Raw genomic sequence first — 144,179 nt, 5'->3', positions numbered from 1 at the left:
AATCACTTTAGTGAGATACCATAGAGGAAATTATGAATAAATGAACTGTGATATCTCTCCCAATAACAGATTCTGTGACTCTATTGTCTTGACTATTTGATCATTTATTTTCTATAATCACTGTGCTCAAAAGCACTGGAATACAAAAATTCAGAGATGTGCTGTAGTCACACCAATTGTTAAATTTTCAATGTCAACATTTATATCTCTGAAATTAGCAAACACTACAAGTCAAGACTTGATTTATTATTTTACTGATTGTCTAGACTTTAAAAAAGTGATAAAGAAAATGTTAATAATACTGATCAAAAATATGTGTAAACATGGGATTTTTTGGAGAGCTAGTTGTTAAACATTTAGCAATTTTTATCTATTTACTTTTAAATTTTATTACTCTTAATTCTTAAAAATTATTAACCCAAATTTATTTCAAAATTGTCAAAGAAAAATGTGTTCAGAGATGGGAATATTAGTATTGTAAATGATTGTTCTCACAGTAATTATGAAATCTATAAGGTTATTTCCCCAGAAAATCTACAAAAATCCATTATAGGGTACAGTAGCTATCAACTCAATTTGAAGGACAAATTTGGAAAGCAATGAACCTCAGATGAGTTAGCAATGATGTCAGTAACTCAGCTTTTTAATGGTACATTTAGCTTGTGTTTAAATTAAAAGTGAACTCCTTGGAGCGTTCTGTAATTGTTAGTACAAGAGTTCATTATTATCAGCATCACACCATCTCAGCTAATACTGACAAGACAAACCAAGGTCTTTTGTTTGAAAGAATAGGAATTACAGTAATATATGAGTTTTATTGTATCTTCCCTAGTCAAGGTTACTAGGCCTAAGAACTGAACTACTACAATGTCCTAGTATCTTAGGATCCACTATCATGTAATCGTGGAGAAGAGTAAAACTTATTCCAAAATGTGTAATAGATTCAGTCCAGTTGTAAATGTGATTGTTTAAACCTCATTACCCGTAGCTTACTAGTTCCTAGCATTATATGTGATCCAAGTACAATGAAATGCCATTAAATTACCTGCAAAAGAAGACTTAGCAGGTACTTCCATAAGTAAAACTTGATATAATTACAATTGAGATCACTGGGTTTTTGTTTTGTTTTTTGTCCTATAAATTTCCCCTTGACATTGAAGAGCTAGAGCAAAAAAAAAAAATTTTAAATGATTAAACAACAATTAAACATTAATGTCCCTAGAATTATGCATGATTATGACTCAGAAAGCACAAGCTGGTAGAGGAAGATAATTTTTTTTAAAGTATTGAAAACAAATACTGATCCAAGGTTAAATGTAGCAGACTAAATAATCTATGCACTTTACATAAATTGATTGGCACTATTGCTATCATATCAGAGATTAGTATTCATTCATTCAACAAGATGAACAGCGTTTTCAGCTTTATATACAAAGGAAAATAAGTTGATAGAGAAGAACCAAGTATATACTGCGATAGGAAGTAAAGTCAGAAATCATGAATCCAAAGGAGAGTAGAATGATAGATTTGGAGCTAGGAGAAAATTTACATGTCATTTGTTATGAACTTATCCTTCAAGTGAGATCCAGAGATGATAATTTATCCAAGATCACACAGATAGTAAGTGGAAGATCTTGAATTCAAACCCAGATGCCCTGTTTCTAAATTCATCCTTCTTCCCACTAAGGAATACTTACTAAACAATGTACTTACTTAGATTTCTAATACCAGCTATTTATTTGGCTTTAGAAGGAAAGAAGGAATGAAAGAAAAAACATTTATTAAATATCTACTATGTATCGGTCACTGTGCTAAGCCCTTTATAAATATTATCTCATTTAAACCTCACAACTCTGGAAGATAGGCATTATTATTCTTCTCACTTTATAGTTGAGAAAACTGAGGCAGACAGACTTGCCCAGCATCACAAAAATGAATTGTACCTCCTATCTATATCTGAGTAAATATTTCTGAGATTAATTTTCTATTTTATAGAATCATAGGATTTTAAAATTAGAAAGGATCTTCGAGAACTAATCCCCTAGTTTTATAAATAAGGAAACTAAGATCAAAAGTAGCTAGTTAGTGCCAAAGTCCTGATTAGAACTGTGGCTTCCTGGCAGTTCAGAGTCCTTTCCACTGCTCCACACTTAGCATAAAAGTAAATAAGATATTCATTTGTCATACAGGCTGATAGTAATCTGTGTTAGTCTTTGGAGGGACTGATATTGCATGTTAGACATGGATAGTATTGAGTAAAGTAAGAGAAAAAAGTTAAAATAATATACATCCTTGCCACTGTTCATATACTCTAAACTCTTTCTTCTGGATGAGACCATATCGAAATCATTATAATAGAACAGATGTCTCCTTTGGATAGGGGATGGAACTGGCCCCCCCTTTTCTTGTGACAGACCATCTTTTTCTAGGCCTGCCCCTTTCCTCCTGCTTAGTACTCTCCCCAAGACCTCCACATATGAAATATTTTATGCTGAAAACTTCTAGTTTCCAGTCAATGACCATCTGCTTCCTTTCTATAAGGTCAAAGGATCTTGTCACAGAATAAAAATTGTGGTCAAACAGCCCCCTTCCTCCACTTGGAATAGCCTATAAAAAGGGTTATGCTGGAGTCAGCTCAAATTAGTTTTCAAAAGGCCAATTGTGTGAGTATTTACAACTTGGAAATCAGCAAAGCTATAAATCATCTAGAAATTGATTTATTGTTATGTTGATTGTATAGATTAAAGAAAGTGATGAAAAAATTATTATAATGGAGAATTATTCCAAAAGTGTATTCAATGTCCTTTTTTTTTTTTTTTCCCTTGGTCATTTGTTATTCTCAAAGAAAACCATGACAACTGGGAGGGGATGTCATAACATGTAAGTGAATTGAATTTGAATGAATGAGGACTGTGCAAGGTCACCTACCTTACTTTTTCCTCTGGAACCATGTAAGTTCAATGGTCTTTGTTAACTATTTACCAGCACACTCCTGAAGTGATAGTTCATCTCACCTGAGGGCCTGGTTTCCTGGTGCTGGCTGAGTTGTGAATGTAACCTGTGCCCTCTTGATCAAGTTACATCTTCATCTCTTCATGGAAGTTTTCTCTTGTATGCCAAATAAAGGTCTATTTTCTTTAATATTTTCAAGTTCATTAGTCTTATCTGTTGAAATCTGTAGATTACCAAAAGCATCTGGACTAGTACAATAATCCTAGATAGATATTTGTCTTTGTTACCTTCAACAATCTACAAAGAAAAAGAACCAGCCTTTGGGCACGTGTAGCGCAAAGCTAAACAAAAAATGGTTTCTCATGACCTGGTCAAACTCAACCAACAAGAAGCTGTTGTATCTACTCTGCAATATGGTCAGTTTTTTGTTTTTTTTTTTTCATCTTCCATTTTGTGGTGTCACCATAAAAGAACAAATAACTGAGATGGAAGAAATAGAGAAAAGTTCATCTGCAAATGAGACAATCTGCCTCAACCAGTTAAAATGTGATTTTAATTCATCTCTATGTACTATAGTTCTGAATGAAGGTAAGAAGACAGAGATATTGGACATTAAAAATAAGAAGCTAGTTTGGTTTGATAAGTTTGAACAGATTGTATGTAGATGACATCAGCTTTTGTTATCTAATTATAGCCATTAAAGCATTTGCTGTCCGACAAGCAAGCCTTCATGCAGATCAAAGCAAAGATAGCATATCATGGAACAAATATAAAATCAGTGAAATTAAGCTGATTGATCTATTCACATCATTTTTCATTACCACAGTCAAAATGTATTTATCTTTGCTATTTATATGAAAATAGACTAAAGCAAACTTTGAAAGTACCACCTGGTAGGTGTTACAAAAATAGATGGAATAATATAAACAGATTGTCTGATAAATTATTATATAGAAATTCTTCATCTTTCTTATTTCCCATCTCTTTCTTTTCCATATACTTACTAGTGTATGAAGTAGCACAAGCAGAGTGGGATGTGTGACACATAAACATTTAAGGTCTAGGATTATATATACGTCAATTAGGTGGTACAGTGAATAGAGTGCTGGACTTATAGTCAGGAAGACTCATCTTCCTGAATTTAAATCTAGCCTTAGACACTTAACTGTTCAATCCTAGGCAAGTTATTTAAGACTATTTGCCTTAATTTCTCATTTGTAGAATATTGGCTGGAGAAGGAAATGGCAAATCGCTACAGTGTGGTAAAATTGTAAATAATGTAAAACCAAAAAAATTTTACATATACATTTATATGTTTGTATTTGTGTCTGTGTGTATATATGTGCATGCATGTGTTTATATATACACATACATATATGTATGTATGTGTATATATATATATATGTATTTGTGCATAGCCAATGGAAGAATTTTTTTTTACTTTACCATATATATTTTTATTTTTTTATATAAAGCTTTTTATTTTCAAAACATATGCAGGAATAACTTGATAACATTGACTCTTGTATAGCCTTGTGTTTCAGATTTTCCCAAAGCAATCCAATATATGTTAAACATGTTAAAATATATGTTAAATCCAATATGTATAAACATATTCTTGTTGTACAAAAAAATTCAGATCAAAGAAAGTAAATGAGTAAGAAAACAAAATGCAAGTGAACAACAACAAAAAGAGAGAATGTTATGTTATGATTCACATTCAGTTCCTACAATCCTCTCTCTGGGTGTAGATGGCTCTCTTCATCACACAGATTGTTGGAATTGGCCTCAATCATCTTATTGTTACCATACATATTTGTTAGGGAAAAAAAATTGCTCTTTTTTATAGGGTGCAGAGTGAGAGGGAAATAAAATAGGTTTCTCTTGATTTTTTTAAAATAGAGAAGGGGATGCTACAAAGGGGGATGCTCCAGATGTGAAATGCTTCATGAACATTTAGATAAAATTACTGCATTATTCATTTTACTTTAATGTTTTACTTAAATTTTACTTAAAATTTACATTTTACTTAAATGTGTTATAAGAGCCCTCAAACAAGTAACCTATGTTTTTAACATATAAATGAAATGAATATGTTGTTTTAATATGTAAAAATGAAAGCAATGAAACGTTATCTGTGATTGCCATGTAAAAGCAAAACACATGGATTTTTTTATAGAAAAATAAAAGTGTAAAAGTGGGAGAAAACTAATTGAAAGGTTGAAAGGAAAAATTAGGAGATATTAATTACTTATATGTTTAAATGAATGAATAAAAAGTATTTAAATGCTTATTCTGCAAAGCAGGTATTTCAAAGCATTTTTCATTCTGTTATATGTTTGTAAATATTTAAATGTTTATAGTAGGACCTAAATGGATGCATACATGGAGTTGGATCAGGAATATTTCATAGAGTACAATGGGAATTTTCTTCCTGGAACATTTTTGGGGGATGATACCAGATTCTTCTTCAACTTGTCAAACCTGTTACCCCCCCTTACCACTTTGAGTGAAATTTATATAATTAACTTCTCATTACATTACAAAGAATCTAAAAAAATATCACTAAGGATTATAAAGTCTTGAGCAGAACAGTACAGATTGTACAGGGGCAAGGACATCAGAACATTGGTGTGTTCTTCAATGTCACTAAATTAAAGCAGAAGATTCAGAAGACAATAGTAGATGTGCAAAGTATGGAATGATTTAGTGAAGAAGAATCAGAGAGAGGGATTTAAAATCAGAGAATAGGATTTGGATTTGTGGACCAGTATTTAAGATGCAATTTTGATCATCACTTAACTAGGGATGCATTGCATATAAGGTAGCCCAGGGAAAATATGTTTGAGTGAAATGTATTTCTGTATCCAACTGAAATTCTTCTGTCCTTCAACAAGTTCAAATGAGAGTGATATATGCAATGATTTCTCCATTCTTCCTACTTCCCCCCATTAATGTATTCTTCTTCTATGCATTCTTCTTTTATGATCATCACAACTTGATAGAATTACTCCCAAGCCTCCTGTCTAATTAGACTCTTCTGTGATGGTGATAGAGTTCTATGTATGTATGTTTATATAAATAGTTTATCCTTGTTTAGGTCCCTATAATTATGTTTACCTTTTAATATTTCTTTCGATTCTTCTGTTTATATGTCAAAATTTCTCTGAAGCTCTGATCTTTTCATTCAGAATGTTTGAGGATCTTCTTTTTCTTTAAAGTTCCCTTTTTCCCTACTCAGTATGATTATATTCAATTTTTCTGCATAAATTATTCATAATTTTTTCCTTCAAATAACATTTCCCAAGTTCTTCATTTCTTTAAAGTCTTGCCTGTAAAATCTTATGTGATACTGACTATGACTCCTCAAAACATTAATTCTTTCTGGCTCATAGAGAAAAAAACTACTTACTGAAGGAAAACATGTCCAAAGTGTCTTGTTTCCCAATAGTTAATTAACATATGACTATATGAAAAATCTGAGTTTGATAACTAGAAAATCCTAGTATAACTTTTATGACTATAAGAATTATTTATTGCCCATCTATAGCAAGTCTAACTAAAATTAAACTTTAGTTGCTCATCCTAATTTAGAGGTGAGTTACTTAATTTAAGAAAACTGCTTTTGAATCAGTAAAAGACAGAACAAGCAAAGGGAAAAAGGCATTGATACTAGCAGCTGATTGAACGAGGAAGAAACTTGGATCATATAGCTCAATTGATTGATAGATATTACCTCCCTGGAATTCCCTGTTTCTTCAAAGTGGTCAAAATAATGATTCCACAACTAGGATTTGTGAACTAGGAACAAAGAACCTTTTCTCTAACAAGAAAAATGGGTAAGTGGGGGAGGGAGGAAGAAGATATGACTGACTATACTAAGCTTAATTAGTCCCCAAATAAAAATAGTAACTCAATGCCACAAAAATTTTAAACCTACAAATACAGCTTTCCAAAAGGGCTTCATTATCTTTTGCCAGATGCAAACTAAAAAGATTTCTAACTCCTTACTCTGAAAATGAGGGCTACTTGACCAATCTTCAAATGAATATCTAGTTTGTACAAATGTATTATTTTATGCCTCTGAAATTTCTAGTAAGTTTTTTGTGTGAAGTTTTTTTTTTCTCTTTTTTTCCCCCTCTTTTCTTTGGCTCTTGGCCTTCTCCTTAAACCACACTATGTCAATCTACTAAAGATGAGCTATTCAACTTCTTGAGAGGTTAAAAGAAAATTAAAGACTGAATGACAGCCCTCTGAGCTTATTTTGTATCTTTCCATGAACATACTCTCCAGGTAATTCTTCAGTGCAGGAGTAGCATTCTGAAGATAAGAATATTTTCTGATTACTTTTCTACATGAAAGTTTTATACTATTAGAACAACAGATTTATTGCAGAGAAAAAGGATATTCTTATTTTAGGTATAGTGAATGTCCCTAGAATGAATTCTTTCAACATCACTCAAAGGGAATGCTACATTTATAAGATGCATGAGCACTGGACATAACAATACCAGGCAAGAACTGCAATTGGTAAGTAATATAAAACAAGAATTTTTAAAAATAGATATGGCTAAAGATAAGTACACTTGAAGATGCGAAATGTAGTCTAAGAAAAAGTAACAAAAATCAGTGACCTAAACTCTATCTAAACTCTATCCAAAATTTGGGGAGTCAGGGAGGGGAAACCAAGAAGTATCAGATATCCTTGTTTTTACTTCTTTGATATGAATGCAAGAAATATTTTACTGTAGTGTACTGGTTAGCTTTCTGGAAGGTCTTCAGACCAGCCTTGTTCTCAGCAGAATTATCACCAGGAAAATGGTCAGGGATAAAGTCCAAAGTCTATTATCTCCTTCACAGTCTGTCTCCTTTGCCTAAGGGCTGGCTAGCTTTCTGGAGGCCCTCCTGAAGGAGTCTTGGTTTCAGTGGAGGAATGCAGAAGAGCCACCAGAGGCTGGTCAAGTCTTCTCTCTCAAAGTGCAGGAGGCAGGAGAGCCACCATGAGGCTGATCAAGGATGGAATCTCTCTTGTCTCAGTGGAGAAGTGAAGGAGGCAGGAGGGCCACCAGGACTTCTCCATCTTGAAGTCTCTCTTCCCTCCCAGATCTCTTATATACTCTATTATAAGTACATCATCATAGGTGTCAATCTTGTAGAACTACACTAAGCACTAAGTACATGTAAACTAGAGAATCATCTTAATTCCACTGAGTTAATGTCTTGTTGTAAGATAAAATCAATCATACTGAATTAGAGAACTATTCATCACCATGTTAAACTAGATAACCATTGTCTTATCAATTCCACTGAGTTAACACCTTGTTTCAAATATACTTCTCCAGAGTTCTGGCTCTCTACACTTACTCCATGATTATCTTCTTTGTCAGTTGCATTGCTTCATATCTTGATTAAATGACTTTGGAATGGAATCTGTCTGCTGAATGTCCTAGCAAGTGAAAACAAGATTGTATTCGAGGAAGAGTCAGAAACTGAGATGAAAAGGCTTTTTACCATAGCAGTCACACTGAATCTAGGAATAATAAAAATAATACACGAACAGACTTAACTCATCCTTTTTATTAAGATATGCCAAAGTTTTAGGGCAAAGACCATTGATAACCCACAGGTAACTATGTAAAAAGAAGCAACAATATTTTTGATATCTGGCCATGAAGAATGTTGGGGCCATGGCTTAGAAGAGAAGTCCTATGGCATTACCACTTGAGATTAATTCCTATTGTTAGAGTTTCTCTACTAAAAAATAGTTAGTTCTATAATTCTCCATTTCTAACCTAGATTTCACTTCTGTCAGTGTATAAATGGAAATAGGATAAAACATCTCCACCAAAGTCCTGTTGTGAAGCCTAATGGTGATATAGAGATTAGTCTAGTTCCCAAAGATTATAAGTTTAACAGATTCAATTCATTTTAAATGGACCTCAGATCAGTGTTACTCTCTTTTCCTAACACAGTGACAGAGAAAGAGTGATGAAAAAATAAACTTTGGCTACTAAAACAAATTTTAGAAAGTCTATAAAAATGAATGTACAGTCAGTATTTTAACAAAATATGTTTGTCCAATGATGGAAAAAAATGGATAGATTTCCAGGAAAAAAAAAAAGACAATAAAATTTCAACAGAGAGTTAATGGGCAAAAATCATACAGCCTGAGAAGAGATAGTTGGATTTTGATTGATAGCCATGTAATACCAATAAAATCAAGTATTGAACTATTAAGTGAGTATTGAAGCATTAAATGAACTGGAGATTAAATAGACCTGGTAGGATCCTTAAAAATTATGGAATTCAAACCCCTCATTTTCCAGATGAGGAAACTGAGAGTGAAATGAGACAGTGTGAGACAGGGTAGCAAAATGGATAAAATATTGGATTTGGAATCAGAAAGACTTAGGTCTGAATCCTCTTCCAACATTTACTTATGCTGCCATCCTTAGCCTCTCTTAATGTTAGTTTCTTTATCTGTAAAATGGGCATAATAATATTTGTAATAGGTGCTTCATATGGCTACTGTGAAGCTTAAATGAAACTGTATATATTAACCATTTTATAAGCCTTTAAAAGCTTTTTAAAGTCAGTTCAGTTTTAAGCTTTAACAGCTGTTGGGACATTCCAAATATGTGTTAGCTATGATGATAATGATCATAAGTTAACTTGCCCCTAGTTCACCCAGTTGGTGCCAGAGCTAGGATGAGAACCTCAGTTCTTTGACTCCCCATCAAATGGCTTATTCAAATAACAGTATTGCATTATATAGCTGGAATCTTAAGATATGAGACTTTAGAAAGTGAAATCTTTTGTTGTTGTTTCTTCTTTCCTTCACACATTATTATAAAGGATGAGAATAAAGGAATAGGGAGGGAATACAACAGGAAATAAATGATGTAAAAAAAAAAAAGCTATCAGGTTTTTAAAAATTCTCAGTAAAAAAAAATTTAAAGACTGTAGAGGTCACCCATTTTAATCTGTTTAAAGCAATATTACTGATAAATAATGGTTCTATTTGATGACTTTCAGTGAAAAGTAATTCACTGCTTCTTAAGGAATTTCATTCTATTTTATACAACTAGAATTGTAAGTAAATTTTTCTTTCTGTGGAGCTGATATTTTGCTCCCTATAATTTTCACCTCATCATCTTACTTCTACCCCTAGAAACAAACAGAATAAGCCTAATTACTTTTTTCACATGACAACCCTTTAATGAAGGCAGGGATCATGCCCCAGATCTTCTTTTGTATTAAGTATCCTCAACTCTTACAGGAGGATTTCCATCTCGGGACCCTTTTTCACCCTAAGAATTTTTATACAACCCTGGGTGTAGTGACCATGTTAGCACATAGATACCTTAGAATCAGCGGGAGTCAGGATTATACTTGGTCTTTAGCAGTAGAGAGTGGAAGCGTGGGATCTCTGCAATCTCACCACCTTGTCTCTCTCACAGAAGTGACCCTGCTAGTCTCACTGCACCTCCTAGTCCCTCCCACAATTCTCCATATACACAAAATGATTAGGCCAGCACAGGATAGTGGGAAGGGCCATTTTCCAAGCATATTCCTATAGAGTATTATCCAATCAATAACTAGCCTCAAGTGCTCGATTGTCCCATTCCAGTGCATTGACTCAAGAGTTTCAGTCCTTTACATCTCCCTCTTTATTTTGTTTCACAGCACAAGTAGTCAGGCCATCCCTGACTTGTCAAGGAGGTGAGAACTACAAAAAGGAGGTGATCACGCCCCGCCTGACTTCTCAGGAAGGGAGATGAAAAGCACCAAAGGGAAGTGGGGATTGCTAGCGGTTTTCTGGGCTGAAGGATCTTATTAGAAACAGGTATGCACAAACCCATCATCATGGGAGGTATTACAGAAGCTCATAGCAATAACACAGAGGTTATTAGGGATGATTCTCCTCACAGTCAGTCCAGACTTAATGTGGTGTAATAAACATGAATTGTACATGCAAGTAGTGATATAACAAACAATATAAATCAACATGGTATTGTAAGAGATTTCCAGAAGTCCTAGAAGGAGGGTACATAAACATCAATCACACATACACCTTCTTCAGCAACCAAGAGATAGTCCCAAACCAATCTATTGTCCATTGCTTCACGTGTCAGGGAATCCAATGATCCCCACAAGTTTTTGAAGTCCTTCAACAATCTTTTTTATGTGTTAGGGAATCCAATGATTCCTGAGGGCTTTCAAGTCCTATAACAGTCTTATCATATCTCAGAGAATCCAATGATTCCTGAGAGTTTAGAAGTCCTACAATAGTCTTATCCTATCTCAGAGAATTCAATGACTTCTGAGGGTTTTGAAATCCAACAACAATCTTATCATGTCTCAGAGAATCCAATGATTCCTGAGGGTTTTGAAGTTCTACAATAATCTTTTCATGTCTCAGGGATTCCAATGATTCCTGAGGATTTTGAAGTCCAACAATTTTTGATGTCCATGAGTCAAACACTATAACTGCCAGGCTCTCTCAGTTGTAGGCACAGTCAGAGATGGAACCACCCGATGTTTCTTGGGTCTTCTCCTTCATTTCAAGGGTCTGCTCCATCTCTCTCCAATGGACAAGGTGAATACAACTCATTGGCACCCATCTGATTCCTTCTTCATCTGTAGAGATAGAAACAAACCCTCTCCCCCAAGCAGTTAACCTATCTGATCCCTTCCATTCACCACTTTCTGAATCTCTCCACATCACCTGGAAATTATCTAAAGACAGTGGAGCTGCTCAACTGGACACTGCCTTTCTGGTGGGTTATAAAACCTGTCTGTCGGAGGCAGTGCATCTTTGTCAAAAATCAAGAAGTTAATAATATAAAGAGTTAGATTTAGAAGTTCTCTAGGGTTACCTGCGGCTTCCTCTTTCTTTTGTTTTGGAGGAGTGTCTTAATGTCTCTTTTTCTCCTCTCTACTATTGCCTGTCCTTGAGGATTAAAAAGTATGCCAGTAATATGTAAAATCTTATACTGTGCACAAAAATGTGCAAAATGTTTAAAAGTATATACAGGTCCATTGTCTGTTTTTATTGCTCGTGGCACACCCATAATTGCAAATGCTTGTATAAGGAATTCAGTGACCATTCAGGCTGTCTCTTTTGCTTCTGGAATTGCAAAAGTGAATCCTGAAATGGCATCTACCACCATGTGGATAAAAGACAGACGACCAAAAGATTTATAATGGGTTACATCCATTTGCCAAATTTCATTGAGTCTGAAACCATGAGGGTTCTTCCCTGGAGGGATTGTAGGAGTGTGGAAAAGAATGCAAGCTGTACAGGCTTTTACTATGCTTCTAGCTTCCTTTCTTGTTATTCCAAATTGTAAATGTAAAGCTCGAGCAACCTAATGATATTTAAAATTAGATTCTTGGGCTCCTTGAAATAAAGGAGTATTGGCCAACATGGTTAGAAGGCTATCTGCCTTTGAATTATCATCAAAAATAGGATCTGGAGGTCCACTATGAGAGTGGACATGCAAGATATAAATCTTACCTAGATGCTTTCTCACTTGCTCTTGAAGTTCCTTAAAGAGCTGATATATATGGGAAGTTACAAATTTTATTTGGGCTGTGGCAATTCTTTGTACCACACCAAATCAGATATTATATGTATATCTCCTAGATAATAAGTAAAGCTAGAATGATTGCATACAATTCATTCTGCTGAGTGGACTGAAAAGGAGTTCTGACTACTCTCTTTATAGTTAAGTCACAAGAGTATACAGCACAAATATTATGTTTGGAAGCATCTGTAAAGATAGTTGGTCCTTTAAGAGGAACTTTAGAAACCTTTTCTTCAAGAATCCATCACTAATTATGTAATAGTCTGGTTATCTTTAATGGAGACCTGTGTGTAAAATTTGGAGCAATGGCAAATAAAATTTACTACTCTGGGATGGTTTCACAGCACACATTAAGTTGTGCATTGGTATAAAAAATACCTGTATTAGTAACTAGAATATTATCTACACATTTCCCAGTTTCCCACATCAGTGCATGGATGGACACTGTTTTGTAAGTACACTCAGGAGGTGAAATGGTCAAGCCTACTGTGCCTGGAGGCAAGGGATCCATAGGCTGAAGAGGAACAGATTTCACCTCTCCAGGGGGGTATCTCAGTTGTCCCAGCTGCATACAACTCTATCCTCCCTAATTGTAATCCCTTTCTCCCATCAGATGGCTTCCTGGCTGATTGGTCATGTCTGGATACTGAACTTCTAGGCACTCTCTGGGTATAGTATCGGCTGCCATCATGCCCCAAGTATTTTTTGCCTTGGGCCCCTCATCCTGTTTCCCTGAATCAGTCTACATTCTGAAGCCCAAGGAAGTGTAGACTTATAGCAGTGGGACAAGATATGTAGATTAATGGGCAAAGGATAAAGGATAAGGTGGGATATTGAAGAGTGTATAGAGTTCTAGTAGTGGAACAAGGTATATAGATTAATGGGAAATGGAGAAAGGTGGCATAGGATAAAGTGGAATACAGAAGGATGTTTAGATTTGATGGGAGTGGGAGAAGATGTGTAGGTTGATGGGAATGGGATAAAGACAGAAGGAAAGGGTGGGGGGAGAAGATAAGAAAAGAATGCATGGGTAGGGGAAGATTATGTAATAGCAAGGCAAATTGAGGACTAGAATTAAAGTAAGAAAGTACTTACTTATCCCTATAAGCAGGAATAGGAAAACACAAACACTACAACAAAGATTGAGTAGAATTTATTAGAAACAAACAAACAAAGGATGGCTAATAATCACTGACTTCAGATAAAATCAAATTTAAAGATTAGATTAAGAGAGAAATCTACATTATATGTCAGCCATATTAATATTGTTTTAGATGCTTTTTACATATGTGCAAATTAATATGTTTGTATGTCTGTATGCATGTAGGTTTATGTATGTGTGTACTGATATATGTATGAAGTGTGGCTGGGGTATGTGTGAATATATGTGTATGTGTTTGTAAGTATATTTAAATATAACTGTGCTTCACTGTAGACTGTTTAGAAGAGATGGGGGATAAGAAAGATGAAGAAAAGAATAAAGTAAAAAAAAAAAAAGTGCACAGCAGAGAACAAAAAAATAACCTACAAGGAAACAAAGAGAGGTTGGACAATCATGAATATAATTTCTTCCATTATTACATATGTTTTCTTCAAAGGGATTATTACATTTATTTTTACATATTTTGAATTCTCCCTGATTTTCTGCTAGTGACATGACATTTTGTTTTATTTTTTAACTTTCTTTTTCTGTCTTTCTTTTTCTATTTTGTTTTTTTAATATTGTATTTAATTTCAAATAAATAAATATTTTTAAAAGATGATAATAACTAGTGTTAATATAGTACTTTAAGGTTTGTAAAAATGCTTTTCACAATTGATCTTCACAATAACCCTCTGAGATAGGTGCTATTATCCCATTTTACAGAGGAAGAAACTGAGGCTGAAAGAGGTTAAGTAACTTACAGAGTTACACAAAGTGGCTCTGGGAGTATTTGAACTCAGGTTCTCAGGGTCCAACCCTCTAGCTACTATGTTACCTAGAGGCCTAAGTTGCATTCATTTTCAGGGACTGTCACATTCCATTGTTGATTTGGATTTAGCTGATAATTCACTAAAATACATAAGTCATGATCACCTAGACACACCTCCCATGTATTGAAACTTCTTCAGCTGATAATTGAAGCTAAGTGAAGAAAATGCTAATTAAATTGCATCGTATTAATTTTGCACTGTCCCAGACTGTTGGCATCTCTCTGGACCCAGTTCTCCCATCTAAAATATTAACTATTATTCCCAGCTTTTTCATCTGAAAATTAGATAATCATTCTACCTAAACCTTCATTCTGGTGTTTATGAATAGCCCTGACACACTGGAGGAAGCTGGACCAGCTTTGGCATCCCAAGCTAAAGTCTACAGATGTTCCCAAAGGAGTCCAATAAAGGGCTGTAAGCTTTCTGCTCTGGAACTTTTCTCTTGACCTGCCTTGTTTCCCATCTTGCTGATTTAATGCTTTGGCACTCAGTTCTGATTTCCATCTCCACTCTTGTTTTCCCTCAGCTCTTTGCTTTCTTCTACTTTTTGATAAATTACACAGATAGGTTCTTTCAGACTCTATTTGGCAGACCTGTGGCCACTCTCTTCCCATACAAATAAGCCCCAGGTTCTTTGTGAAGATAGTCTTACCCAATCATGATGATTTACTAGCCCCAAGGCCTTGATATTATGGCCCCACATGGGTAACCCACATTAACTGCCAATCTGGAAGATTTTCAGCCATTTTAACCATTAAGTATTTAGTGTTTAATTAAATATTTAGTATTCTTAGTACTTAAATATTTAGTATTTGTAGTATTTAACTATTTAGCATTATTAATACTTGAGCTTTTAATATACTTAGTATTTAACTATTTAGCATTTATAGTGCTCAAGTATTTAGCATTTTTATTATTTAGTTTTTAAATTAGTATTGAGTATCTAAGTTAGAAGAGACCCTAAAGATCATTTATCCCAAGCACTAGACTGAACTTTCCCTGTTTTTCTATGTTGTTCAGTTATTTCTAAGTTGTGTCTTATGTTTCATGACCCCATTTGGGGTTTTCTAGGCAGAGATACTAGAGTGGCTTACCATTTTGCCTTTTATTGTATAATTAAATCAACTTGTATTTATTAAGAGCCTACTATAGGCACTGTGCTAAAATCAGGGATACAAAGAAAGTTAAAATATAATCCTTGCTCTTAGTTGCTCAGAATCTATCACAGGAAGACAGCATACAAATATCTATGTCTAGCACATAGTAAGCACTTAATAAATGTTGAAGATTAGGATATGCAATTTGAAAATGTTTTTTAAATCAGCTTATCTCTTTGACTCCCTTGCTTCAAACTATTAGAAATAGGAATTACTGCCTTTGAACTCAAGAAGAAAGTGAAGGTCAGAGATTTAGAGTGCTCATACAGCAATTTGAGTTTTTCTCTGCTGAAATAACATAGTTTTGGATGATGAAAACAAAAAAAGGAGAATGGAAAACTAAGGTCATCTAAGGTAGAAAACATCAGATATAATCCTAGGAAGTAAGGCATAATTTATTTACATTTCCACTCAACAGCAGATTAGATGAAACTTAGTTCAACACAATGTGGAAGTACAATAGAATAAATAGAACAAGAGATGCTAGAGTTGTTCCTAGAATAATTATCTACAATTAGGAAAAATATTTTTAAGCATAATTATGTGTGATTGCTTCATTATACAGTCTTTTTAACTAAACTTGTTACAACTTGCAGGATCTTTTATAGCCAGAAGTTCCAGGACTGTGCACCAATAATCTTGCTATGCAAGAAAAAACAGCTTTGAAAGAAAATCAGGATTTGTTCTTTCAAGTTGTCAGAGAACACAACTATGTAGTTCTAGTTCTTTTTTTTTTTTTCTATGCAGTAAATCAAAGAAAATATTTTGGGGATATGGACTCCCTTTGAAAACAAATGTTATGGAAAGGTTTTTACAAATTAAGATTTCTACAAATTGAAAACCAACCAAGTTCATCCTGAAAAGAAATGGCCACAGCATGAAATTTGATAACCTTGCTCTCATGAAAATCTGGTACTAGTCTTAGAAGGCCAGAGTAATTCCTTCAAGAAAGAAAGTATATTGAAAAGTAAACATTTGACAATCAAAAAAAAAGAATCACTTTCTCTGTCTGCCCAACATTTAATAGTGAAAATTATCTAATGACTGTAATAACAAGAACGATTTATGTAAACCTTTGGAAGAAAAATTCCCAAGGGTAAGAAAAAATTATTTTATCTTTGAGGATAAAAATGATTATGTATTCTCTGTGACTATGGATATCCCATTATACTCAATGAAGTCAGAAGGGAAGAATTAGATTAAAAGATCTCAACAAAACGTTGCTAACCCTAATTCCTTTTATGTTTTCAAAATATTCCAAGGGACTGCTGTCCTGAATCTGTCCCACTGATTCTGGGAAATGTCGACATCAAAAGAGCTCACTGCCTTCTAAATTAATGGCATGACTATAGTCTGAAATAGGTGTTGGAAATTGAAATTCCTGATGTAAATAACTAGGTGTTCTTATCCCATATCATAATTTTTCATTCAATACATAGTTGATGTCTTTGTATTGGTAGTTTTAGTGTCTCAAAAATTATGATTTCATTTATAGTGTGAGGAGCTCCAATAAAAGAAAACACCAACAAACACAGCTAAGTAATTATTCAATAACTTACTTTAGGATTCATCGGGGTACTGAAAGGTTTAGTGTCTTGCTCCAAATAAAACAGACAGTATATTGTGTGAAACAAAAATATTTAATCTGAAAAGAACCTTAAAGATGATCTATTCCAATTCCCTCATTTAACAGATTTAAAAAAAAAAAATGAGGCCCAAAAGGGATAAATGAACTTACTTAAGATTACAGTGTTATTTAGAAAAAAGGTCTACTGTCTCAGAGTTCAATTTCCTTTTACTACCTCCTCCAATCTTTTTAGACAGCTTAAGTGCCTTAGGATTTAAATATTAGAATTAAATATAATTGTATAGGTTTCAAAAGATTGTTTATTTTATTTAATATCCCATATTTCTTTTTTTTTTTTTATTCATTTTTCCAAATTATCCCCTCCCTCCCTCCACTCCTTCCCCCCAATGGCAGGTAATCCCATACATTTTACATGTGTTACAATATAACCTAGATACAATATATGTGTGTAAATACCATTTTCTTGTTGCACATTAAGTATTAGATTCCGAAGGTATAAGTAACCTGGGTAGATAGACAGTAGTGCTAACAATTTACATTCACTTCCCAGTGTTCCTTCTCTGGGTGTAGTTATTTCTGTCCATCATTGATCAACTGGAAATGAGTTGGATCTTCTTTATGTTGAAGATTTCCACTTCCATCAGAATACATCCTCATACAGTATTGTTGTTGAAGTGTATAGTGATCTTCTGGTTCTGCTCATTTCACTCAGCATCAGTTGATGTAAGTCTCTCCAAGCCTCTCTGTATTCCTCCTGCTGGTCATTTCTTACAGAGCAATAATATTCCATAACCTTCATATACCACAATTTACCCAACCATTCTCCAATTGATGGACATCCATTCAACTTCCAGTTTCTAGCTACAACAAAAAGAGCTGCCACAAACATTTTGGCACATACAGGTCCCTTTCCACTCTTTAGTATTTCTTTGGGATATAAGCCCAATAACAGCAATGCTGGGTCAAAGGGTATGCACAGTTTGACAACTTTTTGGGCATAGTTCCAAATTGCTCTCCAGAATGGCTAGATTCTTTCACAACTCCACCAACAATGTAATATCCCATATTTCATATAAGAAACTCTTAAATTAAACCTATACATTTACAATGTGATAGAAAGTCAGTATGTGATGATTAAAAGAATTTCTGTGCCATAGGGTAGACCCAAATGAGATTAGATGGCTTCATTTATAGTAGGCCTAATCTATAGATTTTATTAATTTTTTTCTGAGGAAGAAACTTAAAGGCATTTCAAATGCTTTGAATTTTAGCTCTTGTAGGGAAAGCGAAGGGAACAAGTATTTATATAGCACCTACTCTGTGCCAAATTCTTTGCATTTAAAAAATCTCATATGATTTTCACAATAACTCTGAGAGGTAGTTGTCATTATTGTCCCATTTTACAGTTGAGGAAACAAAAGCAAACAGAGATGAAGAGACTTGCTAAGAATCACATATTTAGAAAATGACTGAAATTGGATTTTAATTTAGTTTGTCGTGACTCCAGGCCTCCTACTCTATTTAATGTTCTACCAGCTTCCACTAGAAGGAGATATCTGTAGAAAGTAAAGGTCAATATCAATAACAAGATAAAGGAAATTGTATGACTCTTCAAATAGATGCAGAAAAAATCTTTAACAAAATACAATACCCATTCCTGTTTAAAAAAAAAATTAAAAAAAAAAATATATATATATATATATATTAGAGAGCACAGGAATATAGGGAGTTTTCCTTAAAATGATAAGTAATATTATATATTAAACATATAAACATATAAGTATATATAAATATGTATAAGCATATATTTTAAATAAAATAATTTAAATATAGTTCTAATATTATTGGCTCAAATTCTAGTTTGAATACATACTTTGTTTTGCTTTTGGATCTGCTTATTGCACCCACTTTTTTTAGCTTCTTAAACATTTACTAATTTTGAACCATAAGGTTAACTGATCTGATCCCTGCAAGATGTGAACTCTTTCATAAATTTTTGTTTAATTTAAGGATGTAATCAAAATAAATGCATAGATGGCATCTATCTATGCATTAAAAAAAAATAAAGTAACTAATATTTATCTAAAGCCATTGGCAAACATTATCTGTAATGGAAATAAGCTAGAAGCCCTCCCAATAAGATCAGAGATGAAATAAGGATGCCCATTATTACCTCTATTAGTCAGTATTGTACTAGAAATGTTAGCTATACTAATACGAGAAGAAATGAGGAATTGAAGGAATTAGAATAGACAGTGAGAAAACAAAACTATCACTCTTTACAGATAATATGGTAAACTTAGAGAATCTTAAATTTTTTAAAACTACTTAAAATAATTAATAACTTTAGAAAAGTTGCAGCATATGAAATAAACCCAGTAATACTCATCAGTATTTCTACATATTGCCAACAAAATTCAGCAACAAGAAAGAGAAATTCCATTTAAAATAACTTCAGATGGGGCGGAGCCAAGGTGGCAGAAACAACAAACATTTCTCTCTGATCATCTTTACAACACTTACAATAACTACAAAATCCAGCCTCTGAATTAGCTCTGGATGGACAGAACCCATGAATATTGGGAGTGCAATAAATTATCAGCAGAAGATAATTTCAAAAATCTCTCCAAAAAAGGTCTTTTTCAATTGAAACAGGAGGGAAGTAGCCAAGGCAACCACTACAAATGCCAGCACAGACAGCTCAGAGTCCCAGGGCAGAGAATTTATGGAAGAAAACATACCACGAAAGGTCTGTTTCACTCAGAAACAGGAGAGAGGCAACAAAGCACAAACAGCTGACCACAAATGCCAGCACAGATAGCTCAGAGTCCCAGAGCAGTGTAATCTCAGGGTGACTGTGCAGACTCCAACCACAAACACCAGCACAGACAGCACAGAGCCCCAGGACATTGCTGACTCCACCAGCATTGGAGGTTCCACATGGCAGACCCAGCACCAGGAGTGAATCAGCATTGACCCAGAACAGCTGCAGCGTCTTGGAAAACCTCTCCTGCTCTAAAGGCAGACCTTAATTTAACTTTAAAAAAAAAGAGTAAAAAAGTAAAGAGGACTCTTAACAATTGGCAGTTTTTATAGCAAAAGAGAAGAACAGATTTCAAACCCTGAGGAGACTAAAGGCAGATTGTCTTCAGATGAAGCTCCAAAAGGTGATATAACCTGGGCCCCATCACACAAGACTCTCCTAAAAGAACTTAAAAAGGATCTTAAACAAGAACTAGAAGAAAAAATGGGGAAAGGAAATGAAAGTCTTGCAAGAGAGTTTGGAAAAGGCAACACACAATAGACATAGTGAAATGGAAAAAGCATATAATTCATTAAAAGATAGATTTGTGAAACTGGAAAAAGAAAGCAACTCCCAGAAAAAACAGAATTTGTGAAACAGAAAAAGAAAATAACTCCTTAAAAACAGAATTTTGAAATGGAAAAAAATTCACAGGACAAAAGAACTCATTCAAAAATTCAATTGGACAAATACAAAAAGAAGTAAAAAAAAAAAAGTAAATGAAGAAAATAACACATTAAATTCAGAATTGAACAAATGGAAATGAATGACTCAATAAGGCAGCAAGAATAAATCAAGAAAAATCCCCAAAATGAAAAAATAGAAAAAATGTAAAATACCTAATGGGGAAAACAACCGATCTAGCAAATAGATCTAGGAGAGACAATTTAAAGATTATTGGACTCCCTGGAATATATGATGGAAAAAAAAAGCCTAGACACTATCTTTCAGGAAATCATCAAAGAGAACTGCCCAGATAGCAGGGCAGAGGGTAAAATGACCATTGAAAGAATTCACTGAATGCCTCCTGAATGGGACCCCAAAAATTAAAACCCCAAGGAATATCGTGGCTATCAGACCAAGGAAAAAATATTACAAGCAGCCAAAAAGAAACAATTCATATACTGAGCAGCCACAATAAGGACCTAGCAGCTTCCACTTTAAAGGATCAAAGGGCCTAGAATCTGATATTCCAAAAGGCGAAGGATCTTGGAATGCACCCAAGAATAAATTACCCTGCTAAACTGAGCATTTTCTTTCAGGGAAGAAGATGGGCATTTGATGAACCTGGTGAATTCCATATATTTTTGATGAAAAGACCAGAACTTAAAAAAATTTGACCTCCAAATATAGAACCCAAATAGAAAAGCACAAAAAGGAAAAAAGGAAAAAAAAACTCTTGAGAACTGAATTTCTGGTATGGGTATACATTGAGAATATATGTATAATCTGCTCTTACTGTTATAACGTAAAACAGAAACTAGAGATGGAAAGGGGATTGTAACAGAAAAAAGAACGGGGAGAAATGGAGGTTAAATAAGGGAAATTGCATCTCAGGAAGAGGCAAAGAAAATATATTATAATTGAGGGAAAGAAGTGATGGTGCTGAATAGTGTGTGAATGTTATTCTCATCAGATTTGGCCCAAAGAAAGAATATTAGATAAATTCACTGAAAAACATCTCTCATCTTATAGAAAAGTGGGAGGGAAAAGGGGGAAAGTAAAAAGATAGGCTAAATAGAAGGGAAAAGAGAAATAGTAATGGAAAGATATAAGAAAAGAGGAGGATCTCTACACGGGGATGACTGCTTGAGGCAAGTAGTGCTCATAAGTAAAATATTAGAGAGGAGAAAAAGGGGAAAAGGAAAGAGAAAAGTATAATTTGGGGTTATTAAGATGGCAGGAAATACAAAATTAGTTGTTTTAACTGTAAATGTGAATGGGGTGAACTCTCCCATAAAACATAAGTGGGTGGCAGACTGGGTTATAAGCCAGAATCTTACAATATGTTACTTACAAGAAACACATTTAAAGCAGGGTGATACATATAGAGTAAAGATAAAAGGCTGGAGTGGAATCTATTATGCTTCAAGTGAAGTCAAAAAAGCAAGGGTAGCCATAAAGAGCCAGGGAAAAATAGACCAAAAAAGAAATTGGAAACTAAATAATAACATCCTAAAGAATGAATGGGTGAAGCAGCAAATCATAGACACAATCAAGAATTTCATCCAAGAGAATAACAATAATGAGACAACATACCAAAATTTGTGGGATGCAGCCAAAGGGGTAATAAGGGGAAATTTTATATCTCTAGATGCTTACTTGCATAAAATAGAGAAAGAGAAGACCAATAAACTGGGCTTGCAACTAAAAAAGCTAGAAAAAGAACAAATCAAAAGCCCCCCCAATCAATTACCAAACTTGAAATTCTAAAAATAAAAGGAGAGATCAATAAAATCAAAACTAAACTAACTATTGAATTAATAAATAAAACAAAAAGTTGGTTTTATAAAAAAAAATCCAATAAAAATAGATAAATCTTTAGCTAATTTGATAAGGAAAAGGAAAGAGGAAAATCAAATTGTTAGTCTTAAAAATGAAAAGGGAGGACTATCCACCAATGAAGAGGAAACTAGAGCAATTATCAGGAGTTCCTTTGCCCAACTTTATGCCAATAAATTTGACAACCTAAGTGAAATGGAGGAAAACATACAAAAATATAGATTGCCCAGGTTAACAGAAGAGGAAATAAATTACTTAAATAGTCCCATTTTAGAAAAAGAAATAGAACAACTGTTAATCAAGTCCCTAAGAAAAAATCCCCAGGAACAGATGGTTTTACATGTGAATTCTACCAAACATTTAAAGAGCAATTAACTCCAATACTACATAAACTATTTGAAAAAATAGGGAATGAAAGACTCCTCCTACCAAACTCCTTTTATGATATAGACATGGTACTGATACCTAAACGACGTAGGATGAAAACAGAGAAAGAAAATTATAGACCAATCTCCCTAATGAATATTGATGCAAAAATCTTAAACAAAATATTAGCAAAGAGATTACAGATAATCATTCCCAGAATAATACACCATGACCAAGTAGGATTTATACCAGTAATGCAGGGCTGATTCAATATTAGGAAAACTATTAACATAATTGACTATATCAATTACCAAATTAACAAAAACCATATGATTATCTTAATAGATGCAGAAAAAGCATTTGATAAAATCCAACACCCATTCCTATTAGAAACACTACAGAGTATAGAATAAATGGACTTTTTCTTAAAATAATCAGTAGCAACTATTTAAAACCATTGGTAAGCATCATATGTAATGGGGATAAACTAGAACCATTCCCAATAAGATCATGGGTGAAACAAGGTTACCCACTATCCATTATTATTCAATATTGTATTAGAAATGCTAACCTGGGCAATAAGAGAAGAAAAAGAAATTAAAGGAATTAGAGGTAATGAGAAAACCAAATTACCGCTCTTTGTAGTTAATATGATGGTTTATTTAGAGAACCAAAGAGAATCAACTAAAAAGCTATTAGAAATAATCCTCAACTTTAGCAAAGTTGCAGGATACAAAATAAATCCACATAAATCATCAGCATTCTTATACATCACTAATAAAATCCAACAGCAAGAGATACAAAGAGAAATTCCATTTAAAATAACTGTGGATAAAGTAAAATATTTGGGAATTTATCTGCTAAGGGAAATTAGGAACTATATGAGCAAAACTACAAAACACTTTCCACACAAATAAAGTCAGATCTATGCATTTGGAAAAATATCAAGTGCTCTTGGAGAGGCCAAGCGAATATAATAAAGATGACAATACTCCCTAAACTAATCTATTTATTTAGTGCTACACCAATCAAATTCCCAAGAAATTATTTTACTGAACTACAAAAAATAACAACAAAATTCATCTGGAGGAACAAAAGGTCAAGCATTTCAAAGGAATTAATAAGAGAAAAGCAAATGAACGTGGTCTAGCTGTACCAGATCTAAAACTATATTATAAAGCAGCAGTCATTTGGTACTGACTAAGAAATAGACTAGTTGAGTGGAATAGGTTAGGTTCACAGAACAAAATAGCCAATGACTATAACAATCTAATATTTGGCAAACCAAAAAGCCCCATCTTTTGGTATAAAAATTCACTATTTGACAAAAATTGCTGGTAAAATTGGAAACTAGTATGACAGAAAGTAGGCATAGACTCACACCTAATACCATATACCAAGATAAGGTCAAAATGGGTTCATGATCTTGACATAAAGAATGATACTATAAACAAATTAGAAGAACATAGGATAGTTTACTCCTCAGATTTGTGGAGGAGGAAGGAATTTGTGACCAAAGAACTAGAGATCATTATTAATCATAAAATAGATAATTTTGATTATATTACATTAAAAAGTTTTTGTACAAATAAAACTAATACAGACAAGATTAGAAGAGAAGCAATAAACTGGGAAAACATTTTTACATCCAAAGGATCTGATAAAGGCCTCATTTCTAAAATATATAAAGAATTTATAATAGTTCAAGTCATTCTTCAATTGATAAATGGTCAAAAGATATAAACAGACAATTTTCAGATGAAGAAATTGAAACTATTTGTAGTCACATGAAAAGGTACTCCAAATCACTATTGATCAGAGAAATACAAATCAAGACCACTCTGAGATATCACTATATACCTGTCAGATTGGTTAAGATGACAGGAAAAGATAATGATAAATGTTGAAGGGGATGTGAGAAAACTGGGAGACTGATATATTATTGGTGGAACTGAGAATGGATCCAACCATTCTGGAGTAGTTTGGAACTATGCTCAAAAAGTTATCAAACTATGTAAATCCTTTGACTCAACAGTGTTTCTATTGGAATTATATCCCAAAGAGTTCTTAAAAGAGGGAAAGGGACCCACAAGTGCAAAAATGTTTGTGACAGCCCTTTTCATAGTGGCAAGAAATTGGAAACTGAGTGGATGCCCATCAATTGGAAAATGGCTGAATAAATTATGGTATATGAATGCTATGGAATACTATTGTTCTGTAAGAAACGACCAGCAGGATGATTTCAGAGAGGCCTGGAGAGACCTACATGAACTGATACAAAGTGAAATGAACAGAACCGGGAGAGCATTATACACAGCAACAAGACGACTATATGATGATCAATTCTGATGGACATGGCTCTCTTCAACATTGAGAGCATTCAGACCAGTTCCACTTATGCAGTGAATAACTACACCCAGAGAGAGAATCATGGGAACAGAGGGTGGAACACAGCATAGCATTCACTCTCTCTGTTATTATTGGCTTGCTTTTTGTTTCTTTTTTTCTCAGTTTTTCTTTTTTCTTGATCTGATTTTTCTTGCACAACTGGATGCCTGTGTGAATACATGTATACATGTATAAATGTATACACATATTGGATCTGGCATGTATTGGATTACCTGATGGATGGGGGAGGGGTGGGAGAAGAAGGGAAAAAATTTGCAGCAGTGGATTATACAGGGATCAATATTGGAAAAATTATCCATGCATATGCTTTGTGAATAAAAAGCTTTAACAAAAAATAACTTTAGAAATATTTGGAATCTGCCTGCTAAAACAAACCCAGACACTATATGAACACAATTACAAAACACTTTTCACACAAATAAAGTCAATTATAATCAACTGGAAAAATTTTAATTGCTAATGGGTACACTGAGCCATTATAATAATGACAATTCTACCTAAATTAATCTATTTATTCAGTGCTATATCAAATTACCAAAAATTATTTTGGTAGAATAAATAATACAATTCATCTGAAAGAGCAAAAGGTCAAGGATATAAATGGAATCAATATAAAAAATGTGAAGGTAGTCTAGGTGTATCATATTTCAAACTGTATTATTTTGCAGTGGCTAAGAGAGTGGTGGATCAGTGGAATAGATTAGATACATATTATATTATGGTAAATGACCCGAGTAATATAATCTATGATAAAACCAAAGATCCAGACTCATTATTTTTCAAAAACTGCTGGGAAAACTGACAGAAACTAGGTATATAGACCAATATCTCACAATGTACACCAAGATAAGGTACATGATTTAGACTTGAGGTGTGATACCATAAGCAAAATAGAAAAGCAAGGAATAGTCTACCTGACAGTTCTATGAATAAGGGAAAATTTTAGAGCCCAAGAAAATATAGAGTGCATTACAAAATCAAAATAGATAATTCTGATTATATAAAATTAAAAAGGTTCTGCACAAACAAAACCAATGCAAGTAAAAGGAAAGCAGAAAAATGGATTGAAAATTTTGCAATAAGTATCCCAATAAAGGTCTTATTTCTCAGCTATATAAAGAGTTGTGAAATTTATTTTAAAAAATATAAGTCAAGGTCAGCTAATTGGTACAGTGGATAGAGCACCAACCCTGAAGTTGGAAGGTACTGAGTTCAAATCTGGACTCAGATATTTCTGCTTTTCTTTTAACTTTGTGTGACCCTGGGCAAGTCACTTAACCCTAATTGCCTCAGCAAATATATAAATAAATATTTATATTAAATTAAAATTAATCTTTAAATACACACACACACACACACACACACACACACACATATATATATATATATATATATATATATATATATATATATATATATATATATATATATATATATATATATATATACAGATTATTCCCCAATTGATAAATGGTCTGAGCCTAGACATTTAGCACTTCTTAGCTGTGTTACCCTGGACAAGTCACTTAACCCCAATTGCCTTGACAAAAAAAAAAATAAAATACAAGTCATTCCCCAATTGATAAATGGTCAAAGGGTATAAACAAGAAGTTTTCAGACAAAGAAATCAACATTATTTATCATCATATAAAATGCTATTTCACTATTGATTAGAAATATAAATTAAAACAGCTCTGGAGTACCATATCATATCTACCAGATCGGTTTATATGACAAAAAAAAAAAAAGGAAATTGATAAATATTTGCAAGTATGTGGAAGACCTGGAACCCAATGCACTGTTAGTAGAGTTGTAAACTGATCTGATAATTCTGGAGAAAAATTTGAAACTTTCTCCAAAAGTCTATAAAACTGTGTATACCACTATTAAGTCTTTATCCCAAAGACATCAAAAAACTAGGAAAATGACCAGTTTGTACAAAAATATTTATAGTAAATCATTTTGTGTTGTCTAAGGATTGGAAATTAAAAGGATGTCCATTAATTAGAAAGTGGTTTTTAAAAAGTTGTTATTACATGAATGTGATGGATTTTATTGTAGAATGACCAGAAAAATCTGAGATTTTTGTGAACTGACGAATTGATAAAAATCAGGACAATGGTGTGCATAGCAACAGCAATATTATATAATGATGAACTCTGAATGACTTAGCTAATCTCAGTATTATAATGATCCAAGATGATCCCAAAGGACTTATAATGAAGCACACTGCCTGCCACCAGAGAAAGAATTGATACTGCCTGAATACGAACTGAAGCACATTTGTTCTTACTTCTTTTCTTCTTTCTTTCCTCCCTTTTTTTCTCCCTCCTTTCCTCCCTCCCTTCCTTTCTTTTTTTTCTCTTTTTTGTTTCTTCCTTTCTTTTTCTTTCTTTCCTTCTTTTTTTATATGTGCCTTCTTACGTAAAATGGGAATATTTTATACAGTTTGGACAAGTATAAACTATATTGGATTGCTTATCATCTCAGGCAGAAGAAAGAGAAAGGAGAAAGGAGTTTTCTTGGAAAAGATACTGGAGTGGTTTGCCATTTCCCTCTCCAGGTCATTTTACAGATAAGTTATTGAGTCAAACAAGGTTAAACGACTTGCCCAGGTACCATTAATAAATGTTCAAGACAAGCTTTGAATTCAGGTCTTACTGATTCCAGGCCCAGCACTTTATCTACTATGCCACCTAGCCAATCTCAAATATATACACACACAGATACACACACACACTTCATACACACATATACATTTGTGTATATGTATACATTTATGAACTGGTGTATATGTATGTATCCATAAATGGCTAATTAAAATGGGAAATTAAGGTATAGGGAGGATGGAAATATGTTCTTAGTTTTGTGTGTGTGTGTGTGTGTGTATGGTTTGACCATTAAGAAGAAATAATTATGTCTTCTTACTAAATGTTGCTCAAGGCTGATTTAAGAATATACTTCCTTTAGATTTAAGCAAAAAGAAAAAATTCAGTCACTGAATGTAAAAGGAAAGATTTTTTTCAGATGTGTAAAAAAAAAAAAAAAACCAGTCCACACATTGGAAAGGATTTAAGCCTAGAATTTGGAAAGACCAGCAAAGGCAATGAATTCACCCATGTCACAGACTGACCCTGTATCTTTGTCCCCAGCTACCCATCTACACTAGACCCAATGAAAATCTCAGAAAAGTAACTAGAAGGTCACAGTAAATTTTAGAATGGGGTCTCTTCCTGAAGGAATGATGATCCTAGCCAGATAACTTGTCAAACAGGGAAGGTTAAGCTTCTCCCATGTTCTGCCTAGATATGACAAACTTTTGAGCCAAGGCTCTGAGGGATTATTTCTGCCAGTCCTAAAGTAAAAGTCTATATCCTTACTGAAAGGAGAACTATAACACTATGCCAAATAGACAATGAAGTTGCCCATCAAAGAGCAAATTCTAGGATCACTATAGTAGAGATGCCAAACTGTATAACCAAACAGTAGTCAAGAGAATAAGAGATCTGCCTGATCTAGCCCAGCAGAAGCTGAAGATCTGCTTCAGTACTTAATTGTTTTCTTTTGAGTTTCAGACGTCTAAAGTAAAGACATTCTTACATATTTAATTCTTAAGTTCTTAAAAGTTTAAAATGTCTGGTAGGATAGAAAATGTTAACTTCTTAAATTTAAATTGCTCTTTTCTTTCAAAAAACTCAAAGTAAAGAATTGAAAAAACCTAAAGGAAATGTTCATTGATAAATGATCAATATTATGCAATGAATCACAGCAGTCCATTAAACATAAATAGAATTTATCATAACTTAAACTTTTATTAATAGTGATTTCCACAAACGCAAATATCTCTGATAAATCATTTTTATTTCACACCGAATAAGTTTGGGAAGTTAAAAGAAATAAAAGCCAAGACACAGCTAAAAGAACATGGTTGAGTAGACCATAAGAGGATGACTCTAGGAGGATAATAAAAGAATCTCTTTCAGAAGTATGTTAGAGCCAGCTTGAACTAGTTCAGGAGAGCTGGTTGTTAAATTTTAAGTGTGAATCTTTATGAGCAAATTCTACAAATTGGACCCTAATTTATAATATTGTTGATGGTCTGGATTTAAGAAAGTGATATAGAAAATGTAAAAAAAAATAAATACAGATTCAATTTAAAAGTGTCAGTGAAATTTTTAACCTTTCAGAAAATCAGTTGTTAAACATTTACCAGCATACTACTGAATCTTCTATAGATTCTTTAGCTTATGTGTTTTAATATTTTTCTATAATAAACTTATCTTGGAAGAAATGCCTAAAATGTCAATACTAGAAACCTGTTCTGACTCTCATACATAGTCGATTTATTTTTGTATTTTTGAAAAGTATAACAACAGGTATAACAGGTTCAATTCTATGCAAATTCAAATACTTGGAATTGGGTAATTGTTTCTGTAGGTAGCAGCTGTATAGTTTCTAAAAATAATAATTTAAATTATGTTGTTCTCAAGCTTCGATAATTCATAATTTAGTGCTTTATAGAGAGGCACAAAAACATTAAAATAGTTTTTCTGGCACATATACTCTAAGTGTCTCTCTGTTCACATCATAGCTTTAAAAACTAGGGCATAAAAACAAAAATAGGTCCAACACTTAAGTAAATACAATTTCTAACCAGCTGCTAAGTGTTTGAATACATTAGTTTGCAGAATTGCACCCTAGTCAATGTTTTCTTTTTAAGTTTTAAATTTCAAAATGAAAGTAATTTGTTAGGAAGAACCTGGGTTTTTCATAATGTTGTACAAAGTATAATTTATCCATAATGCTGCTTAAGGAAATTTCAGATAGAATCTTTTGTGAAAAAAGACCTTTGTTTTTAACATTCTATCAGAAATTTTGGAAAGGTCAGCATGGTTGCAAAGTATTTTAAGTTTATTTATGTAAAAAAAAAAAAAAAACAAAACCTTGAATGTAGAAAGCAGAGATGACTATGCAATCAACCATTCAACAAGTGGGGATACAAAGACAAGTGATAGCCAAATCTGTCCTTTAGAAAATTACTGTCTAAGAAAGGGAAACGTGTATACAAAATATATCAAGCTGATGAGGACTAGCTCAGTATAGTCTGTGTAGAATATAACAAAATGATTTAGCAGATACAAGAATCAGGAAGGTCTTTATATTAAAGGTGGTGCTTGAGCTGAGCTTTAAAAGAAATTGAAGATTCTCAAAGAAGCCAATGAGCTGAGAGGGATTCCTGGCATGGGAGACAACTAATACAAAACCTGGAGGCAGGAGGTAGATTGTCATATTTGAAGAATAATAAAAGGCCAATTTGACTGGATTCTGATATATAGAAGGGAGAAAATATGTTTAAAAGGCTGGAAAGGTAAATTGATACAAGTTGTAAAGGGTTTTAAATGCAAAATAAAGGTGTTTGTGATTGATCTTTGAAGTGACAGGAAACCACCAAAGTTCATTGTGAATTAGAGAGTAACACAGATAGCTAGATGACACAGTGGACAAAGCACTGAATTTGGAGTGAGAAAGACTCATTTCATGAGTTCAAACCCAGACTTGGATACTTACTATGTAACCCATTTACTTCAGTTGTTCATTTGTAAAATGGGCTGGAGAAGGAAATGGTAAATCACTCTAACATTTTTATCAAGAAAATTTCAAAATGGAGTCACATAAAGATGGATGTGACTGAAAAACAACTAATCAACAGCAACAAGAGGTAGAAACTGAATTGTATGAAAAAATCACTGGCAGCTGAATGGGAAAAAAAAAAGATTGAAGTAGAAAGGGAGATGAGGCCGACAGATCAATTAGGAAGCTATTCCAATAGTCCAAGCAAGAGACATTAAAAATGACTATTTAAATAGAGATTTGCCACTATACCCATAAGGTTACACAACTGTGTATACCCTTTGATCCAACAATACCACTACTAAGTCTATATCCCAAAGAGATTAAAAAAGGGGGAAAGACTCACATGTACCAAAATGTTTAAGCTGTTCTCTTTCTAGTGGCAAAGGAACTGGCCATAAATTGGGGAATGGCTGAACAAGTTATGTTATATGAATGTAGTGGAATAAATTTGTTCTATAAGAGATGATGTGCCACCTGTCAGATTGGCTAAGATGACAGGAACAAATAATGATGAATGTTGGAAAACTGGGACACTAATACATTATTGGTGGAGTTGTGAAAGAATCCAGCCATTCTAGAGAGCAATTTGGAACTATGCCCAAAAAGTTATCAAACTGTGCATACCCTTTGATCTAGCATTGCTGCTATTGGGCTTATATCCCAAAGAAATACTAAAGAGTGGAAAGGGACCTGTATGTGCCAAAATGTTTGTGGCAGCTCTTTTTGTTGTAGCTAGAAACTGGAAGATGAATGGATGTCCATCAATTGGAGAATGGTTGGGTAAATTATGGTATATGAAGGTTATGGAATATTATTGCTCTGTAAGAAATGACCAGCAGGAAGAATACAGAGAGGCTTGGAGAGACTTAAATCAACTGTTGCTGAGTGAAACGAGCAGAACCAGAAGATCACTATACACTTGAGGATGTATTCTGATGGAAGTGGAAATCTTCAACATAAAGAAGATCCAACTCACTTCCAGTTGATCAATGATGGACAGAAATAACTACACCCAGAGAAGGAACACTGGGAAGTGAATGTAAATCGTTAGCACTACTGTCTATCTACCCAGGTTACTTATACCTTCGGAAGCTAATACTTAATGTGCAACAAGAAAATGGTATTTACACACATATATTGTATCTAGGTTATATTGTAACACATGTAAAATGTATGGGATTGCCTGTCATCGGGGGGAGGGAGTAGAGGGAGGGAGGGGATAATTTGGAAAAATGAATACAAGGGATAATATTAGAAAAAAAATTACTCATGCATATATACTATGAAAAAAATTATAAAAAAAAAAGAGAGAGATGATGTGCAAATGGATTTCAGAAAAACCTGTAAAGACACATGAACTGATGCTGAGTGAAATGAGTAGAACCAGGAGAACAATGTATACAGTAACAGCAAGATTGTGTGATGATCAACTTTAACAGAATTAACTCTCCTCCCCAACCATTGATAAAAGATGCTTCCAAAAGACTCATGGTGGAAAACACTATCTACATCCAGAAAAAGAACCATGCAGTCTGAATGCAGTTTTCACTTATTTGTTGTTTTTTCTTTCTCATTGTTTTTCCCTTTTGTTCTGACTCTTCTTTCACAACATGTCTAATGTAGAAATGTGCTTAATATGACCATATATGTATAATTTATATCAGATTTCTTGCCATTTTGGGGAGAGGGATGGAGAAGAAAAAGAAAATCAAATTTGAAAAAAAATTGAAAATTCTTTTTACATGTAATTGGGAAAAACAAAATACTATTAAGTGAGAAAAAATTTTAAAGCAAAAAAAAAATTGTTGACAAAAAAATCAAGAAAAAAGAAAGAAAGCAAATGAAATGAATGAATAAATGAATGTACTTAATAAATGTTTTCTATGTGCTAGACTTATGGAAAAAATTTGGGTATCTGAAAGAGATACCCATAAGTGGGTTGAGATAAAAGAAAATGTGCTTAGTTCTGGACATGTTGAGATGCCTATAGGACATCTAGTTTGAAATGTCAAATTAAGCAGCATCCAATGTGGGACTGACACTCTGAAGAGATACTAGGACTGAATACATAGATCTGGGAGACCTCAGCGTAGAAATATGAATTAAGGTACTTATGAGGTATGAGTGAAAGAGAGAATAGCTAGTCAAAACAAGTGCCAGGATAGAGCCAAGATTTACATCAAAATTAAAGGATTAATAATAAAAAAATAATAAAATTAATAATAAAAAATAAATTAATAATAAAGGAAAATTAAAGGATGAGATCCAACAAAACAGACAGAAAAAATGGTCAGAAAATAGGAGAACCAAAAGAGAACTGTGTCATGAAAACTCATAACTGGGTTTTATATAATGTGAATGCCTAAATGAATGGATTCAAAAGCATTTATTAAAAGCTTACTATAAATGGATGGGGAGTTATGGGGATATAAAGACCTAAATGATAGAAGTCTGTGATGTGAGTTGCTTATACTCCAAAAAGTAGAGATGACACTCCTTTTTAGAGGAATGTTAGTCAAGGAGGGAAATATTTGGAATTTTATAGGGAGGATGAATAGAGGAAATAAAGGCAAGTAAATTGATATATCTTTTGCAGGAGTAATGATAAAGTTGATGTGACTATGATCCCAGAACTGGAGGAAATATTGGAAAGTGAAAAGAAGTCCAGGAAGGGTATACATGTAATAAGCAACTGAGGCAACTACCAGTCAGGTACTAGGGTAGGAGTTCTGTATATGAAATGGTTAAGTCCCTTACAACTAGATTCTGAATTGCATGGCATACGTGCTTAAGAAGAAAAGATTTAAAATAGCTTCAGTGAGGAATGGAATAAACAATTAGGAAGGAGTAAAGAATTTACTTGTAACAGCAAGGATTTCATGGAGGTTAAATAACATAAGTGTGCATAATAACATAGCACAGTTTCATGTTCTTCTTTAGCTCCATTCACTAGCAAACAGGTAGAAAAGGAAAAGGCAAGGAGCATGTAGGTGGTGCAGTGGACAGAGCACCAGCCAGTCAGGAGGATCTGAATTCAACTCTGGCCTCAGAGGCTTACCACTTCCTAGTTGGGTGACCCTGGGCAAGTCACTTAACCCCAATTGCCTCAGCAAAAAAAAAAAAAAAAAAAAAAAAAAAAAAAAAAAAAAAGAAGAGAAAAAGGAAAGAAGAAAGTAGATAGACGGTCTAAGCAATCCAGGGTTTGGATTTGGTAAGGTATATGTGGCAACTAATCAAGGGAGAAAGTTTGGAAAGCAAAGAACAACATGGAGTTAAATTGGTTAATTTAATACAAGATTGGAGGGGGGGAAGAGGGGAGGAGAAGGAAGTAAAACCAGAATAGAGGTAATGATCTAGAAAAGTACTTGGGAAAGAAGGTATTCAAAGTCGCTATGAGAACAAAGATCAGTTTTAGGAAGAACAACGAGAGTTAGAATGATAGGTTATGATAAAAATTGCTTGCTTTCTCAATGAGAAAGGAGGGAAAGAAAGAAAGGGAAAGAATTTGAAACTCAAAAAATTTTTAAATGAATATTTAAAATTATTTTTAAATGCGATTGGAAAATTAGCATTTTAAAAGGTTTTTTAAATCAGATAAAGGAATTTTTGAATTTTTTGAATTCATGGAAATGGAAAAATTGTCGATAATGGCAGTATTATGGGTGTTACCATTTCCATGTATAGTGAGGTACAATGGAGGAGTAGATCACAGGAAAAGGATAACTTGGTGAAATGAGAAATTAGAATGTTTGAGAGTATGGTAACATGTTTTTTTAAGTCCCCTGATATAATGAAAAAATGAAGGGAATAAAACATTTGTATATCACCTGTGTCAGGCACTATGCTCAGCGCTTTTTATAAATATTATCCCGTTTGATACAAGGGCAGTAGTTAGGATAGAAAAAACAAACAAACATGAGACATATACTGAACTACTTGAGAAAGGAAGGAGAATGACCTGAAGACCAGTAGATAACAGCCTTCAGAATCTGACTTGGGGAATACATTTGGATAGAATAAATATCAGAAGAAAGATTGCTGAGTGCTGGTGACAGAGGGGAAAATCCACAAATGTCAATGGGGAGTTTATCATGGTGTATGAGGAAAGGTGCAACCAATTCTAGAGTTATGGCTAGGAAATTTTTTAAGTATTTGTGATGATACAGCTCCATGTGATAGCTGGAAGATAAAAGGAACATGAAAGAAAGACAGAGGTCTACAATGAAGAAAAATGTGTTAATTGTGAAAGTATAATTCCAGAGGATATAGTAGATGGAGTGGTAAGAGCCTCAGGTAAGATTAAAGTAAATAAAAAGCAAAAATTAAGAAATAAGGTTTGGGGAAGAAGACAGCTTACTCATAGGTGCCAGAGCATTCAATATCAATGAGACTATGAGACTAGGTAAAAAAGGACGGTGACAAAGAGATCATTAAAAAAAATGGAAAAGGACCCACGTGTACAAAAATGTTTATAACTGTCCTCTTTGTAATGACCAAGAATTGAAAATTAAGGGGATGGTCATAAATTGGGGAATGACTGAATATACTATAGTATATAATTGTAACAATATTATTGTGCTATAAGAAATGATGAGCAAGCTGATTTCAGAAAAGTTTAGAAAGACTTACATGAACTGATGCTGAGTGAAATGAGCAGAACCAGAGAACATTGTATACAGTAACAGCAATATTAGGCAGATGTTCTTCTTAGAAGCATAATGGTCTAAGACAATTCTAAGATTCATAATGGAAAATGATATCCATATCCAAAGTAAAAACTATGAAGTCTAAATGCAGATTGAAGCATAGTATTTTTACTTTTTGGGTTTTTTTTTTCTTTCTCTCATAGTTTTCCACTTTTGTTCTGCTGCTTGTTTTGTAACATTATTAATGTGAAAATATGTTTAATAAGATTGTATGTTTATAACCTAGATCAGATTGATTGCCCTCTTAGGGAAGGATGAGGGGAGGGAGGAAGGTAAAATGGAAATCAAAATTTTATAAATAAAACTAATAAATATTTAAAAAAAAAAAAAAAAAAAGAATAGGTGAAAGGCCTAAGTATCAACATGGAATAATTTGAGATCTAGTGCTTATGCCAATTGAACTTGTATCCCTGACATATCAGGTATAGACATAATTCTAGAGAATCCTAACACACAATCTTGGTTAGTGCCAACTAAAAGCCAACTAAATACTAAGAATGTTAGTATTTCTCACTTCAATCCCATAAAAATCTGTCTACCCAAGGAAATATTATCAATGTTTACTCTCTATATATAAAATGTAATCAAGGCTTCTTAAATTTTTTCCTCTCACAACCCTTTTTTGCTTAAGAAATTTTTTATGTGATATCAGGTATATAAAATAGGCATACAAATCAACACTTACTGACATACATCATAATTTCACAACTCCCACATTCAGTTAAAGACCCCATAGGGATAATGAATCACAGTTTAAGAAGCTGAGCTATATATCAGTGTCTGCCTCATTTTGCTTTCCTTTCAAAAGACCCTGAGTTCTCTTATAAAAATTAGACTAATAAAAGATCACAGATAGCATGATATTATTTGACCCAATAAACAATGCTAAATAGGTTTGAATCTGATCATCATGAAAAGTTTATTCTCTAACTTCCATACAATATTGAACAAACCATTTGTAGATCTCACCTTTTCCTGGAAACACACAATATCAATAAGGGGATAAATACAGGTTGCTCCTTAATGCAAAAGTCCTAGGTGTATCCTGTGAACAAGAAAAAAGGGGCTAATTTACATTCATAATCTAAAGAGCTGTCACAAGGCCTTATTTATCAAAAATATCACCCATGTTGATCTGTTACACGGCTATTTCCTTAGTTTGAAGCCATTTGGAGTACAGCAAATTTTCTCTCTCAGCAGCTGAAAACTGCTAGAGAATTCACGAATTGGGCTCTGATTGGGCCCACTGCAAATTTATTTCATCTTATTTCATTTAGGTCTGTGATGTTCTGTTTCTCTAAGTTATGATCATTCTCTAGGAGCAGGATTCTTGGGGAGCTTCTGGAGGCAGCCTTAGTTTCAGTTCAGTTCAATAATCTTAAAATGCAACCAGGAGTCAAAGTCCTTTACTGTCTCCAAATCTTATCTCCAGATCCTTTATTTTCTCCTTCAAGTCTTATCTCCTTCACTTGGAGCTCGGCTAGCTTTCTTAGAGGCCTCTCTCTTTCTCTTTGGTTCCCAAGAGCTCTTGTCCGAGTGTCTCCAGCCAGCACGAAAGTCGAAGTTAGAATGAATCAGACTCTGCCTCCAAGAGTATGGGATTGTGAGTTTCCCAGAAGTCAATCCTAGTTGTGAATCTCCCAAAGTCTTCTTTGGCCCTGAATCTCTCGAAGTTCTCTCCTCCGAAGTCCCCTGAAGTTCCCTCGGGAAGTCCCCTCCTTGACTGAATCCAGTCTCTGATTCTCCCCACTGAATCCCGGCTCCTTATATCCTCCTAGAGAATGGGCTTGTGGGTACTCCCTGGGCTTGTGGAAGCTCCTTAAAATTATGCTCTCTTAAATGTATGAATCTCATGGAATTCTAGTAAATACATTGCTGAACTAGAGAATTGTTAAGTACCATGCTAAATTAGATAATTATATCCATTCCAGTGACTTAGAACCTTGTAAGAATCCTAACATCTCCTCCTTTCTTTTGATTTAGAACATAGGCTGGCCATGACCTTGAAACAGATATACATAAATCCATCAATATGAGAGGTATTACACATAATTACATAAATTATATAAGCACATAGTAACATAATACATGAGAAACATATCCATAAGTCCTAGAAATAGTCCAAAAGGAATCCATTGTCCATTAGTTTATGTGCCAGGAATCCAATAATTCCTGCAAGCTTTGAAGTCCTACAATAGTCTTATCTTGTGTTAGGGAATGCAATGATTCCTGTTGGTTTTAAAGTTCTTTAACAGTCTCCTTATCAGCCATGCTCTTTCAGGGTCAGATGTTTCTTAGATCTTCTCCTTTGTTTTGAGGTTTTTCTCCTTTTCCTGTCTCTCTTCAGGTGCTTGTTGCCACCCATCTGTTTCCTTCTGTCTGTTAAAATACAAGCAAACTCCCAGGCAGTTAACCTGCTGTATGTATTGGACACTGGCCTGTTGGTTTAAAAGGCCTGTATTCTTACCAAGTATAATCCATTTCTGCTATCTGATTGCTTTTTGGCTGACTGATCAGGTAATCCCTTTCTTCCATATGATTACTTTTTGGCTGATAGATCACATCAGAGTCTTGACCTTCTAACGACTCTTTGGGTGTAACCTCAGCTGCCATCATGCCCCACCTATGTTTGATTGAGGTCTTGGAGCTAGGCCCCACCTCTCATTTCCCTGGGTCAATCTATATTCTGAGGCCCAGTGGAAGTCCTTGTGACATTTTGGACATGGAGTTTTAGGTCTTCTCTCACCCTGTCTTCTCACTCTATCTCCATATCTACATTGGGCACTTAGATGTCCAACTTTTCCCTATTGAAAACATCGATGCGTTTCTCTAGAACTCCCTTGCCAAGAGGGACCCTGTCTTTCCATATTAATCATTGTCTGGGTATAATAAACATTTGTGCCCACTGTGGCACAGAATCTTATGATCTCCTCTAAAGAAACATTTCCTTCCTTTATCCCACTAACATCCTTGAGGATATCAATATACATGTTAATGATCCATATACTATATACACTAATATATAAATTCCTTGGCTTCAAATCTTAGGATTTTTGTCTCTAGTTATTTACTGGTATGGCTATCTAAGACTATATTATCACTCAGTTGCTTTTATCTCCAAGAGGTCAAGCATCCTCAGCATATCTATAACACTTATATTAATCATCTCTTCTATTCCTTTATCATTGTTAATCTTGTTCTTCACTCTCTTAGCTACTTTGATTCCCTTGACTCAGATTATATAGAAGACAGCTAACAATGGATCCAAAAGCCAATTGTTAATTTTTTTCAGTGTGAGCATTTACAGTAATGGAGAAAATGTTAGTAATGCAGATTAAACTGACAAGTATGTTGACTAGAAAGTTGGTTGTTAAATATTTACCTTGGCACATCCTTAGTTGCCTAATCTATTAGGCCATTTTTGGCTACACTTGCTTCTCACCCACATTGAGGCTCGTGATCAGTCATATTGATAGTACACCCTAGAATTATTTTTCTCTCCCTCTACTTTGTCCTTCTGCCCTTCCTGTCATGTAATTTAGTGTCTAGATCATACTCATTCTTCATTTTCTCTACTTTGGATTTTGTATTCTGAGAAAATAATGTAAAATCATCTAAAGTTTATGCTATGTTACCTCAACTAATCCTTATTGCCATCTGGTGGTCCTTTTTTTAATGCTTATCAACTTGAATTTCTTATGCCTGCTATTCCAAACTTTTTCCATATTCCTCAGGGTTCTAATAATACTCAATGTCCTCATTATCAGAAGACCTTATTTCATACTTTAATGAGAATTTTGATACCATACCGAATAAAGTATCATTTTCTCAACTCTTCACTTGTCATCATACTTAGCTCGCAATCAGAATTTTTTTCTGAATCTTTCACTGAATTTTCTTTCATTCCTTTTGTCTCAGAAGAAGTGCTTTTGATTCTACTTTCTTCTATCTCTTTGAATACATTTTTCACTAATTATTTTCAAATCTTACTTTTATCTCCATTTTCATCAGCTCCATACCCTGAATCCTCAAGCATATTCAAGTCTTCCCTCTCCTATATATTTTTTCTCAACTCTACTACTCCCTCTCCCCTCGAGGTATCATCCTATTTCTCTTCCTCCATTTGTCAACAATACTCTTGTATAAGCAGTTTATCAATTGGATAAACTAAAGCTAAGCAAATTACAGCACATTAATATAATTGGATATCATTGCACCATAAGAAATGATGAGACATTTTCAGAAAATTCTGAAAAGACTTATATCAACTGATACAGAATGAAGACAGCAGAACTAGGAACACAATTCATGAAATGATCATAACATTGTAAAGGAAAATAATTTTGAAAGACCTTAAAGCTTTGATCAATGCAATGATCAACAATGAATTCAAAAGACTAGTTACAAATCATGCTTCCCAACTCTTGGCATAATGGCCATGGATTATATAATGGAATATATATTTTTTCAGATACGAGCGATGTATGGACTTGTTTTGCTTGACTGTTCTTATCTTTTATAAAGGAGGGTTTTCAATTTTTTTTGGTGGGATGAGTAGAGCTATTCAGGGTATTAAAGAGATAGTATTTGTGATGGCCAAAAAAAAAAAAAAAGAAAAGCGAGTCAAAGAAATATTTAAAAGTACACAGAAAACAGTAGAAGTAAAAAGGGGCACTCAGACAAATGGACAGTATGAATACTTCCATGTTAATTTTTATCTATGTATTTATATTTTATAAATCAGGGCTTGATTTATTGTTTTATTGATTTTCTAGACATAAGAAAATGACAGATAAAATGTCAATAATGGAGATTAAATTGAAAAATAAGTCATACTTTTTTCTTCCCTTGGGAAATCATTTATTAAACATTTACCCGATTAGAAACTAAAATATCTTAATATTATGAAAATAATTTTTACTTTATGGATCCCCAGAAAGAGTCTCAAGGATCTTTAGGGATCTATGGGTCACACTTTGCGAGCTACTGGATTATTTTAGACATACCATTTAACTATGATAGTCGGATTTTTACTGCAATCTTATATGGCCTTCAAGTATATAAAATCACAAGGATTCTACCCCAAAAACCCATTTGGAGATTGTTTCCAGATTTCTCCTTAGACCTGCTCCATGCCTAATGCAAGAAAAAGTATCTCAAAGAGGGCTTGTCCTGATAGAACTTCAATCTTGATCCCCTTGGAAAATATTCTCTCTCTCTCTCTCTCTCTCTCTCTCTCTCTCTCTCTCTCTCTCTCTCTCTCTCTCTCTCTCTCTCTCTCTTTTTCTCTCTCTCTCTCTCCTGTCCTCCTCCTACTCCTTTTTTCTCTCCCCCCTCTCTTTTTCTCTCTCATAATAATATTTTATTTTTTTCCCAAATCACAGGTTAAGATAATTTTTTTTTAACATTTTGGAGGGTTTTTTGGTTTTGAATTCCAAAATCTCCATTCATACCCTTCTCTCCTACCTGAGATGGTAAGCAATTTGATTTAGGTTATACATTTACAATCATGTAAAACACTTCCATATTAGTCATTTTGTAAAAGAAGAATTGACTAAAAAAAAGAATGAAAGTGTAAAAATCCATCTATATGTTTTTAAAATCAAACTACATAAAATAGAAAATCTTAGTTTTCATGTACAATTCCCCTCTTTTCTTCATATATGCAAAAGTTTATGTTTCCTGATGCTTATCAAACACATAATACATGATACATTTTTTAGAAAGAAAAATATAAATTAGCTACTTGCCACCTCTACTTGTCATACCCAATCCTTTATCTAGTATCTGATTTGAGAGAAATATGTGAAAGTAAATAGTAAAGCCTGATCCAAATGTAACATCATTATCATTCACCACCAGGACTAAAACTGCTCTTTCAGACCAAAAATTATCTCCCAATCATCCAAATGCCAAGACATTTTTTCAATCCTTATTGAAATCTCTGCAGCATTTTGACACTGTTGACAAACCCTTCTTCAAACTTTTATCATTTGATTTCATTGGAAGAACTCCTCTTTTTCTTTAACCCATTGTCTCCTTCAATCCTTCAAATGTGAGCACACCCCCAAAGTTCAGTTCCTTTCTCTGTCTTCCTTCCCTTAGTATTTTATCCATTCTCTTGACTTCAACTATTGCTTCTATGCCAATGACTCCCAAGTCTTTATCAGCAGCTCTGACCTCTCTCCCAAATTCCAATCTAGCCAATCTTCACAATTGCCTTGCAATATATCAAAAAAAAAAATCAAATTAGTTATCCCTTTAGCTTCAAATCTAAAACCAATTCTACTTGACTCCCCATTTCTAATAATGTTACATTTGTAGTCATCCAATCTCAAAACTCAAGTTTTTGGGTTTTTTTTTTTTTTACTCTTCTTACTCCTTTGCTTCCCATTTTTCATCAGTCAACAAGTTCTTCATATTCTTGCTTTCCTTTGACTACCTTCTGAATTTGTCTTTATCACCTTAAACCTCTATTATTAAAATAGCTTTCCATTGAGTGGATGTTCACCAATTGAGGAATGGCTGAATCAGTTGTGGTATATGAATGTAATAGAATACTATTGTTCTATAAGAAATGTTGAACAGGATGATTTCAAAAAAGCCTAGGAAAACTTACATTAACTGATACTGTGTGAAGTGAACAGAACAAGAACATTGTACCCAGAATTAGTAAGATTGTGTGATGATCAACTATGACAAACTCAGCTCTTATCAGCAATACAGTAATCCAAGATAATTCCAAAAGACTGGGAATGGAAAATGCTATCTGCATCCAGAGAAAGAAATATGAAGAGTGAATGTGGATTGAAGAATACTATTTTCACCTCTTTTTGGTTTTTTTCTTTCTTGTGGTTCTTTGATTTTGATTTTTTCTTTCACAACATGACCAATATGCAAATATATTTTAAATGATTGTATATATCTAACCTATGTCAGATTGCTTGCTGTCTTGGGGGAAAGGAAAGGAAGAAAGAGAGGGGGAAAAATTGAAACTCAAAATATTACAAAAGTGAATGTTGAAAACTATCTTTACACATAATTGGAAAAAATAAAATACCATTAAGTAAAAAAAAAAAAAAAAAAAAATAGCTTCCTAACAAATCTCTCTGCCTGTTCCAATTTATGCTGCATGACATTATATTAATTTTCTTAAAGCAGCATTCTGATCATAACATTGTCCTGCATTCCACATTGCTTTCAAAATAAAGTCCAAATTCCTTTCCTATGAAAGGCAGTGTGGCTTCATAGAAAAAGCATTGATTGAACTTGCAGTTACAGGATCTGAGTTTGAATCTTAGTTACTACCTTAGAGACTTTGACATATTACTTAATCTCTATTAGCTTTAGTTTCCTGATATTTAAAATGAGGAGTGAAATAGATGACCAAGAAGTTCTCTTATAGGTCTAGATATAAAATTCAACTTTTCCAGGTTTATTTTCCATTAATTTCTCAACACAAATCTTATGCTGTAGCTGATGAAGACTAATCACCATTTCCCAAACATACTTCCTTCTTATGAGACTTTGCTAATTAGTACCATGAGAGAGAAGCTAAGGGTGTTCTCATGGAAAAAATGCTACACTCAGAATCAGGAAGATCGGAGTTCAAATCCTGCTCAGAATCTCACTAGCTATATGACTTTAGACAAGTCAGTTAACCTCTCGGTTTCCTCATTTGTAAAATAGGGATAATAATAGCACCTAGTTCCCAGGAGTTAAAGCAATATGTAAATCTTAAAGTACAATCAATATGTAAATCTTAAAGTACAATAATTTTATATTAAATTATACACTAAAATAATTTAATACTTATTAAATTATTATATGTTAAAGTGTTACTAATATTGTTATTGTTATTCCCAAACATCCTCTGTCCATCTTCATTATTAAAAAATCTGGCTTATCTTTCAAAGTCCAATTCAAAAACTTCCTTTTTTGGACCCAACATGTACAAAAATATTTGTAGCAACCCTTTTTGTAGTGACAAGGAACTGGAAATTGAATGGATATCATCATCTGGGGAATAGCTGATTAAGTTATAGTATATGAATGTAATGTAATATTGTTGTTCTATAAGAAATGATGTGCAGGCTGATTTCAGAAAGGCTTGGAAAGATTTACAAGAACTGATACTAAGTGAAATGAGAGGAACCAAGAGAACCTTTTTACACAGTAACAAGAACATGTGATGATCAACTGTGATGGACTTGACTCTTTTCAATAATGAGGTCATTCAAGCCATTTCCAATAGACTTGTGATGGAAAGAGCCACCTGTATCCAAAGTGAGAACTATGGAGACTATATGTGGATCAACGCATAGTATATTTTTTTGTTTTTTGTTATTATTTGTTTACTTTTTTTTTCTTATCTTGTATTTTTTCCCATTTGATCTGATTTTTTGGTACATGACAAATATGGGAAAACGTTTAGAAGAATTGAACCTTTAATCTATATTAGATTGCTTGCTATCTTGGGGAAGGGGAAAAAAGAAAATGGGGAGAAAAATTTGAAACACAAGGTTTTGCAAAGGTGAATGTTTTAAACTATATGCATATATTTGGAAAAATAAGTATAAATTTTTTTTAAGTTTCATTTTCCAATATTTTCCCTCTAATCTCTCAGAGGTGATTATTCCCTCTGTACTGTAACAGTATTTGTACTGTTTATACAGTGCTTGTCATATTCTCTTTGCTATTATAGATGTCAATGTACTGTCATGGAAAAAGGTCTGGTTTTGGAGTCAGATGACCTGGATGCGAATCTTAGCTCTATTACTACCAGACAATCACTCTGACCTTCATTTACTTTGCTGTAATCCAGAGAAGTCAGGATAGGTGATTATTAGGGGATGAATCCAAAGATCCAATATTCCTCCTTATGCCCTAGCTCCTCTACTAAACTACTACTGTCAACTTGAGAGAAAGAATTCTCCCTTTTATAAGAACTTCCCTTTTATAAGTACATCCTAAATAATACATTGGGACATAGTCAGTGCCCAAATGATGTTTGTTCAAAGAATGATATGTTACACAATAGTTAAAGAGGAAATAAGAATTTATGATGAAGTGCCTACTTTGTGCTACTTAATGTGCTAAATTGCTTTTTACAAATATTATCACAGCAATCCTGGGAGTAAATGCTTTCATGACCCATTTTACAGTTGAAGAACCTGAAGCAGTTTGCTTAGAGTCACACAGCAAATAACTATCTAAGGGTGGTTTGAACCAAGATCTATCCTGACTCCAGGCCTATAGCTCTATGTACTGCACTGCCTATCTGTCTCCAAATAGTGATTAAAACACCTTGAACAAGTGAAGTGCCATACTGGGGACCCTATACAATTAGGAAACAACATGAGAATTCTAGTACAAGTTTGTGGTATTTGGTGGAAATGTATGGAATAGATAGAAAGAAGTCAGCTAGCAAGGAAATATTTTAGGAACCTATTGTTATAGTCTAATTTTATGTAAGGTGATAAAAGCCTGAACTATAGTAGTAAGGGAAGGGGGGAAAAAAGAAGGCTAGACAGGATTTGTTTACTGATATCAACTTCTTAATCTCAATTTTCCAAGTGAAGATAATAATACTTATCTGGCTATCTTACAAGATAAAAGGTATTAAGTATCAAGCCATTAAGGTTTACAGTTTGTTCTAAAGTCCCAAACTTAATGGGCTTTTATCAATGACCAGTTAGTTAATTTTTCCTTTTTAATTTCAGTATTGCATTATCATAACAGAATATCATAGATATAGAATTGAATGTTGAATCTGTCATTACTTAACTGTATGACTGGCCAATCCCCTATTTCTTTGAGCTTCAGTTTTTTTCTTCTGTAAAATGGTAGTAAGATTTATATTACCTTCTTAGGGTTCATATGAGAATCAAAAAAGTTAATACATGAGAAAGTAAATAACAGGATCTCTGCAAATGTTTTCAACTAGTTTCTCAAAAAAATACTTTTTCAATTTTACCTACTCTACCATGAAAGACTGTGTATTTATTATAGAGGAGAGGGAACATAGTAGAAATGTATCAAGAATAATGGATAGAATGAGAGGTTGGAATAAGAAAAATATTAACTCAAATCCTGCCTCAGTAACTTACTGGTTAGGTGATACCGGGCATGTTATTTAACCTCTCTTGGCTTCAGTTTATCATCTGTAAAATGAAGGGGTTGGCCTAACTTGTCTTTAAAGTCCCTTCCAACTCTAGATCTCTGACTTAGATTGGGTGTCTTCCTTCAAAGCCTCAGTTCAGGTATCACATTTTTGTTGAAGTCTTTCCTGATCCCCTAATTAAAATGTTATTTCCCTTCTCGAATTTTCTTAGAAGACTTTATCTGGATCTCTCTTTTCCTCATTACTTTTTGCCCTATATTATGTCATATTTCTTTATTAGATTTTAAATTCTTTTAGGACAAGAACAACATTATTTTTCATATTTTTGTGGAATCTGGGACCACTAGAAAACTATTCCAATTTCAAGATCCCTTTTATCTTTCTCTGCCTCTTTCTAGTAAGGTATACTGGTTAGGATATTTCTTCCTGTTGAGGAGAAACTGTCTATCTTTTAGAGCATAACTATAGCTAAAGGCCATCACACTCAGCCAGGCAACTATTAAAGTTACTAGATTTCATGGCTCCTTTCAAGTCTCAGCAGGAGACTTCCTGCTGATGAAGGCCTTCCTGGTATCTCCCTAGTGCCTTCTATCTGAAATTACTTTCCATGTACTTTTTATACATCTTATATATACATAGTCATTTGGATGTTGTCTTCCCTTATTGCAATGTGAGCTTCTTGAAAGAAAAGACATGGTTTTGCTTTCTTTATCTCCTCAGCACTTAGCACATTGAGAGTTAATAAAAGCTTAATGAAGTTTTGTTGACTGACAGAATTTGAATTCATCTGTCTGAAGTCCTCTTTTCACAATTAAGTTTCCTTTCCTTTACATGACCACCATCAAAATTCAAGTTCTTATCATCTCTCACCAGCATTAGTGAAATAGGTCCGAATTTGAATCAATCCCTCCCCTCTCCAAACCTTGCTGAAACAGAAATTTCATAAAGTACAAGACTATCACTTCCCTGCTGAAGAAACTTCAGTGAATCCCTACTGCCACTGGAACAAAATACAAAACTTTTCATCTTGGTATTTAAAAGTCCTTGAACAGTCTGTCTCAATACTAAATATCTGTTTAATTTTTATTACTGAGTTAAACCCCGGGAGGACTCGGAGAAATTGTTATTCTGAGAAAGAAGTTACTGCAGTTTTGAAATAACAAGCTGGGAGATATGGAAATCAAAACTTATGATTTGGGGAACAAATGAGGGTCTGTTGTTAATGACTTTCTTAAAATATACATATAACACACTTTTAAATTTAATATGCATTATTAGTTTTTCTTTGTCACTGAGACAATCAACAAAAAAACAATAAATCAAACCATGATTTGCAGCATTTGTTGATTTCCAAAGAGTAAATACTCACATTGACAATTTAATAATCAGCTCTTATTAATGAGCCTCTCTGAGATGACTTCAGTACAATTCTGGACAAATGTAACTTAATTGATTATTAGACCAAAAAAAATGAGAATTTCTAATTATGAAATGAATTAGGTTCATTCACAAACAAGATAAAGTCCAAATCAAAAAAAAAAGAGTAACAGAGAAGTGAAAAGGGTATATTCCAGAACTGTATAAGCTAAGTTTGAAGCTATAAGTGATTTATTTCAGTTGCTATTGATAAGAATGTTTAAGTGAGTATAATTTATTGTAAGCAAAGAACCATAGAACTCATTCAAAATATCAATTAGTTTGGGTGAAATGTCATGTCTATCAAAGTGTCAGTCAAGCATAGCATGCAGCCTAATGTGGAAAGAAAGGAACTTTTCTGAGCATTGTCTTGAGACAGACAGAAAGTATTGAAGTTTATAAACAATTCTAGAGTTGTGATTTAACCCAAATATATAGATTTTCCTTATTCGTGTATCTCCTAGGCAAGATTCTTTAATTATGTGCTCATTCTTCCCCCCAAATATTAATAGGACAGTCCAGTCTAGATATCTGAATGGCCTGTATTTTATGTATTTCTTATACTATTGTTTCATTATATAAATAGCCATGATTTATTTTCCTTTATTGTAAGTAAATATTTGTTTAAGAAGTAAAAGTATCATTGTAAGGAGATGATTGTGAATATAAAAATGCATCACTGGGAATGTGGGAGTGAGTGGGCTTATTTTCCTTCAGCAGGGTTATTCCTAGAACTTTGAAAGAATTGAAGTGTAACTTTGATGCTAATCATTCTCTGGGAACCTGGACTTGCTCTTATGAATATGAGTGGTTTTAAAATTTTGTTATTGATATAAGCAATTATGTTAATAGTTTTCTTTATGTTAAGCCATGCTTACATTCCTAGTGTAGATCTTGGTATATTCCTAGTATAAATCATAATGTATATTCTTTGTAATATATTGTTGTAATCTTTTAGCTAGCATTTTATTTAAGATTTTTGTATCTGTATTCACTAGTGAAATTAGTCTATAATTTTCTTTCTCTGTTTTTATTCTTCCTGGTTCAGATGTCAGATGTCAGTATCATTTGCTTCATAAAAAGCATTTGATAGAATTCCTTCTTTGGCTATTTTTCCAATAATTATTTAATATTCGAATTAGATGATCTTTAACTGTTTGATAAAATTCATTTGCAAATCTGTGGGAGAGGAAAGAAAAAAAGGGAAAAATGTACATGAAAATTTTATTATATTTTTAAAACAATAACAATATGTACATAATAGGCTTGCAGCTTCAGCTTTTAAAAATTATACCATGTGATAGAAATGCTTGTTTTATTCCAAAAATTAAAAATAATTTTTAAAATTCTTTTTTTTTAAGTGAGACAACCCAGAATATGAGTAGATGGCCACATGTCTATGTTGAAGGTGTGAAGTCCTACTGCCTTATATACACCAGTTACATACATTTATAGGTTTATTTTCTGTTGCTCACCTTAAAACACTCTACATTCCAGCCAAACTGGCCTATTTATGATTCCCTCCACTTGTCATTACCATATTCTTCCTCTGTACTTTTGCAAAGGTTCTTCCCCATGACTAAAATGCATTCTCTCAGTTCTGCCTTTCAGAATCCCTACCTTCCATTAAAGGCTCAATTCATATGCCATCTCCTATGAGAAGCCTTTCCTAATTTCCTGAGTTATTCATGCTCTTTCTCCTCAAATTGTATCCTCCTAGAAGAAAGCAAGTCTTTAAGAACAATGACCAATTTTCTTTTGTCCTTGTATCCTCAATGTCTAGCAAGATACCTTTAACATAATAGGAACTTAATACGTGTATTTTTAAAATTAGATTCTGTCACCTGTTGGACTCAGGCAGAACCTGTATTCATCTTGGAATTAGCCTGATTTCAAAGAGAGGGAATCAGGCTTCTTTTCCACTCTTGGTTATGATTCGGAGGAAAAGGTATAAAAGAAACTTAATACGGCTCATGTCAAGAGTTTCCTGAAAAGAAATTAAAAGACAGAAAAGGTAAATGACAAATGTTGGAGGGTATGTGGGGAAAATGAGATGTAAATGCACATTAATAGAGTTGTGAACTGATTCATTCTGTAGAGCAATTTGGAACTATGCCCAAAAGGCTATATAACCACCATATCCTTTGACCTAGCAATACCACTAGTACATCTGCAACCCAAGAGATAAAAACAAAAAGAAAATGGATCAATATATGTACAAAAATATTTATAGCAACTCTTTTCAGGGTGCAAAGAATTGGAAATTGGAGAGATGTCTATCAATTAGGCAATAGTTAAATAAAATGTGATATAAAATTATGATGGAATACTATTGTGCTATAAGAAATGATGAGCAGGATGTTCTCAGAAAAACCTGGAAAGAATTGCATGACCTGATACAAAGTGAAATGAACTGTGTACAAAATAACAGCAATATTGTGAGATGATCAGCTGGGAATGACACTGTTCTCAGCAATACAATCCAAGACAATTCTAAAGGATTTGTAATTTTAAAATGTTATACACACCCAGAGAAAGAATTGATGGTATTTGAATGCTGATTGAAGCATACTTTTTTTTAAACTTTATTTTTCTTGAGAGTTTTTCTTTTTTTGGTCTTTGTTTTCTTTTACAACATGACTATTATGGAAATGTTTTGCATGACCATATATGCCCTTCATTCTTGAAAAGAACATGACATCAAGGAGGTAATGCCATGACACACAAGTGAACTGCCTCACTTTCCCCTCCAGAGCTCCTTTATCCAGTGGCAAGATATAAGCAAGACTACTGAGTATTCTCAGTAAAGGTCAGTGAGGGGGAGTGGGTAGGAAGGAAGGGAACTCAGTCTTTTTTTTTTTTTTTTTTAATTATTAAAGCTTTTTATTTACAAAACATATGTATGGGTAAATTTTCAACATTGACTCTTGCAAAGCCGTATGTTCCAAATTATCCCCTCCTTCCTCTTACCCCTTTTCCCAGATGGCAGGTAGCCCAATACATGTTAAATGCTTTAAAATATATGTTAAATCCAATATATGTATGTATTTATATATATATAGTTATCTTGCTGCACAAGAAAAATTGGATCAATAAGGGGAAAAAAACTGGGAAAGAAAACAAAATGCAAGCAAACAATAACAGAAAGAGTGAGAATGCTATATTGTAGTTCACACTCAGCTCTCACCGTCCTCTCTTTGGGTGTAGATGGATGTCTTCATCACTGAACAATTGGAATTGGTTTGAATCATCTCATTGTTGAAGAGAGCCAAGTCCGTCAGAATTGATCTTCATATAGTCTTGTTGTTGCCTTGAATAATGATCTCCTGGTTCTGCTCATTTCATTTAGCACTAGTTCGTGTAAGTCTCTCTAGGCCTCTCTGAAATCATCTTACTGGTCGATTCTTACAGAACAATAATATTCCATAACTTTCATATACCATTACTTATTCAGCCATTCTCCAATTGATGGGCATCCAATCAGTTTCCAATTTCTGGCCACCACAAAGAGGGCTGCCACAAACATTCTTGCACATACAGGTCCCTTTCCCTTCTTCAAGATTTCTTTGGGATATAAGTGCAGTAGAAACACTATTGGGTCAAACGGTATGCATAGTTTGATAGCTTTTTGAGCATAGGAACTCAAAATCTTAAAAGAAAATATTTAAAATTGCTTTTACATGTAACTGGGGGAAAATAAGATACTATATCAATTTAAAAAATATTAAAATGTTTCTTCCCAGAAAAGGTATTCAATATACAGAATTAATGTCACTTAGATAACTATTTCTTTTCCCATGGGGGAAAAAAATGTTTAAACTACAAAAGATTCATTACCTGCATCAACAATACTTAAAATATAAGGAATTAACCCATTATACCTATTATAGGAGGTAAAAGCAACAATATGGGACTGCCAAACAGATATTTCATATTCACCTGGGAGCTATGTTATCTAAGCAACTTATGAGTTGCAGATCTTCTGGCCAGTCAGGAGTGGACTTTTTGTCCTGTGTGATATGACAAATCCAATTTACAAATACTCAGGGATATTTCAAGTGAAGAATAGAAGTGTTTATTCTTAGAATCTTGCAAGAAGCAAAATTCTCTAACTGGAGCTGTTTACCAATAGAGAGAGGTTAATTTCCACAGAGATTGAAATGCATTATATAATTGTGACCACAAGAATAATGCTTGGAAGTAACATGAACTTGTTAAATTACGACCTGAAATTTATGATGGTCAGTTTTGCAACTGCTTACAACTATTTATCCTATTTTATTTCCCCAGGTAAACTAAATTTAAGTAATAAGTTCAATTTACCTCAGTCAATCATTTTATAAGAAACCACATAACCCCCACAAAGAGGAGATTTGTTTAGAGGCAAGTAGTTTATTAAATTAGAATAACCAAGGAGATTTAGTTTACCTCAGGCTTCCTCAACAAATTGAGATTAACTAGTTTATAGATCTCTTAGAATATCTCCCAGTTACTAAATAGTTAGATTCTTCTCTAAGCAGTTAAGATCCAGGAGATCAGATATTTCTGCTAGAAGAGCAAGTCTTTTGTTCTCCTTCTCAGAGCCTTAATGATTAACAGACCCTTGAAATTGGGTCTAGAATTATCAAGTGAGAGGCCTTCAGTTTCTTGGTTACACTCAGTAACTTCTGGTTCTGTTTGGATTTCTCCCCCAAGAAGTGATGTGGTTGCAAGAAATACTTCTTGCTGGTAGTCAGTATCAACTGAAGTAACTTAAACTCACAAGGTGACAATGTCCATTTCTTGGACTTGGAAGTTTGGTGATCTGTGTTTCTTATTTATCTATGTGCAAGGTAGGTTCTTCTGGGGTAGAATTTTTTTTTTTTCCAATCCCTAGCACATTACCTTCCACATAACAGTTACTTTTTAAATTTTAAACAAAAAGCTGCTAGTTTAAGGATCCTGAAGAAGGTAGAACAAAGCCAAAGATGAGAAGAAATAGGATTTCAGCAGGTAAAGGTTTAGAGAAGACAAAACAAGATTAGATTAGAGATGGGATATTAGTTTAATTGTAAAGTAATAGAAGTTTGGGAGTAATATGAAAGAAGACTGGAAAAATGTTAGCAAAACTGTGGCAGGCGTTAATAACCAGGATGGAGAGTAGGCATTTTACCTCATCAGGGGGGTATCACTGGGTTGTACTCAGGAATGTGCTGGTGGATGTTTAACAATTGACTTCCCAAAAGAAAAAAGTATGGAAGAACACCCTTTTAAATTGCATTTGCATTATCAACATTTTCTTCATCACTTTCTTAAATCAAGAAAATACAACAATAAAGCCCTGATGTGTGGAGTGCCAATATCTGAACTATAAATATCAGACTGAAAATTTAAGACCCAGCTGTGCTGCGTCCAGCAGCGATGCTATCATATTTGTGTATTAGGAAGACGACTTAACAGAAGACAGGGAAATTAGGAGTCCAGGAAAAAGACGATGGCTGCGGAAGTTATTAAAAGAGATGTTGTAGACATAGAGTCATTGGGAGACAGGAGGCAACTGTTGGGGAAGCACTGATAACTTTAGAATTTTGGACCTAGATGGGGGAGGATAGTGGTGCTCTCCACAGAAAACGGGGAAAGTAGCTGAGTTAGGCAGAGGAAGACCATGAGCTCAGTTATGGACATGTGGAGGACTGGCCACGCAGAGCTGTCAAATGTCAGATGTAGGCAGAAGGGACGGTTGATACGAGACGTGGAAAAGGGCTGGGGGGGGGGGGGAGGAGATAGAAGCTTTTTAAAGCTTGGGTGTAAGAGAACTAATGGGTGACGGAATGCTGGAGGAGTGGGGAGGGCTTGATGAGTAAAGCATCCTAGAGGCACCCACGCTTACACAAACCCAGGGCCTGTTTCCCAGGGTTCAGCATGCTCCTTCCTCTTCCCCGCCTCCTGCCGCCACCCCCCACCCCCTTCAAGCCCTGCTCCCCAAGGCAGCTTCACTCTCCCTCCTTCCTCCCAGCTAGACTATTCCCCTCCCTCTTCCGTCTCCCCTAGGCCCTGGCATAACGTCAACAGCGTGTTAGCCAATGAGTTGGCGGAGGACCGGCCGGCCGCCTAGAACAGACAGGCCTGATCAGCCAATCAGAATGGGAAGGAGGCCGGACGGAGGCGGAGACAGAGTGTGGGTGTGTGTGGATGCGTGTGTCCGCGCGCCGGTGGAGGGGCTCGCGGCTGTAGCGCGCGGCGGGGGGCGGGGGGAGGGAAGCGGCGCGCGGGATGGCGAGCGAGCGGCCCCTCCCCCCTAACCAGCTCCGGGGTGCTGAGAGCGGCCAGGAGTTTTCGCACCCGGGAGGCAGATGCCGCCCTGGCTCTGGCTTGTTTCAGGTAAAGCTCGGGGCGGCCTCCAGAGCTGGTGGCGGCGACGGCTCCTCCGGGGGATACATAAAGGGGGAGGAGTTGGGGTGAAAGAGGGGAAGAAAGGGGAGCTCCGTACTCCTACTCCGCAGCCCCTCTCTCCCCACCTGAGGTTGGGCGAGATGGAGGGGCCGAGGGCTGCATCTGCTTGGGCTGCAGAAGGGCCTCTGGAAGGGCTTGGGAGGGGAGGGACCGTCTCACCCTTTTCCCGGGGCGCCGCGCTTGTGAATTGAATGAGTTGGGTTCCAGCCCTCCCCGTCCCTTTGCTGCCCAGCGGCTCGCCGAGGGAGCCGGGGCTCGGCTTAGTGAGTTCCACCTGCGGTAGTGGTCAAGAGGCACTGGCCGGAGGCCGGTGAAACCCCGGTGCTAAGCAGCTCGTGGTGCATGCTTCTCTGGGACAAAGGAAGGAGTGCAAGAACGCGCTGCGAGCCGCGCTCCGGCTCGGGTCCTCCTGCTGCCTCCCGCTCAGGCGGGAGCGCGTCTGGGGTGAAGGGGACTGCCGCTTCCAGCCCCATTCCCCCTCCCGTTTAAATCTCCCCGCCTCCCCACTTGGAGGTGGACAGCCGACACTGGCTGAGTCCCACCAGGAGACTGGCGAACTTGTCATCCACCCGCCCCTTCCCACCTCGTTCCCAGGGTGGTGCTCTCCTCTCCGCCCGGGGAGGAAGGGCCACCTGCTTGTCGCGGGATTTCCCCCAGTGCTGTTTCCTGGGCCATGCCCCAAAGCCACTGCATTGTCCTGAACCGTTCAAACGGAGCTGGCTAAAATTGTGATGGATAAAGCCCAGGTGCTTGGCTGCCGCGCCTGGGTTAAAGAGTTTCCCACCCGCAGCAGGTATTACGGAGCCCCTCTAGAAAACAAAAATAAACAAAAAATAACAAACGCAAAGGAGCGTGCAGCTTACAAACCAGTGAGTTATAGGTGGGGACTTGGACTTTTTGAAAAGGAGAGCAGGTGCTGCCACCATCCCCTGGCATCGAGCACTCTCTGCAGGGCTCCTATTTTGTTGCGGCATACTTGGGTTTTGTTTTGCTTTTGTTTGTAGGAAGACGGTGTAGAATTGTCCATCATGCCATAAAAAATTACTAAAATGAGTGTGTCTTCCATTTCCCCGTGTCGTGCAGTGGGTACGAGTTCCCTAAGAAACATCGACTAGTTCTCCCGCGCTGTTTGCCCAACCCATGTTTATTCCCACAGCAGTGCGTGTCTTTGTCGTGGATGGAGGTGTAGTTAAGTGAGGCCAGCTGACTGGCCTGGGAAAATGGCTACAAGCTAGCAAGCCGGAAACTTTCTGGGAGAGTTAGCTATGGCAGCTGCTTCATTGTCAGTTGTTAACAGCCCCCTGCTTGAGAAGCGTTCATATTTTGATTAAATTTAAAACTATGAGCAAGATTGGGAGAGAAAGAAGGTAATATCGGGTTTTTGTTCCGCACTGCTTGATGAAGGGTGGAATAGAATAGAATAGACTAGAATATTCTCTGGCTTTGACAGAGCTGATGATTGTTAAAATCCAGACATAAGACTAGGTCTTCAAGGTGCCCAGTAATGAAGAGCCACAAATGGACTTCACTTCCACCTTTTATTTACAGTTTAAGAAAGTCACTGATTATAGTAAAAGAAAGATATTATTGAATGATATTCTGTGTCAATGTGATTGAAACCCACGAAGATTCCACAAACATGAAGATTGCTTTTGGATTTGCAGGTCTCATTGTCTGTGTCTATACTTCAGTCTGATCATTTCTGCTGGCTCTTCCTCGGGTTACTCTTTTTGCTTCAGTTATTTATTAACAGTTCCTAGAACTGTTGGATTTGCTAAACCTGTTCTTCTTTCCACTCATCATCAGCATTACTCTCCATTTATACAAAACGACTTGCCTTCCTCTTATAAGAAATCAAAACTCCACTCCATCCATTTCTCTTAAATTCTCAGTCTCAGACATCTACTCATTCCTTTGGTTACCAAAGAATTCTCCCTATTATTCATTAAAACAAAGTCTTCTATTTGTATCTTAATCTTGTTCTGATCTACCTCTAAAATTCCAAGCCTACATCGCTACAGGCCATCTCCTCCTACACTTAAGTTCCGTGTGACCCTAAATGATCTCATTTTCTTTTTTCTTAATCTCTTACTTGGATATCTAATTAGTTGTCTAATCCTGTCAATATTACCTTCACTATATCTCTTGCATCAGACCTTTCTTTCTTATCATTTCTATCACCTCTGTGTTGAACTCCTCCCATAGAATGTCTACTCAGAGTAAGAAACTCTCATTTGTTTTCTTTTCATCTCCAGTATATACTACAGAGCTATACTTAATGAGTGCTTTTTTTTCATTAGTTCAGGACCTTATTACTACTCACCCAGACTAGTTTCTTATCTTTTTATCTTCCTTCTTCTATTTCCTTCCTTCATGCTACTGCCAGGAAACTTCTGTTCTATGTAATTCCTGCTCAAAAATCCTTAGTAACTCCTCTTTCCTGCTAAGTGACAGATCAAATTTGGCATGCAGTGATCTAGAGTAGTGGTGTAAAATACAAATAGAAATAGGTCCCTACTGGAGCATATCAACTTAGAAAATCACAAATTGACTAATTCTATGTATATTCCATTTTTATTTATTTTGTTAAAACATCCAAATTACATTCAAATTTGCTTAGGCCCCACTAGGTAATTTTACCCTTAAGTTTGACACCTTTGATCTGGAGCCACCCTTTCTTGCCTTCAATCACATTATTCCCCTTCATGTACAGAACACTCCGCCCATCCTGTATGCTTTTCTCTCTGGAAGGAGCTCTGTACTATCCCACCTCCATGGATTGACTCATGCTGTTTTCCCTAGATTTTGTATTTTCTGCACCTTTCTTTGTAGAATTCTTATCCAAACTTTAAAGACCAAGTCATATGCCAGGTTTTCCCCAAGAAATCCCCAGTCTCCCTTGTCAGAAATAACTTGCCTATGCAGAAGTCAAAAAGCACTTTGTTTTGTAATGTTATGTAATGCTGTTTATCATATAGTTATCTGAGGTTTATTTATTCCCCTATAGACTGAAAGTTTCATGGGGACATGGATATTTTATTGCATAAACTTTGTCTCCTCTAACACAATACATTATATAAAATAGATACATAATAATGTTTGCCAAACTAAATTGTTTAAAGCTACATATTATCTCTAACTCTGTATTTGTACTTTATATCTTAGGAAATTTGCATGAGCCTGTTTTATGTATATGTATATATATATATATATATATATATATATATATATATATATATATATATATATATATATATATATATATTTTTTTTTTTTTTTTTTTTTTTTTAATTCACATTCTAGCTATAATCAGATTCTTATGATTCTTTTTCCTGTCATTGGCTCTGGAGTCAGAATCTGTATTCAATTCTACCTTAGATGTCTACTGCCTTTGTGACTTAGTTTGCTTATTTGTAAAATGTAGGGGTTGGATTAGATTACCTCTGAGGTCCTTTCAGCTCTAAAGTTATTTTCCCCAGATCTTAAGTACTCCTTGTTATGGGCCTGAAACAAGGATTCTTACAAGGTGTTAAGTCAGTGGAAATGATAAGACAATGTTTACCTAGTTTAGCATGGTGCTTAATAGTTCTCTAGTTCAATACATGAACTTGGTACTTAGTACTTAATATACTTCCACAAGATTCACACCTATGATAATGGAGTATATAACAGCCAACAAGGATCCAAGGGATTCAATTCCATCTTTGGTCAGGCTCCTGGTGGCAGGCTCTCCTCCTGCATTTCTCCAATGAGACCAAGGTCTTTTGAAAGGCTGTCCAGAAAGCTACCCAACCCCAGGCAAGGAGATTAAAAAAAAAAAAAAAAAAAAAGGATTTGGACTTTTAACACCTGGCTATTCTCATAGTGATTACTCTATTGAAAAGAAGGCTGCCCTTAAGACCTCCAGAAAATCAAACCAAGAACTTTACACTTTCTGTAGCAGTTCTTTTCATATTCTTGCATGCTTTTTTCCAACCTTTACCTCCTACCTCCTCTCGATGCTTTTCTTACAATTCTATCCATTTCTCACATCATCTTAAATGTAACTACTAAATAACTTTATCAAAACTATTTATTCTAGCCTGCTTTCCAATAATTACTAATAAAGAAATTTATTGTATAAAGTATAGCCCTCCATCATCTAGATTTGAGTCAGTCTTCAATCTGTTTGCAAGAAGAATCTAAAACTGCCCTTTTTTCCTCTCACCATCGGAATTCTTCTATTTATAGCAAAATGAAATGATAAATAGGATGAAGTCAGGTAGCCTAGTGAATAGGATGGAACTTGGAGCAGGGAAGATTTGAATTAACTTCTCTCATTCTCAGCTTCTTTAATTGTAAAATGGGAATAATAATACAAGGTTGTTGTAAGGATTCAGTGAGATGACATATGTTGTATTTTTATTTATTTTGTTAAACATTTCCCAATTGCATTTTAATGTAGTTCAGGCTGCTCTAGGTAGTCACACACCTCTGATCTAGGGCCGCCTTTTCTTCCTACCCTTATCTCACATTACTACCTTTTATGTACAGGACAGTCCAGCTCTATCTGGAGTGAGCTTTGTTTCCCCCCCCCCCCCCCCCATGCCATTACTTGGCTCCCTACCCTTCTGTTAATACTGCTCTCTGGCTAAGCTAAAGTTTCTTGCTATCTCACTCATAGTGTATTTATTCCTACATTCATGTCTTTGCATGTCATTTTCTTTGCATAGAATGTCTTTCTTGCTGTACAAAGTCAAATTCCCTCCTCTTAAAAAATCTAGCTCAAAACATTTCCTTGGCAATTCTTTTTTAATTGACTTCTGATAAGGACTTTATTTTCTTGGTAAGTAGATATTTGTAGGCTTGGTGGTTTAGAGCTAGGAGAGACCTTAGGGACCATCTAGCCAAACACTTCATTTTGCATATGTTAGGAAAGTGAATTTGTAGTATATTAATATTTATTTATTAGCATGTTGATTTAGTTATAATTTTCTTCTCTGTTAGAGTAAAATCTATGAAAACAAAGATCATGTCCCATCTTTTGTTGTATCTGACCCCATCTTCCTTTAGTATACAACACTTAATACAGAGTACCTCATAAGCTAATTCATTGAGTTGCTAACTCGTTGATCATATATATTATCCCTACAACAACCTGTGAATTGGGTACTAATATTATCCCCATTTTACAAATAAGGAAACTGAGGTTAGGAGAGGTCAACTCAAATCTTCCTGATCCTAAATCCAACATTCCACTGGATTACCGGGCTATATCTATATCTATCTATATCTTCTCATTTTATCCTCACAATTGTAAGACAGTGCTGTTTTGTTCACATTACATTACACAGATGAATAAAATGAGGCTAAATAAGTGGCTTTCTCAGGATCATATATCTAGTTAGGATCTAAGGAAAGAATAGAATCTACATCATCCTAATTTCAAGTCAAGCCCTCTATCCACAATAACCCATAACTTTATTCTTTCTAGCTTTCTTAAACTATTTATTGACCCTTTAGCTATTGATTGTGGGAACTATCAGAAAGGAATTGTATTTACATTTATGTTCTGTGTATCTGTTAAAATGCTATTTCTAATAATACTGTTATTGTGATTGTGTATTTAATTTTATTTGTTTTTTAATATAGTTTTATCATTTTGCTTTTTCTTCCTGGTTTGGTTTGCTGCTTTTAAGTCTTTATTATTCAGGAAATTCAAACAAGAATGAGATAGTTCAGCTTTCTTTTTGAAAGGAGTCTTATCTACATTTAGGCCTTTCCATACTGTGTCTCAAAGATATATTTGGTCTTTTAATATATATGTGTGTGTGTCTATATAAACACATACACATAATGTTGCTGTTCACTCAGATTTGACTCTTTGTGGCTCTGTGGATCACACTGTACATGCGGGTTTCTTGGCAAAGATACTGGAGTGGTTTGCTGTTTCCTTCTCCAGTGAATTAAAACTAACAGATTAAATGACTTGCCTGGGATCTGTGATCAAATTTGAACTCAGGTCTTCCTGATTCCAAACCCAGTGCTTTATCAGTTGAACCACCTAGCTGCCTACACACACACACACACACACACACACACACACACACACACACACACACATATACATATACATATACATAATGTGTGTGTAGGTAGAGCTGTATATGTGTTTGTAAGTGTGTGTGTGTGTGTGTGTGTGTGTACATACATACATATACAGAGTTAATACTTAGGATTTCAGGAGGATTCTGGGAAGATGACAGAGTAGGTTGGTAAATTTCAGGCTCTCCAGATTTCCCCCACAAATAAACCAAATTTGTGCCTCATGTTGAATAAAGACTTATACTGTGTTGAACAAAGCCTGGGGTAAGCTGGGTGTGACTAGAGTCTCTGCAAGAACCACAGAAACTTTCATCTCCTGGGATTGGTGTTTTTGTTTTTGTTTTTTTTTAGTTGGGGATTTGAGTAAACTTCAGCTGATTAGGAAGGCCTGGCCCAGCTATACTGCTGAGGTGCAACCTGGGCAAGAAAGCACTAACATCAAGTGTGTGTAGAAGCAGGGCAGGGATGGTACTGACTGTATGCACTTGCTGGAGAGGAGAGCTCTTGGTGTGGGGTTCCTGATCAGAAGAGAGAGCTAAAGTGAAGTCAGAGGCTCTATTTCCCCCTCTCAATTAGAAGTGCTTATACTAATACCTCTTAATTAAAAAAAAAAAAAAAATTAATCAGCAAAGAAGAACCCCACCATTGAAATTTACTATGGGAACAGGGAAGACCAGGATTCATTTTCAGAGGACAGTTTGGGGGGGGGGAGCTTTTACCCTTAAGAGTAACATGAAATGGCTCCCTGCCAAGAGAGAATTTATAGAAGAAAAAGAATTTTAAAGTGAAATGAGAGACATTGAAGAAAAACTAAAAATACTTGTGATTTCATTGTTGTGGAGAGCTTCATTGCAGAACTTCCCTCCAGATGCAAATCAACAATTCTACTCCAAGAATATCTTAGCTACATTATATATATTATTTCATTTGAACCTCATAACAACTTGGAAATAGGTGCTATTATCCACTTATATATTCAAAGAGATTGTGGTGATTATAACTTATTTCTTATGATTGGCTTTCAAATGCTTATTGCCACTGTGTTAATAATCTTTTGATTCTGAGGTAACATAATTTAAGGAGTAACAACTTCTTGATTCTATGCCTTGTGCCCTGAGAAATAAAACCAGATTTGGACTCAAGTCTTCTTGATTCCAAATCTAACATTTTATCTTCTGTATCATATAAATGAGAACAGTTATTATGAGTTACATAAGTGCTGATCTCAATTTTGTTGTTTATTCATTTGTCATCTCTTATTCTTCTTAACTGCATTTGGGGGATACTGTAAAGATTTACCATTTCCTTCTCCAGTTTTATTTCACATTTCACATAATGAAATTGAAGCTAATATGTTTAATTGACTTGCCTTGGGTCAAGCAGTAAGTGTCTGAAGTTAGATCTGAAGTCAGGAAGAGGAATCTTGTTAAACATACTTCCATATTAGTTTTGTTGTGAGAGAAGAAACAGACAAAAGGGAGAAACCACTAGAAACAAAATCAAATTTTAAAAAGGGAAAATAGTATTCTGGACTCTGCATTCAGACTTAAAAGTTCTTTCTCTAGATCTGGATGGCATTTTCCATTGTGAGTCTTTTGGAATTGTTTTAGATTACTATAATGCTGAAAAGTGTCATAGTTGGTCATTGCACAATGTTGCTGTTATTGTATACAATGTTCTGCTAGTTTATTCACTTCACTCAGCATTAATTCATGCAACTCTTTCCTAGTTTTTCTAAAATTTAGCTGCTCATCATTTTTTATAGCCTAATAGTATTCTATTACATTCATATGCCATACTTGTTTAGCCATTTCTCAGTTGATGGGCATCTCTGTGTCTAATTCTTTGCTACCCTAAACGAGCTGCTACAAATATTTTTATCTATGTAGAGCCTTTTCCCGTTTTATGATCTCTTTGGGATACTGACTTAGTAGTTGGATTAAAGAATCAAAGGGTATGCACAGTTTTATAGCCCTTGGGCATAGTTATAAATTGCTCCCTGGAATTGTTGAATCAGTTCACAAATGCTTGGAGAGTCTTACTTAGAATTTGTAGTTAAAGTGTGGATACCTGAGAAATGACTTATCCGTTGATTGCCAGGAAGAAAGACAGAGGAGATAGTAGCTAGAATATTTCCTGGCAGCTCTTAAAAACATGCAGTACTCTAAACTGAATGTTTCAGAGTATTGTCAGTGAATGAGAAGCCAAGCCTTTCATCTCCAAGTTGTAAATCTAAATCTTTTTTCTGGCTGCTAGAAATTGAAAGGTGTTACTATCAGACAATTACTTTCCTCTCTTGTTTGATTTGCATTAAAGAGCTCAATAAAAGTAAATATCTAGAGTAAAGCTATCTGTGGTGCTGAACCTTTGTTGAGGCTTTAGTTGTCTAGTTTGCAGAATTAGCATAGGAAATGAGGTTTTAACAGATTTAAGTTATCTTCTCAAAATAAGCATGAAGGTAGTGGTCCTCTTTCAGCTGCTCAACTCTTCTAGTAGGAATACCTGAATGCGGGTCAAGTCCCTTTGTTAATCAATAGCATGCAATCAGTTCTGAAACTCTTTGTCATGCTATTTATTCACAGCTTATATAAAAAAGGATGAGAAAGTGGTAATCCATTCTTTCCCTTGATCTTATTGTGGATAAATCCAAAGACAGAACCCAAAGAAGAAATAAGATATAGGTGCCATTTATATTGAGATTTTTACGAGTTTTATAAGATTCAGTGTGGGAGATCATAGAATCATTGACATGATTTCAAGGTCATTTAGTCTGACCTCCCCCCCTATTGCAGAACTCTTTTTACTTCAATGTAGTACAGTAAAAAAAAAAAAAAAAAAAGCACTGGAAATTGGTAGGATCTCTTAATTTGTCTCATCTGTATTTATAACTAGATATATGTCCTTAGGCAAGTAATTAAATCCTTGGGACTCAATTTCCTTATATGTAAAAGGAGAGAGTTAAATTAGAGGATCTACAATGTTCTGGCTCTAATATTCCATGAATGCCTGATAGTTTCTGCCAAAATACTCACAGTGATTGGAAATGGACTGCCTCCTAAATGTGGCCCTAGTCATTTCTCTTTTTCTTGCCCTAACTTAAACAAAATCTCTTTGTGGCATCTATTCACTGGTGTGGTTCTGTCCTTCAGTGCAAAACAGACATCTACTCACTCTGTCACTACAGCCCATTGGCTGTCATCTTTTCCCTTAGATCTTTCTGTTATAGATTAGTAAACATCACCAATATTTCATCTATTTGAGCTATAGAATTGTTTTTAGACTCTATCACTACATTAATAAGTTTCTTTCCAAACACACTCGTTTGTCAATCTGTCTTCTGTTGGCATTTAAAGAAAATTTAGTTTGGCTCTAAGTAGCCTTTCCAATCTTATATATTACTTCTCTTGTACTCTTGGTTTAGCCAAACTGACTTTTTTGTTCCTCACATCTCTTTTATTTATGTATTTTTCTAGGCTGTTCTACATTCATCACTACCATGCTTGAAATATCCCCTCTTCCCACCTTAGCTCTTGGTTCCTGAATTTCCTCAAATCAGGGGCCCATTGTCTGATAGTCTTAACTTTTCTTGTGAGATTAGTGCTTTTTACCCTTAAGGTTACTCTGTTTTTATTTTGTATATACTTAAATGGATTCATGCTGTCTCCTCCATATGATATAAGCTTCCTGAGGGCAAGTATTGTTTCATTTTATTATCAGTGTTTCCAGTCCTTGGAATACTATCTGACACATTGTAGGCATTTAGCATATGTGATTGGCTATCCTTTTCTTTCCAGTGCCACTGCTACCATTAGAGTATAGGCTATTATTACTGTATGCCCACAATAGCTTCTCTCTCTTTTTTTTCCCCCCACAATTGCTTCTTAGCTGATCTTGTTGTTTCCATTCCCTAATTTATTCCCGTTCTTTCTTCTTACTGCCACCAACTTAATCCCCTTAAAACAAAAATCATCCTTCTTTCCAAGAATCTATTAGAATAAGTCTATACTTCCCTGTATGGCACTCTCAGCCTTCCATCACTTTATCTCACCTTAGTAAGGCAAGATTACTTCCTCCCCACTCTCCAAAAAAAAATCCTTTTAAGCTCCAGTTGCATTAATGTCAATCACTGACCTGAGCCCTACACCATATTAGTTCTTGGTCCCCTAACTTTGTTCTCTTGTTCTGTACTAATTGCCCTTCCCTGTTCTCTTTACCAACCTAAATACTTCTTTCAAGATTTAACTCCAGTCCCACCAATTCCACAAAATCTTTTGATTACTCCATATATAGACAGAACACTGGCTGTGGAGTCAAGAGACCTAGAGTTCAAATATGACTTAAGACTCTTGATACTAGCTGTGTGACCCTGGGCAAGTTACTTAACCCTAATTGCGTTATCAATTGGGTTACAAATTTCTTGAAGGTAGAAATGATGGGGTTTTTTGTGTATTTCTAATAATGAACACTGTATTTTGCATACATATATATATGTTTATTTCATATATTCTCATATATCCTCTCTATATGTGTGTACACATACACACACACACGCACGTATTCATTTCATGCATTCAGTGACTATTTTTTTGAGTATCCACTATGTTGGTTGAGGAAAAGTGTCCTTTTTGGATGAACAGTGTCCTTGTTTCCTGACATAATATTATTTTCCTCACCTTTTCTCTACCTTTGAATCTTTTAGAAGAAGATTGAGTTTACATCTTCCTTCCATGAAGCCTTGACAGACCAATTCAATGTCCATAATTAGGAATAATTAATTATAAACTATCTTATAACGTTTTTATATTGAGCTGTAATTTATTTTCTATATTTAGATTTTTATGTGATTCTACATTCTACTCATTCACACAACATCTACTGTATGGATGATGGGAGTACTCATACCACTGCATTTATAGTTCTTGAAATGTTATGATATAGTTGAAAGAATGCTAGGTTTGCAGTCAAATCCCAACTCCATTGTTTAGTATCTGGATGGCCTTGGAAAGTTATTTAATCTCTCTGGCCCTCAATATCTCATCTGTACTTCATGAACCCCAGGTTTCTCCTAGCTATAAATAAAATTCTAACAAAGAAATAATCAATATTTTTCTTATTCAAAACAGGGATCATATCTTACAATTTTTTTCTTATAAAGCCTTGAGCTCAATATCTTACAAATATGGACATTAAATTGATTGGCTTAGAAGGCAGGTATCTAGATTAAAAAAAAAATCTAGAGTTTTAAATCCTTACAGGACTTTGTGGTGATGAATCAATTACTCTAATGGTTAATTACAATTGGTTGTCTGCTGAAATTTCATGATTTGATCTTATGATTTATTCCCAATTAAATGTATTCACTATTAAAATTATCATAAATAATATAGTTTTGTACATTTAGTTTTTACATTTCTTTGTATATTTACATGAATTTACTTAGCATTAAAATTTCTTTTCTGTTAAAATACCTCTTATATGTATTACAGATTTCTAATCAACATAATGCTGGAGCATCAACATTGGAACCAACACTTTTCAAAATGGCTGAGGTGGATGTTAATTTGGATAATGTTATACCAACAACCATCCTTCCCACTTACTGGGCAAAACTTCTAGTGGCATTTGTTTCCTTTGTATGCTTTGCCCATAGTTATGATGGAGATTTTGTCTTTGATGATTCAGAAGCCATTGTCAACAATAAGGTTTGTACTCATTGTGACTGTTAAACTGATGTTAACAACCAAACTAGGCCCCAAACACAATACCCATTCTCGATTTGACATAATTTCTTTGTTTTTTAATAAAATATTTTGTTTTTCTCCAATTATATGTAAAGGCAATTTTTGAGATACATTTTTAAAAAATTTTGAGTTCTAAGTTTTCTCTCTCTTTTTCTATCACCCTCACTCTCCCTGAGATAATAAGCAAATTGATATAGGTTATACATGTTCAGACTCACAAAGCATTTTAAAACCATATTAATCAGAAATAGATGCAGAAGGAAAAAACCATGAAAAGAAATACAGAACATGAAAAATAGTATGCTTCAGTCTGCATTTTGATTCCATCAGTTCTTTCTGTGGATATAGATAGCATTTTTATTATAATCACTTTGGAAGTGTCTTGGATCATTGCATTGCTGAGAATAGCTAAATCATTCACAGTTGATCATCATACAGTATTGTTGTTAATGTGTACAATGTTCTAATTCTGCTCATTTCACTTTGTATCAGTTCATATAAGTCCAGATTTTTTTTGAAATAAGTCTACTCATTTCTCATAGAACAATAACATACCATTACAATCATGTATCACAGCCTATTCAGCCATTCCCAATTGATGGACATCCCTTCAGCTTCCAATTTTTTGTCTCTGCAAAAAAAGCTTCAATAAATATTTTATACAAATACATCCTCCTCCCCCTTTTTTAAATCTCTTTGGGATACAGATCTAAATAGCAGTTTTGCTGGATTAAAGAATATGCACAACTTATAGCCCTTTAGGCATAGTTCCAAATTACTCTCCAGAATGGTTGGGTCAGTTCACAACTCCACCAAATCTTCTCCAACATTATTCTATTCTTTTCTATCATATTAACCAATCTAATAGGTTTTAGGGGTTGCCTCAGAGTTGTTTACAATCTTTTAGTCAATAGTGATTTAGAGCATTTTTCATGGGATTATAGATAGCTTCGATTTCTTTTTCTGTTCATATCCTTTGACCATGACTTGTATTCTTATAAATTTAACTCCATTCTCTCAATATTTGAGAAATGCAACCATTGTCAGAGATATTTGCTGTAAAAATTGTTTTCCAGGTTTGTTTTCCTTCTAATCTTAGTTGCATTGATTTTGTTTATGCAAAATATTTTAAATTTAATACAATCAAAAAAATCAAAATTATTGATTTGATATATTTTATGGGAAATGTTCTCTCTAGTGATTGAATGTTTCCCTCATTAGTTAGGTTTTTTTTTTGGATTGTTTATAAAATCTAATTTAAAATTTAGTGTAATACCACAAAGTGTCATGCCACTTTTCATTTCTACTTGATTCATAGGATCATAGAATTAAATCCAGAAGAGACCTTAGGTTGTATCAAAGAGAATAATTGTGGGGAACATGATGACTGTCCTCAAGTATTTGAATAGTTAACCTATGGAAGAGAAAAATTAAGCTTGTTCTACTTGGCATCAGCAATGGAACTAAGAACAAAATTTTAGATGCTACCAAAAACCAGATTTGAAGTTGATTTAAGGCAGGAGCTTCTAACAGTTACAACTCCAAGTGTAAGGGCTGTTCTGGGATCTTATAAATTTCCTATAAATGGAATGTGATAAGGGCTAGATGGATAACTTGGACAGGTTATCCATATATAATATGGATATAATATATAATACATATAGACAGAACAAGAGTAGGTTGGCCTAGATGAGCTAGGTCTCTTCCAACCCTCAAAGTTACTGTGGCATTACTTCTAGTCTCTGCAGCTGTCAGTCAAGCATGGCAGCAGCTCAAATGCTTCAGGTTAAGGGAAAAAATGATATGACAGTAGGAAAAGTTAGGATCGTGACCATATGGCGCCCGCTATCATTGATATCAATACATTTCATGCTGACTGTTGCAGGTGAAAGTGTAATTAGTCATTTCTGTTTGCTATCTACCTTACACATTTTGTATCTTGAGAATCCAATTGGCTGCAAGTGTATGGTCTTCATCAATTTTATTTATCAGTGGATGCTGGGTGTGAAGTGGAAAATACTATTCTTTTTCTTTTATCTGCCCATGAGAATCAGAAAAGGAGTGGGGAATGGTTAAATAAACAAACAAACAAACAGATACATGGAAATAAAAAGCCAAATAAAAAATAATAGACATTGGCTTTGAAAACATTTAGAAGGAAACACTTGGACTTGAAACCAAGTCTCTTTTGAACACCAATAAATTTCGCTTATGACTTATTGTTTCTATTAAATCTAGCTGTATTCAGGAGAGTTTTTGCATCTTGAACTTTAAGCTTTAAGAAATACATTCACCTGTCTTTGCTGTGGAAGCTTACATGAATTTGTGGAATTCTCTTGAAAAACTTAATGAACTTATTTTAAAACTCAAGTGAAGAATTCTTCCAAGTGGAACATAAATGTCACCTTTTTACTCCTGAAATGCTTCAAAAGTTGATAAATCTCTTCATGAAAATAGTGGTTGTTTGTAAAAATAAAGTAAATTTTGAATGCTATATAGCATTTAGTGATTTAGAAAGAAATAAGATATATTTTCCTTTTTTTTTTTAATGTAGGTAAAGATAACAGACTATACTATTGTTGATGTTTGTTTTTAGTACATTCTTTAAATAATAACTTTCCCCCAATTCATCCAGCAGTTACTGACAGATGTTATTGCTTCAGTTTATTTTCAAAAAATAAAGAAGGAGGAAAATTAAGATTGTGGCTACAGGCAAGTACATCAAATTAAATCAGTTGTTTAAATAACCTTACTCATTCACATATAATGCTTTTTTTGAAAACTAAAAGAGACTTGATTTTCAAATTAACTGTTTTAAAAAATATATGTTCTTTCTTTTGGTTGGATTTTGATTAGGACTATCTCATAAAAAATATTAACTAAGTGCCAGGGCAAAAAAACATTGGCCAAGAGTTAGGGGGAAAAAAGGAGCAAAAGTGTTTCTTGGCTTTATTAAATTAAGTATTTTCAGTTCTTTTCCTTGTGAGATGCACAGATGAAGTCATTTTGTATATCTATTGAGTATTGTTTTGCCAGGGTTTTCTAGGGCACCATACTGTGCCCCTTTTGTTAACTTGCTAGCCCCCCCTTTCTTTCTTTCTTGTTTAATGAAAGATACTCTGTTCATTGGCACAAAGCCTACCATAATGTGAAACAGGCTGTTACTGGATTTTATTGGTATTAAGGACTCTGTTCCAGATGCTTCTTTAAAATGTTGAGCTGGTTTTTTTGTTGTTCACTAGGATGCTTTTCTTTGAGTCAGTTGAGTTAGCTGGAATTTTAGGCATAATACATCTTTTACATAAATCATTATGGAGAAAAATTGACCTTTCTTCAAGTATTACACCCTACTGTGTATAGGTTGCAGCTAATCAAATATTTAGAGATTCTTAGGTATTCATTTTCTTTTTAGATGGGAGAAGGAAACTATATAGGATCTTTTTTCAACTATATACCCCCATATGTGACGAAGTAAAATAGGTTTTTGAGTTTTGTTTTCAGATAAACCCATAGTAGTATATAGGTTGCATATCCTTTACAATTTCTGACTAACTATAATATTTCACCATGTTTATAAGGTCTCTGGAGCTGTAGTACTTAGTGGCTGTGAAATTCAGTCACTAAAAATAGTATTAAATAATTAGCCCTAACTTTATTTTATTTTTTAAATTAATTTTATGATTATAATTATAAATTTTTTGACAGTTATATATACATGAGTAAATTTTTTATAACATTATCCTTTGTATTCATTTTTCCAGATTTTCCCCTCCCTCCACTCCCTCCCCCAGATGACAGGCAATCTCATACATTTTACATGTGTTACAGTATAACCTAGATATAATATATGTGTGTAAATCCAATTTTCTTGTTGCACGTTAAGTATTGGATTCCGAAGGTATAAGTAACCTGGGTAGATAGACAGTAGTGCTAATGTTTTACATTCAATTCCCAGTGTTCCTTCTCTGTAGCCCTAACTTTAAATACATTTCTTATTGATGATTCCCTTTAACATAGCAACAACAAATATTTATTAATATGTAAATATTGCATCCTCAAAAGAATTCATACTAATTTTCCTCTGCTAAAAAAAAATTCCCTAATTGACATTCATTTTGAAAAAGAAAAAAATTTGTTTTGTATTTTAAAATTATGCTGGAACTTGAGGTTTTATGAGGAGACTAGGGAGTCCAGTGAATAGAGTACTGCCTTGGAGTCTACTTGAAAGAAGATCTGAGTTCAAATCCTGCTTCAGACATTTATTATCTATGTGACCCTGGGCAAGTTATTTCGGTTTTTTTGCGTTCAATTTTATCTGTAAAGTTAGGATAATTACAACACCTATCACAAAGGATTTTTGTGAAGATAAAGATGATATATCTAAAGTTCTTTGCAAACCTAAAAGTATTATCTAAATACTCATTGCTATTTTTATTCTTATTAGCTGATTTCTAAGAATCATTTTAGAATGTTTGAACTTCAAATTATTTGAAAGAAATTTCATTCTATGTTCATATGCAATACAAGTGCTTATATACTTAGAAAACATAATATAATTTGGGGTTATTAATGGATGAACAATAGGTTTTATACTTTGTGAGGTTATTTTAAGTTTCTACAATTTCTATAGATGACTTTCCTTCTCTTCCCTATAATTGGTTCTCATGTACAATCAATAATGAAGAAACTCTATAGAAAACAGTGTCCTCAAGAGTAGTTTACTTAGATAGAGAATTGCAATTATTTTAGTGAAATGTTTTAGTAAATGGACTTAGATTTTTATGTATGTGATTTAAATTGTTTTATTAGTGAATAGAAAACAAGGGAACCAGAACTGTGACTCATCACTTTCATAATTCTTTTGCTGTGTCAGAGTACTTAGTTCGTTAATGATGTATTAGCTATCTAAGGATGGATTAGAGAGCTGTCCTTTGTAGCAGAATGAAAGAAAGCCTTTCTTTGTCTTCAGGGGTAAAGAAAAGAAAGAAGCAATAAATAAATAAATAAAGTCCTAGTCAGGTTAAAATTTCCTTAAAGCAACATTATTTTTTTTTCCTACATAGAAAAGAAAGATTTTATTTGATATGGGAATATGGAGTTAGAATCGTTTCCAAAAAGTTGGCATATTTCATTAGTCATGCATGCTTTGTTAATCTATATCTAATACTTTCTCTTTGTTATTTTTTACTTTTACTTTCTTAAGAACTAAAATTTTAGAGAGCCTTAATATTTTCTGTAGCATATATAAGCTAGATACAGCATATTTTATTCCCACTTGACAGATTAAGAAACTGAGGCACAATATTCTTTGATTCAGCAATATCTCTACTGGGTCTGAATCCCAAAGAGATCATAAAGGAGGGGAAAGGCCCACATGTGCAAAAAAGTTTGTAGCAATCCTTTTTGTAGTGGCAAAAAACTGGAAATTGAGTAGATATCATCAACTAGGGGATGGCTGAATAAGTTATATGAATGTAATGGAATATTATTACTCTATAAGAAATGGTGAGCAGACCAAGCAGACACCATTTCAGAAAAGCTTGGAAAGACTTACATGAACTAATGCAGAGTAAAGTTCAAAAGAACATAATATACAGTAACAACAAGATTATGTAACTGTGATGGATTTGGCTCTTTTCAACAATGAGGTTATTCAAGTCAATTCTAATAGATTGGAATGGAAAGTACCATCTGCATCCATAGAGAGAACTGTGGAGACTGAATGTGGATCAAAGCATAGTATTTTTATCTTTTTGTTGTTATTGTTTGTTTCCTTGCTTGGTTTTTTTTTTTCTTGTGTTTTTTTCCCTTTTAATCTGATTTTTCTTGCACAGCATGAAGAATATGGAAATGTCTTTAGAAGAATTGCACATATTTAACCTATATTGGAATTCTTGCCTTCCGGGGAGGGGAGGAGAGGGAGAGGTAAGAGTGAGAGAAAAATTTGGGACACAAATTTTACAGAGATGAATTTTGAAAACTATCTTTACATGTATATTATTTAAAATATTTAACAAATAAGGGGGTAAAGGGAAAAAGTGAAAACAAGACACAGGCACAGAAAGGTTAAGTGATATGACTAAATTAATAGGAGAGTTATGCTCCGGAGTAGTAGACTATAGTTCTCATAACTCTACATATATTCTTTCCATTACATTATTCTACCTCTATTTTCGTTAAATAGATTAATCCATTCAGTTTTATCTAGGTCATTTTTTTATGTTTTTATGCTTCATAAAAATGTCATAATGTAATTTCTGTGGAGACAGTTAATTTACTCAAGTAAATGATAACTATTCATTGCCTAGATTTGTAGAGCAGCATGTTGTAATAGAGCACTTGCTATGGAAGTAGATAATCTGGGTTTGAATTCTGCCTCTGCCAAGGTGCATGGTCATTGAGTGTTCTTGGGTTTCAATTTTATTATCTGTAAAATGTGAGATTTGAAGATCATCCCTACTCCAAGATTCTATCCAATTCCAAACCCCATGATCCTATCCTTATTTTTTTTTTCAAAAAATTTCCAAAATAATGATATTTAATGATGTGATCAATAACTTACCATTAAGTAATCTTCCCCATGAGAATTCATTAATTTTTCATCACCGGTTTGCCATTTTTTATCTTTGTTTCTATTATCTAATGTAGTTTCCCTGATCTGGGAATAGAAAAACAGCAGATTGTTTTCATTGTACCTCATGTAAAATACGTGAACAGAGAAACTGGACACATTTTTTTTTTTTTTTTTTTTTTTTTAACAAGCATTCGGAAGTGCTAAGTTTCTGTCGTAACACATCACATCTTCCAGATGCTATGTAATAAGAAGAATGCAGCAGATCCTTGCTTATTTCCATTGGAGATGGAATTTTAAAAAATAAATATTATGGGTCAAATTCTGATTTGTTTTTCTTTATCTTTTGCTGTATTCAGCATTTCCCCTGAAGTCTATAAGTATCCTATGAACAGAGGGAACGTGTCAGGTATAAAGAAGCATTGGTGCTTAATTATTGTAATGTCTTATGGTTACTGAATGTCAAAATTAATTAAGGTTCTTTTCTTTTTAATGTTTTATTGATGGCTTTTTTGAAACATCATTGTCACCTCCCAATAACCTTCTTCTCCCATAGAATCTTCTTTTGTGTAAAGAAAGCAAAACTAACATAGCAACCATTACTGACAGTGCATGCACAGTTTTCCCCTATATAGTCTACTGCCTTACCTCTCTATCAAGAGGAGGTAAATATATTTCACCATCAGCCATTTGGAATTAAGACATATTAACATTGAGCTAATCTGAATTCAAAGATATTAAAGTGGGTTGGGTTTTTTTATTCTACTATACAATAATTGTGTATATTCTGTTGATTTTGCCTTATTCTCTTAATATTCATTCATGTATGACTTCCCAAATTTCTTTGAATTCTTAATATTTTTCAATTCTAAAAATGCTATAATATTCCATTGTGTTAGTAACCCAAAATTTGTTTAGCCATGCCTCAGTTGAAGGATATATCAATTACATATTTTTGCTATCATGAAAAGAGCTAGTGTGATCTTTAATTGATTTCCAAAGATGACTTATTTTCAAAAATACATGTTAGCTTTGGCTATTGATAATATCACTCTTAAATCTGTTAACAAGAACTTTCAAATGTCTGTTGATTGAGCTTTTGCTTTTTATGTGGTAACTGCCTGGGTCTGTCAACTCCTATCTTCATTTTGATAGACTAATTTAATGTGGAACATTGTTTGATGTCTTTTGGATTTCTTTGTTTTTTAATTTTCTTGTAGGATCTCCGAGCAGAAACTCCACTCAGTGACCTTTGGCAACATGACTTCTGGGGTAGTAAACTTAGCAGCAACACTAGCCACAAGTCTTATCGGCCACTCACTGTCCTGACTTTCAGGTATGCCATGCTGAAACTCTGGTTGTTTCAACTTTGTGTGTATATGTATATATATATGTATATGTATATGTATGAATGTATATATGTATATGTATGAATGTATATATGCACATGTATGTATAATAGTGTTTTTCACATAATAAATATTTAAATGGTGGTTAAATGTATAAATTATGATTCATGCCTATAATTCTAATGTAATGATAAATTAATTTACTATTGGTTTCTCTATTGAGAGTTGACAACATATTAATGGAGTTCTGGAGCAGGCATTTTTCAGATACTTGAAACAGCACTTTTCCTGGAGATCATAAAAACATCAATTGTGTATGTATGTAAGCAGACTTTGAATCAGCATTCCATTTACAGTTCCACATAATATGAAGCTGCCTGTAAAAAAAAAAAATCCCTTATTACCCCACCAAACAAACCCTTGACAAAGCATTGTTGTTATGACCAATTCTTCATGATCTCATAGACCATAGCACACCAAAGCTGGGGTTTTCTTGGCAAAGAGGAGTGATTTGCTATTTCCTTCTACAGTGGATTAAGACAAATATTGGTCAAGTGACTTGCCCAGTGTCTTACAACTAATAAGTGACAACATTTGAATTCAAGACTTTCTGACTCCAGGCCCAGAGCTTTCTACTGACCCATCTAACTACCTCACTGTCCAAGTACAAGCAGCTGTTATTTTCATTACAGTAAAATTATTCACTGTACAGAGGTTGTTCTAAATCTTTTTTGTTGTTGTTGTTTAAATTTTATTTATTTATAAAATTTTTTGACATTATGTATGCATGAGTAATTTTTTTTTATAACATTATCACTTGTATTCATTTTTCCAAATTATCCCCTCCCTCCCTCCACCCCCTCCCCCTGATGACAGGCAATCCCATAAATTTTACATAGGTTGTTCTAAATCTTTAGTGCCTCCATGTGTATTTATAGATCATTTACTTCTTACTATAGAAACATAAAGTTAAAGTTCTGAGTTACTGGAAATTAAAGATCAATTGAAAATTAAAATCTCAGGAAAAGATGAGTCATTTGAACAAATGTTTCACTTTACAAAAAATAGTAATAAAACTTCAACAGTTTGCTCACTTTTGGGGGGACAGTTAGCTGATGCTAATGTAACATATACACACAGAGTACTAGTATTTCTTCTTTCTAGATGTTTATAAATAGTTTTTCATAAACTGGCACATTCCCTTAATTAAATCCTCAATTTAATTTACCAAGTATCATCTTTTTTATTTTAGACTACTTTGTTAAAACATATAGTTTCTGTTTCCTCTATTGCTTTTGTCTTCTTTTTTATATGCCCTTTCCTTCCATTTCCCCTGTGAAACTAATTATGTTCATGCTTTTCTTGTTCTTTGAATTGACAGATTTATTCATTTTTTAAGTATTTTTATTCCTAATCGCACAAAGTATTTCTTCTTATTTTAATATTTTTATTTGCAACCATTTTTCTCTAAATTGCCTCTGCTTTTTTAAATTGAATCTAACCTGATCATCTTTTTTTTTTTTTTTTTTTTTTGCTACAGGATCAATTACTATTTATCTGGAGGTTTCTATCCAGTGAGTTTTCATATGGTCAACATCCTTCTGCATTGTACCATTTCTGTCCTAATGATTGATGTCTTCTCAATATTATTTGGTGGTCTACAATATACCAGTAAAGGAAGGAGATTAAATCTGGCTCCCAAATCATCCCTTTTAGCAGCATTATTTTTTGCTGTTCATCCAGTGCATACAGAGTGTGTAAGTACTTATCTATTGAATCTGCTTTCATAAAGGAAGTTATGAATTCAACTATTTACATATTTCTATCCACTTTGATAAAATGATCATTCTGCAGTTCTAAAATTATGAGTAGTGTGCTCTGTCATCTCCTGCCAAAGGTGAAACAATCAGGAAATGTATTAAGTACTTAAAACATCTTGGTAGCAAATAAATTAAAAGTAAGCTTAAGTAAGAAATTCAAAATATTGTTAATATCCTCTTGGCTAATTTAGCAGTACTAATTGTAGTGACATGAATTTCCATATTCAGTAATGTGGAGTTCTTACATTTATATGGTGGCTTATGGTTAAAAATAGCTTTTAATAAAATTTCATTTAATTCTCAAAACTACTTTTATGTTAATATTATCAAAAATCATATGTTAGCATTATTGCCTCCACTTTACAGAAGAGGGAACCAAATATTTGTAAGGTAAATTGTTTACCCAAGATCACACAGTTATTAGGAAGCAACTTGCTGACTCAGTGGATAGAGCTCTGGATCTAGAGTCAGGAAGATCTGAGTTCAAATTAGGCCTGAAACACTCTAGGTACATGAACCTCAACAAATCATTTAACCTTTGTTTACCTTAATCCACTGGAGAAGGAAATGGCAAACTGCTCCTGTATGCAGAAAAAACCATGAATGTTATTGGCATGCTATAGACTTGATTGAATTTACTTAACAACAAGAAGTTATTAACACAGTTATTAAGTATTTTAAATAGGATTCAAACCTAGGTTGTCAGGTATTAATCATATTCTTTTTCTTCATTTTTTCCTTCCTTCCTTTCCTTTCCTTCTTTTCTTCCTTCTCTCCTTTCTTCCTTTCTTTCTTTCCTTTGCTTCCTTCATTCCTTTCTTCCTCCTTCCTTCCTTTCTCCCTTCTTTCCTTCTTTCCTTTATTTTTTCCTACTACTAGGAATATGGATACCATAAATATATTTAACACATACTTGTTTATGACGTGTATACATGCATATTAGTTTTATATTTTTATGTATGCTATTGTAGGGCAGCTAGTGTAATAGAATGCTATGCCTAGAGTCAGGAAGAATTATATTCTTGAATTCAAATCTGGCTTCAGCCATGTACTAACTGTGTGATCCTGAGCAAGTCACTTAACTGCTTGCCTCAGTTTCCTCATCTGAACAAATTGAACTGGAGAAGTTAATATCAAACCACTCCACTACTTTTGCCAAGAAAACCTTAAAATTGGGTTATGAAGAGTTGGCTTGACTGAAACAACAATATGCTGTTCATATTACTCTGCTTGCACCAACATGAATCAGAGACATAGAAAGAGTACATGTCTTTTTTCTCCCTGTTTTCCTTAATAAGTTAATTATCAAAGTTAATTGGGCCTGGTCTTGTCTGGCAGTGTAATTTGCTATCACCTCATCAGAGTAACTGAGGGTATCTAGATTTTAACTATAGATTAAAGATTACTTTGTGACTGAGTAAAGCATTTAAACCCTCCCCAGCTATCTTATTTTTAAAGGAAATTAAATGAAGTTGATTTTCAGCTCCGTAGGCTATTGTGAACCCAGTGAGGAAAAACTCCTTGTGGATTGATATAGGATGAAGGGAATCTAGCCTTTGCCTAGGTATTGTTATGCTGCTCTTTATTATAAGTGAAGGTATGTTTTTGAGTAGCCTGTTTGGAGACAGGTGTACCTGTGCTCATGTTTAAATATTTCCTGAATAACACTTCCTGGGCTGTCCTGTGGCTATATTAAGTCAGTAGGCACAAGGATGTGACTGATCTATAGTATTGCTTCCTCCACAATGCTGATTCAACTGAATGCTGCTAAATGCATCTAGCATTAGCTGTATTAGCTAGTCCTATTAAGGAAAGGTAGCTGGGGATGAGGGCTAGGTTTCCGTGTGTGTCTGTGTGTGTGTGTGTGTGAGAGAGAGATTTATTACAAAAACCCTTATGTAAGTCTTTGAAAATTATTGCTTGAGGGACAGCTAGATGGTGTAGTAGACAGAGTACTGGCCCGAAGTCAGGAGGACCTGAGTTCAAATGTGGCCTCAGACCCTTAACACTAGCTATGTAACCCTAGGCAAATCACAACTCCAGTTGCCTCACCAAAAAAAAAAAAAAAAAAAAAAACAAGAGGAAGGGAGGGAGGGAGAGGGAGGGAGAGAAAGAAGGAAAGAGGGAGGGAAGGAAAAAAAAAAAGAAAGAAACTGTCCCTGCCCTGAACAATCTACCATTATAATGAGGATAAGGAAGGGGATAAAAAAGGAGGTGGTAACAATGTATAAACAAATAAATAAATTCAAGATCTGGTGCATAGTAAATACTTTATGAATGTTAGTATTATTGGGTTAGTGGCTGAAAGGATTCTTGTCAAGTACATTTGGGGGCTATATGACCTTTGAATTCTCCTTGAAGTTTAGTGATCATTGACTCCAGCATTTTACTTTTACAAATGAGATTTGTTACTTAGTATAAATAATATGTTAATACTTCTTTTAAAGTTCTATTCTATATTCAGCTAAATTACTTCCTAAATACAATATACTGAATTTGACACCTTTAAATAAATTTATAAATACTTAATAGAATTTCTTTTAGAAGCATGGTCTATAACAGAAAAAATGAAATTTGGTTAAAGAAGCAATATTATTTAAAAGCTGCTTGCTTATGTACATTTTTTTTTATTAGAAAATTAATAAAAAGCCAGGATTCCACAGATTAGAAACTATTTTAAAGGTTTTTTTCTTTCTTTTTTCTTCTTTTTTCCTTCTTCCCTTTCTTTTCTTACTTGTTTCTTTTTTCTCTATATATGAGTTTTCATTTATATATGTGTGTGTGTGTATATAAACACACATAATATGTATATGTGTAGATATACACACACAATATGCCTCATTATGGCTTATCTCTGTTACCTAAGCTACAAAATTAAACCACAAATGTCTTGAACACATTTTCTTCAGATTAGAGAACTTTAGAGCTAAAAGAGAATATAGGTGGGCAACCAGGATGGTTAGAGGATTACAGGTCATATCATGAGATTTAAAGAATCTGGGAATTTTTAGCTTGGTAAAGAAAAAACTTTTTGGGAGAAAATGATAACTCTGTTTAAGGGATTAAACTTGTTTGCTTGACACTAGAGGGCAGAACTCAGAGTAATGAGAAGTTGTGATGGAGAAGAATTCAACCAGTTTGATCTAAGGAAAAGATTTGTAACCACTAGAGTTGTCTCAGGGCAGAATGAGTTGCCATGATCAGTGGTAGGTTCCCTAGTTCTGTATGCTTGGTGGTATCCAAGCAGAGTCTCAGTGACCACTTAGAATTCCTAGTTATGTACCTATTTGTACCCGATACATGCTGATTATGACCTCTGAGGTCCCTTCTAACTTTACAATTCTGAAATCAGTCCTCTCATCTCCCTAATGAGAAAGCCTAAGGCATCACATCTTGTTAGTGGCAGAACATAGGTAATCAATTGTCCTTTCTACTACATCTCACTTTCATCCCTAATAAATAAATATAATGCTTTGCTTCTAATCACTTGTAACCACAAAAATGGAACCTTAAAACACCAGAAATTAAATGAAGCATTGAAGAATTGATAAAATTCTGATTTTAAATAATGTCATATTTATATATTGTCAAGTTTTATAGTTTAAGCATTTTTTCTCACAAATAACTTTGTGGAAGGGGTAATATAAATGTTATTAGCCTTATTTTATAGATGGGATAGTTGAGGGTCACAGAGGTAAAAATACTTCTCCAGGCTTACATAGTTCTTAAGTGTGAGAACTAGAACTTGCACTCAGGTCTTATGAGAACTTTTTCCAGTAGATGATACTGTTTTATAGGTCTTTGAAAAATCTTTCAAATGCTGATAATTGTTAAGTGTGTCTGTTCATACCATTTGGGATCTAATAAACACTGTCAATGATCCAAATAGTCTACAATCCTGGGGAATATCCTAAAGCTGTTAGGTAAGCATTCCGAGGGATCAGAGAAGACTTTGAGGTAATCCTAGCCACAGAAGAAAGTGATTATATATAACTTGGTTCAGGCTGGAAGATATCTTAAAGACCTCAGTATCAATAGTCATACCTAATACAATGTCTTGCACATATTAGTTACTCAATAATCATCTGTTCAAAACAATAATAATAATAATAGCTAACATTATATAGCATTTACTATGTGTCAGGCACTGTGCTAAGCTCTTTATAGTTATCTCATTACATAAGGAATATCTGTTCACAATGATAAGACATTTATGGCTCTGTAGAACAAACTTGTAAAAAGAAACAGTTTAGCTGCTGTAACTTAGCAATATTCAACCTTCAAATCTACTTTAGTTTTCTTTCTTCTTTTTTTTTTTTTAATCTCCTTGCCCCATTCCCCATTCAAATGGGATTTTTAAAAAATGAGCAAAATTAGAGCCATCCAAGAAAGCTGGTGAAAAGACAGCTTCCCAAAGAATTTCCAGGGCCAGCCTCTGTTAGCAGCATTGTTTTCTTTGGCTGTTGGTCATATCATTTTCATGGATTGATAGTTTTAGGACACGATGTTGCCAGATTGAAAATCATTCTTTAGCTGCCCTGGTATAAAGAAAACAGCGATTTGAATAATAAATATGCTGCTGTTTACTTTTAGCATAAGAGTACAAGAATAGGATGGCCCATTCTGGGTTTGCTTAGTTTTCAAGTAAGTTGCCGTATTAAGACTAAAAATGTTTTCACATGTAAGAGTTTCCTGTAAATGACATGTCACTAAATGAAAACCTAAAATTTATCAGGTTGTTGAAAGTTTTACTGATTTACTCTTACTCACAAACTCCCACTGGTAAAATAAATCAAACTAGTACTTTGAAAAAGATTCAATTGGTATGCAAGTCTTACTTTTATAATTTCCTAATTATCCAGCTTCTGATGGGTCATTCTGGTATAGAAATGACCTTGTGGTCTCAAGGCTTTGCCTGTAGCGCATAACCTCTAGCAGATCTGACTGAGCTGGAATAACTTTAAGTAGGGGACTAGTGATGGACTGTTTGTTCTCTGTCTCAAGATCAGCCTAACTAAATGCAGAGAGGTCATGAATTTTTTCAGCCACAGCAACTCATAAAGACCACTTACTAAAGTATTTGATGGCTGTGATTTCTATTAATAGGAGTGCTCCATCAAATGAAATCATGGATATTTCAAGTATGTGCCAAAGTGCAAAGAATTACTGTGATGGAACTAGTAGGAAGAAGGGGAAAAGAAAGTCAAGGAAGAGGAGGGGAAGGAGATTCTTAAGTGGGTCAACTATTTGTGCCTTAAGTTATTTCTGTAGACCCAAGAACAATTTGCTGATTGTTAGACTGGAGACTCATAAGTGAGGCTGCTCACCTGAGACCCAACTACCTTGTCCCTTTAATCTAACTGAGGAGTTTTCTATCATCAATTAATCGACAAGTATCTATTAAAATCTCTACTATGTGCTGTTAACTGGAGGTACTACAAAGACAAAGAAAGAATGAAATGTTTTATTCTCAGTAGAAGTTCAATCTGTTTTCTGGGTTAGTGCCCAATGCTACACTATACAAATCAAGAGTTGGCAGTAGTTAAGCTTAACAGAAAGTAGCAGATCTTAAGGCCCTTTTTTCAAAGTTTTTGTGCTCTGCCAGTAATACTATAGTGCATTTAAAATCATGATGAAATATTACCTTGCTTAAAGGATAAAGGATAACACTTTGCAAATATTTTCTACCAAAAAGATAAACTTTAGTGTTTAGATCTGCAGATTAAATAAAAATTATGTACCCACATTTAGCTTGCACAAGGTTCAATCAATTTGTTTATGTGTTCATTTATTCAAGTAATTGTATTGGGGGGGGCAGTTTATATCTAATTTCACTCTACAAATCTTTTCTTTTATCCTTCATTATATTGTAGGTTTTTATGTTTTTTATCATATGAGATGGTAGAGATTGAGACATATATGTTAGCCTTCAAGAATTTTCATCAAAAGTATATATATTATGCTTTAAAAGGCTTATAAAAGGTATAAATATTACCTTTAAAGGACTGTTGATATTAAACATTGATTTTCTAAGCTTTTGATTCAGATATGAATATATAATAGTTGTTGACATATGAATATGTTCTTCATTTTCAGTTGTCATTGCTTAGTTGCCAAGGTGTCTGTTAACAATGCATCATATCTTATGTTTTAGTCTCTTGAAACATTGAATTAACTTTGTTTTGTTGCCCCCATTGATCAGAGTCAAAATTTGATGATATCAATTAAAATTTTCATTATTTGAAATATTGGGAAAATACAATATGCCAATTAATCAAGAATTTCATTGACCTAAACTTGTACTTACCGTAGGTCCTTTGGAAAGAACTAATTAGATAATCTGTCTTAGGGGGACAATGACAAACATATCTTCCCTTAACATCATTAATTGGCTCCATGAAAACACACTTTTTGGTGATGTTATAGAGAGTAGTTCTGTAAATACAATGTTGTAAGTGGGTAAACAAGTAAATTATATTGCAGTGACACTGTGTCACATTCTAGAAGGTATAGGCTAAAAAAGGAATGAGACAGGTATGGGTTGGATGAGTGTATGAAGATAATAGTATGCACCTATTGTATGAACCAGTGTTTTGTGGCATCCCTATAGTTATCTAAAATTTCCTTTGGATCATTTAGCTCAGGAAAAGAAAGAGTAATTTGACTAAGAATAGAATCTATTGGATGATAAAATACCTTCGGAAGGCTAAGTTAAAAATACAAAGTTTCATTTCTTTGACTAGTATTTACCAAATACTTCTGAAAATTTCTGCTTTTAACCCCATATGCAACTTGATCTGAGGAGGAAAAACTGTTTTATTCTTGTTTTATTCTTCTACTAAAGTAATTTAGAGGCAATATTGATTGCATTTCTATGATTACCTCTCTGTAACTTTTTTTTTAAAGGAAATTATATTTATTTTCAAAATATAGGCATAATTTTCAGCATTCACTCTTGCAAAACCTTGTGTTCCAAATTTTTTCTCCCTCCTTTCTCCCCATCCCAGACAACAAGTAATCCAATACATATATATATATAACTTTTTTTAAGAAAAGCTTTATAATCACCTCATAGTTCTTCAGTTCTATTATTTCTCATTGTTTTCCTCAATAAACTTTATTTTTGAAATATGAAAAATATTTCATGATAATGAAGAATTATCATGAACTTTCTTATTCAATATTTATGTTAGAGGATATCAATAGTGACAATTTCCAAAGCATTTTTTGGGTAAATGTTATATAAATTAGCTTCCTCAATATTTTAACACTTCAAAGTATTTTTCATTAGGTTCAAGAAAAGCCCATTTTCATCTGAAAGTAAATAAATCAATTCTTATTACCAAAAATTGAAACTCCCAATAATTATAAGATAATACCATAAGATGAAACAATTTATCAGAACAGTCTTGCTTTGTTTTTTGTTTCATGTTTCTAGATAATTATATTTATGAGTTTCCTAAGATTAGACTTTTGAAAATGCGTATTTATGAAAATCTTTTTTCTCTCTTGTTAAGGTGGCTGGTATCGTTGGCAGAGCTGACCTCCTGGGTGCCCTCTTTTTTTTGTTATCTTTTCTTGGCTACTGTCAAGCATTTAGAGAAAGTAAGTATTATTTTTAACTTTTTAAAATTATATATCTTATTGTAAATTTCTATCCAATTCAATCAAATTATGATATGCATACCTTCTAGACTCTTAAAAGTCTAGGGAAATACTCAATTTGGGGATAAGTTGTGGAAAAGATGGCTTTAATAACACTGCACAATTGAAAGGGACCTCAGGCCTCATTTGTAACAGTTCCATCCCAAAACATGTATCACATCTACAAATATTTATCCAACTTTTCCATGAAGACCTACAGTGATAAGGAACTCTCACTGCTTAGTGAAGCATGTTCATTTCATCTTTGGATAGCTTTAGTTCTTAGAATTGTTCCTGTATATTAAATTAAAGTTTTCCTCTCTACGAATTATACCTTTGGTTCTGGTTCTGTCCTCTGGGGGCAAATAGAATAAATTTAATTTCTCTTTCATATGATAATCCATCAGATATTTGGAGACACTTGTCAAGTCCTCCTAATGTATTTCCCTTTCCTGGCTAAATGTCCATAGTTTCTTCTACAAATACTCTTACAGTGTAGTTTCAAGTTCCTTCATTATTCTGATCTTCTAGGTACATTTCATCTTGTCAATCTTTCTTCTAAAATGTGGCACCCATAATTGTACATGGTACTAGAGATGTCTGACCAGATATATACTAAGTAGAAGCTACTTTCCTTGCTATGGTCAATGTACTTCTCATAATGTAGCATAAGTTTGCATTATCTGACTGTCATATTACATTGCTAATTCATGATGAATTTGGAATTGACTAACCCATAAGGTTTTTTTCATTTAAATTGTGTTTAATGACATCTTTCTTGTAATGTGCTGTTGTCTCCAGAAACTGCTGATCGCTCTCTGGGAGGAGATCTGCTGTGTCAACTCAATCTCTCGGCCACCAACTCTGACCTAGAGCAGAAAGACCCTTCTTCCTCCAGAGAGCCGCCCCAGGTCTGGCCCAGACAAGACTCAATCTCTCGAGTGCCGCCCTCTTTTATCCTCCCAGAGAATGGGCGTGGGATAACGCAAGGGCTTCTGGGAAGAAATACTTCAACCAATGAACTTGCTCCTCCTAAACATAATATAATAATATATATTATATATAATATAATAATATAATAATAATAAGAACCTAATATCTCATTATCTCATTAGCACTTAGAAAGAACCTAACATCTCCCCCTTTCTTTTGATTTAGAACATAGGGTGGTCATGACCTTGAAACATAAATCCATCAATATGGGAGGCATTACACATAAGTTACATAGATTATATAACATAGTAGCATAGTAACATAATACATGCTAGAAGTATGTAACAAATGACATGATCAAATAATCATTAATTGAGAATTTATAAATGTCTATAAGTCCATTGTCCATTAGTCTCATCTTCTATTAGGAAATCCAATGATTCCTGCTGGTTTTAAAGTTCTTTAACAGTCTTCTTATTTGCCATGCTCTTTCAGTGTCAGATGTTTCTTAGATTTTCTCCTTTGTTTTGAGGTCTCTCTCCAGGCGCTTGTTTCCTTCTGTCTGTTAAAATACAAGCAAACCCTCTCTCCCAGGCAATTAACCTATCTAATTTCCTTCTATTTACCATTTTCTAAATCTCTTCTCATCATCTGGCAATTACATTGGAGTTGTTTGCAAGGACACAGCCCTGTTGGTTTAAAAGGCCTATATTCTCCCCAGGTTCTTACTAAGTGTTAAATCAGTACTTAACAATTCTCTAGTTCCAGCCTTTAGGGGAGTTTTACTCCTGTGAACTCCTGGGGAGGAGCTTACATGTTTAGGAGGAGCAAGTTCATTGGTTGAAGTATTTCTTCCCAGAAGCCCTTGTGTTATCCCACGCCCGTTCTCTGGGAGGATAAAAGAGGGCAGCACTCGAGAGATTGAGTCTTGTCTGGGCCAGACCTGGGGCGGCTCTCTGGAGGAAGAAGGGTCTCTGCTCTAGGTCAGAGTTGGTGGCCGAGAGATTGAGTTGACACAGCAGATCTCCTCCCAGAGAGCGATTGACAGTTCTGGAGACAACAGAACTTTACACTTCCTCAATTATTTATTTATGCAGTTGATTATTTTTAATCAAATGTAGGACTTGTTTCATTATTCAATTTCATCAGCTTTACTTACCTTTCTTACTAATCTTTCTGGTTTCCAGATCTATCATTCAGCCTACTAGCTGTCATTTCCAGATTCATGTCTGTAACTTGAATCACCAATTACACCTTCCTCCAAGAAGTCATTAATAAAAATGTCTGGGCCAAAGACAGAGCTCTGGAATGCTCCACTAGAAACTTTTCTCTATATTAACATGGATCCATTGTTCTTCATTCTTTGAGTTTAGTGAATCAACCAATTCTAAATTCATCTAACGTTTGATATCCTGCAATATGCTTTTCTACCCAGATCCCTTAGCTTCTTTTTTGATATTTAGTCTGGTCTTTTCCCTGTCTTTCCCACTGAAAGTATTCATATGGAAGCAGGTTAACCATTTTTAAGGGATGTTGTAGTGAGGATTCTTTCTTAGGTAGCGGTTGAACTCTACATGATTTATGAGATCCCTTCTAATTCTGAGATTATTACTGACTACCCATACAAAATCATATTGTGAATAGGTTCATAGAATCTCTTCAGTTAAAATTTTTGGGTACCATTTCTAAATCAGCTAACTTTTTAAAATTGTTTTTTTCTAACAATTTTGGGAAAAGAAATATTTTGTGAATGCTAAAAACTCTTGGAGAGAGATGCAAAAATAATTATATATCATATAATATAATCATTTTATATAATTATTATAACCCCAATCATGGGATTGGATTTTTAAACCTAAATTATTATTTAAATATCATGTCAATGCAAATAAAATAAAATTTTCATTACCAGAGTTTTCCAGATTCAAATGACTGATTTTAAAAAACATGGAAATTTGAATTCGAATTATTTGTTTATCAAGAGATGGTAACATTTTTAGATAACAATCTTATATAATTCCAGTCAAATCATGTCTCCCCTCCTCTTCTACTATAGATGCCAGAATAGAAGAGAAACACTGATTTTATCTAGTTTTGTCCTTTCCATCCCTAACTATCCCCATGCCTCAGAATTATTCAGATATATCTATAGCTGTAAAACCACATTTTCATTAAATAATTTATTTCTCTAGAATATATATGGGATAATAAGGATAAGATTATCTTGTTTTTATTCTTCCTTTTGCTCAATTGTTTTATTTTAGTTCCTAAGGAAGAATATAAGTTCAAACAACTAAAGATCAAGAGACTTTAGTCACTATTTGTTAATCAGAACAAACTTTTATTTTCTTCAATGAAGGATTGCAAATGTATATAAAGGATGATACTCTCTTTGCTATCTTCTTTCATAAATTCACATATGGTCTTCCCAAATTTTTACCCATTGAGATGATGACACTTGAGATCTTGAATCTTTGCCCCTCACAAAAGTTTCACAACTCAAACCACTGATTACAAGAACCTTTTTGTTACCAATTTTAGGAGATCAGCTAATTACATGACTAATCTAATGGTACATTGTGATTATGAATCACTGATAATGATGGACAAATTCTCTACCACCCTTTTCTGTTAAATGTCACATATTAGTACTTGACTTGTGAATTAAATATATAACACAGTCACATGAGATGAAAGGTTTACCAGTAGTCACATTTTTCTTAAAGAAAAACAACAATTTACTCCACCATTTTTTCTCTGCAATAACTGTAGATCAGTGAAATATTTTATTAATTTTAAATCATATCCTTTCTAAAATAATTATCATATCTAATTCTATGTCAAGGAGACCATGTAAGAAATTTCAATACATACAAAGTAATAAATAGAAATTTAACATTTGGTTTAGATCATGTGAGAGATATATTTTAAATACATCTTTTGGTTCATTGACACTAAAATAATCTGAGACATCATGTGATTCTTTGATAAATTCTGTTTTGGAAATTAGGAAAGTAGCAAGGTAAAGATTCTTTTTATCTTTAGGTATATATGACTATTATTAATATAACTTTTCTTTTAAATCTATTTGCAATGTTATTGTCTGCATCTTTTTCTTTTCAGAAAGATTTGGGTTTTTTATTTTAATAGTGTTTTATTTTTCCAAATACATGTAGATAATTTTTAACATTTATCTTTGCAAAACCTTGTGTTCCAAATTTTTTGTCTTTCCTCCCTCCTTTCCCCTTCCTAAGACAGCAAGCAATCAAGTATAGTTTAAACATGTTCAATTCTTTCAGAAATTTTGTTAAAACTGATTAGGCATTCATTCCTCAGAACAGAGGGACAGTTCTGGATAATGTGATTTTGGAGAGAGAGGAGATTATAAACTACTAGATCAGGATTGGAATTTTTATACTCAACCTTTCAGGGACAAGCTGTTAATATTTTATAATTCTGTTCACATTTCTTAAAATTGGATAGCCTCTTTTCTAGTGTACTTTCTGGCAAAAGAAAGTTTTAAACTAAAACCTAGTCTTTGGTATTGTTGCACAGTTAGTTTCAAGTTACTTGCAGCTATTAACACCTCTTACCTTGGAGAATATAAAGCTTTAAGATGCTCCAGGATTTCTACGTTTCCTGAAGAGACTTATTCCTCAGGACTTGTGGTAACTAGACTTTTAGGCTTATTTTCCTTTAACTGTGTTCATGTGCCAGGAAAGTTCTGAATTATAGTTTTACTATCATAGTGGTTTTGCTTTAGAATAGGAAAGGTATTTAAAATGTTACATGGAAGTGAAAGGTAGTTATTAATTGGTTTCCATTGCTATTTTCATTTTGGACTCATTATTTTCAGGCCACATATTACTGATAAAGTTATATATGTAGCCTGACTAGAACAGCTACATTCCTTTCAACAGAGCCTCTAGGTTTTAGTAATCCTTTTTTAATTAATATAATTTTCTATTAGAGAATTAACTGTGGGGTGTTGAACTTTGAGTCATTGAAGTAATCTCTAATCTTCATGGTAGTATTCAACTCCATCTCTTATGACAGCATCCTAAATGTTACACTTATTAATATCAAATGAATCTTCCCTTCTATGGTATATTCCTACAGAATTAATTATGGTGATCCTTGAAACTTCCAGTTTCTGTCATATTTCTGCATGATCTTCTGGGACCATTTTTATCAAAGTCAAGTGATTTATATTCTTCACTCATTTCCATCACATCAAAGTTGCATCTAAATTCCTTTTACAGATTCATCTGTACATATTTTGCATTTAATGTTCTTGGAATTGATTCATATATTTTCAAAACAATTCCACGAGTAGGTTTTCCTTTACTGGCTTCTTGTTTCATGAACTAAAGGAATATTTAAAAGTACTTTATTGGCTGAGCAATGGACACCATGCCTAGAATTCCTATGCTGGGTGATAACATTTTCTCCCACAGCAACATACTGGACAGTAGCTATAGTTTGCCACAAGGTGTTCAGAATGGAGTTCTCATCACAGGGCTGCTTAGTGTTCATGATGGAAAGGACACCAGTGAATATAAATACTAGATGTGGCTTAATGTTTATTGGGTACCCATAATAAATGACCTGTTGTTCATACTTATTAGATTGAAACATAAATTAAGGGCAAGAGCCAATATTAAGCTATAGAGAAGCTTAAAATATGGGGGAATAGAGTTTTATAGAAGAGAAATTCATTATTTGAAGATCATTTAAACTAATAACTTTTTAATTAATTTTATAATTACAAAAAAATTTTGACAGTACATATGCATGAGCAATTTTTTTTAATAACATTATCCCTTGTATTCATTTTTCCAAATTTTCTCCTCCCTCCCTAGATGACAGGCAATCCTATACATATTAAATGTTTAAACTAATAACTTAATAAGTTTTTGAAAGCAATTCTAGAGAATAAATTCATTTCTAGTAACCTCATTAAATTCCTTTAAAGAAAAAGAGGAGATGATTATATTGTAAGCCAATGTATCACTTAAAACTGGTTGGATTTATTATCAAGCAATTTTGCATTAAACCTTTGGAATCTTGGCATTTTCATCAAATGGAAACTTAGTGAAATATCATTTCTGGGGCCTTGCCCTTTTTGTGGGTGCTTAAATGGGATGTCACCAGATAAGATTCTTAACAATAGGGTTTTATGAAAAGAAAATGTTTTACAAAGGAATCTTACCTTTCCTTGATATAGCCTGTAAAGAAGAAAGCTTAATTCATTGTAAAAGAAAATTTAAGAATATTCAAAAATTTTATTCACTACAGTTTTTCAAATTCCCTTGTCAAGAAAAAAAGGTATCATTGCTTGTATGAAATATCATTTTTCAATATTTGCCTCTGTCCTGAAATTTCATTTTTCAGATAGAAACATTTGTACATTTTTATGTAATAGTTCCATATTTTCACTATCAAATTGACCAAATTCACTGTCCAGTTTCTTTTATAAGGAAATTGTCTAAGAGTTCTACTTACTGGGATCTGGTTTTATCTAGAAGTAAGTATGACTATTCTCAGATCTTGTGGAAAACAAGTATTTACCTTCTTAACCTTTTGTTTTTTCCAGCACATCTAAATCTTGATGCACTATAAAAAAAAAAAAAAAAAAAAAAAAAAAAGATCTAAAATAATAGTCCCTTAAAGATAACTTAAATTCCATTCTGAACCCAGCAACACTTAATACACACTATTAATACAGAATAATCTAAAATGTGTTGACTTTCACTCCCAATATTCCTTTATTTCCTTTTCTTGGTTAATTATTTCTTTTGATCTTACTCTTAAAAGGAAAACATGTTCATATAGTACTAGGAAAATATTTTTAGATTTTTGTCCTTTATTGTCATGTATCTTTGGTACTGGCATTCTTATGGACATTGTCTTCATTCTGCAAATTGCTTTGGGTTGCAATATTGCATGCATTTTCCCAAATGATCCTGCATTGAATGAGAATAGCAATATCCAATTCCCTTCTCTGTAGGCTTAGAAGCACTACTTGGACTGTTCCAACTTTTTGAACAGGAATCTGATGCTCATTGTGTTTCTTTGGCATTTATACAGTCATGGCCATCTGTTAGGGTGGCATTGTTCCCACTTACAATATGATGTGCCAGTTTCAACTTGGCATATGTGCCAACCATATATTGGTTGAGAAGGATATCTTGTACTATGTGATACTTTTTCTGAAAGAACTTCCCAATGGAAAGCAATGCCAAGTCAGGGGCACATGCTTCAATGAACTAATCACATCTGTTGGCACTTGTGGGTGTTAAAATTGAAAAGTACCTTAATGATGTTTTTCCCATGTTTCCTCTCTCCATCACCCTTTCCCTCAATCTTCCCAAGTAAATTTTTCCATGTTAAACCAGAGGTATATACTTTATACCATAACCATTTTGTAAAAGTGGCTCTATTTTTTCAACATTGAATCATAATCTGGAAATTTGCCAGGACTTCTTCATTTAATATACCTGAGGAAAGCATCCTTTTAAGAATTAGAGAACAATTGATCAGTAATTCACTTCAAAGAAAGAGAATATGATTTTGGTTTTTGTTTTAGCTTTTCTCCTGGGCCAATGGAACCTGAACTTTAATAGGCTGAGGTGGACAAAGAACACTCAGAGCCTAGATGAAGTCCTGGGATGTTTTTAATGATTTAAATGCATACAGAAGTAAAATTCAGCAGTTTGGGAATTTCTCTCCTAAGAAAAATAATTCTAAATGAATTTTCTTTAATTTATTAAAGAATTCTTTAATTGGAATAATTTCTGTTGTATTCAACTAACATTATTACTACTTGATAGTTTAAATTCAAGATTTTCATATATTACAAAGAAGAATTGTCCTTACATCAGGGGAAGATCTAACCTAAAAGTCAATAGACTTAGCTTCTGTTCTCATGATTCAAGGTAATAATGGATGTTGCCAAAATATGTATAAATTTGACTTTCTTTTCTCAGATTAGGTGAAAATAAAGATGATACTATTGTGAAAGAGTTGGTATAAATAAAGCATATTATAGCACAGGGCCTAATAAATGCTTGTCAAATGAATGTTTTCATTGTTTTATTAGATGGACAAATGTAGATTTATTTAAACATAAAAATATGATCATTAGAATTAAAATAACATAAATTTCCTAATGAATTTCTTCCAAAAAGACAGGAGGATAGGAAGGATGAATTGAAATTTTATCATCATGTAACTGCTGTGTGAGGAATATTGGGAGAAGTTTAAGAATTCAAATAATTATTTCTGACTCAAGGCCTGCTTTTTAATTCATAGACTAGGAACTTTTTTTTTTTTTTTTTTTTTTTTTGTTAAAGGCAATTGGCTAATGGGGAAAAATGGAAAAGTTTGAGCCACTCACAAACAAAAAGCAATTTTATCTAATTTTCTAAAGATATAGAAATACATTGTAAAGTCAGCTATTTTAAAATTTTTTTATTATATTTTTTTATTGACAGACCATATGCATGGTAATTTTTCAACATTGTCCCTTGCATTCACTTCTGTTCCAATTTTTCCCTTTCCTCCCTCTACCCCCCCCCCCAGATGGCAGGCAATTGTATATATGTTAAATATGTTAAAGAATATCTTAAATACAATATATGTGTACAGATCCATGCAGTTCTCTTATTGTACAAGAAAAATCAGATTCAAAAGATAAAAATAACCTAGGAAGAAATAAATGCAAGTAGTCCACATTCATTTCCCAGTGTTCTTTCTCTGGGTATAGCTGATTCTGTCCATCTTGATCAGTCAGAACTGAATTGGATCTTCTCATTGTCAAGGATATCCATTTCCATCAGAATATATATATCCTCATATAGTATTGTTGTTGAAGTGTATAATGATCTCCTCATTTTGCTCATTTCACTCAGCTTCAGTTCATGTAAGTCTCTCCAAGACTCTCTGTATTCATCCTGCTGGTCATTTCTTACAGAACAATAATATTCCATAACATTCATATGCCAAAATTTCCCAACCATTCTCTAATTGATGGGCATCCATTCAATTTCCAGTTTCTAACCACTACAAAAAGGACTGCCACAAACATTTTGGCATATACATGTCCCTTTCTCTTCCTTAATATCTCTTTGGGATATAAGCTGGATCAAAGGGTATGCACAGTTTGATAACTTTTTGAGTATAGATCCAAATTGCTCTCCAGAATGGTTGGCTCCAATCACAACTCCACCAAAAATGTGCATCAGTGTCCCAGTTTTCCCACATCCCCTCCAACATTTGTCATTTATCTTTTCCTGTCATCTTAGCCAATCTGACAGGTGGGTAGTGGTATCTCAAAGTTATCTTAATTTGCATTTCTCTGATCAATAGTGATTTGGAACACCCTTTCTTTTGAGTAAAAAATAATTTCAATTTCATCATCTGAAAATTATCTGTTCATATCTTTTGACCATTTATCAATTGGAGAATGGTTTGATTTCTTATAAATTAGAGTCAATTCTCTATATATTTTAGAAATGAGGGCTTTATCAGAACTTTTGACTGTAAAAATATTCTCTCAATTTATTGTTTCCTTTCTAATCTTTTTTGCATTAGTTTTGTTTGTACAAAAGCTTTTTAAACTTAATATAATCAAAATTTTCTATTTTGTGATTAATAATGATCTCTAGTTCTTCTTTGGTCACAGATTCCTGGCTCCTTCACAAGTCTGAGAGGTATACTATCCTATGTTCCTCTAATTTATTTATAATCTTCTTCTTTATGCCTAAATCATTTTGATCTTATCTTAGTGTATGATGTTAAGTGTGGATCCATGCTTAGTTTCTGCCATACTAATTTCCAATTTTCCCAGGAGTTTTTGTCAAATAGTGAATTCTTATTCCAAAAGTTGGAATCTTTGTGTTTGTCAAAGTTATTGTTACAGTTATTGACTATTTTGTCCTGTGAATCTAACCTATTCCACTGATCAACTAATCTATTTCTTAGCCAATACCATATGGGTTTAGGGACCACTGCTTTATAATATAGTTTTAGATCAGGTACACCTAGGCCACCTTCATTTGATTTTTTTTTCATTAGTTCCCTTGAAAGTCTTGACATTTTGTTCTTCCAGATGAATTTTGTTATTTTTTCTAGATATTAAAATAGTTTCTTGGGAGTCTGATTGGTATAGCACTAAATAAATAGATTAGTTTAGGAAGTATTGTCATCTTTATTATATTCGATCAGCCTATCCAAGAGCACTTAATATTTTTCCAATTGTTTAAATTGGAAAGTGTGGAAAGTGGAAATTCTACTTTGTGTGGAAAGTATTTTGTAGTTTAGCTCATATAGTTTCTGACTTTCCTTTAGCATATAGATTCCCAAATATTTTATGGTTTCAACAGTTATTTTAAATGGAATTTCTCTTTGTATCTCTTGCTGTTGGATTTTGTTGGTGATGCATAAAAATGCTGAGGATTTATGTGGATTTATTTTGTATTCTACAAGTTTGCTAAAGTCGTGGATTATATCTAATAGCTTTTTAGTAGAATCTCTGGGGTTCTCTAAGTATACCATCATATCATCCGCAAAGAGTGATAATTTGGTCTCCTCATTATCCACTCTAATTCCTTTAATCTCTTTCTCAACTCTTATTGCCAAAGCTAGCATTTCTAATACAATATTGAATAGTAATGGTGATAGTGGGCAACCTTGTTTCATTCCTGATCTTATTGGGAATGGTTCTAGTTTATCCCCATTACATATGATGCTTGTTGATGATTTTAAATAGATGCTCCTGACTATTTTAAGGAAAAGGCCATTTATTCCTATACTCCCAAGTGTCTTTAATAGGAATGGATGTTGGATTTTATCAAATGCTTTTTTTTGAGATGATCATATTTTTTTTTTGTTAATTTGGTAATTGATATAATCAATTATGCTAGTAGTTTTCCTAATATTGAACCAGCTCTGCATTCTTGGTACAAATCCTACTTGGTCATATGTATTATCCTGGGGATGATTTTCTGTAATCTTTTTGCTAATATTTAATTAAGATTTTAGCATCAATATTCATTAGGGAGATTGGTCTATAATTTTCTTTCTCTGTTTTCAACTTACCTGGTTTAGGTATCAATGTCTGTGTCATAAAAGGAATTTGGTAGGACTCCTTTAATCTCTATTCTTTTCAAATAATTTATATAGCATTGGAGTTAATTGTTCTTTAAATGTTTGGTAGAATTCACATGTAAATCCATCTTGTCCTGGAGAGATTTTTTTCTTAGAGAGTTGATTTATAAGTTGTTCTATTTCTTTTTCTAAAGTGGGACTATTTAACCAATTTACTTGTTAATCTGGGCAAGCTATATTTTTGAAGGTATTCTTCCATTTTATTTAACTTATCAAATTTATTGGCATAAAATTGGGCAATGTAACTCCTAATTATTGCTCTAATTTCCTCTTCATTAGTGGTAAGTTCTACCCTTTTTCATTTTTAAGACTAACAATTTGATTTTCCTCTTTTCTTTTTCTAATCAAATTGACTAAGGGTTTATCTATTTTGTTGTTTTTTTCATAAAACCAACTCTTAGTTTTATTTATTAATTCAATAGTTTTTTTACTTTCAATTTTATTAAACCTTTCCTTTTATTTTTAGAATTTTAAGTTTAGTGTTTGACTGGGGGGGTTAATTTGCTCCATTTTTAGCTTTTTTTAGTTGCAAGCCCAATTCATTGACCTTCTCTTTCTCTATTTTATACAAATAGGCCTCTAGAGATATAAAATTTCCCCCTATTACTGCTTTGGCTGCATCCCACACATTTTGGTGTGATGTCTCATTATTGTCATTTTCTTGGGTGAAATTATGAATTGTGTCTATAATTTGCTGTTTTACCCAATCATTCTTTAGGATGAGATTATTTAGTTTCCAATTATTTTTGGTTTATTTTCCCCTGGCTTTTTATTGAATGCAATTTTCATTGCATCATGATCTAAAAAGGATGCATTTACTACTTCTGCCTTTCTGCATTTGAATTTGAGATCTTTATGTCCTAATATATGGTCAGTGTTTGTATAGATTCCATGAACTGCTGAGAAGAAAGTGTACTCCTTTCTGTCTCCATTTAGTTTTCTCCAAAGATCTATCATACCTAACTTTTCTAGTATTCTATTTACCTCTTTGACTTCTTTCTTATTTATTTTGTGATTTGATTTATCTAATTCTGAGAATGCACTATTATAGTTTTACTGTCTATTTCTTCTTGCAGCTCTCTTAATTTCTCCTTTAAGAATTTAGCTGCTACACCACTTGGTACATATACTTTTAATATTGATATTGCTTCATTATCTATGCTACCCTTTAGCAAGATATAGTGCCCCTTATCTCTTTTAATTAGATCAATTTTTGCTTTTTCTTAATCTGAGATTAGAATGGCTATCCCTGCTTTTTTTACTTTACCTGAAGCATAGTAGATTCTGCTCCAGCCTTTTACCTTTACTCTGTATGTATTGCCCTGCTTCAAGTGTGTTTCCTGTAAACAATATATTGTAGAATTCTGGCTTTTAATCCAGTCTGCTATCTGCTCTGCTTTATGGGGGAGTTTATCCCATTCACATTTAAGGTTAAAATTACTAATTCTGTATTTTCTGCCATCTTGTTAATTCCAGCTTATGCTTTTCTCCTTTCCTTTCCCCTTACCCGCCTCCCCAGTATTAAACTTGTGAGCACCACTTGCCTCACACAGCCCTCCCTTTTTAGGATCCCTCCCCCCACCTTAGAGTCTCCCCTTTTCTTACCCCTTTCCCTCATAAGTTCTGTATTCCCTTCCACTTAGCTTATTCCTTCCCTTTTTACTTTTCCTCTCCCACTTTTCAATGAGATGGGAGAAGTTTCTCTGTAAATCAAATATGTCTAATATTTTTCCCTTTAAGCCAATTCTGCTGAGAATTATATATATATATATATACATGTATGTATATATATACAAATATACACACTATATTAATCTCCCTCCCTTCTTTCCCTCAGATATAATAGGTTTCCTTTGCCTCTTCATGAGATGTAGAACCCCTACTTTACTCTTTTTCTGGTCCAATTTCCTTTCCACCTCTAGTTTCTAGAATAAATTATATATGTGTTCTTTGTATATCTTTATAACAGAAATATAATTCCCAAGATTTCTTTTTACCTTTTTATGTTTCTCTTAAGTCCTATATTTGGAGATCAAACTTTTTGTTTAGTTTCTGGTTTTTTGTTTTTTGTTTTTTGTCAGAAATAGATGAAATTCACCTATTTCATTGAATTTCCATCTTCTTCCCTGGGAAAAAAATGCTTATTTTGGCTGGGTAAGTTATTCTTGGCTGCATATCAAGTTTCTTAGACTTTCAGAATATCAGATTCTAGGTCCTGAGTAATCCTTATTGTGGCTCCTCTATATTTGAATTGTTTTTTTCTAGCCACTTATAATATTTTTCCCTTGATCTGATAGGTCTGGAATTTAGCCACAATATTACTTGTAGTTTTGATTTTGGGATCTTTTTTAGTAGGTGATGGATGAATTCTTTCAATATCTATTTTACCTCCTGTTTCTATAACATCTGTGCAGTTCTCTTTGATGATTTCCTGAAAAATAGTGTCTAGGCTCTTTTTTTTCATCATAATTTTCAGGTAGTCCAATAATTCTCAGATTATCTCTCCTAGATCTATTTTTCAGTTCTACTGTTTTCCCAAGTAGATATTTAACATTTTTTCAATATTTTCCTTTTTTTTTTTTTTTTTTTTTTTTTTTTTTTGGCTTTGCTTAACTGATTCTTGGTGTCTCCTCAAGTCATTCATTTCCATTTGTTCAATTCTGATTTTTAATTACTTATTTTCTTCATTTACTAGTTTTATTTCTTTTTGTAATTATCCAATTGAGTTTTTAAATGAGTTGTTTTGTTCTATGGAATTTTTTTCCATTTTGCCAATTTTATTTTTTAGAGAGCTATTTTCTTTTTCCAATTCACTAATTCTGTTTTCCTTGGAATTGTTTACCTTTTCCAATTTACTAATTTTGTTTGTTAGGGATTTAATTTCTTTATCCACTCTATCTTTTAATGAGTGAGATGACTTATTCAAACTTATCCAAGATTCCCTTTCCTTTTCCTGTTTTTCTTCTAGCTCTCTTGTAAGAACCTTTTAAAATTTCTTCTATGAGAGTCTTGTGTGGTGGGGACCAGATCATATCCCCCTTTCAGGATTCATCTGGAGACAAACTGTTTGTAGTCTCCTCAAGGTTTGAAGTCTACTCTCTATACATATAGAAGCTATCTGTAGTTAGAGCTCACTTTAACTTTTTACTCATTTTGACAAAAAAGAAACAAAACAAATTTAAAAAGCAAATGTGGTCTGCTTTTTGGGCAGTGTGGTATTAGCAAGCTTCCTTTAAAGTCAATAGGAAGTAGCAGTGAAGCAACAGCAAAACATCAATGACTGTACTGTGTCTGTGCTCTGAGTCTCTAAGAATGTGCTGAATCACTCTAGGTGCTGGGGAGGTGTGGCCAGGTCCCAAGACCCTAGCATTTCAGAGTTATATTCTTTACCCTCTGTGTTTATAGCTTCTCTACTGATCTACTGGCTTGCTGCCAGGGCAAAGTAGCTCACACTGTGGTAAAGTTCTCCCCCGCAAATTTTCCACCAGCTGAGACCATACACCACCCCCTTCCATTAGCTGCCTTCCATGCTCCCACTGCCTGCCTGAGGTCTGCTCCTAGTCTAATCATTCCCGCCCGCAAGCAAAAACAGACCTTTTCTGGTGAAGTGTGAGGATATCCTCTGTTGGTAATGTGTTGTACTCCCAATATTTGTGGGGGTTTTTTTCAGTCAAGCACTAATTCCAAGGCTGTGTCATGAAAAAAAGTAGTCTGAAGGTAAGGAAAAACTTAGATTTGTGTGTCCTCTCCACCGTCTTGGCTCCACTCTCCTGTTTTTAAAATTGAGAACAAAAAATATCAAAGTTTATTCAATCGATCAAAAATTAGTTCTGCATTTTGGCAAGTTAATAGACAGAGGCTAGGAAAAAAAAATTTTTTTTGAAAAATATGTTTTACTACATGCAGGCAAAAAGTTCAACCTAGAATTGTGGAAGAAAAGCTCCTAGATCATATGTAATCAATGATCCTAGGCCTTTCTTCATTGCTGCAAAAGTCTTCCTTGATTTGTATAATGCTTTAATGTTTATAAAACACTTTACAGATATCTCATTTGATCCTCATAACAACCATAATAGGAAGGTACCTTTATTATTCCCTAGTTTACAGGTTAGGAAATTAAACCAGTCAGAGTAAGTGAATTGCCCAGAGTCACATAACTAATGTCTAAAGCCTGATTTCTACTTGGGTCTTCTTGACTCCCGGTTCAGTGCTCTGTCTATTGCACCACTTACCTCTGGATGAATAATTCTGAGATTCAAAACCACTCATCTTGGTGATTTCTAGGTGGAGAATCATACAGTACCACAATTTTGGAAAAAATCAAAATTGTAGGTGACTCAGAGCAATGGAAGGATACAAAGTGGGTGAAAGTTGGCTACATCAGTGATGACTTACATGCTAGAATTAACATAAAAGACAGAACAAAGCAAAAATGAGACTGGAAAAGGAGTTAAAACATCCACTTGTATAATGGACATTCTGGGAACATCATTCATATTCACTATAATAGTTTTAAAAAACAAACAGAAGCTTTGAAGTGAAGCCAGTGATTATTAAGGTATTTGCTTGTGTGGAGGACCTGTCAAATCCTATATAGTATTTCTAAACTGTCCTTGCATCTTGCAGTTTTTTTTGTTTTTTTTTTTTAATTGAGCGTGTCAGCAAGATAGTAGTTTAATTTTCTTTTAGTATTGCCAACTCCTTGGTCATTGGAAAGAAATCATGATAGAGATCATTTTAAATTAATGGTTGTAGATGGTCTAAAAACATCATGATTCTTATCTCCCTGTATCCCTATTCCTATTCTGCCATTACCTATATGAAAACAAAGCAACCTCTATATAATGCTAGAAACAAAAAGCTACACTTTAGGATCATTATTGCAAAAAAGAAAAAGAAAGACAAACCAGCTAGGCCTGCTGTTGAACCTTTCCATATTTATCTATACTGGTCCATGAACAATAGGCAAGTCTCTACTCAAAATCTTTCTAAGTTGATAGAACTTCCCAGAAATTGATAAAACATTCTCAGCGAATGGTCTTTGAGAAGACTGAATCACCTCCTAAGTACAAAGAAGCATCAAAATTGAACTTTTCTGTAATTGGAATATCTGCTAATTGTCTTCAAATACTTGTTTTAAAATACTCTTTTAAAAAGGGATCATATAAAGGCCTAATTTCCAAAATATATAGAGAATTGATTCTAATTTATAAGAAATCGAGCCATTCTCCAATTGATAAATGGTAAAGGATAGGAACAGACAGTTCTCAGATGAAGAAATTAAAACTATTTCTAGCCATATGAAAAGATGCTCCAAGTCATTATTAATCAGAGAGATGCAAATTAAGACAACTCCGAGATACCACTACACACCTGTCAGATTGGCAAGAATGACAGGGAAAGATAATGTGGAATGTTGGAGGAGATGTGGGAAAATTGGGAAACTGATGCACATTGTTGATGGAATTGTGAATGGATCCAGCCATTCTGGAGAGCAATTTGGAACTATACTCAAAAAGTTATCAAACTGTGCTGCATACCCTTTGACCCAGCAGTGTTACTCATGGGCTTATATCCCAAAGAGATTTTAAAGAAGGTAAAGGGACCTGTGTGTACAAGAATGCTTGTGGTAGCCCTCTTTGTAGTGCCAGAAACTGGAAACTGAGTGGATGCCCATCAATTGGAGAATGGCTGAATAAATTGTGGCATATGAATATTTGGGATATTATTGTTCTTTAAGAAATGACCAGCAGGATGATTTCAGAAAGGCCTGGAGAGACTTAGATGAACTGATGCTGAGTGAAATGAGCAGGACCAGGAGATCATTATATACTTCAACAACAATATTATGATGATCAATTCTGATGGACATGGCCCTCTTCAACAATGAGATGAACCAAATCAGTTCCAATAGAGCAGTAATGAATTGAACCAGCTACATTCAGCAAAAGAACCCGGGGAGTTGACTATGAATCGCTATATAGAATTCCCAATCCCTCTATTTTTGTCTGCCTACATTTTTGATTTCCTTCACAGGCTAATTGTACACTATTTCAAGTCTGATTCTTTTTGTACAGCAAAATAGCTGTATGGACATGTATACATATATTGTATTTAACTTATACTTTAACATATTTAACATGTATTGGTCAGCCTGACATCTGGGGGAGGGAGTGGGTGGAAGGAGGGGAAAAATTGGAACAAAAAGTTTTGCAATTGTCAATGCTGAAAAATTACCCATGCATATATCTTGTAAATAAAAAGCTATAATTTAAAAAAAAAAAAAAAAAGGGAATCATACATTCTAGGTAGCCCTAAAAGGTAGAATTATAACCAGTAAGTTTCTAAAAAGTAAACTTCAGCTTCATAATGAACTCTATCAAAGATATCCAAGAATAGAATTGTGTTATAATTCATTCATTTTCAGTTATGGCTGACTCTTCATAAACCCTATTTGGAATTGTTGGGGTTTTTTTTAATAGTTTTTTATTTATAAAACATATGCATGGATAATTTTTTCAACATTGACCCCTGCAAAACCTTCTCTTCCAACTTTTCCCCTCCTTCCCCCCATCAGCTCCCCTAGATGGCAGGTAGTCCAATACATGTTAAATGCAATACATGTGTACATATTTATACAGTTATTTTGCTGCATGAGAAAAATCAGATTTAAAAAGAAGGTAAAAACAATCTGAGAAGGAAAACAAAAATGCAGGCAGACAATAACAGAAAGAGTGGAAATGCTATATTGTGGTCCACACTCATTTCCGTAGTTATTTTGCTGGATGTAGCTGGTTCTCTTCATTACTGAACAATTGTAACTGATTTAGATCATCTCATTGTTGAAGAGGGCCACATCCATCAGAGTTGATGACCATGTAGTATTGTTATTGAAGTCTATAATGACCTCCTGGTTCTGCTCATTTCACTTAGCATTAGTTCATGTTAGTCTCTCCAAGCCTTTCTTATAATTCTGCTGGTTATTTCTTAAAGAACAATAATATTCCATAACATTCATATATCACAATTTACTCAGCCATTCTCCAGCTGTTGAGCATCCACTCAGTTTCCAGTTTCTAGCCACTACAAAAAAAGGGCTGCCACAAACATTCTTGTCCCTTTCCCTTCTTTAAGATCTCTTTGGGATATAAGCCCAGTACTAACACTGCTGGATCAAAGGGTATGCACAGTTTGATAACTTTTTGAACATAATTCCAAATTACTCCAGAATGGTTGGATTCATTCACAATTCCACAATGTATTAGTGTCCCAGTTTTCCCACATCCCCTCCAACATTCCTCATTATCTTTTCCTGTCATCCTAGCTAATCGGTGTGTAGTGGTATCGCAGAACTGTCTTAATTTGCATTTTTCTAGTCAATAATGATTTGGAGCAACTTTTCACATGACTAGAAATAGTTTCAATTTCTTCATCCAAAAATTGTCTCTTCCTATCCTTTACCATTTATCAATTGGAGAATGGCTTGATTTCTTATAAATTAGAGTCAATTCTCTTTATATTTTGGAAATAAGGCCTTTATCAGAACCTTTAACTATAAAAATGTTTTCCCAGCTTATTGCTTCCTTTCTAATCTTGTCTGCATTAGTTTTGTTTGTACAAAAACTTGTTAACTTAATGTAATCAAAATTTTCTATTTTGTGATCAGTGGCAATCTCTAGCTCTCTTTTAAAATCCCTTTTAATTTCTTCTATGAAATTTCTATAATTTCTTTGTGTGGTGGGGACCAGATCATATCCCCTTTGGGGATTCATCTAGAGACAATATGTTTTTAGTCTCCTCAGGGTTTGAAATCTCTTTTTTAACATAGAAGCTATCTATAGTTAGAGCCCACTTTGTCTTTTTACCCATTTTAACAAAAAGAAAAAGAAAAAAAAAAAAAGGCTGTAGTCTGCTTCTGGGGCAATGAATGTTTGCCAAGCTTCCTTAACAGACAATAGGAAGTGGCATCAGAATGACAGTGGAAAAGCAGCGGCAGCACTGGTCTCAGGCAGTGTTTAGTCAGTGTGGCCAGGTCCTGTGAGACTCCGGGACTTTGGGGTACACTCTTAGCCTTCTGTGCTTATGTTAGAAGTTTTATGCCTTCTCTGCTGATCTGCTGGCTTGCTGCCAGGGCAGAGTAGCCAACACTGATAGAATCCTTCCCATAGATTTTCCACCTGCAGAGACCACACCCCACCCCTGGTCTGTTCAGTGTGAGCTGTCCTCCATGCTCTGCCTGCACCTGGTCTCCTCCCATGCCTGTACTCAACCAAAGTAATCCTTTCCTGGTGATCTTTGATATTATCTTCACTTGGTAATGTGTCGTACTCATTATTTGTGTACCCAATATTTGTGGGTTCTGACAGTCTAGCACTAATTCTGAGGCTGCATTTTGTAAACTAAAGGGTAGTAGGGGAGCTCAGAATGAAGCATGTGTCTTCTCTGCCATCTTGGCTTTGGCTCTTATTTGAAGTTTTTTTGTCAAAGATAATAGAGCAGTTTGCAAAATTTTACAAATAGGGAAACTGAGGGAGGCAGGAGTAATTGTCTAAGGACATATTTGATCTCAAGAAGAGGGCTTCTGACTCCAGGTCAACATGTTAACCACTGCAACTTTTAGCAGCCTCAAGATTAGAATATGTTGCTTTTATGAAGTCAGAAGTTCCTTGACACTGGAAATACACAAATTGAAAATAAATAATTATCTGTCATATATGTCAAAGGAAAAATTTATGCAGTAGGTGGGAGGTTTTGCTATCCTTACGTAGTTTGAATCACAGTTTCTCTATCATTTTCACTCAGTCTATTCATTTGGTACATTATATTGCCCATGTTCTGTTATTGAGAGATGACATGGTGACGTAGGCCTCAAAGCCAAAAAAGAACTCAGTTAAAATTCTATTCCTGATAATTACTGGTTATGGCTTTGAGCAAATTAATTAACTTTTCAGAGTATGAGATGATTCTTTAAGACTACAGTTTTGCAGAAAAGTTGCCAACCTTTAGAAGTTGATGACATTTCTTCACCTGGGAATTCTGTATACCAATAAATTCACAGGTTGAGTTCTTATTCTCATTCTTTTGATATTGTATCCATTTAAAATGTGTGTGTGTGTGTGTGTGTCCATTTAAAAATGTGTGTGTGTGTGTGTGTGTGTGTGTGTGTGTGTGTGTGTGTGTGTGTGTGTGTAGCATTTTGAAAGAATTAACCTCAGACTGCTAAAGTTTTTCTGGAGTTATCGAAGATTTAGCCTTATGACAATTCCTGAAACCAATAATTTTTAGAGCTACATATACTTGTTTCATCTCCATGCTGACTTCTGTGTACTTCTGTTCTTTTGGAATCAGTTGATTCCCACTTAAAGCCTGCAGGATGATCCAGTGGCATATCTTTGAATATCTTCTTAGTCACTAATAGGCTTTGATTTGATTTGATAGATATGTATAGGCTAACATTCTTTGACTTCCCATCTATCTAAGAGATTTAATTTTTTTTTTGCTGTTAAAGCTTTATCTTTTTAAAACATATGCATTGACAGAAACTGGAAACAGTGGATGCCCATCAATTGGAGTGGCTGAATAAATTGTGGTATATGAATATTATGGAATATTATGTTCTGTAAGAAATGACCAGCAGGATGATTTCAGAAAGGCCTGGAGAGACTTATGTGAACTGATGCTGAGTGAAATGAGCAGGATCAGGAGATCATTATATACTTCAACAACAATACTATATAATGATCAATTCTGATGGACATGGCCCTCTTCAACAGTGAGATGAACCAAATCAGTTCCAATAGAGCAGTAATGAATTGAACCAGCTACACCTAGTGAAAGTCTCTGGGAGATGACTATGAACCACTACATAGAATTCCCAGTCCTTCTATTTTTGTCCGCCTGAATTTTTTATTTCTTCACAGGTTCACTGTACACTATTTCAAAGTCCGATTCTTTTTGTACAGCAAAATAACTGTATGGACATGTATACATATATTGTATTTAACTTATACTTTAACATATTTAACATGTATCGATCAATCTTCCATCTCAGGGAGGAAGTGGGGGAAAGGAGGGGAAAAATTGGAACAAAAGGTTTTGCAACTATCAGTGCTGAAAAATTACCCATGCATATATCTAGTAAATGAAAAGCTATTATAAAAAAATATGCATTGATAATTTTTCAACACTGACCCCTGCAAAACCTTGTGTTCCAAATTTTCCTTCTATGTAGAAATATCTCAAAGAAAGTCACAGTTGGTCAGAAAAATGCAAATTAAGACAATCTTGCAGTACTACTACACACTTCTCAGATTAGCTAAAATGACAGGAAAAGATAATGCTGAATGTTGGAGATTATGTGGGAAAACTAGGACATTGATACATTGTTGGTAGAACTATGAATGGATCCAGCCATTCTAGAGAGCAATTTGGAATTATGCTCAAAAAATTATCAAACTGTGCATACCCTTGGATCCAGCATTGTTTCTACTGGATTTATATCCCAAAGAGATCCACATGTGCAAAAATGTTTGTGGCAGCTCTTTTTGTAGTGGCGAGAAATTGGATACTGAGTGAATGCCTGATGTTATAAGTGATGTTAGAAAATGGCTGAATAAGTTATGGTTTATGAATGTAATGGAATATTGTTCTATAAGAAACTATCAGTAGGATTTCAGAGTCCTGGAGAGACTTATATGAACTGATGCAAAGTGAAATGAGCAGGATCAGGAGATCATTGTATACAGGCAATAGCAAGACTATCTGATAATCAATTCTCATGGACATGCCTCTTTTCAATAATGAGATGACTGAGGTCAGTTCCAATAATCTTGTGATGAAGAGAGTTATCTACACCGAGAGAGAGAGAGAGAAGGGTAGGAACTGAAGGTGGATCTCAATATAGTATTTTCACTTTTTTGTTGTTATTTGCTTGTATTTTGTTTTCTTTCTCATTTTTTCCTTTTTGATCTTATTTTTCTTGTGCAGCAAGATAAGTGTATAAATATGTATGCGTATATTGAGTTTAACATATTTTAACATATTTAACATATATTGGACTACTTGCTATCTAGGGGAGTTGGGTGAGGGCAAGGGGGGGAAATTTAGAACACAAGGTTTTGCAAGGGTCAGTGTTGAAAAATTATCAATGCATATGTTTTAAAAATAAAAAGCTTTAATAAAAAAAAATGAAATCTCTCAGATGGGAAGTCAAAGAATGTTAGCCTATACATACCTATCAAATCAAAGCCTGCTAGTGACTATGAAGATGTTCAGAACTATGCCATTGGGTCTAGGCAGGTAATTTCATCCTGCAGACTTTAAGTGGGAACCAACAGATTCCAAAAGACCATTCTGCTTATTGTATAGAAAAATCCTGATTTTTGCCGGGTTCAGGGTACTCAACTGAGAACAAATTCACCTCATGTAACTAAATGTCTCAGCTCAATTAAACATCATAATTTGGAGTCTTCCTCTTAAGGATAATCTTTTATGTCAGTCTTCTTTCTGCCTGTCAGGCTGTTGATTACTTGGCTACTCTTTCCCTCCTGTAATAGTATAGTATCTTTTCTACTTGGGGTCACCTCAGATTTAGAAAAAAAGCTGTAGGAGAATTTTTCTCCATATGAAATTCCTGGTACATTTTGCAATAGCAGGGCATTGTAGGATTGTTAAGATACATAATATTGAATCTTACAATTCTTTGATAAGCAATGCCCCTATACATAGTTGTAAATACCATTTACAAAGACTAGGACCATATCCCTCTACAAAAGTGTCCATTGCCTTCCCTCACATAGTGTGCTGACTGTAGAGAAAGAGGAAAGAAAGCCCTTTATTCATTTATACATTGTATGGAGTTTCTCCAAAAAGCTTTGTGAAATTACTTCTATAGCCTTCAGGTATCTAGTTACCTCTCTAGTGGTGAGAAACCATAGTTCCAGCTTAGCAGGGGTTCAGGATAAATTCTTATCATTGCCATCATGGTGGCATTCCTACAGGAATCATCTTAACATCAGATGGACCCCCAAAGATCATAGCAGGAATTTCAGAATAACCTATTGGGTGACCGATATCTTAAAAAGAGATAGGTTGCCAACTCTCAAGGCTTATATGAAGGAGACTTTGTTGCAAGGGCTAATTTAACCAACTTCTTGAATGTTTCTGAGCACATGATAAGAATATCAAAACCTGAACGTTAACTCCTGCTGCTCACCTCAGCAGGGGTCAACTGGCTCTTACCTTCACCAGGTCTTCGGACTTCTGGGCTCCAATTAGCTGAATTGGAGATTGACCTCAAGGGCCCCCACAGAACACCCAACTCATACGAGTATGTGGCAACAAGTCTTTATTCTATTACTTCACTATATAGAGTTCCCTCTCTAAATTCCTCTAGAATCCTAATAATCCCCTCCCCTTTCTGCAATCCCCTTTTCTGTTGTCTCCAGGTCACGTGTCAGAGAGTGCCAGAGCCATGTGCATAATCATTCAAGAGAGAGGAGGGCTTCCACCTTGTTGTATGAGGCTTACTCAATGCCATCAAAGTCCTATTTTGGACTCAGGCTGAATAAATCTCCCAGTGCCTCTTACTCTGCTCTTGAGATTTGCCCTTTACTCTAACACCTGAGGAGTAGAAATCAGCATTAACAGAAGGTTAATTCTAATTAATTATAGGTGTTAATCAACAATCATTTATTTAGTACCCATTCTATGGCAAACACCACTTAGGCAATTAAAATTATGATAACAAAAATGATTCAGGGAGAGTAACTGCTCTCAGGGAGCTTACATTCTATTGTGGAAAACAGCCTGCTTATATTTATATATATATATGTGTGTGTGTGTGTGTGTGTGTGTGTGTGTGTGTGTGTGTGTGTGTGTGTGTGTGTGTGTGTGTAGGTCTGTATTTACATTTGAATGTATATACATATACATGCATTGTATATATATAATGCAAAATAAATACAAGGCAATTTAGTCAGGGAAGGCAGTAGCAATTAAAGGAATCAGGAAACCCCTTGTGTAGAAGATAACACTTAAGATGAGTATTGAAGGAAATAGAAGATTATAAAGTGGAGGGGAGGAGGAAAAGCATTATAGTCCAATGGCACAGTGATGGGAATGAAACAAAGTTTTTAAGGAACAGCAAAGGTAGTTCAAGTAAATCATGGATTGCAGAAAGGGGAATTAACATAAGCATATTCTTGTGTGTAGTGTTTCTACTGAGAAATAAAAACATAGGGAAGAAACTTAGATCATAAACCTGAAAAAAAAAATTAATTCCTTCATTTTACAGAGTGGAAAATTAGACCTAATTAAATTATTTGCCCCAAGACATAGAGGTAGCAAGTAAGTGAGCCAAGATTAAAATGTGGTATCACCTGACTCCAAATTTGGTGTTCTTCCTACATTATTTGGCTTCCAAAGACCAATAGAAATTTCTTAAACAGCAATTACTCAAGGTAAATGTTTAGGGTCTCTTTTATAATTCTTCATGGAGACAAATTTCTAAATTGCACCAAATAACCTTTATAATTTATCTTAATTGGCAGGTAACAAGGAAGGAACTCAATTTTCCATATTCTGGGTGCTGCTGAGTATTCTTTTGAGTGCCATAGCTATGCTATGCAAAGAACAAGGGATTACAGTACTGGTAAGGACTCTGCCAGTTGTTTCAACTCTCATGTTGCTGCCACTTTGTGACACAGTTGCCCTTTTATATATATTGTTATGATTCATCCTGGCATTTTGGTGAAGTTTTTCCAGTAACATATATTGAGTATAGCCACCAATTGAATTCGTTATGGGTTATTAATTCAGAGAGTATATTTCCTCATGCAAACAGTTTAATTTATACTTGTATATAATGTGTTCTTTCCCCATTTCTTATAGAATGACATTGTAAGATGCAAAGCTTTTCTTTCTCTCATCTATATCTGTATTTGAATGCCTACTTGAAGTGATGATTTTTTGAAGAATAACTAGTTGTGGTCTTCCAGTGATTATGATTATTACTTTAGATAGGAAATTGGCTGTAAACTATAATTTGTAAAGAATGATCAACAAGAACATTTCAATTTTAAAATAACACTGATCCATTACAAATGTCTCAAGAAAAAAGAGAGGAACTGCCACGAAAATATGATTATTTTCTAATGGACTCAAAATTTTTGGAATGAATTATACAGGATTGATTGGCTCTTTAAGGTAATTCTTTCTCCTTATTTCTTGTGGCACATCAAAAGCATTTTCATTCCTAGCAATGAAACTTCATGAGTTTTAGCTGGTAGTGATGAGAGGTTGATGAGGCTGGTTCTGTCACTGAATTTTGCTCTATAATTGAGGATAAAGAAAATGTTGCCCTATAACTTTGGGGTTTCTTTATGTGTAAAGCTGACACTAGAATCTTCCTCTGTCCCCAAGCTGTCATGTGTCTAGAATCTTTGTAAAGTTTAAGTTGACAATTTCTCAGCTAGAAAACAATCTACAACAGTATTACTTAAAATGGAATTTTATATAGTATTGCTAAACTATAACAATATTCTTAAAAGGGGGTAGTGTTTTCTGAGAGTTCTGATCAACCTAGACATGTTACTAACTCACTGGTCTTAATTTAGAAAATATAAATTGCCTTATTTACCATATTCAAAAATACATGTTATGCATCATCAAGGCATTTTAGAAGACAATTTGAGGTGTATTTGGGAGAGGGTGGTTAAGAGGATTTGAACTTAAGTCTTTCTGATTCCAAATCCATCCATTGTATGTTTAAAATATGCCTTTTTAGTCATTTTAATAAAAAAAATTGTTTTAATAAAAATCAGATACTTAGTTATAAATCTAGGTGGACATGAGCAGAAATGCTGTGTGATCCTGGGGAAGTCACTTAACCTTTGTTTTTGTCAGTTTCCTTACCTGTTAAATTAGGATAATAATAACACTTACCTCCCAGGGTTGCTGTGAGTACCAAATGAGATAACATTAAAGAGTTTAGCACAGTACCTGACACATAGTAAGTACTTGCACAGTATTGCTGCAGCTGGAGGTGGAATTAGGGGGAAGAAAGACTACTATACTTTTCTCCTAGAGAGTGAAGTGAGGAAAAGCCTCCCTTGGTTGCTTAAAAAGAAAACCAAATAGTGATGTTAAAGGTACCAGAGGAAGAAGCATCTCTTTTCTGCTTCTCTTTCCTGTTAACCTGAGGGATAAAATTAGGGAAATACCTGAGGGATACTTACCTCACAGTTTTGTTGTTAGTGAGATGATTTGTTTGCTTTTCAAAAACTATACTATTAGCTATTAATCATATTACTCTAGTCACTATGGGGCATGCAAAAAAAAAAATCCCATTTAATTCGGAAGCATGTATAAATACCTGTAAAATTCATGACACTGTATGCCCTCCTTTCACATAGACAAAGACATGGAATACAATATATTCACAGATTAGTAAACTCAAAGTACATACAGGGTAAATTTCAGTGAGAGAATACTTGAACTTTTTTTTACTGAGGAAAGGATTTATATGAGTGGGCATCTTAATGAAACTCAGTAAAAATAAGATTAGTAAGGGGAGTATGTGAGGCATACAGAGGCTGGACAGGGAATAGCAAGTAATTCAATTTGGTGGCAGGAATACAGAGGATATAAAGGAAAATAATGTGAAATAAGAAAGTTATTATAGGAGATCATAGACTATCTAATAGGACTATCACCAAGTCCAACCCCCTCATTTTATAGATGAGTAAGCTGAGGCACTGGAGGGACCTAGAAACTTGCTTCAAAGTCTCACAAATGGGTGGACGTTAAAAAACTAACACAGGAGTTTGCATTTTATCAGAGGCAATAAGGAGCCACTAGAGCTTCATTCATAGGGGAATTACATTTAAATCCCTGCTTTAGGATCACTAAATCTCTTTTGATCTCCTACTAGCTTGCCCTTCCACTATTTTTTCTCATGCTTTTTGAACATTTCATTTCATCTTCAGTCTTTTCTTATCACCTATGAACATTGAGATGAATTGGGGAATGCCAATAGAAAGGTAGACAGGAGGAGGAAGGAAAGGAGGGAGGAAAAGAGAAAGAAGGAAGGAAGGAAAAAAGGATGGAAAAGAGGAAAGGAAGGGGAGGAAGAAAAGAGTAAGGGAGGGAGGGAGGAAAAAGTGAGGGAAGAAAAAGAGGGAGAGAGGGAGGAAGGGAAAAAAGGAAGGAGGGAGAAAGAGAGTAAAGCTCAAAAGCACTATGTGATATTAGTACAGTCATAAATGTGATAGAATATTTGATCAAAGTTTGACATATTAATTGATTCTGAACTGCTGTCATGTAGAATTGTAAAATTTACTATTTTAGAGATAAGTGAGACCTTATCAGTCTTGCAAACTAATCCTCTACTTGTTGGTCTATTTTACAGTAATAATGCTTACATAGTGATATAAAACAGAGATCAACTTTTCCATAATTAATTAGTATATTTGTTGTTTTGATAGGGTTTCAATGCTGTATTTGATGCCCTGGTGATAAGCAAATTAAATATTTTAGAAATTGTTCAAAAGGTACGACATAAAGAAAAGTCTTTGGAGGTGAGTATGTATATTCTGTTTACTCAAGACATCCAAAATGTGAAGTGCTACAGCAGATTAAAGTTCTGTCTTCATTATGTTTAATGAAATATTTGCATTTTAAAATAATCAAATACAATAATCAAAGAAGTTAAGGCAGAATTGTCTTGTGTCTTTAACTGCAACATTGCTGCTTGGCTACTACTGCAGTCAGTATCAACATCTTTGCTTTTTTTTTTTTTTCTTTTTTAGAATATTGGATGGCTTAAGAACGGGAATCTTCTCTTCAGAATGACTCTCCTGTTTTTTGGAGGGGCAACAATACTTTATATGCGCTGGAAAATTATGGGCACTGGGCCACCAGCCTTTACTGAAGTTGACAACCCAGCATCCTTTGCAGATAGCATATTTATCAGAGTGAGTCTGGAGATATGCCACTTGGGTTTCTTTGTTTAAAAAAAGATTCCTAATTCCTTGATTGCTGAGTCCTTTAGATCTGCCTTTGATAGGATAGTTAGTGCTTATTTTTTAAGATTAATGATTATTCTTAGAACTGGTTCTCAGCACTAAGAGACTTATTTTTTTTTTTTTCTCTTTTGCCTTATTGCCTTATTAGATTTTTAGTACTCTTAATCCTCCCATTCCATCTTCATTGAAGAACATTTTGGATTGATAATAGGTGTCAAGAGACATTAGTTTTATCCACCAGTAATGTGAAGACCTTTTAAAAATTATTTGGATTTACTTCATTTTTCTAAAGGTCAAGAGGAGGAAAAAGGAGGTGATCAAATGGCAGATATTTTCTGTGCTATATACAGCAAGGAGGATTTAAGAACCTATGATAGAATTCCATTACGCTTCTGCTTTCAGGAAACCTGAACAAACTTCCCTCTTCTTCCCCCCCCCCCCCCATCAACTTTTTATGTTATAAACATTATATGTCACTGTTTGAATTTGTTGAAATCTGAATGTAGTTTTGCCAGATTACAAAATATTGTCCCCTGCCCCAAATAAAATCTTGTAGATTTACTTCATCCAAGTTTTTTTTTTTTTTTTTTTTTTTTTTTCCCCACAAGAAACATCTTAAAAACCTCAAAGTGAAGATAGGATTTATTTTTTTTTTTAAGTTCAGTATCAAATGTTTGTTTTCCTTTTGACTGACAGGCTATAAACTATAATTACTACTATTCATTGAATGCATGGTTGCTGCTGTGTCCCTGGTGGCTGTGTTTTGATTGGTCAATGGGCTGCATACCCCTTATTAAGTCAGTCAGTGACTGGAGAATAATTGCACTAGCAGCACTTTGGTTCTGCCTAATTGGTCTAATATGCCAAGCTCTATGCTCTGAAGACAGCCATAAGAGAAGGTAAGAGGCAGTGCTGAATTTTAAAGTCTACACAAGGTTGAGTCAACAGTATTTTGCTAAATCCAGTACTGATCATTTTAATGATTCAATGGAAACAATATCCAGAATTATGTTTCAAATAAATATTCATGGCAATTACTACAGTTTCATCCCAGTTTGGGCCCATCACCAGAAATGACTAGTGGGATACAAACTTGGAGGAAGAGGTATGGATGGCTGCTTTATTTTTTAAAATCCCCATGAAGTGGCATTTTGAGATCCTTAACACCATAGGTGGTAAAGAGTAATTTGTGGTCAGAACAGAGAGTGTAATTGATGTGTGTTGTGGCCATCATTTCACAATTCTCTTAAAAAAAAAAAAAATACCCTTATGAAAGCTGTAGTGATTCTGTCATCTTGGTTTGATACAAAATAAACTGCCGTCCCAAAGAGGGTATTCTTTATTTCTAAAAAGGTTATTGAGAAAATAATTGGAAAAAAACAATTGTGTTTTGTGAAGAAGAAAAGTAGGTTTTACATCCTCCTGTAAGCAAAAGTCTTTTTTATTGTTATTAAATTATTAGTTTCTCAAAATAAATTAAGTTCTGAGTTTGCTAGTGTTTTTAAATTGGTTGCAGTTTTAAAGAAAAACAAACTCTTGTCCTCATGCAGTCATTTCTACAAGGGAAGCTGGATTGGTTTTTGTAAATATCATAAGAACCGAATACATAAAAGGCAGCCTCAAATTTGATCTAACTTATAATCACTCTGTTTCCATTTGCTGTTTATAATCATCTCTTTCACTTAGAAACAGTAACCTATTTCCACAACTATGTTTGAGTGACTAATATTCTTTCTCTTTGCTTAAGAATGTGGAAGGTGATATAGCCCCTTCATCAAAGAAAGACATAAAGCAAAACACATTTTCACTTATATTCATGTAATTCTTAAAATAAAGCTATGCTTATATGAAGTATTTTAATGAAGTTTCTAAAACAATTATTTATGTTTAAACCTACATTTTTATTGAGCTACTTCTGTATTTAGATGGTATAAAGTATCTGAAGAGTATTCTAATTAATAAGCTTACAAAACTGGACACATTTTTACTTAATTTTTTAGAGTAGTAGTATTTGTAAATTTCAGTGTCCTGTGTTTCAGAGTAATTTTCTCAGACAATTAGTAGAAAACACTATCAAAAAAATATTTGGGGGAGCAGCTAAGTGGTGCAGTGTATAGAACATCTACCCTGTAATCAGGAAGATCCAGGTTCAAATGCAGCCTCAGACAATTGACACTTACTGGCTGTATGACCTTAAGTCACTTAATCCTCATTGTTTTGCCCACAAAAAAAAAAGAATATTTGAGTTTTAAGAGTACAGTGGAAGGAACAGTGTATATGGAATAAGAAGTGAAATTTAAAATCTGCTTCTTCCACTTAGTGCAATATTAGGGGGGATCATTTAATCTCTTTAATCACTGATTTTTTTTCACCTGTTAATAGTTTGGATGAGGGGGCTTTGAGTGTCATAATGTGCTAATGAGTAAAGCTTCATTTATACATTTTTATATACTAATTTGCTATGTCATATGCTGAGTATAATAATTTGATCTGAATTATTGGTAGACATAGTGTCCCAGGTTGTATGGTTCTAATATCATTAGTTGATAACTGATAATATATGATATATATATATATATATATATAATATATCATATATTCTCCAGGTCATCCAAACAATATATACTATTATAAGCTGGCAATATATATTATATTAACATTTTTGACACTGACAAAAAAAGAACAGCTTTGATAACATATTTTATTTATACCATACAGGATAAGGCTTCAAGGTCTGAACAAAATAAAAGTCAACCATGGGGTTAAAAATTAAAGTCTACCTCAATTGTATCTCTTATTCTTTACTTTCATTGCCACATTAAACTCCCACTGATGATAATTGTCTTCATACAGCTTTTCTGATGAGTGTGACATAGTCTTCAAAAGTAGTTAATTTAATACTTACAGTTTATGACAAAAATGCATATTTTTCTTCTGAAGCTTAAGTATAGCTATTTTACTATTCTTTAATTTCTAGAATACTCACTCTGGGATTGGGATTTCTCATTATCCCATTTCTTCCTGCAAGTAACCTGTTTTTCAGAGTGGGATTTGTTGTTGCTGAAAGAGTCATCTACCTCCCCAGTATTGGATACTGCGTGCTTCTAACATATGGATTTGGAATACTAAGCAAACATACTAAGAAAAAGGTATTATCCTTGAAGCTTAACAGAGAGGACAGTGGTAGATCTATTAGTGAAATTTAACACATTTCTCTTCTCTTTAAGAAACTCATTGCTGCGACTGTACTAGGGATTTTACTCATAAATATGGTACGTTGTATTACCCGCTGTAGCCAGTGGAAAAATGAAGATCTGCTTTTCAGGAGTGCCCTGTCTGTGTGTCCTCTCAATGCTAAAGTAAGTTGATAAACATTTTAAAATAATATTTAAAAGAACATTTAATAAATTAAAAATACTTAAGGAAAATCATTTGAACTCAGCCATCCAAATGACAAAAAGTTTCAGTTTTTTTCACAGCACCAAGCACAGCACCATATATTTTTAAAAGTATTTAATATTTTCCCATAACTTTTGTAGTTATTTTGTTAAATTCAACATCATCAAAATGGTTATTCAAAATAGCCATATGTCAAAAAGTTATCTTAAAACAAATACTCATATGAGATCAAATTGACCAAATTATCCATTGAAATAATTGTAGGGGGGGCAGCTAGGTGGCGCAGTGGATAGAGCACCAGCCTTGAATTCAGGAGGACCTGAGTTCAAATGTGACCTTAGACACTTAACACTTCCTAGCTGTGTGATCCTGGGCAAGTCACTTAACCCCAGCCTTAGGGAAAAAAAAAAAAAAGAAAGAAAGAAAGAAAGAAAAAAAAAGAAATAATTGTAGGGTTGGTGGCATTGTTGTGAAATGACCTAAGGGAAGCTTAGTTTTATACAACCATGGCATTGAATTCCATGAAAACAAAGTCACAGACTGTTGTAATTAATAGAATCTTTAGAAATCATCTGGTCTAAGTTCAGGACTTAATGGTGGAAAGGAACCTTAGAAATCATCTAGCTCAACATCATCATTTTATAGGCAAGGAAGCTGAGCTCAATCAAAGATGAAGTGATTGGCCCAAGAGCCTAGCCTAGGAAGTGGCCAGGCTATGATTCCAACCCTCAACATTTACTCAAATCCAATTCCCTTGTTTTACAGATGAGGAAATTGGGACCTGGTAGCAGAGCCAGTTCGCAGATTAAGATCTTCAGACCCCAGTTCAGGGGTTCTTTTTACTAAACTTTGTTAGCTGACTTTGGTCAGGGAAATGTCTAGTAACTGGTGAAAGATCAGAATTAAATTATAAGAGCCTATGTAAATTGTAAAAATCTTCATGTTCTTCATCAATTACCGTATTCTACCCTTCATCTTGATGAATTGGATATTTTCCTCTAAGTCTTTGTAATAAATTCCCTTTAAATATTTAAGTTATAGTATTGGGGGAAAAAGAAAGATCAGAATAAAGGGAACCTTGTGATCTTCTCCTGACATGGACCCTGGGGTTTGTACTAAAAGCTATTTATTTACTTTTCTCCTTAATCAAATTTGAAGCTTTTTGAACTAAGAAGCTTTTAAAAATTTTATCCTTCTAATTTCTCTATAGTAACTAGGATAATGGTATACGTATATAGTAGGCATATAGGATCTATTTACTACAGATTGAAATAAAAATTTTAAAAATCATTTTGAAACATGTCAGGAGCAAAAGAAAAACTAAATCTTTTAATGAGATTAACAAACCCTCAAATACCTGCTCTATATAAGACTTCCAGCAAAGTACTATTTGAAAAAAGAGAATTCTGAAACATCAATAGTATATACCAAAGAATAACTTATCCCTTTCTGAAGAACAGGCAAGGACTTTTAATGTTGGAGTAATTTTAAGTCTTCTGTTCTACCTCTGGGCCTTCAAAGTAATTAAATAATTGACATTACTTCATTTCATCTAATTAACCAAAGTCTTTAATTATGTTCTTTATAATATTTTAATTGAAAAACATTATAATTGTGCCTATGTTTTATTTGGTTTTACTGGAGCTTTAGATTTGATGCCAGTTACTTTTTTGTTTATGGTCGTAGTCTATATTTGAGCCAGCATTTTTACAAATGGATTCTTTGGTTATTTCAGAATTCTTGTGGATACTGGATTTGTCCAACTCTGTATGGATGTAAGCTGGAGTAGAGGAATACAGCTGAATAGATGGAAAAACTGGAAAGTTAAGGCATTTGAGGGAATATCAATATGTATCTCGAAGTTGTCTATAATTTATGAGGGCAGAAGTTGGGATAGAATGATTGTTAGGCATTGAATTCTCTGAAGAAGAGGGGAGAATAGCCTAGAGTTTTATAGATAGTGACTACCACAATTTGAAAAAATCTGCATTTATAGCCAGCTGGAAGATCATGCCCTAAGGCATTACCAATAAGTGTCTAAAATAAACTGACATCATTTAGAGGCTCAATAGAACTTATAATTATAATGTCATATACAAATTATGAAGTAGAATGGACAAACTTATACTCTTCCACTTTCAGATGACTCCAGAATGATCAGGATATTCTCTTTTAACATGACTCCTTTAAACTGAAGAAAGGTCCAAAGAAACAGTAGTTTCTTTAGACTGAAAATAGGACATTTGACCTGGAAAGAAAAAAATTGCAGAAATTATAGATGCATGAACAATTTGTGGCAGAAAAACTTCTGGGAGCCTTAATAAATGGAACATTCACTTTGAGTCATCCATATAGCATTTATAGTTTAGCATATATTTAACTGTAGTAGATAAAAGAAAATCATGTTGTGATTCTTATTCCTGCTCAGGTACTGTATAGAATGTAAGTCTCTTGACAATTAACATTATTTCTCTTTTTGTCTTTGTATTGTAGGTAACTAGAGCAGTGCCTTCCTTGCATAAGATGCTTACTTACCTGATCTTTTTAATTAAAAATAGGCTTCGTAGCTTTAACAAAATTTGGAAAAATGTGTCAGAAATGATTAAAAATTTTAAAGTAAAAATTTCAATTCAACAGATATATTTATTAAGCACCTACTCTATGCACAACACTTGGGATACAAAGACAAAAATGAAATTCCCCCTTTGCAATGAGTTTGCATTCTACCAAAGGGCTACAGTATGTGCACAAATTAGCAAATATGAAATTGTACTATGTAATTTTAAAAGGGAACGAAAATATCAAGAAAAAGATTTTGTAATAGATAGTTCCAGAAAGAAACTAGAGGTGAGGAGAGAATTAAAAACTGGAATTGGTTTATTTTATTTTATTTTTTTGTTTATGCTGCAAAAAACTTAGTTTTATTTTTTTATCTTTTTTATTAATTTTATAATTATAAATTTTTTGACAGTATATATGCATGAGTAATTTTTTTATAACATTATCCCTTGTATTCATTTTTCCAGATTTTCCCCTCACTCTATCTACTCCTTCCCCTAGATGACAGGCAATCCTATACATTTTACATGTGTTACAGTATAACCTAGATATAATCTATGTGTGTAAATCCAATTTTCTTGTTGCACGTTAAGTATTGGATTCCAAAGGTATAAGTAACCTGGGTAGATAGACAGTAGTGCTAATATTTTACATTCAATTCCCAGTATTCCTTCTCTGGATGTAGTTGTTTCTGTCCATCATTGATCAGCTGGAAGTGAGTTGGATCTTCTTTATGTTGAAGATATCCACTTCCATCAGAATACATCTTCATACAGTATTGTTGTTGAAGTGTATAGTGATCTTCTGGTTCTGCTCATTTCACTCAGCATCAGTTCGTGCAAGTCTCTCCAAACCTCTCTGTATTCATCCTGCTGGTCATTTCTTACAGAACAATAATATTCCATAATATTCATATACCACAATTTATTCAGCTATTCTCCAATTGATGGGCATCCACTCAGTTTCCAGTTTCTAGCCACTACAAAAAGGGCTGCGACAAACATTCTTGCACATACAGGTCCCTTTCCCATCTTTAGTATTTCTTTGGGATATAAGCCCAGTAGTAGCACTGCTGGATCAAAGGGTATGCACAGTTTGATAACTTGTTGGGCATAGTTCCAAATTGCTCTCCAGAATGGTTGGATTCTTTCACAAGTCCACCAACAATGCATCAGTGTCCCAGTTTTCCCACATCCCCTCCAACATTCATCATTATTTGTTCCTGTCATCTTAGCCAATCTGACAGGTGTGTAGTGGTATCTCAGAGTTGTAATTTGCATTTCTCTGATCAGTAGTGATTTGGAACACTCTTTCATATGAGTGAAAATAATTTCAATTTCATTATCTGAGAATTGTCTGTTCATATCCTTTGACTGAATTGGTTTATTTTTGCCTTTGTATGCTAACATTTACCACAGTACCTAACACATTAAATACATGATTAAGAATATTATAGTCACAGTTGCAAGAATAATTAAAAGACCATTTTAAAAGAGAATACAGGAATGGGAGCAATAGGTAAGAATTATATTGCAGAGCGCTTTAGATACAATGTTGATAGTTTTGCATTTTATCCTAGAGGCAATAAGAAGCCGCTAAAGGTTTTTTAGTTGATCTGTATTTTAGTGATACCTATTTAGCATCTGTTAGTCAGGGAGACCATTAGGAGGCCTTTCCAGTAGTTCAGGAAGAAGTCTTAGAAATTAACATTGATATAGTTCTTTAAAGTCTTCAAAATACTTTTCAGACGTCATCTCTTTAGAGCTTTACAACAACTTCAGAGAATGGGTATTATGTTTATTATTATCCCCATTTTACAGATGAAGAAACAAAAGATCAAATGACTTTGCTCACAGTCACACTACTGGGAAGTGTCAGATGTGGAATTTGATTTTGATTCTACCTCGCTCCAAATCCAGTATGTGTTCTATCTAGGGTGCTTTATGTATGTTGGCATACAATAGGTACAGAAGGCAAATCGAAGCTATGTGAGTGAAGGGAAAAAAAGGGATATATGAAAGACATGGAAATAGAATGGACAAGTTTAAAAGAAGTGAGATTATTATCTAGGTGTGATATACATATTGTATATTCACTTCATAAAGTGATACAATAATGGGTCAAGTATAGTAACTCTTCATTTAACAAACCTTGGGAAATTGGGTGTTCTGGTTAATTGAGTTTTCCAGCCCCCTGATAGTAAACCTAATGAAGCTGTCTACATTAAAGGCACTACTGCATGAGATGATAGGATTTGTATCTTCAGAATGCTTTCGGAAACACATATTTGTATGGCTCTAAATTGCATATGTGATGGTGTTGATTTTTTAGAAAATACTTTACAAAACAAATCTCCAATCTAGTAACCAGTCCAATATAGTGTCAATGTGTTTGAAAAGGGACCTCATAAAAACACGAAGTTAAAGCTATCTCTCTGACTTTAGCAAAGCAAAAAAGGATAAAAATCTTTCCCCTATACTCATAAAATAGTGAGAAAGGAAAGGAAGCAGAAAGCTTTAGAAGTCTATAAGGAGTGACAGATTTTAAAAAATAATTCAAAATTGTATCTGAAATGAAGGAAGCTAAGTATGGTTCTGAAAAAAAAATCAGACATTTGGAAAAAAATTAATAAAAGTACTCAGGTTGAAATAATCTTGGAAAAGTAAATTTCAAGTTGTCTCTGTAGTCTTAGCTATCAGAATATTTCCAGAATAAAAGTTGAAGCCATTTCCCCCTCAGAGGTCTATGTTTAAAGAAAAAAAAAAATATGAAGTCTTAAAAGTTTTGGAAAGTGACTAGTGAATAGATTATGTGACACTATAAATAACTGTGACCCTGTTCCCCCAAGATAAGAGTGATACTATGTATTTATTATAGAGCTGGACTTTATGGTCATTCCACTACCCCTTGATTATTGAAAGACTGATTACAAAATGACTTTCTAAAACTCCCATTTTTCTGAAGATTTGAGACAAGCAAATGTCTCACATGAGTTTTCAAGTCTTCTGTGCTCATACTGCTCATAACTTCTACTCATCTCACTGTAGATTAGGCAGCTAGAAAATTCTGGCTGCTGGAATGCTGGTTATTATAAGTGAAAAGTGACAGGAAATAATTACCATATACCTAAAACAAAAAGAAATAAGGCCAAGCTACAACATTAAATAATAATGGTAATTCACACTTCTACAGTACTTTCATAGGATCATAAATGTTCTTGTTATCCATCCTTTGTTCTTGAACGAGGAACCTTGAAGGGGACTGATGACAAGGTGATGTCTTGACTTGCAAGAGAATTGGATTTAAGTGAGATAGAACTGTACAGTCATCAGCCTAACTCTTACCTCAAGAATCACTGGAGTCCATTGGCAAGAAGACTGATGAAAGGCCCCCCTACAAGGATCATAGACTGAGAGCTATCAGGGATTTTTTGAATCATCTTGGCCATACCCTTTATTTTATAGAGAAGTAAACTAAACTTCCCAGCTGAGGTAGGTCCTTGTGGGAATTATCCTTGTTTTACTCATAAAGAAACCCAACACAAAACCAATAAGTATAAAAGACAAGTGAGAATTTCTTGACAATATAAATTATCAAACATTGAAATGGGCTGTTAAGAGACATTGAATTTCAGGTCTTTAAAAATATGGATTTCCATCTTTCTATATTTATATCTTATAATTGTCTTACTGCCAAATTAACTTAAAGTTCTGTACATCTTTTTAGATTCTATTATGTTAACAAGAAAACAGTGACTTCAGGGAGAATATGAAATTATTAAGTCTAATAAATAGTTGGTCTTTTTATGAAGCTAAGGAAAAGCACAAAAGGTGCTTACTTGGGCATCAAGGTATCTCAGTAGCTAAAGAAGCGAGCCTTAGTTTAGGAAAACCAGAGTTCAAATACTTCCTCAGTCATTTTACTTAGCCTTGTAACTCTGGGCAAATCATTTAACCTCTGTTTACTTCAGTTTTCACATAATAATAATACCTATCTCCTAGGAATGTTATGCAGATGAAGTAAAATAATTATAAGGCACTTTGCAAACATCAAGCTACTATGTAAATGGATGTAAATATATGTCATTATGCAATTTGGAAAGTTGACTAAAGAACAATGAATTCCTTCAAGTATCTCCCTAATTTTACTTGCTAATTTGTCTTTTTATTTTTAATATCACCAAAAATAAATTGCCTGTGATTTAATTTCATAAATGTTAATAGATCTGCTTTTCTGTTTTAGATACTAATCCCTTAACTCCCTATTAATTCCTCTCCAAGGATCCAAGGAATCTCTAAAGATTCCTCTCCAGATTTCTTTGGAGGATCTATATAATTCATCTTCATTATCTTCTCTGATAGTTTAGTTAGAAGAAAGATAATATGATCTCATATTCTTTGTTTTCCATATTGGAAAACTGAGGCATCAACAGGTTTATTGACTTCATCTATGTGGATTCCAAAAGGATTGAGCTGTGAAGGCTAAAACAAATCCAACCTGTACTATTTCCACTAGATCATACGATCTCCTTTGTAAATTAAAGGATCTCATGATATTTGTATATTTAAGGTTGAAAAAAAAAATCCAAGTAAATTCTTGCATTGTGCAGAACTAAATTTAGTGTGTGAATAGCTTTTAAAATAATGGAAATCCCAATACATGTGGAAAATAATTTTTCTTTAAGCAAATTATATAATAGTGCTCTTTATTAAGAAGTGATACCAAAATACATCTGAATTCAAATCTGACCTCAGACACTTACTAGTTTTTGCACCCTGGTCAAGTCATTTATATCTGTTTACCTCAGTTTCCTCACCTGTGAAATGAGCTTAAAAAGGAAATGGCAACTCACTCCAGTATTTTTGGAAAGAAAACCCCAAATGGGGTCATGAAGAGTAAGATATACGTGAAACACCTGAATGACACTCAATTACAACAAGGATATTGCAGACAAAGTGGATAAATACTGAATTAAATTTTATTTAACTTTATGTTAAAATTGCTATTAACTTACTCATTTTGTTGTTAATCACTATTAATTTTGTTGTACATTGAAGAATCTATTTGAGAATTATCTTTTCCATTTTTCAAATGAACTTTAGTTGGAATCAGTAAAAACATCATATATGGGAAAAACCACTATCATTATATAAGCTGAACTTATCAACCAACACTTGTGTCAACACAAATATACAAAAATAAGTATTTTTTTCTCTTCTCAAAGATGTCAAATAATTATGTATGCATTTTGTACCCCACTGGCCCATAACACATTTATAGGCAGGCAGGCAATTTATTAAGCACTTATTTGTTTTAAGTACTGACGACCCCAGGAGAACATCAGTGAGAGAAAGAGGTTACATGGCAGATGGATCTTCTGAGGTGGGAAAATTGAAGGTCTGAGAGGTTCCAAGGTAAGATTGCAGCTCAGACATGATGGTGAAGTCCTAAAAGTTGGAAGTATACCTGGGAAGGGATTGAAAATAAGTCCAGCCTTGGCTCTTCCCCAGAATGGAAGCCCCAGGATGAAATCACCATTGAATTCTTGTGGAATTTAATTGAATTTAGTTATTCAATGTGCAATATTAGGTGCCATCTGCCTGTAAAGTGCTATTTGGATGCTAAGTGTTTAAGTGTTAATGTCATTTTAATATAGAAGACACAAGAATATGACGGAAAGACTATACTGGATTTAAGTCAAAAGACCTGGGTTCAAATTCATGCTCTGCTACTTATTACCTTTGTGACATTAGACAAATCAACTTTCCCCTCCCCCATGATACTCTCCCATCCTAATTTTCTCAGTTGTAAAAAAACAAAATTGAACTCTTAGGATATCTTCTAGTTCTAATTTCTAAAATTTATTAAAAATTAAACATTTATTATAAATTTATTTTCAACTCAATATAGCATTTTTCTTTTTTGTTTGTTTTTATGTTATATTTACAAATTATTCCTGATTTGTGAGAGATCTCTTTTGTCAAAGACCAACAGTTATGTAAAACCAAAAAAATGACAACCTTGTCTCATGCAACATTTTACATTTGTAGAACCCTACCACTTCTCTATTTTCAAAAATTAACAAATCTATTTTCTCTCTTCCTTTACACTGGAGAGGATCTTAGAGATCTAGTTCAACTATCTCATTTTACAAATAAGAAAATTGATGCTCAGCAAGGTTCAACAGTTTGCCTAATGTCAATCAGTTAATATTGTTTTAACAACCTTTATGAACTCATTTAAACATTGTGCCTAGGTGATTTATAAATTTCTTTTCATATGTTTTTAAATTTAAGATTAAGTTTTTTCACTAAATGTAAAAACCAGTATTCTAGATTTTTATTTTAATAATGCATTTAAGCATTTATACTTTTTTTTACTCCACATGTGTCATATTTTATTGAACTGCATTAAGCATTTCAATTTCCTAGGCTTTTCACACTAATTGCAATTGCAATTCAGGAATTGCAGGAAAAATTGAAAATTAAGCATTTTTTTCCTCTTCTCTTAAATTTTATAGAAAAGAAAAATTGCTCATTTTCTAAACACTCTTTTAATAAACTACCTGATAATAGGGTTGTGTGATTTATGTGCAATATGTCAACCCAGATCTGTTCTCGCTGCTCAAATAATGCATGCTAAAATGGCATGCATGCTAAAGCTGACCTCTGGGTAACTGTTTCCTAGATCTTAATTATGGGAAGTGTTTGAAAGTACAAATTATATTCAGGGTTCTATAAGACTTTCAACTAATTATAGAGAGCCATAGTTTTTACTTAAGAATTGTGATTTTTCTTCTTTGGCGTTATGATCTTTGGTCCTCTGTGCTTGCTACAGAAAGCTGTCCGTACTGCAGAGGGCAGTTGAACTCTTTGTCTGAGCTTTTTATTTAGAAAACAGAATTTCACATAACAAAGGAAAGCAGCAGGAGCTAGAGAATGGAAGAAGCTGGAGTCATGTTGAATCTAAGTTGAAGCTGTATTTGTATTTGAAGCTTGTATTTGTTGCAACCACAGCAATAGAGGCTGGCTCCAACTGCCTTCGGTCCCTTTGGGCTTGATAGGATATTGGAGAAACAGGATGAAGGAAAGGCAAAATTATAGCCATTTAGAGCAGACTTTTTTAAATGTTTGTCCTACTGTTAGTTCTGAGTCTCTTCCAAGCTGTTATTTTAAGACAGTAATATCAATGAATGGACAGAAATGTATACCAAAAAGTTTAAATTATACTTGATGATTCACAGGAGTACCTACTCATGTCTTCTGTGATTTGTCATTGTTACATAAAACATGTAGGATTAGGTAACTTACAGTGCATGTATGTGCTTTAAAATATGAGAGGATAAAAGGAAAAAAATGTAGCTCATTGTTAGCTATGTTCAAAGACTGCTACATTACTTGATATCCTCTCAGAAAATTCAAATGTTTTGTTTTTTCTTTTTTTTCCTATTTATATCTTTGACTTCTGTTTAGGAAGCTTTCTCCTGGCAAGTAGCTCCATTTACCTGTGTAGTTCAGCATCTTCTTTTATAATTCACCATTACAGAGAATTGCGTAGGTTGCCCTTTTATATTGCTAGCATGTATCGGACAGGATTTAAATACACATTTCCCCAACAGCCAGCTTCCCTGTTACACTATGCAATTAATATAATGTAATTACAAGTAAACCTAATTAATTTTTTTTATTAAACTACTTCCTTTATATCTGCATCTACATCAATAATAATAATTTGTAGGATTTTAAAGGGCAGGATTCCTATCTAATTTGTTTTATACGTTAGGTCTTGCATTAGGTACTCAATACAGGCATACTCAACCTAATGTTGCTGTCTGTCATAACAGTTTGCAATGATGACATTAAAACATTGTAATAAAATCTCACTGTCAACATTGTTTAAGCTATTGCTCATTCATAACATTTGTTCCTATGGAACCAATTGTTCCCATGATGTTGTTTTCTTAATGGCATATTTTTGTGGAAACAACAGTATCAGGCAGCATAAATTTTTTGTCTAAATGTGTTTATGAGGATGATGATAGAAGCTTGGTTTCTTCTGGACCAATTATTTACTGTATAATTAACTTAGGTCACAGATCTCTAGTTTTTTAAATGGATATAATATATTAATGTCGCCTTTCAGGTATTCTCAAATTCAGAATTCTTGATAAAGTTTCTTGTCTCCTCTCTCTGCTTTGGTTTTTATTGTTGTTGTTGTTTTTAATGAATAGGAATATTTCCTATCTTTCCTCCTTTGGGGTTGTTTTGTTGTTGCTAGTTGCTGCCTTATCTTAGGGTTTCCTCTACCTCTGATTTATTAGAATAGAACTAGGAAGCAATGTAGTATAATTAAAAAGGAATTAGAAATCAGGAGCCTTGAATACTGGTCCTGATTCTGCCACTAGAACCATAAAGTCTTAAAGTTGGAAGAGAACTCTTAAGTTCATCCAATTCAATTGACACCTGAATTTCTAATCCAACTGAAACTTCATCAAATGATTATCCATTCATTAATCACTAGTCATTTTGGCCAGTTGTATAGTCAATTCCACATCTACCAAACTCTGCTATCATCCAGACTGTATTTTTTGCAAAAAATACCATGGGATACTTATTAGTTGTATGATCTTCAGCAGGTCTGCTTATTTTCTTGGGCCTTAATTTCTTCATGAAAATTGGAGTTTAGACTAGATTTCCAGTACCATTTTCAACCCTATGTTCTATCTAAAAATATGGATATGATTTTGGAGAAGTTATCTTCCCAGTAGTGAAAAATGTACATTTTCACCATCAATGAGTATTCAATAGCCAAATATATTGGTAACACATTTTGAATTTTACAGAAGAAAAAGACCATGTATATATCATTTTAAAAGTCTTGAATCAGATCAAGAGAGAAGTGTCTTGGTATTAATTTTCTCTCCACTGTCCATTCCAGTTTCATAGTTTTAAAAATATAGTCTTTTCTCCAATTAGGATTGTCAAGAAACAAAATCCCAATTATCTGACTATAATGGTTTTTAACTTTTAGTAATTTCTTATAAAATTTCATGAATTTGTTGGTCTCCCCCCCTTCTCTGTCCCTCTCCCTCCCTCTTTCCCTCCTTCTCTCAGTGCCTTCCCTAGATTTTTTATAAAGGGAAGAAAAAATAAAATTGTGACAAGGATAAATTAAAGTACCAAAAAAGCAAAGTCCAAGGATTCCCTCCATTCTTAAAGAACTTGACTAAATCAAGGCAATCCATTTTTGAAGTATTTCATGTCTTCAGTTGAAAGAAGCCATAAATGCTAGTGCTATAGATTTTAAAAATCTAGCCACAAATTGGTACAGTTATGATTTGTGGTTTGTTTGTTTCAGGTGCACTACAACGTTGGCAAAAACCTGGCTGATAAAGGTGACCAGACCGCTGCCATCAGATATTACAGGGAAGCTGTAAGGTAGTGAGCATAGTACTTTACTGGTCTGCTTAAAAAATGTGTGTGTGTGTGTGTGTGTGTGTGTGTGTGTGTGTGTGTGTGTGTGTGTGTTCTTAGTTATATGAGAGTCTATAAACTAACATAAGCATGTGCATTATTCTATCTTTTCAGATTTATAGCATTTAATTTTGAATGACCAAATTACAAAGTATTGGCATTTATTGATTGCATAATAAAATTACTAGAAATAAATGGTTTTCTGTTTGTGTTTTTTTCCCCTCATCACGACTCAGATTGAATCCTAAATATGTTCATGCCATGAATAATCTTGGAAATATCCTGAAAGAAAGGAATGAACTACAGGAAGCAGAGGAGCTATTGTCTCTTGCTGTACAAATACAGTGAGCAATGTTTATTACAGAATATAGCATTGACAGAAAACAAAATCATTCTTTACATTCTGGGGATTGAACCTTTTTTTTTTTTTTTTTTTTGAATAATTTCCTAGACCAGATTTTGCTGCAGCATGGATGAATTTAGGCATAGTACAGAACAGTCTTCGGAGGTTTGGAGAAGCTGAACAAAGCTACTGGACAGCAATTAAATACAGAAGAAAATATCCAGACTGTTACTACAATTTAGGGCGTTTGGTAAGCTTGTGCTTTATATTTGGCATATGTTCATATGTGTGTATATGTGTATCTGTGTCTATGTAGGATGTAGGAGTTTAATTTCTTTTCTTGAAAATCTTTCATTAAAAAAAAACAAATCCTTATATTAAGAACATTTCCAATTTGATTTCATCAAAATTGATAGAAAAGACAAATGCTATAGGTTAAACTAGAGAATTAGTTAAATTAGGAAAAATACCCCGTGAAGCCCTTTCTTCAGTGTCTTCTTGAATCCATTAGTTTGTTTTTTATAACTTGAATGAATAAAAGCTTAATTTAAAAAAACTCAAATTCTTTGCTCAATCTTTCTTCCATCCTAAAAAGGTTAACTGTATTAATCAATATTTTAACTCTAAGCATGTATTTGTTATTTATCTTTCTGAATAATATACTATTATTTATCTTTCTGAAAATAGAAGTATTGATGCTTGACTCAGAGATATCAAATCAGGGATGAATTCTTGTCTACAAAGTGCTTAAAACTATTTGATAAGAATCAGGAGACAATTGGTTTACTTATTGATTTATTTTTCAAGTCTTAAAAAAAACCCATTCACTTAGAGCTTAATACATTTTCTTCTTCCATTAAAAAGTAAAAGAAAAAAATTATGTCCATGTGTGACATACCCTGTCTTTAAAACATTTAATATTTCTCAGCATTAACTTAACTTCCTATGAATCTAAGCATTTTGTTTTTAATTCCTAATTCTTTGTCAGAGAAAATTATTTTGTCAAAACTAGATTATAGTCTTTTTTTATTATGCATTCAATATATCATAGAATAATAGGCAGTCTCTCATTTATTAATTCAGTATATCCTAAGGAGGATTATATCTAAATTTATTCTAAGCAGATACTACTTATCTTGCCTTAAACATCTATGGAGAAAAACTTCTCAATCACAAAAGTTATCTAAGTTTTTAAGTACTTCAAATTAAACCCATTTTTTCTATCTGTCTTTAGGGAAACTGAGAAAAAGCTAAACACTATTCTGAAAAGCTGAATAGCTGAAGAACCATTCTTACATTTGAAGACTGTTGGTGTAGATTTATCTGGGCTTGGTTTTTGGCTTAGAGCATTCTAATTTGAACAATAGAGTGGAGAGATCACTTGACAACAGTAAGGGACTAAAGGGTCTAAACATTGGAACACAATTATGTATGACATGAATTCTAATCTAGCTTTCTACTTAAATAATAAAAGTAACTATAGTTCTACAGAATTTTTCCACATTCAAATGGGGAAAAAAAGCTATTTTTTAATGAAGGTGATGAAAAATAATTGACAGAAAATTTAACTGAAGCATTAAGACTTTCACTTATTTCAAAATTATTTTATAGAAAAGTCTGAGTTATTTAATTGCTCTTTTGCTTTCAAGCTTATATCTGTATATTTGTCATATCTTTTAATCATAAAATTTAAAACATTTAAAATTTATTCTATTGTAATGGCATTCAAGTTGTATCAAAGGGCTTCATAATAGTGATTTACTGGAGTATTAAGGATTTCATATGACTCTTATAATTTTTTTTAATATCCATGTTTACTTGTGAGGTTTTTGCTATCTTGAAGTCTTAGTAGTTTTAGAAAAGCTAAAGTTAATGTCATAACTTTTGGCAATTTTTTATCAGTTTATCTTCTGATGCATCTATTTGAATTTCATTTCAGTATAGTTCTTCTATCCCAGATATGTGTCCATATAATTCGTTCTAATTTGGGGGGGAAGCTATCTCTTCCTCTTCTTTTAGGATAATGTCTATAAAAGTGAAGACTTCCTGTAGCTTTTTATCTCGTACTTTTAGGTCCTTTTACTTTGCAGTTTATTGCTTTATATAACTTTCTACACTATCTCTGGTAACTGTTGTCACTTTACTTCCTTGGAGTTGAGGAAGAGAGATAATTTAGTCTATATACATTTTTTATAAGAGTCAATTCATAAAGAATCTAATATAGAATATAAATTTTATCTAGGCATTTGATGGCTAATATATATAAATGCCTGCCTATCTTAGAAAAATGTTTATTATATTGAATATTGCTTATTAAAGTGCTGTGAAATTATCTATGTTCCTAAATGCCAAATGTTCTTGCTATTAATTTTATTTTATTTTATTTTATTTTTTATTCATTTTTCCAAATTATCCCCTCCCTCCCTCCACTCCCTCCCCCCGATGGCAGGTAATCCCATACATTTTACATGTGTTACAATATAACCTAGATACAATATATGTGTGTAAATACCATTTTCTTGTTGCACATTAATTATTAGCTTCCTAAGGTATAAGTAACCTGGGTAGATAGACAGTAGTCTTGCTATTAATTTTAAAGATTTTGTTCTGCATTGCTGTTTTATTTTTTATATTCTTGATAATATTTTTTTTAAATCTCAAAGCTAAACTTCATTCTCTCTTTTTTTAATTTTTTAATTAATTTTATAATTATAATTAATTTTTTTGACAGTACATATGCATGGGTAACTAATTTTTTTTTACAAGATTATCCCTTGTATTCACTTTTCCAAATTTTCCCCTCCCTCCCTCTACTCCCTCCTCTAGATGACAGGCTATCCCATACATATTAAATGTGTTACAGTATATCCTTAATACAATATATGTGTGTAAAACCAAATTTCTTGTTGACCAGTAAGAATTGGATTCCGAAGGTATAAGTAACCTGTGTAGAAATACAATGGTGCAAACATTTTACACTCATTTCCCAGTGTTCCTTCTCTGGGTGTAGCTGTTTCTGTCCATCATTGATCAACTGTAACTGAATTGGATCTTCTTTATGTTGAAGATATCCACTTTAATCAGAATATTAAACTTCAATCTCTTTTAGCAGTTAAAACTTTTAAGTGAATTAAAGAATTGTAGAAGCTTGATAACTTGGAAGCTCATTGCTTTAAATACTCTTTTCCCAAAAGAAAAACCTTGAGAGAAATTTGCTGCTTTCTGTTGCCTGATAACATTTATTTGTGCAGAGCAAATATCTTTAATGGATTAGATTAGCTAATGGATAAATTTATTTAAACAAATATTATCAGCTAGGCCTTACACAAAGCCTTCCCTGTTTACTACATGACAAAGTGAATTTGACATATTTTCTAAGAAATATCCTTGAATCTTTCTTCTAAACTGCTCTTTATTCCACAAAAGATTCTACCTTCTCGGTTCCTCATGTCATGGAAGTAACAGACTTCTCAAAGGCTATTCTAGGACAGCAGGAATTTTGTCAGTCTTTAAAGATGGAAAGATTTCCAAGTAAAAGCTTCAATATAGACTTTTGGTTTTTGTATCTTACCAAACTAACTAATTTAGAGTTATTCCAAACAAGATTATCTAAGTGGTGGTGAGGTTTTTTTTTAACCATCATAACATACTAAAACTTTCCTAGATGATCTCATGGAGAAAGCAATGGCTTGGATCTTCTTATTCCTTTGTGGAATAATTATTTGTTGAAGACTTTATAAGCTCTGATTTCCAGATCAGCACAAAAAGGGAATGCCATTTTCCATAAAACTGGCCTCCAAGTTTTTTTTGATTATGATATCCCATTAGTTTAAAAAAAAATCACATGTATACCCAGTATATATGTACTTGTGTCATATACATTCATGTTATTGTACTACATATATGTATATTATAAAACATGATTGGACATTTTAAAAATGAAATAAAGATAAAATTAAAAATATTTTAAAATTTTATTTTAATGGCATAAAACAATTCATGTTTATGAAATAATAGTGTTTTCATGTTAGTAGTATTACTTATATTATTTCATTTTGCTTATTCTGTTACTAAAACTTTCATTGACAATATTTAGTAAGGTCAGTTAATGACAAACTTATATTTGAATCCACATGTAATTGAATATTTTTCAAACACTTACTTATTTTGAGAGTTATTTGCTTAAAAGTAAATAATATCATGCATAAATCCATTTAACCAGGCACCCAGAAATTATAATACATTCCAGTATTCTTGAAGCAAACAAATGATTATTGACACCTTGCACTTTATGTGGAACGTGATCATTTGATACACAGATAGATTGAAGGTGCCAAATACTGTCAACTTCTATATTAATTATTAACAAAGCTTAATTTTTCTTTAATAAAAAATGTAAATTCTAATGTTTTCTTAACGCATCCTATGATGTAGTTCATACCCCCATTCTAGGGAACAATGATCTAGAAAAAGCCATCCAGTAAGAAAAGAATACATGGTTTTATAGATTCAGAAATAAATGGAACCCTAGAAATAAGTCCAACTGAAGAAACAGACCTTAAAGAGTTATTATTTAGCATATCCAGATTCATACAGCTCATAAGCTTTGTGGTAGGAACAAATCTTGATATCAAATCCATCACTCTATCCACTAGACCATACTGCTGGATTAATGCTTTAAGAGTTAAGGTTATATTTTATACTACTTCAGAACCAAAATTTCACTCAACTCAACCTGCTACTCAATTTTACATTAACTAAGCATTTTGAATTACAAAAATAAGTTTGTTCCTGGCCATGTTAATAAATGGTATGATAGTGACTTTTGTCCTATTGATTTGTTCTAGTGACTCAATCCAATTGACTAAGCATACAAGATTCTGCTTGTCATTTGCTTATGAAAAGATGTGGTGGAAAGATTAATTATGTTCCCCATTTGACACAGAAAAGAAAGTAAATGTTGATTTAATTGAGATACCTATGTTTACATTACTTCCTTTCCTTTTGAACTTTTCACCTAATTTCTGTCAAGTAAGGGAGGAAATGCTGTTGCTTTAGTTTCTAAGTAAAGCCATGCAAGAAATTATGACAGCACAAGTAAGTGGGAGTTAGTAAATGTCTCCATAATTCATTAAATTTTTCTTTCTTTTGCATAATATGTCATTTGTTTGCTATGAAGGTCACAGGGCAAGTCAAAATGTTGCTGTTGTCCTGTGAAAGGAAGACAGACTGGACAGTTTGTACTAGAATATGTACCATCTAAATCCTGATAAATTGCCATTACTGGCACCTTCACCAGAGTTAAAGAAACAAAACTACATTGAGATAAAGCTCTTATTAGAACTTAGTTAAAGAGGGCGTGGGGTTAGAATCAAAAAAGCCATCTTTTTTTTTTTTTTTCCTGAGTGTTTTGCTCACTAGTTATGCAAATTAAGAGCCAACCATTTTGAATTCTAATGACTGATTTAAAAGTAAAATGAAACATAAAACCTCCCACCCATCCCCCAAAAAGGAATTTTTAATTTAAATGTGGTTTTGACACCCAAATTGTAAATTGTAAAAATTATAGAAAATGAGTGTGGTTTAAGGCATAACCTTTGAGATTTTTTTTTCCACAGAGAATAAAAAATATACCTAATATAAAACTCAAGGGTTTTTAGAACAGTTATAAAGGAACAACAAGCTTAAGAGTCATTGATTAGTAACTAGAAAAAACAACTTTTAACAGACACAAAGTTGACTTACTTTCTAAAAAATATTACTGTATGCTTTTATCTTTAAAAATAAAAAAACATAACTCATCAATTCAACAAATATTAATTCAATATGCATTTAAAAACGCCTACTACATAAAAAGCACAGGGCAACTTCAGAATGAGGAATACCTCATTCTGTCTCACCTCTGACAAACTAGTAGTCTGACCTTAAACAACTATAAAGTAGCCCCCTCGAAGTTAATTCTGAAATTTTTATTACCAATTGCCCAACTTCAGTGGTATAAATTCCCCCATACCACTGAATTCAATACCTAATTTGTATCTCTTACACACACACACACACACACACACACATAACACACATATGGATAGACAGCAAAGGGATACAATGAAAAGCACTTAAAATGCTTACCCTACCCTCGAGGAATTTAGAATTCATTGTTGAATACAACATGGAAACAGATAAATAGACTATATTGTGAAGAGCCAGAGAGTACTGACAGCTGGTAGGATCAGGGAAGGCTTTTCATGGAATATAAAATCCTTGAGCTGTACAGGAAGCTAAGGATTCTAAGAGGCAGTGATGATGAAAGAGGGTTCTTTAGCTATGCAGAACAATCTGTACAAAGGCATAAAGGTTGTAAAGGAAATGACCACTTCAGGGAAACCACAAGAAGGAAAATTTTGTAGAAATATAGAGTGTGCTAAGGGGAATATTAGGAAGTAAACTTGGAAAGGGAGGTTGGAGGCAAATTTTAAAGGACTTTAAATAGTGTAGGCAGATCTAGGTATTACAATATCAATTCAGAACTTGTATTTTAGATCTATTAGACAGGGAAAGAGATTGGCAACAGGGAAATCAATCTGGAGATTATTGCCATAGTCCTGGAGAAAGATAATGAGGACTTGAACAAGGATGGCTGTCATGATAGGAGAAAAGATAGATGAGATAGAAATTGTAGAGTACTGATACTTTGCGGTATATATAGTATATGGGCACTGAGGAAAGAAAAGTCAAGACTCAATCAGGCTTTCAACTGACTCCCTTTCTATGCTGTGAATATATATACTTTTAAAACATAGCATCATTAAATAGGATTTTTTTTTTTCATCTTAAATGTTACTTGGAAAATTCAGTCTTCTAAATTTTAATTTAGTCACAGAAACTTTAAAAAAAAAAAAGAAATGAAAATAAGGGGGAAAAATAATTTAAATTGTTACATTATTTTCAGTATGCAGACTTGAATCGTCCCCTAGATGCATTGAATGCATGGAGAAATGCAACTTTTTTGAAACCAGAGCACACTTTGGCTTGGAATAATATGATCATACTGCTTGATAATACAGGTATAGTTATTTTTAACAATGTGTTTGAACTTTAGTGATGGTGGTTCTATGTAAGTTCAAAATAATAACATAGTTATAATGTTACCTAATAAGAACTATAGATAACTCATTTGTTTGCTTTTAAGGTCCCAAATTAATCAGATTAATGTTTACTAAATGCACCTTTCTTTTCTATCTGATTTTTAGCCATGTAAAATAAAAATTTTTAAAAACTAAGATACCATTGTAGCATTGTAAAATTGAAGGCTGATGCATTCACTTATTTGACAACTTTAGTCATCTGTCTAGACGTAGCCAAGAAACCATAAGTAAGGAGAAAAAATAAAAACTCTTACAAAAATTGATATACCCAAGCTTATAAACTTTAATCATGAGAGAGAACCTTGGTCCATTTGTTTGCTCTTTCCATTTTAGAAACAGTTGTAACAGACTTAGTTAATCTGATTTTCTAGCCCATAGGAAATTTGAAGGGTTAGGAAGTTTTATTGACTATAGAAACATTGATAATTGTGAAGATTGACAGTTGGAGGCCTGATAAAGTTCTGTAACCACACTTTAGATTTTAGGGTCACTGCCACATTTGGGGTTGCTCAATCACCCAATATGGTTTTATGTATTCCATAATTATTTGTGTTTCCCCTTTAGTGAAAGATTTCTGCATATAGAACTAGTCTGAAAGCAAAAGAAAGAAAAGTAAAACTACAAATTCACAAAGCATAATATGCTAAGATAATTAAATGTTGACATAAGTACCAACTTATCATGTTAGGAAACAGTTAAAAACTTGATATGATTGTGTATTCATACCTTTTCTTGATTGGATAATGCTCAGTATACTCTCAATAGTAAAAGAAAATAAGGCAATACATTTAGAAACATTCCCATCCAAATTATTTTTTAATTTTGATATTTAAAGCAGCTAGTTCAGTCATTTGACTTAATCAGCCATGATACCAGAGTAGTAAGGCACTGAAAAACCATGAGCAGCTGAGAGAACAGAAAAGATGATCTAATCACATAGTTTTTATGATTCAGTTATTTCTAAAATAAGAAGTTAGCAAAAAGATCTGTTGAGTTGCCTGTATTAGTCTGTGTCTCTTAAGAGAATAAAAATTGATGGGGCAGCTAGGTGGCACAGTGGATAGAGCACCAGCCTTGAATTCAGGAGGACCGGAGTTCAAATCTGTTCTCAAAGACACTTAATATTTTCTAGCTGTGTGACCCTGGGCAAGTCACTTAACCCCAATTGCCTCAGCCAAAAAAAGAATTGAATTGAATTAAATTACGTACATAAATACATATGTGTAGTAGATATATATATATATATATATATATATATATATGTATGTATGTATGTATGTATGTATGTATATTCAAAGTTTTGAAGTAGGAATAGTAGAAAGGACTTATTGAAAGTTTTATCTATTCTCCCTTCTTGATTATAACTAGCTTCTGTAAGGAAATACCTTCATATTACTTCTGATGGCTATAAAATATCCTTTAATCAAATACAATTTGAATATTATTACAATTGAAATGCAGTGCTGTTCCCCATTATGAGGACCAGTTTATGTAAACATTCTGCTTCACCTTCCATTATGGATATATAAATTAATCATAAAGATGTAAAATCTTTAAATCTAAAGTTTTCTTTTTTTTAATTATTTTATGTGTTGCTTTTTTTCTGTTCTTTTGGTCCAGCCCACCATAAAGAAGAAAGCTGACCTCAGAGCCAGGACTAGCACTAACTGCTCTATGAAATTCTTTTAAGACTATAACTTGTAAAGGGGTCCACCTACATTTGTAGAGAGAGTTCCGCTACTACAATTCCTCACAAGGGAATTGCCTATAACAATGAAATAAAAAGTCTAGACCTTATTGTTATTCCTTGATCTATATTCTCAAGTTTCTTAAAAAACAAGTAACTTCTTTTTTTTCTTGGCAATTTTGATTCATTTGTATGCATAACTTTTTAATTATAGGAAGATAGATAAAATACCAGGAAAATATTTTAAGGTGTAATTCACTTTGTTGTTTTTCTGTTCCATTATCCTAGGTAACTTAGCCCAAGCTGAAGCAGTTGGAAGAGAGGCATTAGAATTAATACCCAGTGATCACTCTATTATGTTCTCATTGGCAAATGTATTGGGGAAGTCCCAAAAATACAAGGTTTGTAAACTATAGTTCACTAGATTTTCTGTGATTAGCAATAGCATCTAATAAAAGCCATCAATATTACTTTTGCATAGTGAAATCCAAATCCAAAGTTATAATAAACTGGTTTTATGAATGGAATCTACAGGTTTATTAGACAATGGTATACTTGATAGCACAATTTCTTCAAGAAATTGATTATGCTCTAACAGCAAATCTTCAAGATGGAAAATAAATATATGTATTTTCATATCAGAATTCATTGCCTCTTCTTTTTTTTAATATATATTTTGTTTTTTATTAATTTTTATAATTATAACATTTTATTTGACAGTACATATGCATAGATAATTTTTTTTTTTTTTTTTTTTTTACAACATTATCCCTTGTACTCCCTTCTGTTCCTAGTTTTTCCCCTCCTTCCCTCCACCCCTTCCCCCAGATGGCAGGCATTCCCATACATATTAAATATCTTATAGTATATCCTAGGTACAATATATATGTGCAGAACCGAATTTTGTTGTTGTTGTTGCAAAGGAAGGATTGTATTCGCAAGGTTCATTGCCTCTTCTTGAAAGGAAATAGACATACCAAAGAAAGGTTGTATATTTTAAGAGCCATGAAAAAAGAAAAGCAGCTCCACAGATTTGGGTCTTCCTTTTCTACAAAGGACAAGTTGCAGAGAAAGAATCCTCATGTCCTAAAGGACTCTCCCTAAATTAATCATTCTGATAGTGATATATACATTCATAGTATAGCTGCAACTGAGCATTTCTAGTCTGAGCATTTGGATTTGTTTGTTTCCATATAAGCCAGGGCTTTGGTTTTTGTTTATGGGGTGACATCTTTTACATAAACCATAATATGACCCAGAGAGCATAAATTAGGCCTTTATATGATTGGTTCTCATTCTCCTCATCTGGGTTACATGATTATATGATAGCTATGCTATCATAGCTGTGACCATTTAGATTTAGAAACATACACATGTACATACTCACACATACCTACATACACATACTCATAAAATCCTTTTGCACTGATACTGACACTAAATATAAATCCAAAATATACTACAAATCACAGGATTAGAGATCCAAAGATGGAAGAGACTTCAGAAGTAGTCCAACCCTCTACTTTTATAAATAAGGAAACTTAGTGCTAGACAAATTAAATAACCCATCTGATATCATATATATAACAAGTTTCAGAGGCAGAATTTGAATCCAGATGCTAAAACTCCAGAAAAGGATGCTTAACCATATTTGTGTCTTAGACCCCTGTGACCATCTGGTGAAACCTGTGGACCCCTTTTCCATGATTCTAAATCTATAAAAGAAAATGTATAAAATTACAAAGAAACAAATTATATTGTTACAGTATCAAAATATTGTTCAATGTATCTTAGTTAAGAACCTCTGCTCTAGAACCAGAACTCTGAATCATGCTACCAGAGGGTAGACTTCAATTCTCAGTATTTTCAAGAATAACAAGCCTACTTTACATTTTCATGGAAAAAGTATTCTTCTGTTTCAAAGTTATCATCTTTGATATCTAATATAATGAATTTAAAAATATCTATTCATAATATTTTAAATTTGATTCCTTTAGTCTTTCAGGCACTATGAACTTAACAGATGATATTTGGAAAATGTTGACTGATTAACTGGTTCTGCCCTATTCTAGAGTAATGAAATATCCCATTCAATATAAAATTTCTTTTTTTCTCAAGAAATTATCTTTTTTTAAAATAATAGCTTTTTATTTTTCAAAAATCATGCAAAAGATAGTTTTCAGCATTCACCCTTGCAAAATCTTTGTGTTCCAAATTTTTCTCCCTTCCTTCCCCTCCCTAGACAACAAGTAATCCAGTATAGATTAAACATGTACATTTATTCTATTCATAATTCCACATTTATCATGATGCTCAAAAAAATAAGATCAAAATGGGAAAAAGGAAAAAACAAACAACAACAAGGTAAAAATACTATATCATATTCCATATTAAGTTTTCTCTCTGGATACAAATGGCTCTCTCCGTCACAAGTCTTTTGGAACTGGCCTGAATCACTCCATTTTTTTTTTTAAGAGCCACATCCATCACAATTGATCATCACATAAACTTCTTTTTGCTATATTCGATGTTCCCTTGGTTCTACTCACTTCACTTAGTATAAGTTCATGTGTAAGTCTCTACAGATCTTTCTGACATCATCCTATTGATTATTTCTTATAGAACAATAATATTCCATAAGATTCATATACTATAACTTATTTAGCCATTTTCCAACTGATGGGCATCCACTCAGTTTTCAGTTTCTTGCCACTACAAAAAGGACTGCTACATTTTTTGCAAATGTGGTCCTTTTCTCCTTTCTGTGATCTCCTTGGGATATAAACCCTGTAGCTCTTTGGTCATAGTTCCAAATTGCCCTCCAGAAAGCTTGGATCGGTTCACAACTCCACCAACAATATTCAATGTAAAATTTCTACCACAATCATAAATTTAGCCCTATGGCTCATACTTATGACTGATAGTGTCATTATTGCTTCCCTGTGCCTTTAAAAAAAAGTAATCTTTCTAGATTTTGCTTAGAAAACAGGGGGTTTTTTTGGTCAAAACATCCTTTAAAAAAAAAAAGAAAAAAAGTGAATACTTTTTGTCTTTTGCTTAGGTTCATATATCTAACTATCTGTGTTAGGGTATGTCAGTTTTAATCCCAGAAACCTCATCTACATAAATTTTTATCACCATATTGCCTATACAATCATTGTTATTTTTTGTCATCTCACAGCCTATAAATGGGAGCTGTTTGCTTTATGTATTTCTTTTAATTTCTACTTCATATTACATTTTCTTCAGATGAAATTGAAAATGCCTTGTAAGGCAAAGGCAAAAAGCCATAACGTTGAGAAAAGATAACACATAAGAGAAGAAAAAAAGAATCTATTACAAGGAATTTTAAAGTTTCATTGGGGCAATGGATACATTTATGTGTACCTCCTAGAATCATGATACTATATGAGTAGTATGGCATTTATTAAATAATTACAAGTTAAAAATTCAGAATTTTGTGAACATATTTATTGTAATACATATTTGTCATAGAATTTCCTCAGGAACACAATGCAATGGGTAGAGTGCTAGGCCTAGAGTCAGAAAGACTCATCTTCCTGAGTTCAAATCTGGTTTCAGACATTTACTAGCTATGTGACCATAGATAAGTCACTTAACCCTGTTTGCTTCAGTTTCTTTCTGTGTAAAATGAGCTGAAAAAGGAAATGGTAAAAATCACTCCAGATTCTTTGCCAAGAAAACCCCAAATGAGGTCACTAAGAGTTGGGCACAATCAAAAGGACTAAACAAAAAAAAAATTAATAAATGTACTGGCAATTACATCTAATGCTGTTTGATCATCTACTTCCCTTTTATTGCTTTATTGTATTCCACATATGGATGGTGTAGTGCTGGATTATGAAATAGACTTTTATTTTTGTGTCATAGAATGGCAGGAGAATGAGAATTCTGGAAAGAAAGAACCCTCTTGCCATTAAGTAACTCTGATGCTAAATAACTGTAAATATTAGAAATCAAGTGAGCACACCACTCCAGCTTGCATCCTTCTCAGATGCAAAACTCATTATCATCCATTGTAGATACCACTAATTTTATTATTATTAGAATAATTGATGTGTATATAAAGCACTTTAGGTTTACAAAATGCTTTAGAAACAATCTGACTGGCATTTCACCCTTGTCAAGTCAACACTACAGATATTTTCATTTTTCATATGTGGAAATTGAGCTTGAGAAATTAAGTGACTTGTCTTTGTTTTTTATAAAGGGAAGATAATAAGACTACAACATGCTACTTTGGTGATTATATAAAGTTGGTTAGAATTTTATTGCTTTACTCATTTCTCTCAAAAAAAAAAAACACAAGTACAAAATGCACATTCTCAGGAGCACTTACAAGTTGGGTCTCTAAACTATCAGAGCTAATTCTTCCTGCAGGGTTCTGTGGGGCCAATTTTATTTTGATTCAAAGAATTTCCAAAGCCCTTAATGTTTATTTGGGTCTTTTTTTTGTTTTGTTTTGTTTTGTTTTTTTGGGGGGAAGGGGGAATTGTTTGTTTTCTGGTTATACATGTACATTCTTTTTTTTTTTTTTAAACACATTTCTTTATGAATCATGTTGAGAGAGAAAAATCTGAACAAAAGGGGAAAACCATGAGAGAAGGGGAAAAAACCAGAAGAAGCAGTGAACGAAGCATATGTTGATTTATATTCAGTCTCCATAGTTTTCTCTCTGGATATAGATGGCATTTTTCATTCAAAATTTATTGGAATTGCCTTGGCTCACTGAACTGCAGAGAAGGACCCAGGCTTTCATAGTTGATCAGAGCACAATCTTGCTATTAGTGTTTACATTGTATTCCTAGTTCTGCTTGTTTTAATCAGCATTAGTTCGTGTAAATCTTTCTAGGTCTTTCTAAAATCTACTTGTTCATCATTTTTTATAGAAAAATTATATTAAGATTATGCTGTGATCAAGTCTGATGGATGTGGCCATCAGTGAGATGATTCAGGCCAGTTCCAATGGTCTTGTGATGGAGAGAACCAAATGCTTCCAGAGAGAGCACAGTGGGGACTGAGTGTGGATCACAACATAGTATTTTCATCTTTTTTGTTGTTGTTTGCTTACTTTTTGTTTTCTTTCTCATTTTTTTCTCTTTTTGATCAGATTTTTCTTGTGCAACATGATAATTTTGGAAATACATGTCAAAGAATTGCATATATTTGGCATATGTTGGATTACTTGCAGTCTAAGGGAGAAAGTGGGGTAAAGGAGAGAAAAAAAAATTGGAACACAAGGTTTTGCAAGGGTAAACACTGAAAACTATGCATATATTTTGAAAATAAAAAGCTTTTAAAAAAATAAAAATAAAGAATAACTTTGCAAACCATTGGCCACGGAGGCTAATATTTAGCTTTTTTGTTGTTGCTGTTGATTTTTTAAGTTCCAAATTCTCTCTCTCTCTCCATCCACTGCACCCCCCCCCCATTGAGAAGAAAAGAAATACCCATTATAGTTAATATGCTTTTAAATAATCTGTACAAGTATTTTGCATTTTGACATCTCAATTATTTACTTAGGAATCTGAAGCTTTATTCCTGAAGGCAATTAAGGCCAATCCAAATGCTGCAAGTTACCATGGTAATTTGGGTAAGATACTTTTTTTTTTCCATTATGAATCTTACCATAGTGTAGTTTCTAATGTGAAGTAGTTTCATTACTCAAAGCAGTGTTGAGAGAATTGTTTTAGACTTACATTTGTCTGTGCTGCCCTCTAAAAACAGAAAGGCAAAAATGCATACTTCAGGATTCTCTTCATTAGGTTTCCTTCATTTCATTCTTGCAAACGTGTTTCAGATTTTTAAACCTAGCCATGGTTGCCATGACCAATAGATAAATTCATCACCAATTAGATATTAAGGTTTTTGTGATCATTCTTTATAGTTACACTGTCCTCAAACAAGTCTATCAAGGAAATTGTATCTGAATCCTTTCCAGCATAGTAGGAGCTCTCAGAATTGGCACTATTGGCTTTGTTTTTGAATGCCTAATTAAGCATATGTTACAATGAGGCATTAGAATTAATTGTTTTGTTCTTTATTTTAATGGGTGCTGAGGCCTTGTCATTCTCAGATGATGTGGGAATCTTCTAGCTCTTCTATCGTCAGGTTTAGGGTAGGGGAGATGTTTGGGCCCTCATGGAACATTGTAAGGCCCTTCAAGTCAATACAACATCTAATCTATTTATATAGAACTGATAGCATTTTAAATTCAGATTTATATAAATGAACTAATCTCAATGTTTTAGAATCAAATTATTTCTCTACTTTTTCATTGCCCAGTTATTTTTGAAGTCCCTGCCTTTCAGCTGACAGAATATATAGACAGATATTATTGTGCTTAAGAGATAGCTAGAGAAATCTTGACAGAAAAATAAATTCATGATACCTTATTTCTTGTATTACATATTTTATTTATATGATAAAATAAGCACATGCCTAAACCTAAAAGATTAAAATTTTAGCACAATCAAGGAAAAAATCAGCATTATCCTTAATAAAAGTTTGCCCTGTATCACTGTTGTGATGTATTTTAATGTTTTTTTTCCTTCAACAAATGATTGAAAGTTGTGCAAATTATGCAGAAAGACTTCCAATAAAAACTGCTCCTTGCTGTTTCAGCTGTGCTTTACCACCGATGGGGAAACTTTGACTTAGCCAAGAAATACTATGAAGTTTCTCTGAAGCTTGACCCTCTGGCACCAGGGACCAAGGAAAATTACAATCTACTAAAAAGAAAACTAGAACAATTGCAAACAAATAATCTTTGATCATTCTTTTCTCTCTCTTGTCTCGCATGATACGGATCATTAATGTCTTATGGGTTTTTTTAACTTTGTAAAAAAGTTTTAGTAAATGGTGTTAAATTTGTTTTTTATATATGAAAATAAAATAAAAACATGAATGTACCAAAAAACTATTGCAGCTCCAACAATATGCTTGATGTTTTTTATTGGAAATGTATTTTTTTCAGCCAACTTATAGGTTCTAAAAATTCAATTCTAGGATAAAGACATTTTCTAATTTAAAAAGAAAAATAAATACCTTGAGCTAACTTTTAATTTCTACCAAACCAAAATTTGCAATGGACATGTGAAAAATAGTTAAGCATCAGTGAATACTATGAACAATATTCATCATGATGGAGCATTAGCAAAACTGATTTGAGAAATTTACACAAATATCACAAACATTCTTCTTGCTGTATATTGCTTTTTTATTTAATGACAAAAACAAAATTTTTGTGTTTGATCTACTCTCTGTATAGTATACATTGTAGCATACCATAAACATTTAAGGAGATGTTTGTGTGTGTATGTGTGTGTGTGTGTGTGTGTGTGTGTAAACAGGGAAAGAATAATTGAGCCAAGTATTAGAAAGGTTAGCTTCTTCCTCTGTTCTAAATATTTATTTTCTTTTGGAAGAAATTGACTCATGCAATATTTGTAAATATTCCTATTTGTGTAGTAGAACATTATGAACTATCCTTAATTATTTACATCCACATAAAAATTCAAATTAGTTTCCTGGGGAAATGTATAGCATTTCTTAGATAAAGATCAAGATATCTCTTTTTTTTTTCATTAATGTCTTAACTAGGGTTGAGGGCTATATTCATAAATATGAGTAGTATCATTTCATTTTATAATTTATAATTCGACTCTGTCCTTCTGACTAATATATGTTGCTTTATGGATTGTAGACATTGATACTTCTAAAATCCACAGGGAGTAAATTTCCTCCCAAAATGAGTGATATTATTGAGTTTTCCAGTATTTAGAAAGAATGGAAACCATTTAATCATACATACTGGTTGCTGATTGACTTTTTTTTAAATTAGTCTGTGCATCTTTTTAAATTACCATATTATATACTATTGACCTACTAGTTCTTACCATCTCTGTAATTAATCAGTCATAAAGTGTTGGGTTTTTTATTTTATCAAGTGTATATGGTGTTCAAAACTTTGTGCTAGGCATTTTGGCCACAATGATAAAAATGAAACTGTCTTAATTCTTAAGGAACTTACAGTCTCCTGGGGGGAAGGTGGAGTTACAACTTGTAAACAAGTAAATGTAAATTATATGCAAAATAAAAAAAATAAAAAAAGAAAGCTCTAGAGGAAAGAATATAACCAAGGGGAGTTGAGGAAAACCTTGAATAGAACATGGTGCCTGACCTGTGCTTTGCAGGAATTTCAGTCTTGAGGAACCACCTGTGAAAGGCATGTGAGTGAGAAATGCAATGTTGTGTATTGGGAATAGCTAACTGAGTAGTTTGACTGGAATGGACAACGCTTGAAGGAAAGTATAAAATCAATACTGGAAATAACTATACAACTTTGTCATCTAAGTTGATGTAAATGAAGATCTGTGGCTGGACTATGCAAATCAACTTTGAGGAGCTTCGGGAAAGAAGGGGGTTTGGAGAGAGTCAATTAGGAATGAGCCAAAAGTTACCTCAAGGAACAAGGAAAAGTGTAATCCTTCATACAAGGGCAATAAAATCAGTTTCAAATTGAAACTAGGAACTTAAGAATTAAGTTATTCTTTCCATACTGA

The 144,179-nt window shown here is 33.6% G+C and overlaps 1 protein-coding gene across 2 annotated transcripts; it reads left to right on the top strand.

Annotated features, from left to right (window-relative positions):
* Positions 1-53,382: 53,382 nt before the first annotated feature.
* On the top strand, positions 53,383-142,534 carry TMTC4 (transmembrane O-mannosyltransferase targeting cadherins 4). Of its 2 annotated transcripts, XM_074299459.1 has the most exons (19): positions 53,386-53,580; positions 65,223-65,438; positions 71,312-71,402; positions 73,269-73,384; positions 74,938-75,154; positions 82,735-82,822; positions 107,515-107,615; positions 110,449-110,541; positions 110,773-110,937; positions 111,685-111,887; positions 113,966-114,137; positions 114,216-114,347; positions 126,304-126,383; positions 126,656-126,763; positions 126,871-127,012; positions 133,712-133,826; positions 135,883-135,995; positions 141,139-141,208; positions 142,240-142,534. In XM_074299459.1, the coding sequence occupies exons 2-19, from the start codon at positions 65,389-65,391 to the stop codon at positions 142,386-142,388; spliced, it is 2,205 nt and encodes a 734-aa protein (XP_074155560.1). In that variant the 5' UTR covers positions 53,386-53,580; positions 65,223-65,388; the 3' UTR covers positions 142,389-142,534. The 2 variants fall into 2 exon arrangements, with proteins under 2 accessions (XP_074155559.1, XP_074155560.1); XM_074299458.1 differs by lacking the exon at positions 71,312-71,402 and having other exon boundaries at positions 53,383-53,580.
* The last annotated feature ends 1,645 nt before the right edge of the window (positions 142,535-144,179 follow it).

Source organism: Sminthopsis crassicaudata, chromosome 3 (assembly GCF_048593235.1).
Source record: "Sminthopsis crassicaudata isolate SCR6 chromosome 3, ASM4859323v1, whole genome shotgun sequence".
Lineage (NCBI taxonomy): Eukaryota > Metazoa > Chordata > Mammalia > Dasyuromorphia > Dasyuridae > Sminthopsis > Sminthopsis crassicaudata.
This window is presented reverse-complemented; position numbering and strand designations above follow the sequence as displayed.

Bases quoted from the DNA above. Each gene is read 5' to 3' on its own strand.
- TMTC4 (XM_074299458.1), top strand. From the start codon at position 53,473: ATGGCGAGCGAGCGGCCCCTCCCCCCTAACCAGCTCCGGGGTGCTGAG. The intron at 65,439-73,268 runs GTTTGTACTCAT...ATTTTCTTGTAG, and splicing joins AAGCCATTGTCAACAATAAG to GATCTCCGAGCAGAAACTCC. The intron at 127,013-133,711 runs GTAAGCTTGTGC...CATTATTTTCAG, and splicing joins ACTACAATTTAGGGCGTTTG to TATGCAGACTTGAATCGTCC.